Raw genomic sequence first — 118,104 nt, forward strand, 5'->3', positions numbered from 1 at the left:
CCTTGTGTTTAAATTTCATTGATTTTTATTTACTTATACTAAAGTTATTGTGTGAAAACCAAGAATAATGCTTATTTGGGCCCTTTTTTGGCCCTTTATTCCTAAACTGTTGGAACCAAAACTCCCAAAATCAATCCCAACCATCCTTTTGTGGTCATAAACCTTGTGTCAAAATTTCATAGATTTCTATTCACTTAAACTAAAGTTATAGTGCGAAAACCAAGAAAATGCTTATTTGGGCCTTTTTGGGCCCAAATTCCTAAAATGTTGGGACCAAAACTTAAAATTTTTGCGGTCGTATAAAAATCACTAGAACGTAGCTATGAAACTGTATTGAAGATTATAGTAGGCGAATGAAGAGGCAAACATAAATATTTATGGGTTCTCTTAATGTAAGAAGTAATAATTTCATCATGTTACCACTACATTTCCTAATTTAATTTGAGTATAAGCTATGTAGCATACCATCTCCAACTATTTTTTTCTCCCCAGCCCTTCTGTAACTTTCCCTAGTTCTGCCTTTTTTTTTCTTTTTTTCTTTTTGTCAAGATGGACATAAATCAAGTCAATAACTATTTTTCATTTTTTTGTTTGTTCTGGAAACGTTTTTTCACCCAAACACACCTGGTTTTGGTGGTTTTTCCCCTGTCATGCTTTGTGAATTGTCTCTTTTTCGTTATTTTTACAATTGTGTTTGGTGTTTTCTTTCTTCAAGATTCAATATTTTATTATTTTCTTTGACTTGTCATTTTCTAATGTCCCATTTTTGTTTTTCTTTTCTATGTGATATATGATAACGATCTTTCAATGCTTTATGTGTACTACTTGTCAATGCTTTATGTGTACTACTTGTAGCACAGATCGAGCTAAAGTTCCATATATATTTAGTTCACCCACAACTGTGTCAAAGTTATGCCCCTTTATATTCATAAAAATGTCGTCTAATAAAAAACTCTTTTACACACATGTACACAAACATTTTTATAAACATCAAAATGAAGAAAACACATACATTGTAAACATTTTAATCATTCATAGTATATACAAATACAAAAGGAACAATTGAAAATCTTAATTGTTCTAAATAGCCAACATGGCCAAGGAATGCCCTAAAACGTCATGATATATATGATAACAATGGCGGGTCTGGGTTGGGTGAACAGAATAGTGAATAATGTACCAGCTAAACAGAAAATTTGTATATAAAAACAAATAAAAGAGAAAAATAGACATACAAAAGACAGATCAAAGAAAATAAGGTACGAAAATATAAAGAATAGAATATAATGGGCAAAAACATAAACAATATAGAACAATGACATAAAAAATACAGACATGGAGAAACCCGCTCCCCCATCCAAACCCTCATAATGCAATAGCTGGCAGTACAACAGTTTATAAAATATATTTGTCCAAATTAATGTAACTTGTCCCCATCCAGTCATCTAGATCATCGCCATCTTCGAATTCTGGCAGTGGACTTGTGATGTTCGATGGAGCTCGTTCCTCCATTTGTATTTCTGAACAAGAATCTGTCGGTACCTCCTGAGAACTACGAAAGTAAGTTAAATCTTCTATGTCTCTGTGATCCTCCTGTTCGCCTGCTCGTGAATACTCTATGGTGTCGTGGCTATCTGTTTTATCCTCAACGGCTAATGCTTCATATGTTTCTTCTTGTATCTGCATTTCACACATATTCACAGATGTAACGTCACAGTTATTAAATTCTGTCATTATACAAGCAGTGTCCATTGTCATTTCTGGACCCATTGCCGGATTTTGTACTGGCTCTTCAATGTGATTTGTTAAAACACCGACGTTTCCAAGAAGTTTTTCAGTAATCCTCATCTTTTCTTCTTTTAGTTTTTTAACCTGTGCCTTTAGTTGTAAATTTCTTACTTCCAAATCGTCCTTCAACTAAAATAAACAACATCCTAGTTAAAATCAATTGTAAAAGTAAGCCACATCATCGTTGAAAGTATTATGTTTATTGCATTATGTATATAAGTCACCAATTGTTTTTATATTTTTTTGTTGATTTCTTAGTGTAAGACCAATAACAGAGTACGTCAGTCTGGTATAGTTGTCTAACTGGCAACAATAAGTGCATGTACAGAAAATAACTGACTAAAGAGAGGTAACTCAATTTTGGTTTTTTTCTAAGTTATTTTGATATTGTAGGAATTATTATTAGTTGTAAAACTGTTTCGAAGCTTTAGTGTATTACAACATATAGTTACGAGCAGCTATATAAGCATTAAAGGATGTGGTATGTCCAGCAATCCTAAGGGAGCTACCATTTGATTTTTATGGGGGGGGGGGGGGCTAGGATGAAATTTGAAAAAAATAGGCAGGACAGGAGTTTTGAGTAAAAAAAAAAGGCAGGATGAGACACTTGCAAAAAAAAAGTCAGGATGACAATTTATGTAAAAAAAAGTCAGGAGAAACTAAAAAAAAAAAAGCAGGACCGAATAGAGTGAAAAATAAAAAGGCAGGACAGAGATTACAACTAAAAAAAAATGCAGGACAAAATTTTTCATCCTAGCCCCCACCCCCATAAAAATCAAATGGTAGCTCCCTAACAGTAAGTTTATTTTTCTGGAGAAAATAATATTGATAAAATATTATCTATGACTGCATAAATAAAAGAACTAGTCTGAACGCTCACCTCATCCAAGTAATGATGGTACTCGGCATCACTCGTATAAAAACACTTACTAATGTGCCACCGTACAGACTTCACTCATGAGCAAAAGCATGCATGTTATTAGCTAGTGAGTAATTTGTTTGTTTATGTTAACAATTAACTCTGCACTAACTTATTATTTTGCTTAAAGACCGATATATGCATGGATCGATATAATATCAATTAATAAATACAAAATAAGAAATCGTTTAAGCAACTCGTTTTAACCTGATCAAGATTGACTCTTTCCATCTTCTTTTTCCCCCTGCACTTCTTTGCTGCGACCCTGTTACTAGCTCTCCTTCCTCGGGCTCTCTCTTGTTCATCTTTGGTTAACTGAAAAACACAAAATTTATTGGCATGAATGATTATTTTGCTGTGTAATGTTTATTGATGCATATGTAAGCATGCCATTTAAAATTCGGTTTAAAATAATCTGCTGAACATTTTTTGGCCTTTCACAAAATATGTCCGTCTGTCATAGCTTCTCAAACTGAAAAAAAATAAACGGTAAAAAAAAAACATCTTTCAACGGAAACTACTACTACGGAATGTATAAGCAAATGGAGGACATTATTCGTTACATTTTGTATTTTAAATTGTGACAAAAATTTATGCATGCTTGACTCATATGTTACTTTGAACCCATTTATTTAAGTGTATTGGATAGTAGTGACACTCAATATCCATAATCATTATATCAATGAAATAAGTGTGGTTGTTGAGTGTCATTACTATCCAATACACTTAAAATGTTTGAAAATTTTTTTAAAGGATCAATTGTATGTTGAATTATTTTATAAGTTCCTATTTCGCTAAACATTTTTATCAAGTAAAGTATTTGTCTTTAGCTATCATAGTTTCTCAGGTTGAAAAAAAAAACACCACTGTCTTACAAGGGCAATAACTCCTATGTGTCATCAATTAATGAATTTTGCTTTTCGATTTGATTGGAAGATCTTACTTTGTTGAACATTCTTGCTGTCTAAAATTTCCGTAGTTTTCTAGGTATATAATAACACAAAAACTGCACAATACCATTACATAGGCAGTAACTCCAAATCTGGTCTAAACTAAAGTTTCAAGATTAATAGACCACAATTAGGGGGGGGGCGAAATAATAACAAAACACATGAGATGTGCTACTTGATTTTCTTATACAACGGCATTCCAAATATCATCGACATACTACTAGAAGTCCTACATTGTTTACGCCTCACCGTCGATGCCAGATACAGCACACCTAAAAAGTCTGGCTTTTTCGACCTCGTTAGACAAACAAAAGACAATTTCGGATAGGCACATGAGCATGTGGAAGGGTAGTATTAATATTTGTTAAACCAACATCTTGTAGTTTGTTCCATTTATTTGCATTTGGAAAACAAAATGTATCCATCTATGAAAAAATGTTTTAGGAAACGGTAATAACTATAAATAAGCCTCAGAAGATGTAGTACATGTGTATTACTATAAATGCCACATACTAGAAGTCCAGAGTTTAGATTCTTCACTTGAAACATTTATATTCGCATGCACGACATGTGCCCTGTTTGAGAAAAAAATCAGAAACTCATTATATATCAAATTGTTATCCGTATACCTGAGATGAGTAGTTGTATTTTTTGTGTTTCCGTCTGCAGCATGTTGCCATATAAATTGACCAACAATGTGCATCAGCGGGAGTACATGTACATCTAATATGTCCTATCTCAATGCATCTATATATCCCGTAAACTTTCGAACTAAACTCTTTACCGAAGGAGTGAGTAACTTGGAGGGATAACATTGAACGAACGCAAGTTCAGGAGAAATTTCCTTCTCTGCCAAAATATATTACAATCAAATGTGCTGCTGCGTACATTGCGGTCCGCCACGACACTTCTACCGTTGTAAATATTATAAGAACATACCTCAGTACAACTGTGAGGACTCTTTTCAAAATCAACTTGCATCTCCTCTTTACCCTCGGACAATCTTCTTGCTTGAATCTTGGCCCACAATTCAACTTTTAACAAGGGCGTTATCCTTCCACTCTCCAGTGCTTTCTTGCTGGCGCTCATCACTTCCTCGTCGGGGCATACATGTGTATGAGTTGAAGTCGTCATCTTCTTTGCAAATAAATAAATTATAATTCAGATATATTTGAACATTTATGTATTAACAAACTCTAATTTCCCCTCCGAACCAAAGGGTTAATGCCTTTTTCTCCCTTTTTTAGTTTTTTTCTAATTTTTCTCTGGATATTTCAACTTATTTTCCCTTTTCATATAAGTTCTTGCCTGTACAAATATCAATCTTCCGATACCATGGATACATTTTTTTCGAATCTGAATGTTTGAGACTCGCATCACACCATTTTAAACTCGCAAATGTATATCGATATTCAACGAAAAGAAATACATGTATTCATTGAAAAAATAAACACTCCTATCATTTTAATGTTATTTATACTTCATTTCAATGGGTGTTTGCTTACCATACAGTGGCAAATATTTCATGCAAAACCTTTTTAATATCGACATTTCTATGAATGGAAATAAATTAAAAACTTAAAGTTAATTTACAGTAAAGTATGAATTTGGGAAAATCTTTTATCGAATTTATATAAAAATGATATTAAAAACTACACCAAAATAAGAATAAGGGCCAGCACGCTAGCTATTAAACGTGGTATGTTTAATAAAACAGCTATAGAAAATGTGTCCCCTATGGGATAAAGAGTTGGAAGAGAAATTTCATTTTGCAATATTGTGTACACAACTCAATTTCTCAAAAATGAATATGTTAAATAAATTTATGACATAATTCATAGTTCTATGTTAATGAGGGGGTAGGGACATTTTATTCTCCCTATTAAAGAATTATGTTTATAACGTAAATGGGTTGATTAATTACTGAAACAATAGAATCAATAATGTATGAACTGTTGATGTTACAAGTACAAAATGTATATCATGTTTCTTAATTAAGAAATAAATGTAAAATGTTTTTGTATCTATGAAGAAATAACATAAAAAAAAAAACGAATAACGCGCGTAGCGGGTTATTCTAAAGTGTGCACTACATTTTTATATTATATGCTACAGAGCTCCAGATAAGCTGCGTATTTGCGTGATCACGCAATAAAAATAATAAAAAACCCAATGCAATTGCCCATTGCAGGGTTCAATAACCCAATTATTTCAAAGGAAAACCCAATTATATGCCCAAACCATGAGTTCTCAACCCTTTAATTGGCTACTGTTTGCGTTATTTACCCTTATCTGTTTACAGTCGTCGCGTAAATCTATGTTTATAATATTTATAATTGGAAATTTCCTTTCGTTCTAAAAATAGATCCCTGCATCAAGTAGCTGAAATGGGTCCCTGTTGGAGTTTTCCGTTGCTCAATATAGGTACACGTGTTTTTGAAAACATTTCGGTCTTAGCGTGTGTCATTTAGTCATATTTTTTTTGCATTGCTCGAGATTTATCATAACATACATTGAATTAAAATGAAAGTGAATGTCCGGTAAAAATATTAAACAGAAGCATGTTTTCTGCTTCTTTTGAAAAGCTGAGGGAAAGTTATGATAAGGCAGCAACCATTTGATTTTCTGGGGGGGGGGGGCTATGGTTTTTTTTTGGAAAAAAAAGTTTGTTTCCAGTTTTTGGAGAAAAAAATAATTTGTTTTTGATTCTGAGAAAAAAAAATTGTTTGTTTCACCCTCAGCTGCCACTATATGTAATGCTAAAATTGAAAGAAAAAAATTGTTTTCGACTTGTCGTGAAAAAAAAAAGATTGTTTTTCGCCGCAGGCGAAAAAAAAATTTGTCCAGAAAAAAAAAAACCATAGCCCCCCCCCCCCCCCAGAAAATCAAATGGTTGCTGCCTAACAAGACTCAGCAAGTGTTTTAGGAAGCGTCCATCGAAAGCACGGGCGTGTGTGCGTACCTTCTAACGAGAACATTGCTAATAAACACGGGGTTTCGTCAAAAACGGAATCAGTTGGAAAAAGTGAAAGCCCAAATCAATTATGACATGATAAAGCATGAGAAACCAAAAGTTCTAATACAAAATGTAAAAGACAACTAAACCCAGATTTATATAAATTGAATAAACCAAAATCATTCAAGTATAATTAGAGTTTATGTAGTATTTTTTTTTCATTTTACGGTTAATTAATGAATACACACACAGGCACTGGTCTCAGAATTTATTATATAAAGGTGTAAGACGAGTGCCTGTGAATACACATATCCGTTTTTGTGAGAAAATACAAAACTGGCAGAAGGTTTGGAACGGGACACAAATTAAACCTACAATTGCTCCTCAGTGAATAAACCAAATAAAACAGCTAGCAAATAACCCTAACCCTAACCCTAAGCCAAATAAATCAGCTAAACAAAGAAAGAAACATATTTAAGATGGAAAAACATCTGGGGTTGATATTGCCTAAATATTCAATATTGTGTTGATGAAAAAACCCAAATCATTCAGGAGCTTGGTGGTGAAAAACCCAATTTGATATTAACATGAGGGGTGAATTGGAATTGATAATGCAATTAAAAAACTTTATCACCCAATTATATAAGAAAATGGTGGGTAAAAAACCCAATTTGTGAATTCTTATCTGGAGCTCTGATGCTACGCGCGTTAATATTCAGTGTCACCACATTTTTGATGTTATTTCTTCATAGACAGAAACAAGAATGTGTCCCTAGTACATTTTCTATGTTCAATGGTCCGTGAAAACGGGGGGATCTCTAATTTGGCATTAAAATTAGAAAATTCATATCATAGGGAACATGTGTACTAAGTTTCAAGTTGATTGGACTTCAACTTCCTCAAAAAACTACCTCTACCAAAAACTTTGATCTGAAGCGGGACGGACGAACGGACGGACGCACAGACCAGAAAACATAATGCCCATAAATGGAGCATACAAATATTACAGTCATTTCTTAAATACAAAACGTACAACACTAAACAGGTGACAAACTTCAATCAAATCACGAAAATTGATTGACTGGTTGACAGATTACAGCCCTGAAGCAGACATATGTTAGTCATGGCGAGTTTCAATAGTGAATACGAAGAATTAAGTCGTAACATAAGCTCTAAAATTAGCACGAGAGGAGGAATACTAAATTTGATTAAAATGTCTTAATTGTTGATTGCTTAATGTTCAATGACAAACAGTTCATGCATAATAAAGATAATACTAGTACACAAAATATGTGAATATAACTGATTGAGTGTCGTTCGGCGCACACCAAATGTCTAAAAGGTGTATCAAATAATACATCGATTGCAGTCAATTCTGATTATGAACTGAAAATAGGGCTGACACTGGCACTAAGAGGGCGTGGTGGATAGTGGAAAAAATGTTAGAACTTTGCAACCGAACAGATCAGTTGCAACTTAAGATTCGTATCGATGTCCACTTTTAGAACATCGTCACTAGCCTCGTGGAGAGGTGGGGAGTGGATCGTAATTACCCTTGGCTACCGAAGATGCTTTTAGAATAGCTACCTGCCCCTGACATTTGTTTATTTTCATATTCTAATAAAGAAATACAAATCAGTCGATCACAAGCATGTACTGCCAATCTATAACTTCATTTTCCAAAAGCCGGGTTTTTCTTCAGAAATGAAACGAAACTAGATGTGTCAAAGCGACACGAACGGCCCGTCCCAAAAAGTTGAAAAATCTGCAATTTAAATATAAACACATGTGGACACAAACATGATGGTAGTCTCACAATCAGCTGAAAATCCGTATAACAGGAACTGTGATTTTCAATAATTTATCAAAGTCCAAAGTCCGTTATTTCAGCGAAAATAAGCGGAGCGGAACGAAACTTAAACTTGATCTATAACTCATCATGGTTAACTCACATACCAAAAATCAGCCCAATATCTGAAAGCGTTTAGAAAAAAAGTCTGTATAACTGTGATTTTTTACAATTTCTCAAAGTCCAAAGCCCGTAATTTCGGCAAAAATTAGAAGAGTGGAACGAAACTTAAACTTGATCTATAACTCATCATAGTTAATAAACATACCAAAAATAAGTCCAATATCTGAAGGCGTTTAGAAAAAACGTCCGTATAACTGTGATTTTCAATAATTTCTCAAAGTCCAAAGCCTGTAATTTCGGCAAAAAATAGTGGAGCGGAACGAAACTTAAACTTGATCTGTAACTCATCATGGTTAACTCACATACCAAAAATAAGCCCAATATCTGAAGGCGTTTAAAAAAACTCCGTATAATGGTTCGTTGCGGAATGACGGAATGACGAAATTACGGAATTTCGGACAAGGATAAGTTGCGGGGCCATAAAAAACATCTTTTGGTTACGTTTTGCAACTGTTCAAATTCATCTCTTTATGTATATTTCGAACAGGTCGAACTGATGTTCTTAAATCATGCTGACTGCCATTGACGATAGTTCTTTATATATATTCATATTTCATATAAAACTACTGCTCAATACTTTGAAGGCATTTAAAATGGGATTTTAAGAAGCATGCATCCGTTATAATTAGAACTACCACACTTATATTTCATTTTTTTTTTTGGGGGGGAGGGGGGGAGGGGGTACATTTTTGTAGTGAAAAGAATATTTCATTTTCCGATGTTATAAAGGCAAGTATTATAATTTTTATAATTTTAGTCTTGCAATTTGCTGGATATTTCAACAAATTTAAATTTAAATCATTATGTTCAAATCAGGAGAAAACAAAAACATCTTTAGACAATCTAATGACTTAACTGTCAGATTTGAAATGTTTATGATATTACATGTATTTGCAAATTAAAATAGTGTTAAAACTAACAAATCGTGTTAGCAGGGATAACAACACATTGAATAACTGAAAATAAATTTAATTATGAAAGATTAAGTTACTTTAAAAAAATCTAAACACAAAATAAAAATCTAGAAAAAAGGGGGTGTCTATTCCTGAAGTGCCTTCGTGTGATTTAGAATTACATATATTGAGGAAATCCAAACATAAACATGATAAGTAACTTATGAAAAATATATTATGCTTTAAAGAAATTTTTTGAAAAATAAAGCAGATATCAAATACTTATCATGCGTATTGAATAACAACATCATCAAACAAATTTAGGTTTGAATTATTTTATTTCAAGAATAAAGAAAATAGTTAATTTTAAGGCACATAAATCACTATGAATCTTATATTTCTTTTTTTTTTTTTTTTTTTTTCTTTTAATGAAAACGACCAGCGCATTACTGTGGATTCATTAATTATTCGTTGAATACTAATTTTCGTGAATTTCGTGGGTACAGGTAAACAACGGTTCAACGAATGACAAATGTTCTTTCAGCTTGTATGCAGACCTCGACAAAACAACGAAATTAAATATCCACGAACATACAAGTTTTCCTATATCCACGAAAATTGGTAACCACGAAAAACAAATGAATCTACAGTAATATAAGTTTGCCATTCTTCGTTTATTTATAAATAAAGTGTGTCCGTGTGTCTTTTTAAGACTTGTAATTAGTAAAATAATTAGACTTGCATCATATTTTAGAAAGTCAATAAGTCAAGTGAAAAAGCAGGATTTACAAGGTTTTTATTCGTTGAGCTCGAAGTAACAGTACGTTTTGCATAATAAGTAAAATAACATTAGGGCATATATAGGCTTTGAGTTACCCTCCCCCTTTTACACAAATAATAAATTACTGCATACCTCCAATGTAAGTATGATCTTACTCTTACATGTGAAATCTAAATAAATATAAGCTTTAATGCTGTTATGTATTCATAATTAAACTCAAATATATTAAAATAATATAGATTGATTATCAAAGTAACTCTTTTTGCTCAATAAAATTATTTTTTTCATAACACCCCAAAACAAGTTTATTTTTTTCATTTTGAGCTTAAATAAAATTAGTATTATTCAATAAACATGATTTTAATCAAAAAATCATTGAATTACTTAATAAACAAGCTTACCTTGCAAGCATTTAAACCACGTTGTTAATTTGTCGATCTGGCAAGTCCTGACATGATCTCAAGTCGGTAAAATTCAAGCAATCTGATTGGTTGGTTTCGTTACGATATATTTATAAATAGTACCTGACAGTGTTGAGAGGCAATAAATAGAATTAGGTGTTTTCCACAAGACAAGTGATTTAAAAATACTTAACTTTTTGACTAGCTACTGTGTTTATATATAAATATTTATGTATTCAAAGGGGAACAACTCAGGGGTGACTTCAACAACAAAAAATATTAAAGAACCGAATTCGAAATTTACATATTTTTGTATGCATATCTGAAAAAAATGAAACTATCTATAAGCATGTATACATTTTTAAGAAAGCATTAGGGTTATCTAGACCGATAATCTCACTATCAACAAAGTATACGACAGTTTATCCTTCTGTGATGGAGTTGGATATGGGTCATTGGGTTACAGGGTTAAAGGGCAACTGAAGGGGTGTTGATAAATTAATTGGATTGTTTTACAAAATTTCTTTCATCTCTCAGATCATTGATGAAAATTTTCTCTCAAAATTTACTCTAGACTTGAGAATATGCAAAGTTCAAATATTTTTTAATCATTTTTTAAAGATATTAATTTTATAAATATGTACTCCTCTGTTGTTCCCTGGAAAGACAAGTCTACGGAGAATGGAAAAATCAAAACGCTGTATTACATTGCATCCTATATATAGCTGTGCGCTCCGCCCTAAAAGTTTGTCCTTGAAATCGTTTTTCCTATGAAATAGTACATGTATACACAATGACACATATTTACTTTAACATGTCATAGCTTAATTACAACTAGCACACATCGTCATAGCTTATACAGTAACAGTAAAAATAAGATTACCAAATTAACACATTGTTCTTAAACTTCAAAGCTGACTCCTCTTTAGCAGACTTACCATGCATATGATTATCTAGCCGGGCCATGTTAGATATGATTAAGCCAACGTTTGACTTACGTCCAGTGGCAAATAGTTCATACATTTTAGGACCATCTGAACATCACATAAACAAGAGCAATTACGTACCAGAAGAATTGACAGACTTAATTATGTTATCATTATATACAGTGGTCATAACAAAATATATACAGTGGTCACAGAATATTTAAGCATTATATGCAGCGGTAACATGTATGTGACGATTGCATATAACTTTGTGACCACTGCATCTACTGCTGGTACTACTGCGTATAATGATGTTGTGAACTCTATCAGAAAAATGTAGTTAGAGCTGATGCCTCGTAAAGGTTGAGTGCCAAGTCAAAGAACTCTTTTAACAACGTTTTTTGAACGCATGAGGCCTGTTGCAAGGTATATTATCTGACCCACTTTTTCTCCGGTTCCGATCTCGAAACTTATTGTGAGCATTTAAGATCTTTAACATATTCTGATTATTTCCCTCCTTTATTTATTGTAAAACATTTGAACAATAGGTTTTAATGAGAATGTCAAAAATGCGCATGCGATATTTGCCACTGGATGTTAAGCAAATACCAGTCAATTAATCAATCAGTCAGGGGAATGTACAGAATGCAGCGGGGTGAACATATATATTAGCTGGTGCTAAACCCTCTACTCACCTAGGACAGTGGTGTAACAATACAACATCAGAACAAACTACAACAACCAATTGAAAGGGGATTGACGCGTCAGAAATGTAACAGAAAGAAAAAAAAACATCTATTTTAGCAACCTTTAAACCGTCTTTGTTAGACTCTTACACTGACCGTTTTTATCACCGCTCAAAATATTAGAAAAAATCGAATTGTCTCTCTTTGGTTTTTTATTATTACTCACAATCATGGTGTCTCCTCCTGCGGTGGGGTCGGATATCGGTTATATTGTTAAGAGTGAAAAGGCCGACTGATAGGCGTTGTTATGTTTGGCGGTTTTTTTTACCTGATTTCGTTAATTCCTCAGATGATTAATAATGTTTATCTTCCCTCCAAATTTACTTCAAACTTGAGAATTATATGCAAAGTTCAAATTTTACTTTTTAAAGATATCATGGATATTGAATTGTATAAATGTTAACTCCTTCGTTGTACCTTAGAACGATAAATATACAAAAATGGAAAAATCAAAACGTTGTATTTCTTGTATCCTATTCATAGCCATGCGCTCCGCCCTTAAGTTTTGTCCTTGAAACGTTTTCTTATGAAATAGTATAATTTTTAAATACAATGTACATTCCCATATCAAAGCTTACACATTAGTGCTTATATAATTACATCATTATATATTATAGGGTCTGTAAATTTTACTTATCCGGATCCGAACTTAATTTGCCAATCAAATTTCATTTTGTATATGAGCATTTACTTTAAATCTATAATTAACATTGTTTTTTCTCCTTTCTATATTGCATATTATCTGAACATTGTAGTGACATATTCCCATGAAATATTTGCCACATTAATCGATGGGTGTTTCAAACTTTCATGGAGCTGTTAGTTATGTTGTTTTTTGTTCCGTGTTGAAGGGTCACTGTGACTTTGAGATGAAGAACAGTGATACATCCGCTGTTCCTTTGCTTTTTGTGTGTTTTTACTGTGTATACATGTACTGATTTTGTATCGTGGATTTTCTTTTATCAAAATCTTTTGAAAAGGGATTCAAGAAGATCGGTACAAAGCAAAAAAATAATTAAGAAAATACAACATTAAGTACAGATCTGAGTATCCGCAGCTACTGAAAGTTAATTCAAGACCAATAACAACTATTTTCGTAACTTTTGATCCGTCATACAATTACTACTTAAAATGTCATAAAACAAAATCGAGTTGTCTCTCTTTCAATTTTTAATTATTTAACTAAGACGATTAATAGACGAAAAGCAGCTGACAGACTTATCCTAACACATTATTACTTTTCTATCTATTCGCAGATCACACCCTTGCAGTTACGTTTGAAAAAAAAACAAGACTTAATATTTCTGCCCCTATCCACATACTTTCACTATCAAAACCCGGGCCCAATTCCGCGACCTTGCCACCTTTCGGAACCTACATGTACCTATTGTATTGTTTATTAATTTGTTCTCGACCAGAATATTCATGAAATACTTGCTCCTGAATTTTTATCAAGCTATATCCACATACTCTGATTTTTCAAGGCCAAATTCCCATACCTTAATCATAATCCAACTGCCTTTCAAAATCTACCTGTTGTATTGTTTGTTAATAATATCTCGATCTGAATATTCATGAATTACTTGCTACTGAGCATAGAACATCGACAATCAATCCCAGAGGCGGATTTAGGGGGGGGCAGGGGGCCCGGGCCCCCCCTTTTTGGGAAAAAAATTGGTTGCTTATATAAGGAATCACTGAAGCGTGACTGGAACGGGCCCCCTATTAGGTCAGTCAGTGGGCCCCCACTTTTGAAAATTTCTGGATCCGCCACTGAATCCGTCTATGACATATTGTTTATTGATGTAAATTTATATTCACAAATTCAAGTTATTAAGGGGGCTCGCGGGTCTAAATTTGTTTTCTTAATATAGGATTTAGCTATATTTTTCTATAAATGAACTTTAACTTATACTTAAGGTGGTACCTAACACTACAGGGAGATAACTCTGTAAAGTCAGCTTAACGTTTTAATTACGTTGTGTTGTAAAGGGAATATTAAGCTTCTCAATGATCAAAATTGGTGTTTGTCAAACTGCTATATAACCAGTGTAATTTTTCTGACAAAACGGTTGGTTCAAAATTTTTGAAATTTTTATATTTTTGTTGAAGGGTTTAATTAAATACTTTGACAAAATTTTATGAAAATTAAACGAGCCAAATTAATTTTAGTGAAAGTGTTGGGTACCACCTTAATAGAAAAATAGAATTAAAAAATGGGGTCACCGTTCATTTACGCTTACAATCAGCCTTCGAAAAACGCATCATACATTTTTGTAAAAGAATTTTTTTTGTATTGAACTAATGGAGAAATAGAGGTAATATCGAAATAAATTAGAGGCTCCAATGAGCCGTTGTCGCTCACCTGATATTTTTATAAACAATTGATACATGAATTATGCAACTGGTATACTTTTGCTTTATTTTCAGAAGACTTTTGTAAAAGATTAACAAATATTTATAAAAAAAATTGTTAAAAAATTACTTTAAAGGTCAATAATTCCTTATATGGTCAATTGACCATTTTGGTCATATTGAACTATTTGTAGACCTAACTTTGAAGAACATTATCGCTGATTTCAGTTTATTTCTATCTATAATAATAATATTCAAAATAACCAAAAACTGTAAAATGTCAATAAAATTACCAATTCAGGGGCAGCAACCCAACATCAGGTTGTTTGATTCATTTAAAAATTTCAGAACAGATAGATTTTAACCTGATTAACATTTTTACACATTGTCCAATTTGCTCTAAATGCTTTAGTTTCAGAGATATAAGCCAGAACTTTACCCCTATGTTCGCTTTTTAGCCATGTCGCCCATATTGGTTGGCAGGCGGGATCATCGGACACAATTTTTAAACTACATACCCTAATGATCATTGAAAGTAAGATTGGTTGTATTTGTCTCAGTAGTTTCAGAGGAGAAGATTTTTGTAAGATTACAAAAATTTGCGAAAATTTGTTTAAAACTAACTTTTAAGGGCAATAACTCCTTAAGAGGTCAATTGTGGTCATGTTGACTTTTTTGTAGATATTACTTTGCTGAACATTATTGCTGTTTAAAGTTTATCACTATCTAACAGTTTCCAAGATAACAACCAAAAACTTCAAAATGTCCTTTAAATTACAAATTCCAGGGCATCAACCCAACAACGGGCTGTCTGATACGTCTGAAAATTGCAGGACGGATAGATCTTACCTGATGAACAATTGTACCCTTGTCAGATTTGCTCTAAATGCTTTGGTTTTTGAGATATAAGCCAAAATCTACATTTTACCTCTATATTCTTTTTTTAGCCATTGCGGCAATATTGGTACGTAGGCCGACTCATCGAACACATTTTTGAAACTAGTTACCCCAATGATGATTGTGGCCAAGTTTGGTTGAATTTGGCCAAGTAGTTTCAGAGGGGAAGATCTTTGTAAAAGTTAACAGACAACGACGACGACGGACGACGAACGCCAAGTGATGAGAAACTTGGCCCTTTGGGCCAGGTGAGCTAAAAAAAAAGAACTAAATTACAGAAATCGCTCAAATTTTACAATAGTTTAGTTTAAGTACAGCTTATTTGTAAATAACAATAAAAAAATATAGGTCGCCGATGAGTTATAAAAAAAAAGGTATTTCAATTTTAATGCCAAAAAATGGCATTTTTGGACCAAAGGGAGATAATTTGGAGCTTATTCAATGATATATAAATTTTAAAAGTCATCTGGGACCAAAACGAATTGATTTTTTGGAATGATTTTTGTACCATATGACAAAGTAGCAAACCAATGAAGTAATAAATAAAATTTGTAATGAAAAAAAAAATGTTTAATTTTTTTCTGAAATTTTTATATCCTCGAGCCTCCTTTTAAAGTTAAGAGAGCAACCAATAATTGTGGTTACGAGGAAACTGTTCTGGTATTGAACGATTGGGTTGGCGAGGAAAAGGTTCAGTTCTCGTCTTACAGTGGGTGTGAGGGAAAGGTTCAGTTCTCGTCTTATCGTGGTTGCGAGGAAATAGTGCAGCTATCGACTTATCGTCGACTTATCGTGTTGGCGGCGAAAAGGTTCAGGTGTCGACTGATCTAAAGTATCGACTAGTCATGGAAACGGGGAAAAGGTTCAGTTATCAAATAATTTTGGTGGCTAGGAAAAGGTTCAGTTATCCACTTATCGTGATGGAGAAGTAAAGATCGGTCCAGGAGGTATCGACTAATCATGGTGATCAGAAAAAAAGGTTCTGACTGTGAAACTATACAGAATGTACTTGAATAAAGAGATTTGACTAAAGTAGTCAGGCTTTTGTAAATAGATCCATTTAATAATCAAGTTATGACCACTGTGATATTTTTTTGACATGGTTGACTTTCAAGGCAATATATTTAGCAACTAGTGTGACGAAAGTCCTTGCTATAACATTGAAAAGATATAATTTTTCATTGTTTACAGGGGAGGTAATATTTAGTCACGACATTTCCCACTGTAAATCTATCTTATTCTCGTTTGCATTATCTCCCTTTGAACAAGGACAACTGCCGGAGAAACTGTAAAAGACGTCAAAAGCACTTTTGCTGTTTTGATTCTTCATTATGTTAAAATTTTTCAAAAAATTGTCCGATGGTATTTAATTGTCAATCAAAAATCTTTAAAGGTAAGCAATGTAAATAACTTTTGAACATTTAATGTAAAAAAAAACCATCTAAATTGCAATTTGGACGTGACTTACTTTTTACCTTAGTTAGAAAGTAGAATGACTGTGTAGGAAATAATGCATGTTATTGAATATTTATGTAATGAGATTTCAAGGATCGTTTTGCTTACTTAAGGAATAACTGTAATATTTTTTTTTTTTTTTTTTTTTTTTTTTTTGTCTATAAAAAAATAACATAAAAATGTGGTGCACACTGAATAATAGTTATTTAAAGTGTGCACCACATTTTTTATGCTATTTCGAATAGGCAGAAAAAATATAACAGTCAGTTCTTATGATTTTATTCTTAATTCCATTTTAAACCGGAGTAAATCATGAAAAAACGTTGATAACGTCAAGGTCACATGACAAAATTATGTCTATGATCTGATAAACAAAAAGACGTCAGCCAATCAGCAGACGTGTTACATCCAAAATTAAATTATAAGTAAATAAACTCATCATAGATACCAGGCTTGAAATAGTGTACGTCTGATGAGTGTTTCGTCTACAAAAAAAAACATCAGTGACGCCCTAATAAAAGTTGTTATAAGTCCATTTAAAGTCCCCGTTTCATGACTGTGACCTACCGATTTAGACTTGTTTCCGGGTTTGTATTAGCTTGACTAACACGATACACGCGAAGCATTTTTTGATCGCTTACCCTTCCTGATCACCTGAGATAACACCCAGTTTTCGGTGGGGTTCGTGATGCTAAGTTTATCTATGATGTGTTTTGTGTACTATTGTTTGTCCATTTTTTTTTTTACTTTTTTGGCCATGGCGTTGTCAGTTTATTTTCGATTTATGAGTTTGAATGTCCATTTGGTATCTTTTGCCAGGGCCGTAACTAGGGTTCGAATTCAGGGGAGGCAGGGGTATGGGGGCCGCCGATTGAGGCCCTCAAGAGAGGGGGTTTGCCCCCCCCCCCCCCGTCGATTTTTTTCTCAGTAAAATGGCTAAAAAAGACCCATTTTCCTTCGATTTCCTTTAAGAAACGACAGTATTGCTTGAACCTGGACGCAATTTATATGCAAACAACCTTTCTTTGACCTATAATTATTAACATTAAATAATTTTTTTCTCAATATGTCTAAAAATCACCTGTTTTCCTTCGATTAAGAAACATCAGTATTGCTGGATCCTGGAAACAATATTTATGCATACAATTGTTATTTGTTTTATAGATATTTTTGTTAGAAATCAAACTGGTAAGTTAAAAAAAACATATAAAGATATTTTTGTTAGAAATCAAACTAGTAAGTTAAAAAACATATAAAGATATTTCTGTTAGAAATGAAACTGGTAAGTTAAAAAACATATAAAGCAAGATCATAGAACGCAAGATATTTTTTTTTTATCGAGGACCTTGAATTTCAATATTATTGAAAGCTGAACAGACATGTATATAACTACAACCAGGGACTTTCTATATATATATACTATTCAGCTGGTAACGAATTTCCGATATCATAAAAGATTCACAATAAAAAAGGAACTTACTGTGCTTAATTGAGCCCCTAAATAAATGTGAATTATTATTATATTATTATAGTTGAGTTTTATTCAAAATTGTCGAAAGCAAAGTCTCATATGCGTTCTCGTACGAATACTGAATAACAGCCGGACGACCACACGAATTAAAAATTAAAAACAATACTGAAACGGTACACTTTCGATCAAAAATCCGCAAAATGACAGATATATCACATATCATGATAACACTGTTAAAACTGTAAACTTGTGTTGTTTATGATATTAATTCAATTTCTTCGTGTACATATTGGCAATATTTCATTTTGTTACTTCAAAAAACAAATTGGTATAGAAAATTCAGGGGAGGCAACTGCCTCCCCTGCCTCATAGGTAGTTACGGCCCTGTTTGCCCCTCTTTTTTAAGAACATTGATGAACAAAGAATCATGAAGGTTTTGCCAAATACAGCTAAGGTAATCTATTCGTGGAAGTAAGAATTACTTGGTGCATATTTTACATGTGTGTCTTTATCTACTAGTATCACTTCTGTTCTTTTTCAGATGGAGGCAAGATAATTCAGATTTATACCCAAAATTACCAGATATGGATAAAAAAAAACACAGTTAAGATTAGGAACTCACAAACAATTTAATAAAACCACAATTTATGGGCCCGTCTAAAACAGGTATTCCATTAAGTGCGGTAGTTTTTTCCTCGTCTGTCGCACTCGGTCTGGAAGGAATCTGGTGTTGCTATCAGATAGCTTCAACCGCACTTGAATTATTCATTTGCACTTTCCTACAAATAGAATTAAGTATTTATCATACGACGTAGATTTGTATGGTGTACGTCAATAAAACAGCAACCTAGCGAAAAAGTATAAAATCAAAAGACTATCTGGAAGTCAAAATACGACTTACAATGTAGCATACACAGTGATATTGTTGTTGTTTTTCAAAACTACCTCTACCCTTTTTTATTGGGAAAATATGCGTAATTTTCATCAAATTGGAAAATTTAGAATTAACCATGAATTTGACTGAAACTTAAATTTACAGACCCCTTTCAAGAGTGAAGCCCTGCTTTGAAATAAGACCCCGTTTTTTCATTGATGATCCATAAATATACCCTCAAATCTGCACATATAGTAATTTTAGGCATAAAAAAATGTATAAATGAGTATTTTTCAGTTTGTATTCATGCACAATTACTACTGTCACTGCACTGTTTGGGAAAAAGTTGTCTTCTTGGGAATAATTATCAGCCATTTTTTTTTCAAATTGGGATTCTTCTCCAGAGGAAAAAGCCTTTATTCTCCATTAATTTAATGCAAACAATATCACTGATACATGACATACACCAGTCTGACAGCAACCCTCGAATACGACGCCAGGAAGACTCATGTGGTCACTCGTTTACACCGAACTAAATGAGTTTTTGCATAACACATGTTGTTGTGTTGCTGTCTCACTGTCGTGTACACGACATCTTTGCTGACCACGTGTTAGATCAAAATATTAACCGTGGAATGTTAATCACCAAAATTTAATGTATGTTTTTAAATGTTTTTAATTGGCAGAAATAAAACATTTCTCAAATTGAATACGGGATGAAAAGCTACAACTGTCTACAGCCTGTCATGTGATGTGATGAAAGATTCCAGATCCTTGTCAGAACAATTCAATTACCGTCGTTATCTCGCATTTTCTCGCGCCATTACTGGCATTTTCGTGAATATATCTCTTTCCTTATCTTAGTTATTAATCAAATGTAACGACTTGTTTTTCTTTTATCTTATGACAAATTAGAACCTATAATAAAGACAGAGGTGCCCCGAAGCGAACAAAATGGACGACAGTGTTCTGTAATACCTCACTTCTTTCAGCATAACGTATCTGTAAAGATAAGATAGCGAGGAGATGAAAAACGAATTATGTATACTGAATGATCGGTAGAAGAAGAAATGTTACTGATATTAAACATTTTATGTAGAAGTTGATGCATGCTGCATTATTGTTGTTGGTCCGATCAATTATTTACTTACAGATACTCAGATAGTGCATCCAGCTTCAGGTGCACAAGTATTAAAACTAAGTTACTCTGATTAAGCATCAACCATTCATCTTTTGTAAGGAGAAGTACTGTCTTCTGATTTTGTTTTGTTTGTTTCTATTGAAAACTATTTAAAAAATAAACACAAATTTGATTAAAAACTTTGCTGTTCATGATTGTTTAAAAAAGATATTTTTGAAAATTGAGAAAAATGGTTTATTCTTAGCTAGAAAAAAAAATGGATCAATGTTTGTATGCTTGTATCTATAATTTTCTCAGTTTTTAGCTTATCTGTGTGATTATAAATTATGAATTACATAACATAACTAGTGTAAATTAGTTTACAATGCACCAAAAGTAGCACATCTCTAAGGCTTAATAGGTGCATATTTATTTAGACAAATTACCAATCTGCGTTTTAGAAACTCAAGTGACCCTTTTCGGACATATTGAAACATTACTTTTATTACAAAAATACTGTTATAAATGTAACTTTCTGCTGATTATTTTGTTATTATTTTTTACCCTTCTCATTCATTTAAGTTTCGAAATTTCAATTGCATATGAACGAAAATATAAATTACATCAAAATTTTAATTTGGTATATAAATGGGCTGTTAAAATTTTGAAAACGTTTCAAAAGTATTCGGACTTTTCAGAATGAAAATGACGCGAGTGAAAGCTGTCTTTTTGTTTGAAGCATTCGAAACAGCAAATCAGTGACGTTATCAATGCGATGTCTATTAAAAAACATAAGAATTCGGGCTTCCCAAATGAACCTCGTATATTTATACAACAAAAAGATAGATATATTTTTCAAATTATCATGACAATTAACATGAACCAGATATAAGCAACTCGAGTTTCACAAGAAAGAAGTTTTGTTCCGAAATATAAAATGGGACAGTACGTCATGGGCGTGAAGCGTCTGTGTGACTTGCTTATCTTTAAAACGTTCCTGTGACTTGTTTATCAATGTCAGTTGAAGTGAAAGATAGCCCGTTATCTGCATGTTTGGAGCCAATTTGTAGTCTGTGGTTAAAAAGAAATGTTATATATTGGAAATATTTTCTGCGTTGGTGATTACAGAAGAATATAAAGCTGTGAGTAGTTTTTTTCTTTTTTCAATATAAAATGAATCGAAAAATTACGGCATGCACCTGCTTTACGACAATCTATCGCAATAAAGCATACACCAAATCAGTTATTAAAATTTTATTGTCGTAGATTACCAGGAATAACCAAATTCTGAACATTTTTTAATTGAAGGGACTTCTGCAAAATGAAATCAAATAGGGAACTACTGTTACAGAATCAAAAAGTACAATGACTACTTAAAAATATCAAATATAACTTGTTTGCAATTTCCTTACCAGATTCACTTATATATTGTCCAATATTTCGTACTCTGGGGCTGGATTGACTTTACACTAGCTTACGTAACTGCTCGATCGGTACGTTGTGTTATTTGTCTTTTTATGTCCCCGATTCATCGAATAAATAAGGCCAAATAAAAAAGTATGTGTGGTTCCAGTTACATCTGAAAAAAAGTTAGGGTAGGTAGGTAGGGATTTATGTTTTTAGGCCAAATAAAAAAGTATGTGTGGTTCCAGTTACATCTGAAAAAAAGTAGTATTGCTTCTTCTTCTTCATGTTTTTCTTCCTCTAGTGGTCATACCACCCCTGCACGGGCCAAAACTTTTTGTCTGTTGAAATTGACACATTATAATCAAGATAAATTGTATTAATTTCCATGAGACAGTGTGTCGCGTATCATCTTGACCTTTAAATTTGGACCTCGGGGTTAAAATGGTTGATTTTATGGACATTTTCTTGTTCTGAACGTAACCTTGTTATTCTTTGGCATATAGTTATGATATTTGTTACATTGGTGCACCACATCAAGATGATGTCTCGGATTCTCCGAAAGTTGATATATGACCTTGACCCTTTTGACCTCAAGTTGAAAGATTAATTTCATTGTCATGTCCTCTCAAAATCACAGTATAAAAACCTTTTTTAGTACTCAGATTTGTGATCCCGAAAATAGGGGCCATACATCATCCCCTGGATTAATCAAGTGTAAACAATATGATTTTCTTAATAGTCTTGATTATAAACCTAGTTCACTATAAATTTTATACGACCACAATTTTTTGGCAGCCGTATAATGGTATGACATTGTCTTTGTCTGCGCTGTCGTCTATGTCGTCCGAAGCCGTAACTGTTTTGAAAAAGGGGCAAAACAGAAGATTGTTTCTTGTTTCTGGACAACAACATGTACATCAATATATGGATCTCTATGATAACCACAAGGTTGGATATATCGCAAAAGAAAGGTTATAATTGAGTTGGGGTTGTGGTCCTAAACCATTTTGGAGAAAGGGTCCAAAACATTACTTTACTAATACAGTTTGTTGACCAATTTCAATGGGGTTTAAATCAAAGTCTTGAATTCTTGGGGTTCTTTAACATGCTGATAGTTACCGTGTATTTATATAGATTTGTAATTTTCCCCCGTTTTTATAGTGGTCCTTATTTAGGTCCAAATGGTCCTAAATTTAACTTTGTTTGATTTCAACAAAAACGGGAATCATTGGGGTTCTTTGACATTATGCTGAATCTAACCTTAGATTTACAAAATGTATAATTTGTACTTTGGACCTGGTTTTTAAATTGGCCCACATAAAGATCCAAAGGGTCCAAAATTAAATTGAGTAGAAACTTAGTTTATTCTTTTAACAAAAAATGAATTAAACAATTAATTGTTCACAAAACGCTATATAAAAAAAACATGTGATTTGGAAGGGTGGACAGCGCCAGTTACACATGTGGTATCCGTCGTATTGTTCAATATGACAAACATGTCTATCCATGATGTCACACTCGAGAAAAAGAGAATGGGATTGTTGCTATGACGATTGGAAAATACCTCTTGATCATCTGTGACACATGCAGATATTCCATAACAAACCGAAAAACTTTCGAAGGAATCACTCTAACTCTACCACTATAATACCTTGGTTCAAATTATCTCTATATGTCAGAAGGAAATCATGATAGGAAACGCAAGCTTTGGAATACCGTATTAAATGAAATATACTCCAAATGCTGTTGCGCTGATGTCATTTCGCTACATATAGAGATTGACATCTTTTTGTGCCCCTCCCCCCCCCCCCCCCCACCACCACCACCACCACCAAAAAGCGGAGGGGGCATTAAGGTTTACCCATGTCCGTCTGTACGTCTGTATGCCATCCTCTAGCTAAAGTTTGCCTCACCCAAATGTTTTGAAACTTAAACACAACTGCCTGTTACCACAAAACATAGATCTAGTTTGAATTTGGGTAGTGTCACTTTTACCATTCTAGAGCTATGCCCCCTTACAAATGGAAAAAAAATGCTGATTTTTATTTAGTTTCGTTCCCTAACTTTAGTTTGCCTCAAACAAATGGTATGAAACTTATATGCAATGTTTATTACCACAAAACACAGATCAAGTTTGAATTTGGGTAGCGTCACTTTTACAATTATAGAGTCATGCCCCTTTGCAGACGAAAAAAATGCTAAATTTTTCGTGTCCGTTCTCTGACTTGTCTCAAGCAAATGATATGAAACTTATACATAATGTTTCTTATGACCTCTGAAACTGGTTTTAGAATAGCTAGGCAAAACACGTTTTCTTTCTTCTTTTTTTTTTTTTTTTGACTTGGCACCAGTGTCTTGCGACGTCTTATTTTTACATGTTTATCATGATGATATTCTAAATTCTTAAATTCTATTCATGTACCGTATATGCACCACTCACGATAACGATGGGGAGCATTATGTTTTTTGGTATGTGCGTCCGTCCGTTCGTTTACATGCATTTAGAACCTATCCGTTTCGTATCCCAATTTCTAAAAATTATTTCTTACATGATATTTTTAATGTGCATTCAATACTTTTAACAATTTATCTCCCTTGGTGATTGGGTCAGTATCAATAGTATAAATGTTATTATATGTATTTATTGCGAATTGATGAGTGAAAATTATACTAAACGGATCAACATGTGTGGTAAATAAATATGTACAAACCAACCATAATTACTTTTTCTCTCTAAACGTCATGTTCGATTACCAGAAATGAACACAAAGTTTGATGAGGAAAAACACGAGTCAAGTTCGATTTTGGAAAGTATACATAACAAGTGATGATATAAAACATGAGTTTTATACTGCTATACATAGGTAATGATTTATAGCAAGAATTTAAATATGAGCGTTAAATGTTAATGACCCGCCAACTATAGTTCAAGGGGTATTATGCTTTCTGTTATCTGCGTCCGTCAAGTATCGATTTTTTTTTTTTTAAAGTTAGGTTAAATTCTGGTTTTAAGTTGATTTACAATGAAAATGTGGTAAAAATCACTTGAAACTTTGTATATACTATTCTATAGTAATGCTCCTTCCCAAATGGAAAAATAGGAATATAATATTTGTTGTAAAAATATTAATGATGTAACTGTTATAATTAATTTTTAATATTGGATTTATCCATAATTGTAGTTGAATCAACTACAACCAATGCTTTATTCAATGCAATGTTCACTAAGAAAATTAAAACATTTTTTACACTTTGATTAATGTTCTTCAGTTTTGTCACTTTGTTACTTTATATGATATCCAAGCGGAGGCATCTGTGTTCCATGGACACATTCTCCATTTTTTGAAGAAAACTTTCTAGAAAATAGCTAAAGCTCTTACCATTTCTAATTTGTTATTTTTTTCAATTGAAGGAGCAGGGTAAACCATATTCGCCGAGGGTGAAACATATCCGATTCATGCTACTGATTCTCGCACTGTTTATGCATGTGACAGCAATCAATCCACTCTAGCAAAAGCAATAAAAACGAAACATGTCAAATGATTTCATCATGACAAACTATATTCCCACCTTTTTTCAAATTGACATTAAGATGTCTCAATTAAACAGGTGCATGCATATGTTTTAATTGTTACCCATGACATTTCTTTACTTATTTTTTTCACTCCTTCTAGTCTAAGAAAAAAACGTCTGGAATCTGCTATATGAACCTAAAAACCAGTCCATTAGCCTCAGTTTGACATCTGTATTTTAACTAGCATGTAGCGTCTATTTAAGATTAATTGCTTCTTAAACAAAGCATAAGATGATCAAATTAATTTAAGTGATTTTTAACGCCTCATTTAATTACTTCCATTTCAAGGGGCTCAACCCAGTCCATTCTTGATTCTTCGACAGGTGAAAAAAATGTAAGGTAAAATAAGTCGCAATCCATCTTCATCAATAAGATCACATGAAAGCATGGCCCCTCAACCTGTTGCACTATATGTTCTTAAGATATTTGTTAACCTAATATTCTGCGAATAATGTACATAAATGAAACTTATTTATGTACTACAGTAAACTAATGAATTTTATTTCACTCTTTAAATTTATCCTACTTGCGAAAACAATTATATATTTTTTCAAATATATGTACCTCCATTTTCCCTTCAAACTTTTATTGTTTCCCATTTTGATAGACAATGCATTATATCTGTTTTGATATATTGACGAAAATCTGTGTGTTATATATACTTGACAATAAATAAATTTGTTGTTTTTACTGTCTTCTGATTGGTTAAAATTATTAGTTTCGCGGATTATTCAATGTGAAGAGTCAAAAATTAGTTTTATGGTTCGATAAATTCAAAATAGATAATAGCCATTCATTAAATATGCAAAATTCAGGGATACATTGTATATAGTTGGGATTTTTTTAAGACACATGAATTGTATTATAATTGTTTCATTTTATATAGTAACTGGTACAACTGATGTATTTTATGTAGTAAATATCTTCTATAACCAGACAGATAATTCTACAAAACAATGCTAGATTTTTTTTGAATTTGTGTTCACATTGCATTCCAAAACTATGATGCACTGTACCATATTTTCATCATCCATCATCCAAGATCTAGCTTTATAAATAACTTTACACAACATGAAAAGCTTGATTGTGATTCCCTTGCACATGTACATGTATTTCCAATATATTTATGTTTGCATGTATAACAATTCTTACCAGTTTGATAAATTAAGATGAAACCACACATTGATTTTAAAATTTCCCGCCATATATACATTTGGAGTATTGCACTCAGCAGTTATCATAAAATCATTAACAGAAACCTTTATTCCGTTGACTACAACTTTCGGTAAACCTCTCATTTAAAATTTTGAAAATATATTGAGTTGATGATTTTCACTAGAATGTATTTTAAATTCTTTGGATTTATTTATGTTGAAGACAAAGAGTATTTAAAACTGTTTAATGGATAGAACTGACTACATCAATTATAGCCGTAGAACTGACTAAATCAGTTCAAATCGTAGAACTGTTTAAAACTGTTCTAGGGTAGAACTGTCAGAATCAGTTCTAGGTAAAACTGTCTTAAAATGTCTAGGGTAGAACTGAATGTCAGGATCATTTCTAGGTTAGAACTGTTCTAGCTAGAACTGTCTAAAAGGTGTCAGTGTGACAGTTCTACATACTGCCCTAGAACAGTTTTCTTGAGAGATTCTGACAGATTTGATGAGAGGTTAGAAGTGATCTCCGCTGTATTACTAAAGAAGAAATAATTCCATGCTATCGATAAAACAGAATTTGATTGGATATGTACAATCGTGGACAATAAATTAATAAATAGGTTATTTTTAAGATATTTTGGCAAGGCATATCTTTGTTCACTTAATTGGTATACAGGCGGTTTTGTATCGTCTTTTGTTTATGATACTCAAAATTGAATTTAAGAACCTCAATTTTAAAAATAAATCTATAAATCAATTTTGCACACGAGTTATTTGAATAAAAATATATTGAACCGTTACTTTATTCATATATATCGTAGATTCATAAAATTGAGAATGGAAATGGGGAATGTGCCAAAGAGACAACAATCCGACCATAGAGCAGACAACAGCAATGCAACGAGAAATTCCTGCACCCGGGGGCGTCCTTCAGCTGGCCCCTAAACAAATATATACTAGTTCAGTGATAATGAACGCCATAATAAACTCCAAATGGTTCACAAGAAACTAAAAGTTAAATTAAAGTAATACAAGACTAACAAAGGCCAGAGGCTCCTGACTTGGGACAGGCGCAAAAATGCGGCGGGGTTAAACATGTTTGTGAGATCTCAACCCTCCCCCTACACCTCTAGCCAATGCAGGAAAGTAAACGCATAACAATACGCACATTAAAATTCAGTTCATGCTTTTCATTTCAAGGACTATTGGCACTACCCTTAGCATTACTAACTTTATTTGAGAAAAGATCGTTATCTCATCCGGACTAAAAATAGTCAAGATAGTTACTTTCGATATCCTTTTTTTCAAGGACTGCTTATTTTCAATTTTATTGTATTTGTTAAATTTTTGATAATATTCAACTTTTTTTCTCGAAAGATAATGATAAGATCCTATTTTAAGTTGGTATACTGTTAGTTTCCATTGTGAAATTTTGAGTATCATTCGTTTAACGATATTTGAAATGTTTTGCCAGACATTATATGATCTCACTTCTCTTGCATCCGTTTTACGATAGATAAGTATATCAGCTTATATCAACAATAATCATCACATGTAAACACGACCAACTTGCAAAACATCAGGATTTTATCTCCTAAATGAAGAGCGTAATCATACCAGAGAATCATTCGTACTGCATAGTGATTCATCTGTGGTCAGAATAAAATCAGATAGGATCATCCTGAGAAAAAAAACACAATTCGGGGAAACTATGGTCATCGATATGCATGTAACACTGGCCTTGAAAATTAACCTTTATTAACAAAAAAATTCAAACTGCAAAGGATTTTGTCAACTATTTTGAAATAAATACAAAAAGTGAATACCCGCGATTAGAAACAATATGGGTGAAATTATCTTTAAATGCCAGCAGCTTCTGTTGTAAGGGTGTGGGCGCTACTCTGGGCCTAATTAGATCATAGACAGTGGTCCCTAGACCCATTGTACCATTTTACTCCTCGCCTAATGCAAAATCCTGAAACCGACCCTGATATTCGCCCTAAAAATGCACGAAATATTTGTCACTGGGCATAAAGCAATCAACAAACAATTAATGAATCTTTCTGTATTCAATTAGTGGCAATTTAACAGATATAACAAATGTACGAAAATACACGGTTCATGACATATGGCTAAGTAATGGATTAAATGTAAAAAATGACATCGCACTCTACATATGTAAAATGAACATGGCATGGGAAACTGACAACGATGTAAATTTCAAGTGTCACCTTCGGCAGGGAAATAAATCACTCAACACATTATGTCGTCATGGGCTTGTAAAGAAGGTGTTCACTTGGTACATAAAATGACGGACAATGTATAATAGGTAAGGTAATTGTTTACTTATCTATTTGTTAAGAAAATTATCTGGGTGGGAAAACAAAGAAGCGGGGTGTTGTCTTAGAATTCCTATGACGATCCTGAATGCCGTTCGTTTTGTTTGATGTCCGTCCGTCAATCCTTATCATCATGTCTTTCCAATGAGGTTATATGAGATAATCTCCTTGGTCTGTCTTTAACAAAACATATCGAGCGTCTAGTTTATGTATTTCATACATGTAATTTTTTTCCAACAAAAATAAAGTCGATAGGATTAAATGTTTATTCGTACATTCTTGGCAATATGCAAACATGCTATTTGATGCGTGTGTGCTGTGGATCTGAACCTAAATAAAGGTTTAGTTATCTATGATATTTCATACGACTTGACGCGTGCAAAGCATTTTGGTGTCATGAAAGGGCTGAAAGCCAAACTTTACAATACGTAAAATTTATTTTATGTGGGGAAGACATGCAATTGCATCCCTCAGCGATTTTCTCTTAATCCACTTATTATAAACGTTAAAGGTTGACCAGTGAAAAATTGGATTCTATTCACTTTGAGTGTTATACCGTCATTAGTCTTGATCTTGGCATGAATATTTAATTCCAGTTTCGAAACTCAAATTCCAAAAAAATAGTATCTCTTTTGCAATTTCGTTTAAGTTATAAAAAAGGAGTTATAAAAAGAATACAATGTTCACATTTAATGACTTATCCGCAAAAAAAGGGATGATTATAATATGCGATACGCTCAAACATTTTGCTCGCCTAAACTTGCCCGCAGGTTCATTGTTTTGATTTTCAAGGATGCATTGTATAAAAGAAATAACGTTCATAGTCATAAGTCTCGCAATCAGACAGCTACCAAAGCAATTTGTTATGAAAACAAATGCGTTAACGCTGGACAATCGGAATGCATCGTCTATAAACAACAATGCATTAAGAACATCAGTTCCGAATATCTGTTTGGCATCGCTTGTCGTCTGTAGTTGGTCGCCAGCTGGAAGTGATTACTTGTGCAAGTGTGTCATAATTTGTTTATAATTTAGGATTTGCAGAAGTTTTGATCAGTTATTATAGATCAAATTGCAGTCTTCGTGCCCCGCACAGCAAGAGGGAACATAAATTTATAATTAAAAGCAAGTTCGATAGTAATCAAGTTCACCGTTTTACGATAATGTGCTAACAGGAAGATAAAATGAAATATGCTACGGATGTTTTTACGATCTTGTTAGTAATTCTAAATATTCATTTTATCAACAGTTTTAATCCCATTCAATAGCCTTTTATATACGCATGAAGGTGGTCTTAAATCTTAAATTTGTAGAAAGACTCCAATCATTCAAATTGTTCTTCTTTTATTTTTGAAAAAGGGGGGGGGGGGGTATAATAAATTTTTCCACAACATTATAGCTAATTTCCATCGACAATTAGTACAAAATGAAAGCATTTATTCTTATTTTTGTTATAATTTGTACTTGATTAAAACAAGTATATACGACTCCTTCAAAATACAAAACTCAAGAAATATTTGACGAGAACGGACTCTTTAAAAAAGCATAGCCTCGTATCATCTCGACAAACGTGTGTTGACTTGGTTAATAATTTCTATTAAAATGCCTAATTTGATAAAGTGTCGTTTTTATTTCTTATTTTTTTTAAGGCTTTTAAAGTGGCATTGGAATACGTTGACATAAGAAAAATTCTATAGTTTGTGAAATATAAGATGAGGAGGAACACTTTTTCCTTCATTGTCAAATTGGAAAAAAATAGAATATTCCCTTATGAATGAAATTGAAAAGGTTGACCCAACCTACGAATGTAAAAGCTACAAATAATTTGAATTACAAGTAAACATATTATATCTGATGTTGTTGACAATGTAAAGGAATCCACGAAGTGCAGAAATGAGGTCCACATTCGGTCTCGTATCTGAATATTCTATATTTGTATACACTTGATATTTGTGTTGTTTGTACCTTGTGTAAAATTATTATTGATTCACTGTCAAATTTTTATGTTTTGTTTAACCTCTCAGGGTTTTTTTTGCAATAAAGTTATATAATTGTACAAAAATGAAAAAAATCTAGAAAAACATTAAACATGCAAGATTCCGAAAAATGATGTTAATGAATTGATGCTGTGAGCTATATAGTTAACGACTCCGATTTCCACATTGTTTTTGAATGGAGCAACATACTATAGAACAAGGAAATATGTTAAACATGCATTAATTATCGAATATATGCAAAATCTAATTATAACTAATTATTCATTCAAAAATAACGATGTTCCCACAAATATTGCACTTTAAACTAATTTTCTGTTTAAAACACAGATAGATCCCCTGCTGTAAAACAAATAAACGCAGATTCAAAACGTTCATCTCTTAAGATAAAGATGTATTCCCCTCGCTGTTGTTATTACATGCTTGTCAAACGCACAATTTACATTGATAGATAATATAGCTAATGTCTTTATCATTGGTCCCGTGCTGTGTTGGAGGTGGGGAAACCGATTATCGATAGACTGTAATCATAACATTGTGAACGCATGTTTATTTCTTAGTTGTTCATTTCAATGATATTTATTTTATGGATTATCTATTTTGAAATTGATTTTAGTGTGCAAAAGGGGTAAGCAAACTTTTTTATTTATTTTTGTAGATGTTTTGTCCGATACAACTATTAGACTACTCCCCTAAAGTTATGATCAAAGATTATATACAACCTTATACAATGTAAATGACCCAAAGATTTCCTCTATCATACGGTTGTTTATAGCAGATTTTCAATTATTCACATTATTGAGAATTACATGCATATTCATCCTATGAGAAGATGATTATATATAAATATATATTGATAAGTATAGATGTTGATTGTTCTGAAAGTCGAACTGCAAAATTATTTGATATAAAAGATAAAGTCCTCAGCTGCAGTTCTGATATTAACCGAGTCAAGAGTTAATTTCTCGGTTACACGCCATTATTCCGACAGCCCATTAGTCCGACAGCCCATTAGTCCGACAGCCCATTGGTCCGACAACCCACTAGTTCGACAACCCAATAGTCCGACAACCCATTGCTCCGACAGCCCAATACTCCGACAACTCATTGCTCCGACAGCCCAATACTCCGACAACCCATAAGTCCGACACTTTTCAAGTCAAATATCAGGGTATCAGGGTAAAATAAAATTTGTCTGCCTGTATATTATTACGTTTATGTAATAACAGATTTTAAGAAATAACTACGTATATATTACATAAGACTAAGATAGTTCGAATACTTTCTATATACTCAATTCGAAATCTGTATATACAGAATAGAACAGAAAAGAATATTTCATTTTCAAAATTACAGGGTATTAAGAGCATAATATATAAATCAAGACCAACCAGTGATGGTGCGAGCTACTGACGATACCCCGCTAAAATATTTCGGTAAATAGCCGAAAGTTGTTGATTTGTGAATCTGTAAAGCACCAGACAGTATAGCGGACTTATATAAACATTGAAACCAAATTTCAGAAATCATTGTTTTGTAGTTTCTGAGAAAAATATGACGAGAATTTTCAACTTGGCTATCATTTGAGTTATAAATCTGAAAACGCATCACACAATATAGCCGACTTCAACATGTTCAATAAACCCTGAAATCGGAGCCTAAACGAAATAGGAAAAAAGAAAAAAACTTACACATTGATATCAAACAACATTCAGTATCAATAGATATAGGAAGATGTGATGTGAGTGCCAATGAGACAACTCTCCATCCAAATAACAATTTACAAAAGTAAACCAATATAGGTCAATGTTTACCCATACACACAAGACAGATGCATATAGTCGGAATAATGGGTTGTCGGAGTAATGGGTTGTCGGTATAGTGGGCTGTCGGAATAATGGGCTGTCGGAATATTGGGTTGTCGGAGTAATGGGCTGTCGGAATAATGGTTGTCGGACTAATGGGATGTCACCAATTTCTCTTATTTTGGCCGCCAGGGACAATAGAAAGGCTATCAATTATTTATTTATCTATAATTTAAGGTCCAATTTGATCATCTAGCTCCTCACATTATGTGTGTGTACATCAAGGGCTTTCAATCCAGAAAACCATCCCATTTATATTTAGATGGTGCTATTTTTTTACCCCATCATACCTATACATGTAGTATATACTATCCATGTTGTCAGCCTTGGCCTTCGCTTTGCAATTTTATTCTACGAAGTTTATACGAAGTTTTAATGTCTTGTATACATGTGACTACAACATTATTACACGAATATGCAAACAAAAAATGGTCTGTTTATTGTTTTTCGTCAGAAATTACTTATAATAGTAATGTTATTTTTGAAACTACATAATTAGTAATAATTGTAAAATTGTCGGGAAATTCCCGAAAGACATATCACTTACACAGAAAAAAAGCTTGGCAGTTTGTCTACATCTTCTTAATTTTTTTCTATCAAAATACTTATTAATAAAGTCGCCATTCAGTGACGCCATTAATTTGCAAGACACTAAATCAAGCAGATTGTTAACATAACACTGTGGGCGCGGTGAAGTTTTCCAACACAACTTTTCATCATTCTCTCAAATTGAAGACATCCTTCTTTATGTCATTTCTTCAGATTGGATGCATTTTTTGCTGTGACCCGAACCTGTCACCTGACAAATGTCTTGTATTTAATGCTTTGTGTATTGCAAGTGTCATGCTATTTTTCTCATAAATAACACAATTAATATTTGCCAGTTACAAATTAGTAAGTTTTTATCTCGTTTGTCTATCTAATATAGTATCTCGCCTTCACAACAAATCTATCGAGGTCATCGGGGTCAAGTAAGGAAAACATAGACTATTTTAAGTTGATAAAGTTTTGACGGTTAGAAGTAGCTGCATACATTGTGATTAACTTACATTTTGTTTCATATTTCTGTGGGTGTCTTTAAAAATGTAGTTCTTTACGGGTTATATTGTATAATTTTTGGCTTTGATCTCCAAAATCAATGTTTTTATAGATACATGTTTCATTGGTTTCCACAAAATTAAGTCATACATATCTTATATATAGAATCATATTCAAAACAGTGTAGCTGTGGCCATTGATTAACAACCTTAAATTATCCCATTGACTGGGGCAGATTATGTGAACGTTTGTCTGTAACAACCGCTGCTCACTATGTACTTGTTAAAGGCACTTAAACTGTGGGGTCACAAAAGGTTCTCAACACCTAAATAAAGACATTAGAAAAACTAATCAGGAATAACACGATGTTTTGATTTATATCAATAATATAAATCAAAACATAAAGTTATTCCTGATTATTTTTTCGAACTATTTTAATATTAAAGGCGTTAAGAACCTTAAAAGTTTGGTGACCCCACAGTTTAAATTCTATAATAAGTAAGTAGTGAGCAGTTGTCGTTACAGACACACGTTCACCTAATCTGCCCCAGTCAATGGGATAATTTAAGGTTGTCAATCAATGGTCACAGCTACACTGTTTTGAATATGATTCTAGTTATATTTCAAATAACGTTGTCGAAAGGAGACAACTCTTACAGCAATAAACGAAAGGGAGACAACCTTGAAAAAGGATAAGACTTATTAAAATGGAGATGCGGTATAAGTAGACAACAATGCTATGACACAAAATAAAACACATTATAAGTGGTACCAGTGACATCATTAGTAGGCAGAAGTCGAGCGCTTCCTGGTTAGGATTCAATTTCACATGAGTCGATTGAAAAGTTAAAGATAGTAAATTCGCAATTAACCAAGAATAAAAAAAACATACGGAATTTAAACCTTGCATACTTAATTGTCTGCACTTTATCATACATGATACCCTTTTGACTGTGACACTTCAAAACGCATACTTATCACGTGACCTATTGACTGTGACTCTTCGAATGCTTACTAGTCACGTGTTATATACAGAAAGAGTTGTCCTTGATGTATCGGATTTAAAATAAATTGTTATTGAGACAGAAGTATAAAATATATCCTCATTTACTAAAGGTTAACACCCATTGTCCTGTGGTTGTTTTTAATAATGTTTTGAATACACCCTCAGAGCCCATTAAACTAAAGTAACCAGATATACAGAGTATATAATGTATTACTTATCTGACACTGAAGTGTAAATTATCGTTATGTAAAACTATATCAAGAGTTATCGTATCCCAAATAGAAAAACTTTATCATTGTCAGTATGGAATTTGCCACAAAAAAAATATGTAAGGAGAATATACACGAGAGGGTGAATTATGTTTTGTTGAAAAAAGGTGACGGTTTTTACAAATTTGACTTTATGATGTAGTTCGTATATATACATGCAGACGGTAAGTAGAAAATTAGAAATATTTGCTTAATAATGCACTTTGCCATGTTTAAATTAAATACAAGGTGAAATGAATTTACATAATTTCACTTGATTAACTGTCATGCAGACTGAGTACTCAAAGGTCATGTTTACAAAACTGTCACTCGACAAGGATCGCTGTTCATCTCTAGAAGATAAAAAAAAATTAACACGTCAACATAGACTTTGGATCCGAAGCTAGAATATAATCAGGGGACGGAAGGGTTTCACCAAGGACGTATAAAAAGCATATATATATATATATATATATATATATATAGAGAGAGAGAGAGAGAGAGAGAGAGAGGGACGGAAGGGTTTCACCAAGGACGTATAAAAAGCATATATATATATATATATATATATACATAGAGAGAGAGAGAGACGTATAAAAAGCATATATATATATATATATAGAGAGAGAGAGAGAGGGACGGAAGGGTTTCACCAAGGACGTATAAAAAGCATAGAGAGAGAGAGAGACGTATAAAAAGCATATATATATATATATATATAGAGAGAGAGAGAGAGAGAGACGGAAGGGTTTCACCAAGGACGTATAAAAAGCATATAGAGAGAGAGAGAGAGAGAGAGAGCCTTGGTTTCACTAAGTTGTTACCCAACGTTATAATGTATACATGTACCTACATTTGATACATTTGTAACAAGTAAAAATCTGGTGAAAGACTCATTCTTGTAATAGTCAAACATGTCCTCCGTTACATCAAAGTCTGAGTCAGTGGATAATTCAATTTCCAATGTCCTTGTTTATTTATACTACATCATTTATCTGTAGTCAATTTGAAATCTACAGTATATTAATTCAAAAATTAAAATATGCGGTCGGTGTGACAGTCTTATTTTCGAACTGGTATTGAAATATATATATATGGGCCTATATATAGTGTCAGTCTTGTAACGAAAGCGGTATTGAAATATGTGGGCGTAGCAGGAGTCTGGTTCTCATGCCGTATTGAATTTGTGGTATATATATATTTGTGGCAATTCGGTTATCGTTGCGGTACTTGTGACAGTCTTGTTTACCTGAAGCAGTAAGCATGGTAATATATAGGCCAAGTAGCAATCTTGTTAAGAGGGCGGTTTTGAGATAAATGGGTGTAGTGGCAGTCTGGTTCTGAAGGCAGTATTGAACTGTATGGTGTTTGTATTATTTAGGTTAGTAATATGCGGTCTTATGGCAGTCTTGTTTTCTTGAGGCAGTGTTGTACTATCTGTGGCTGATTGTAGTCTTGATATGGAGGCAGTATTGAGATAAATGGGTGTAGTGGCAGTCTGGTTCTGAAGGCAGTATTGAACTGTGTGGGGTTTGTATTATTTAGGTTAGTAATATGCGGTCTTATGGCAGTCTTGTTTTCTTGAGGCAGTGTTGTACTATCTGTCGCTGATTGCAGTCTTGATATGGAGGCAGTATTGAGATAAGTGGGCGTAGTGGAAGTCTGGTTCGAAAGGCAGTATTGAACTGTGTGGGGTTTGTATTATTTAGGTTAGTAATATGCGGTCTTATGGCAGTCTTGTTTTCTTGAGGCAGTGTTGTACTATCTGTGGCTGATTGCAGTCTTGATATGGAGGCAGTATTGAGATAAGTGGGCGTAGTGGAAGTCTGGTTCGAAAGGCAGTATTGAACTGTGTGGGGTTTGTATTATTTAGGTTAGTAATATGCGGTCTTATGGCAGTCTTGTTTTCTTGAGGCAGTGTTGTACTATCTGTGGCTGATTGCAGTCTTGATATGGAGGCAGTATTGAGATAAGTGGGCGTAGTGGAAGTCTGGTTCGAAAGGCAGTATTGAACTGTGTGGGGTTTGTATTATTTAGGTTAGTAATATGCGGTCTTATGGCAGTCTTGTTTTCTTGAGGCAGTGTTGTACTATCTGTGGCTGATTGCAGTCTTGATATGGAGGCAGTATTGAGATAAGTGGGCGTAGTGGAAGTCTGGTTCGAAAGGCAGTATTGAACTGTGTGGGGTTTGTATTATTTAGGTTAGTAATATGCGGTCCTTGTGGCAAGGCTGTATTGTAATATGTGTGCCTGGTGGCAGTCTTGTTATGGAGGCAGTATTGAGATAAGTGGGCGTAGTGGCAGTCTGGTTCTGAAGGCAGTATTGACATCATCTGTGTGACAGTTCGGTTATCGAGGTGGTTAATAATATGCTGTCCTTGTGGCAGTCTTGTTTTCTTGAGACAGTATTAAAATGTGTCTTGATTTTGAGGTGGTATATTTAAATATGAGGTCCTTTCTTGTCATGAAGGTATCTAGACGATTAATACTTGTCAAATGCTCGGACAGCAACATTTTTCACAAAGAGGTAATTTGAGTATTGAAGAGTAAATGGAAAGAGTATCTATTCTAAAAATTGAGAGAGTATTTATTTTCAATATGTTGGTTAAAGTAAGAGGGGTTACATTTTCTAGTCTTGTCAGTTTATTATTTTTTTTTTTTCAACGTCTTTGAACCGGAATATTTGTTTCCAACTGGCTATTGCCTGAAATTCAATTGGTCTGGCCGTTAATTCTCATGATTTATATAAAATTTATAGGATTTAAACGCCTTCTTTTTCCACTTTTCTGGCTTCACACGTGTTAATTATATTTATTGCGATTTACGAGGAGAAAATATCTTATGTCATTTTGATTATAAATTTATGTGAATATCCTTCAAGATATATTCATGCAAATGTTCCTATCAACATGCTTTCTGTAAAGAATGTTTCTATTATCGGTGTCTATCTTTCACTGAATTATCTTCCTTTATCATGTTTATCTCATCCAGTATATATAAATATGTTAATAATGTCTCACACTTAGCAAGGTGTTAGTAGAGTAAATGCTTTGCTTGCTGTATACAAATTGGGTGATGATATATGCTTAAATAGCTATCAAAGGTAACAGGATTATAATTTAACTAGACAATGTTCATGCAAAGCTAGCTGCGAAGTTCTGCTTTCAAGTGGACAATTTTAGCCTCATGTAACGAAAAGAAACATTTCCATAGTTTTCAACAAACCAAAAAGTGGTATAACTTCGGTAACCAGTGGCGGATCCAGAACTTTCCATAAGGGGGTTGGGGCGCTTCAGTCATGCTTCAGTAATTCCGTATACATCCTTTTTTTCCAAAGGAAATGGAGGACACGGGCCCCCTGCAGCCCATCCCCCCTGAACCCCTATGATAACCTAACGACTTAATGGAGTTGCATCTTATATTGGTACGTGCTAAGAATGATTAATCAATGTGGCGGCTAGTTTTTCATAGGTCAAAAAACCAGAGAAACTTGAAATAGCCACAAAACATCGCCATGAATTTATTTCTATTTGAAAGCTCATCTCTGCTACTCGCCACCTATTTACTAAACTTAACAACGAGTGAAAACGAGTAAAAGATCAACTAGTGTTTTCTGCCTAGACCCCTTAACCAGACCTGTACTGTACATTCGGAAAAACAAGGGTACTATCTACATATAAGTAGTAGGATTGCTGATTTCATTGATAGAAAAATACTGAACTCCGAGGAAATTTCAAAAAGGAATTAAAATCCAAAATCAAATGGCAAAATCAAAAGTTCAAACACATCAAACGAATGGATATAAACTGTCATATTCCTGACTTGGTACAGGTATTTTCTTATGTAGAAAATGGTGGATTAAACCGGGTTTTATAGCTATTAAACTAAACCCCTCACGAGTTTTGTTTGTGAGGATTTTATATCTACTTTTCCTCTCCATACAGCCCGACCTCAATATCGTTCTCAGGAGAAACACTTTACTCGATCATTATAAAATTTATAATTATAAGCATTGAGCATTCAAAGTTGTTAATGTGCGGCATTTCAAAACGTCGTCTTATGTCTAGTATATAAAGTTATCTGATTATAATTTTACGTATTCCTAAAGTAAAAAAATTAAACGAAGAAGGATGACTTAAATGTAATGAAAGATGCACTCTGTGTTAAGAGTTGATTGTATACAATGTATACAAGTTCAATTCAGTTTACTTATCTTACAGACTCATACAGGTGTTATATAAAGCATATGTAAGACAAAACATATCTATCTAAACATGGGTTCAACTTGGTTATGTTGCAAAGGGTGGTCTTTAGTTGAATCTAATAACATGGCGTCACAAAAGATGTCGAAAAATCTCGCCTGACATTCGGAAGGTCTTGTACAATTAACCAGATATAAATATTGTGACATCTGTTTAGATGAGGTACTTAAAACCGCTAATTCCTGCTGATTTTGATAGCATCTGTTTTTTGAATAACATGGATTTTTACTGATAACGCTAATTTGTCTGATTAATGCCTTCGTATGTCCAAATCAAGTTCGAGTGTAAATTCCGGTTACAGGTCATTAAACTGTATTTTGTCAGGTGATTAATTTGGTGAAATCCGAAACTATAAACCTCAGAAATTTAAGACTTATATTGTGTAACTATTGTTAAAGTGTGAGTATACGAGTCTTTAGTGTATAGATAACGCTTCATATAACAAATCCGCGCATTATAATGCTGTTAAAGTGAAGCCGTATCGTATTTACGTCAATGATGAGACAGCAGCCCAACGGCATGAACAAGCACTTTTAGAATGAATAGAAAAGATATGGGGCATACGTCAACAACAAATGTGGTAGATTCAGGTGGGATTGAAAACATATCTCATTTTTTTTTTTACATCGTCCACAAAATTCTGCAAAGGTGCCCCCTTTTAAAAATTTCAGGACGCCAAAGATAGAAAGAACATGTCCAATACTGTTGTTCGTCTTCCAAACATTATGTTCGTCCATTCTATTTTAGAGATTGTGTTGTCAGTCTATGCTCATTTTGTATTTTCTTATATATCCGTCTACATGCATGTCGTCAAGTTTTCTGTATTACGCGTCAGTCATTTTGCACCTCGTAAATCAAAATCAGGAAGGGAGATAATTAGTTTTGTCATAAACATGACAGAAATATAGATCGGGAAAATAATTACAAGTAATTAATGTCTACATAATACTTGTCAACAGACAAACATTCGGGATTACCGTTGATATAATTATTGTTCGAAATTACATGAACATGTACCACTGTACATATCTGTCTAATTTTCCCAGGTGCTATATCGACATATAAGGCGTTTAAATATACCATTGAAATTCGTTATTTGATTCCAGATCATCGCTTTTATAATATTGGTCTATTAGTTCAAAAAACGTTTTAACTTTAGCGCGTCCGTACATCCCATAATTAGTTCTCTAACTAAAAATTGTCTCAACAACATTTTATGAAACTTATACACAATGCTCCTTACCACCAAACGCAGGTTTAGATAGAATTAGGATGGCATGACTTTCACTGTTTTCGAGTTATGTCGTTTTATAAATAGTGTAATTCCTTAATTTGTAGTTTCCGCACTCTTAACCTTAGATTTGATCAAATAAATGTTATGAAACGTACACACACTACTTATTACCAGATAACACAGATTAAGTTCGAATTAAGGTGTTGATACACTGTTCTTGAGTTGCGTCCCTTTATAAATTCAAATTGTAGAATTTACCGTATATTTAATAACGGGTGCATCTGTGTCCCATGGACACATTCTTCATTTTTCACATTTATTCTTTTCTTTATATAGGATGTGGAGTCAGTGAAAAATCTATGGTAGCGTTTATTTTGGTCTGTTCACAGTTATTTTAAACTTGGTGCGAGTAGGAGATTGAAGAATTGTTGCACATCTCATCTTGAACTTTAGATATCTATTTTTGTTGGGGTGTCTTCTTTTTTTTTAGGTGTGTATGCTGTCTTTTACGTGCATCCACATCTCTAGTAATCTTTAAGACTGTGGCTGCTTTTTCGTGGTTTTATCTCGTCGAATACGAACTACAAAACAGGCTAATAACCCAACTTGTATGTATTTTAACAGCATTTTTTTTTAGTGATTGTGTATCCGAATGATCATTTACAGTGTATACTGTTTTTTTACGACCGCAAAAATTGAAAAATTTTTGGTCGTATATTGGTATCACGTTGGCGTCGTCGTCGTCGTCATTCCGAAGACCATTTGGTTTTCGCACTCTACCTTTAGTAAAAGTAAAGAGAATCTACGAAATTTAAACACAAGGTTTATGACCATAAAAGGAAGGTTGGGATTGATTTTGGGTGTTTTTGTCCCAACAGTTTAGGAATTAGGGGCCAAAAAAGGGCCCAAATAAGCATTTTTCTTGGTTTTCGCACAATAACTTTAGTATAAGTTAACAGAAATCTATGAAATTTTAACATAAGGTCTATGACCACCAAAGGAAGGTTGGGATTGATTTTGGGAGTTTTGGTCCCAACGAATAAGGGGCTAAAAGGGTGCAAAATTAAACTTTGTTTGATTTCATCAAAAAATGAATTATTGGGCTTCTTTGATATGCCAAATCTAACCGTGTATTCAGATTCTTAATTTTTGGTCCTGTTTTCAAATTGGTCTACATTAAGGTCCAAAGGGTCCAAAATTAAACTTAGCTTGATTTTAACAAAAATTGACATCTTGGGGTTCTTTGATATGCTGAATTTAAACATGTACTAAGATTTTTTATTATGGGTCTAGTTTTCAAGTTGGTCCAAATCGGGGTCCAAAATTATTATATTAAGTATTGTGCAATAGCAAGAAATTTTCAATTGCACAGTATTGTGCAATAGCAAGAAATTTCCAATTGCACAGTATTGTGCAGTAACAAGAAATCTTAAATCGCACAGTATTGTGCAATAGCAAGAAATCTTCAATCGCACAGTATTGCACAATAGCAAGAAATATCTAATTGCACAATATTGCGCAATACCAAGAAATTTAAAATTGCACAGTCTTACGCAATAGCAAGAAATATTCAATTGTACAGTATCGTCCCATTTTCAAATTGGTCTACATTAAGGTCCAAAGGGTCAAAAATTAAACTTTGTTTGATTTTAACAAAAATTGAATATAGGGTGGTCTTAAATATGCTGAATCTAACCATGTATTTAGATTTTTAATATTTGGGCCCGGTTATCAAATTGGTCCACATTGAGGTCAAAAGGGTCTAAAATTGAACATTATTTGATTTCATCAATAATTGAATTCTTCGGGTTCTGTGTCAGGAACCTGTGTTGTGTCAACTATTTAATCATAATCCAAATTCAGAGCTGTATCAAGCTTAAATGTTGTGTCCATATACTTGCCCCAACTGTTCAGGGTTCGACCTCTGCGGTCGTATAAAGCTGCGCACTGCGGAGCATCTGGTTGCATTTGACCTTAACACATTATGACATTTATAGATTATTTGAGTGCGAGGTCATCCGCTTTTGACCTGGGGCAAAATTAAATCCTTTTATATTCCTTACCCGGACTTTTAAACGCACCTTTTCCAGAGTTGTTTCCTGATTTTGAAAGGATTTGCAGAAGAACTGTGTGTGTTCGCTATAATAAAAACTGCCATTGGTTGAAAAGCTAAACAAACAAAAACAACAATGTTTGTCTGATCAAAAATTCTATTCTGATGTTACATAAATGATGATAATCAAGTAATCAGTGGCAGTTAATCAGATAATCGTAAATTAATTCATATAATTAGAACCTTGTGATGAACCTATATATAGTTGATACGTGTAGCGTGTCACAGGAACACGTGGAGACCAATTGCTCGTCAAGAAAAAACACAAGGGCAACTAATTTCCAAGTTTCTTTAAACTCAAATGCACCAAACTTCATGAATTTAATAAACTGCAAATTAGACATTATTTGTGGAGGTCTTTCAATATAACACCTGTGTTGATGTTTACATTAGTGTATAAAATAAGATAATATTTGCACTATTGTGAAGAGTGACATAATATAATCATAAATCATCAATTTTTAATATCCGTTTTATAGTTAGTAACAAGATAAGGGCAGCAGTTGCGTAGCTACATCTTTTATGCGAAGATAGTTAATTTTATTCGAAGGAATGTTCTTCGCTTTACTCAAAGAATAAAGAGAGATCACTCGAATTTTATTTCGTTACTAAAAAAGCAATCAGATTTTTAATAAAAACTAACCGATTAGCGTTTATTTTTAAATAAAAATGTTATTCAGTTTTGTCATGTACCATTCAATCTTTGCTTTCTGTAATATATACCAAATATGTTATGAGTTTGGGAACTGGTATTTCGCTCAATTAGAAATATGTCTATGTCTTTCATTTTAAAAATTGGCCGAAAAAACGATTAGTTATCTATTGTATCAATCAAATAAGATTATCAACTTTCGATTGTAGTTTTAAACACAGTATATATCATGTTAATGACGATTATAGTTTTGTTGTATCTACAAACATGTGACTTCTATTAGAAAGTATACCAATTTATAATACTGAAAATGACCTGATAGTTAAGAATTGTATACATGTGTAGGAAATGTGTTGGTTTTTGTTACCTTTTTGCTAGTTCTATCAAGGCGGTTACCTTCTTGAAAAAGCAAAAACTGGAAGTTGTACACCACTTTTATAAATACAATTGAAAATATATGACTTTATAAACATAGCTTGTTTATACTCACAAACGGTCTTTCTCAATGAAATATTGGATCAATGCAATCAGTGGCGGATCCAGAAATTTTCATAAGTGGGGGCCCACTGACTGACCTAAGAGGGGGCCCGCTCCAGTCACGCTTCAGTGATTCCCTATATAAGCAACCAAATTTTTTCCCAAAAAGGGGGGGCCCGGGCCCCCCGGCCCCCCCCCCTAAATCCGCCTATGGCAATATTGGATTGAGGAAGGCTGTTTGTGAGTAAATCCAAATCATGAATCATATAGTGATACATAACGGAAGTAATCGCTCACTAAGTTTGTTAAATTTAGACAGAACGATTTTTTTTTTTTTTATTTATAAGCACCGAAAGCCTATTTTAACTTAGTTACCCTGAAAGGGTAAACGGAAGAGGAAACACATGAAGTTACCAATAGCATGCCCACCGTGAGCTCGAGAGATAATTATAACGCATTATTTGCGATATTTTCCCGTTTTATTATTTGCTTTAGCCGTTTAACATTTAAGAATTTTAAAGAAGGAATTATACTCTAACTTGGGTTTCCGATATGTCACGGTTGGTTGTGAAAAATCCTTTCTTCTTGTAATGAACAACTGCATATACGGGTGTTGCTAAACAGCGGAAACGGAAAACGGAACGGAAACGGAAAGAAACTTTAATATAGACGGAATTTAAGGGGAGAAATAAAGAACTATGCAAATCAATAGATCTTGTCTTGCTAATTTTTGCTATTAAACGTTTTATCTATTTACCATATATTTCAATATAACAAGTGAAAATGCAAGCAGAAAATTCGTCATATAAGGTCGCTAACTCCTACAAGAGGTCATTTGACTGATTTTACGTGAATGGACATTAGGTAGAGTTCAACATTCCAATAAAATTGAGAATGAAAACGGGGAATATGTCAAAGAGGCAACAACCCGACCAAGGAGCAGACAACATCTGAAGGCCACCAATGGGTCTCCAACGCAGCGAGAAAATCCCGCACCCGGAGGTGGTATCAGCTGACCCCTAAATAAAAGTGTGTGCTTGTTCAGGGAAAATGAGCGTCACACTTAACTCCAAAACATATAAATGAGATTAGATTAAAAAAATGTACAAGACTAACAAAGGCCGGAGGTTCCTGACTTGGGACAGGCGCAAAAATGCGGCGGATTTAAACATGTTTTGTCAGATCCCAACTCTCCACCTATACCTCTAGCCAATGTAGAATAAAGAAACACATATGAAGCATACACACAGTAAAACTAATTTTAAAAGAAGTCCGATGTCAGATTAGACATGTTTTTCACATCAGGTTTTCGTTATTCATAACGTTTCTTAATCGAAAGCACTTGCATTATATCCCTATGTTTTAATTTAAGCCATGTTGGCTAACTTGGCTGACAGGCAGGGTTATCCAACACAGTTTTTGTCGAGCCTGCAACTTTTGTTGCAGAAAGCTCGACATAGGGAAAGTGATCCGGCGGCGACGGCGGCGGCGGCGACGGCGGCGGCGTTAGCTAACTTCTTTAAAGTTTTATATCTTAGAAGGTAAAAGACCTGGATGCTTCATACTTTGTATATAGATGCCTCATGTAACGAAGTTTCCGTCAGTCACATGTCCAATGTCCTTGGCCTCATTTTCATGGTTCATTGACTACTTGAAAAAAAGTTAAGATTTTTTGTAATGTTAAATTCTCTCTTATTATAAGTAATTGGATAACTATATTTGGTATGTGCGTACCTTACAAGGTCCTCATGCCCGTCAGACTGTTTTCACTTGACCTCGACCTCATTTCATGGATCAGCGAACAAGGTTAAGTTTTGGTGGTCAAGTTCATATCTCAGATACTATAAGCAATAGGTCTAGTATATTCAGTGTATGGAAGGATTGTAAGGTGTACATGTCCAACTGGCAGGTGTCATCTGACCTTGACCTCATTTTCATGGTTCAGTGGTTATAGTTTAGTTTTTGTGTTTTGGTTTGTTTTTCTTATACTATATGCAATAGGTCTACTATATTTGGCGTATGGAATGATTGTAAGGTGTACATGTCTAGCTGACAGGTGTCATCTGACCTTGACCTCATTTTCATGGTTCAGTGGTCAAAGTTAAGTTTTTGAGTTTTGGTCTATTTTTCTAATACTTTATGCATTAGGTCAACTATATTTGGTGTATGGAAATATTTTATGATCTATATGCCTGTTTTATTTTACCTTGACCTTATTTTCACAGTCCATTGCTAAGAGTTAAGTGTTTGTGTTTTGGTCTGTTTTTCTTAATTTATAAGCAGTAAGTCAACTATATTTGTTGTATTGAAGAATTGTTAGCTGTACATGTCTGCCTGGCATGGTTCATCTGACCTTGACCTCATTTTCATGGTTCATTGATCAATGTTTCGTTTTCTTGGTTAATGTTGAGTTTATGTGACAGTTGTAATAAAGCTTTATATTTAGGTCTATCATTATTATATCAATGATTAGTAAGGAAGGCGAGACATTTCAGCGTGTGCACTCTTGTTAAATTAGATACACCAATGGTGATTGTTGCAAAGTTTAACCAAAACTATCAGGCGATTCCCTAAAAAACATATGTTCAATAACATTTTGTCCATTAGTTTCAGAGACTGCATATATTGAGGAATTTTGTAAAAGTTAACAAAGACGAAATCGGACGACGACTAAAGCAGGTCTTAGTACCAGCAGAAAACGACCATGACAGAGCAAAAACATTGAATGAACATTTCACTATAATTGTATCAACCAAGAAGATATCAACTAAATATGTACCACTAAAAAAAACGTTACATCCAAAATTGAAAGACATACTAACTTAAGTATGGGCGAGTACAAAATTAGAATATGGATTCAATACATAAAAAGTATGAGGGCCAGAAGAAATAGGCCATAGAATGTTAAAAAAAAATAGACCTACAAAATATAAAATGAATTAGAAGCTATCATATTATTATTCACCATTTTTTCAACAATAATATCATTCATCAATGGTTTACGTCTTAGATGCATGATTTTTTTATTAGTTGTTTTAAAATGGCTTTGAAATCGCTGTCAGTTAACTGCGAGTACTCGCAGAATTGTATCTAGTGTCTTTTCGTTATTGGGATGTAGAAGTACCCGGCCACGTCCAATTGTATTTGTGTCTATCTGAGGAGTTACGCCTTTTCAACGGATTTTTATAGTTAGCTCGTTCTTATGTTGTAATGTTATACCACTGTCCCAGGTTTAGGGGGTTGGGATCCTGCTCACATATTAAACCCCGCCACATTCTGTATGTATGTGCCTGTTCCAAGTCAGGAGCTTGTAATTCAGTGATTGTCGTTTGTTTATGTTTTACAACACAACATTTGTTTTTCTTTCATTTTTTTTTTGTACAAAAATAAGGTCGTTAGTTTTCTCGTTTGAATTGTCATTTCGGGGCCTTTTATAGCTGACTATACGCAATTGAGAGGAATTGAATTTTCAGAGAAGAATTAAGCGGCATGATATTTGAAGCAGCGTAGACAATTTGATTTTGAAAACCTTAAGACATGACTACAACTAACTTGGTGATGGCACTGTGCAAATCGTATATATCAATGTAAGCTACTAATTGTTCGCCACTTTTTGCACATCAATTCGTATTTTTTAAATTTAAATTCTAGGAGATATAATGCTTTTCCTATGTAACTCCAAACATCATCGGTTGACTTCAGTATTGCAAGGATTTACTAAACAAATTCAAGAGTATTGTAAAAGGGTGAGAAAGGCTTTGTATAGTGAGAGATTTTCTCACTTTGTTTTCATAAAAATAAAGTATATACAAGTTTCTATTCTGGTTCCCTGGTTTCCATATCGGATTTTGTCCATACACCATTGTCCTATTAGAATTCTTTTACGTTTTCTTTCCATTATACAAGAAAAGATACAACGAAAATCACCAATGCAGAACAACGCAACAAGATACACCACAACACTCATCTTGATTCAAGGCAATTAAAAAAAAAAAGAAAAAAAATGATGCAAAGGATTTCCCCAAAAGTTTATTACTTCACAACCTATTTATAGAATCGAGACTGACGTCAATCTTTTTTAGGCCTATATAGATTTATTTTGTGTTGTTGGGTTGCTATCTTATTGATATTGATCAAACTTTAAAAAAGAAAAGAAAAGTCGAACAGACTATCCTGAATCGTATGAACTACGTACACATGACTTTATCAAATATTTCAAAAACATAGTCTCAACATCTCCTGGTAATTATTCCAATACTTTATGCTTCAAAATCTTTTATTTTAAATTCATTCCTCTTGGTTTTTATACGACCGCAAAAAATTTAATTTTTCGTCGTATATTTGCTATCACGTTGGCGTCGTCGTCTGCGTCGTCGTCGTCCGAATACTTTTAGTTTTCGCACTCTAACTTTAGTAAAAGTGAATAGAAATCTATGAAATTTTAACACAAGGTTTATGACCACAAAAGGAAGGTTGGGATTGATTTTGGGAGTTTTGATCCCAACATTTTAGGAATTAGGGGCCAAAAAGGGCCCAAATAAGCATTTTCTTGGTTTTCGCACAATAACTTAAGTTTAAGTGAATAGAAATCTATGAAATTTAAACACAAGGTTTATGACCACTAAAGGAAGGTTGGGTTTGATTTTGGGAGTTTTGGTTCCAACAGTTTAGGAATAAGGGGCCCAAAGGGTCCAAAATTGAACTTAGTTTGATTTCATCAAAAATTGAATAATTGGGGTTCTTTGATATGCCGAATCTAACTGTGTATGTAGATTCTTAATTTTTGGTCCCGTTTTCAAATTGGTCTACATTAAGGTCCAAAGGGTCCAAAATTAAACTTAGTTTGATTTTGACAAAAATTGAATCCTTGGGGTTCTTTGATATGCTGAATCTAAAAATGTACTTAGATTTTTGATTATTGGCCCAGTTTTCAAGTTGGTCCAAATCGGGTCCAAATTAAAGTTTGTTTGATTTCATCAAAAATTGAATAATTGGGGTTCTTTGATATGCCAAATCTTACTGTGTATGTAGATTCTTAATTTTTAGTCCCGTTTTCAAATTGGTCTTCATTAAAGTCCAAAGGGTCCAAAATTAAACTAAGTTTGATTTTAACAAAAATTGAATTCTTGAGCGTTTTTGATATGCTGAATCTAAACATGTACTTAGATTTTTGATTATGGGCCCAGTTTTCAAGTTGGTTCAAATCAGGATCCAAAATTATTATATTAAGTATTGTGCAATAGCAAGAAATTTTCAATTGCACAGTATTCAGTAATAGCAAGAAATCTTCAATTGCACAGTATTGTGCAATAGCAAGAAATTTTCAATTGCACAGTATTGCGCAATAGCAAGAAATTTTCAATTGATTGGAGTTATCTTTCTTTGTCCAGAATAGTAGTTGAATCAACTTAAATCATTGTTTTTTACAATATACAATGTATATTCACTTTTACTACCAACTGATAAATTAAAACAATCTTTACCATTCAGTGATAACAAGCACCTTTTGTTACATTTTAATATTTTATGATGTATTTAAATGAGTAGTTATTGTTGCAAACTCCATTAGAAGTTTGAATTGAGATCAGTTTTGGAAAAAGAGAAAGGGGGATGTGAAAAAAAAATGGGGGGGGGGTTAAATTTTTCTCATTTCAGATTTCATAAATAAAAAGAAAATTTCTTCAAACATTTTTTTGAGAGGATTAATATTCAACAGCATAGTGAATTGCTCAAAGGAAAAAAAAGTATTTTAAGTTCATTAGACCACATTCATTCTGTGTCAGAAACCTATGCTGTGTCAACTATTTAATCACAATCCAAATTTAGAGCTGAATCCAGCTTGAATGTTGTGTCCATACTTGCCCAACCGTTCAGGGTTCAACCTCTGCGGTCGTATAAAGCTGCGCCCTGCGGAGCATCTGGTTTCTTGTTAACATGTGCAATACTATATAAAACATACCTATGTAGATATAATAACCAAAAAGAAAAGACGTTAATTCTTTGTGTTTCCGTTTTCCGTTTCCGTTCCGTCTTCCGTTTCCGACTTTTAGCAACACCCCTGCATATACATGTATAATGCATTATGCGTCACGTCTCTTGGTTTTCGCACCATAACTTAAGTATAAGTAAATAGAAATCCATGAAATTTAAACACAAGGTTTATGACCATAAAAGGAAGGTTGGGATTGATTTTGGGAGCTTTGGTCCCAACAGTGGAATAAGGGGCCCAAAGGGTCCAAAATTATACTTTGTTTTAATTCATCAAAAATGCAATAATTGGGGTTCTTTGTTATGCCGAATCTAACTTGTATGAAGATTCTTAATTTTTGGTCCTATTTTCAAATTGGTCTACATTAAGGTCCAAAGGGTCCAAAATTAAACTAAGTTTGATTTTAACAAAAATTGAATTCTTGAGCGTTTTTGATATGCTGAATCTAAACATGTACTTAGATTTTTATACGACCGCAAAAATTGAAAATTTTTTGGTCGTATATTGGTATGATGTTGGCGTCCTCGTCTGCGTCGTCGTCGTCCGAATATTTTTAGTTTTCGCACTCTAACTTTAGTAAAAGTGAATAGAAATCTATGAAATTTTAACACAAGGTTTATGACCACAAAAGGAAGGTTGGGATTGATTTTGGGAGTTTTGATCCCAACATTTTAGGAATTAGGGGCCAAAAAGGGCCCAAATAAGCATGTTCTTGGTTTTCGCACAATAACTTAAGTTTAAGTGAATAGAAATCTATGAAATTTTGACACAAGGTTTATGACCACAAAAGGAAGGTTGGGATTGATTTTGGGAGTTTTGGTTCTAACAGTTTGGGAATTAGGGGCCAAAAAAAAGGGCCCAAATAAGCATTATTCTTGGTTTTCGCACAATAACTTTAGTATAAGTAAATAGAAATCAATGAAATGTAAACACAAGGTTTATGACCACAAAAGGAAGGTTGGGATTAATTTTGGGAGTTGAGGTCCCAACAGTTAAGGAATTAGGGGCAAAAAAGGGGCCGAAATAAGCATTATTCTTGGTTTTCGCACCATAACTTTAGTATAAGTAAATAGAAATCTATGAAATTTAAACACAAGGTTTATGACCATAAAGGAAGGTTGGGTTTTATTTTGGGAGTTTTGGTCCCAACAGTTTAGGAATAAGGGGCCCAAAGGGTCCAAAATTGAACTTTGTTTGATTTCATCAAAAATTGAATAATTGGGGTTCTTTGATATGCCGAATCTAACTGTGTATGTAGATTCTTAAGTTTTGGTCCCGTTTTCAAATTGGTCTACATTAAGGTCCAAAGGGTCCAAAATTAAACTTAGTTTGATTTTAACAAAAATTGAATCCTTGGGGTTCTTTGATATGCTGAATATAAAAATGTACTTAGATTTTTGATTATTGGTCCAGTTTTCAAGTTGGTCCAAATCGGGGTCCAAAATTAAACTTTGTTTGATTTCATCAAAAATTGAATAATTGGGGTTCTTTGATATGCCAAATCTAACTGTGTATGTAGATTCTTAATTTTTGGTCCCGTTTTCAAATTGGTCTACATTGAAGTCCAAAGGGTCCAAAATTAAACTAAGTATGATTTTAACAAAAAATGAATTCTTGGGTTTTTTTGATATGCTGAATCTAAACATGTACTTAGATTTTTTATTATGGACCCAGTTTTCAAGTTGGTTCAAATCAGGATCCAAAATTATTATATTAAGTATTGTGCAATAGCAAGAAATTTTCAATTGCACAGTATTCAGCAATAGCAAGAAATCTTCAATTGCACAGTATTGTGCAATAGCAAGAAATTTTCAATTGCACAGTATTGCGCAATAGCAAGAAATCTTCAATTGCACAGTATTGTGCAATAGCAAATATTTTCAATTCCACAGTATTGCGCAATAGCAAGAAATATCTAATTGCACAATATTGTGCAATAGCAAGAAAATTTCAATTGGAGTTATCTTTCTTTGTTCAGAATAGTAGCTGAATCAACTTAAATCATTGTTTTATACAATATACAATGTATATTCACTTTTACTACCAACCAATCTTTACCATTCAGTGATAACAAGCACTTTATTTTACATTTTAATATTTTATGATGTATTTAAAAGAGTAGTTATTGTTGCAAACTCCATTAGAAATTTGAATTGATATCAGTTTTGGAAAAAGGGAAAGGGGGATGTGAAAAAAAATGGGGGGGGGGGGTTAAATTTTTCTCATATCAGATTTCATAAATAAAAAGAACATTTCTTCAAACATTTTTTTGAGAGGATTAATATTCAACAGCATAGTGAATTGCTCAAAGGCAAAAAAAAAATAAGTTCATTAGACCACATTCATTCTGTGTCAGAAACCTATGCTGTGTCAACTATTTAATTTTAGATTTAAATAAGTTTGAAGAAGAAATCTTTAATTGATTTGTAAAATCTTGACATTTGTTTTGTGTAAAAAACCCATATAATGTCAAAAATTTGATCACAATCCAAATTCAGAGCTGTATCACGCTTGGATGTTTTGTCCATACTTGCCCCAACTGTTCAGGGTTCGACCTCTGCGGTCGTATAAAGCTGCGCCCTGCAGAGCACCTGGTTGATTATTGGCCCTGTTTTCAAGTTGGTCCAAATCGGGGTCCAAAATTAAACTTTGTTTGATTTCAACAGAAATTGAATCCTTGGGGTTCTTTGATATGCTGAATCTAAACATGTACTTATAATTTTTATCATGTGCCCAGTTTTCAAGTTGATTCAAATCGTGGTCCAAAATAAACTTTTGTTTGATATCAACAAAAATTGAATCCTTGTGGTTCTTTGATATGCTGAATCTAAACCTGTATTTAGATTTTTGATTCTAGGCCCAGTTTTCAAGTTGGTCCAAATTGCGGTCCAAAATTAAACTTTGTTTGATTTCATCAAAATTTGTATATAAGGGGTTCTTTGATATATGCTTAATCTAACCATGTATTTAGATTTTTGATGTTTGGGCCCGGTTATCAGATTGGTCCACATTGAGGTCTAAAGGGTCCAAAATTGAACTTCATTTGATTTCATCAAAAATTGAAAAAAAAATTCTTGGGGTTCTTTGATATGCTGAATCTAACCATGTATTTAGATTTTGGATATTGGACCATAATAGATAATGTCCAATTTAAAATTTAAAGTTTTTAAGTTTAAGTTCTTAGACCACATTCATTATGTGTCAGAAACCTGTGTTGTGTCAATTATTTAATCACAATCCTGGAATCTCATTTTTCCCCCGTGGGAGATATTTGCCCTTGTAGTATTGAACACTTTTTTTTTTCTATGACGTCATCATAACGCCATAAAAACGAATACAAGACCGAAGGAACCTTTCTGTTAAATAATGTAAAAATCCGCTTTTCAAAATATTTTAAAATAGTTTAGACGAAAATCATTGTTTAGTGGTTACAAATTACAATAAATGAAATATGTTGCGCGGGAAAGCCTAAAAATTGCCGGGGTTTTTTTAAATGAAGCTTGTCTCTTTCAGCATAAAACATAGTTTCAACAATTTTTTTTTCATTTTTAATTTAAAAAAAAACATTATTTTTTAAAATACGTACAATAGCAATGAATATGATATCACAAAATTATATATTTTGGACTTTCATCTTGCCAACTACACCGATTTTCCAATGAGGTACGAACATCGCGCGTAACGTCACTCTATTTAGGATTTCGACGTTCACAGTCACTTTACACTAGATATTAATGGTTATAGCCAAGCAGACACCCTGCCATTTCTCACGTAAGCATGAGACTATAGGTTGAGGGAAAGAAGTATGTACATATATCAGTATTAACTTTCTATTTTGATAGGATATAAGTCATATTAATATATATGAATTTGGGATTAAGGAAATGGTTTAGGTATAAGTGTACTACAAAGCTCGTTACATTCCCCTTCTGATTCTTATTAATAAAATGCATTTATATTAAACTTTAGCGACATGACAAAGCAAGAATTAAGAATCAAATTATGAAGTTTTATCAGTATTTTAATACTTGAAACTATAATAAACAATTTCTTTTGTTTACCTTTAAAATTCTACCTGGTTTGTTTGACAGGTGTCACAAGGTAAAATTACAGCCAACATTACGATAGCTGTACATTTTTGATGCAATCTATATGCTAAAGTGTCAATTTACGCACAATCTTTTAAGTAAAGTGTAAATTTACAAACTTATAAGTTGCACTTTGCAGTACTGATTGCTTAAATCTTGTGTGGGGTTGAAATATGAAACATGAAATGAATTATAGTTCGTATTATTTTATTATCAAACTACTTCTAAAATGAGCTCTCAGCTTAGTACAAGTACCTCCTAAATGGAACTTCCAGTTATTTAAAAATTAATTAGGATTCTGATTTAGTTGTTTAGGGAATTAAATTTCAAAATTTTCTTCTTATGGGTAAGTTAATTTTAATTTACATATATGCTTCTGAAATTAGTTGAAATAGAGTTGTCGCCCATGTATTTGTCCTTTTTGAGATGAATGGGTGATTGTTTGCAGTGAAATGGCAATAATTATATTCATACTAAGCGAGGAAATGTTAAAGAACGTGATTAGAATGTGAATTATAGGGAAACAATACAAATTGGCACACTGAGTCGATATTTTGTTTCACAAGAAAACAGTACACATGAATAATTGTTCCTTATTCGTACGCAGTCTTGCTCCTGCTACTAAATACCCCTTGCTTCCAGCGGAGAAGCATTTTTTACGGTCCCTACGTATGAAAGTCTGTTGGTCCTTTCGTCCTTCCGTATCATGTTAAAGTGCATGTTGTTTTAATGTAATAAGTAATTGACAACAAGGTTTGATCACATAATATTGAAACCTATGTTACCCATGTTTATAACGATGTGGACCATAAAGAAATGCCAAAATAAGATTTTGTTTTCCCTGAGCAAGAAAGTGTTGTTTAATGAGCGTGGCATGGGGTCCTATATAGTTTCCTATTCTTTGTATAGTCTTTAGTTTGATCTGATCGCCGATTGAAACTTTGATCACTGGCCCACCGAGACGTTTTTAAGGTATATAACTGAATATCATTATAAACCGAGCATGTACAATGTATGCAATGTTCACATGACGAATAGGGAAACTGACTGGGAAAACTGAACTTGAGAATACTGCAATGTGCAGCATTGGGGTAGTATGTTTTACATTACCGACTTGTGTATGAGTAGACATGATAAAACTAGTAAAAATCGCACCATATTGTGAGAGTTTTTCTATTATAGCTACATGTATCTGCATTATATGTGTGTGTTTTTTATACTTTGTCCTGCAGTTGGTGGTTAATTGGGTATGTGTGATTTAGTTACAGTATCTAGTTTGAATGCATTGCCACTCGAAGTAGCCTTTTCCTAAAGTTTATAAATTCGGGATGCTTATACTGTAAAGCAATCGTTTCTTATGTTAGTATTACGATAGTTTTCCTGATAACCATGGTTTATTGTATTTTGATTCATTTTAGAATTTGGGTGGTCAAATATTGCGTGCATTCAATTTTTGATCATTTGATCAGATTTAAAGATATTTATGAAGGTGCATTATATTCATTTTTTTTTTTTTTAATTACATAATACGGGAAACGAAGATTGTTGATTAAATAAATGATTGTGTGTAAACAAATATATTATATTGCTGCAACAGTTGTCTCCTATGCAGATATAGATGGTAAGATCGGGCATTTTAATTTTATTTACTTCAGAGTGAACTTTACATTTAAAGATACCAAACATAGCATTTATTTTTTACAATTATTTGGGTTTTTTAAACTACTTGTAGGGTTTTAGTCAAATCGAAAATCATAATTGTGATTTATTAAACAAATTTTAGCAACATAGAGCAAACATTAATCCTAATTCAAGAAATTAAAAAAAAAACAAAAACAAAAAAACATGCTGCATATGTCCAGTTCTATTTATCGACTATAGATTTTACTTATTAAATATTTTTACACTTTATAATTGTATATGTGTGTAAATTTCCAATAGGACACGTTTCTCGTATTCAAATCCATTGACTAGTTTGGGAGGCGTATTTTCCCTTTGAACTTCATAATATCGACCCTTCTCGTGAAGTTTCGTGAAACATCGGCTTATATAGTACAGGTATATAGTTTCGGATTAATGTGTCAGTTTTGACTTTTCAGTAACAAATGTCACTCGTTTTCAATTAAATATATATCTTGACATTTATAATATGAAAAAAAGAAACATTAAAAAAAAATCAAAACGTTAAATAAGCCATGTTACAAGTCAAATAAAAATTTTAATTTGAAATAAAATCTACGAAACACTATCACTTTGTTCAAATGTCAACTAATCAAGATTTAAAATTTGAATGAAATTAATTCTGACACAAAAGAGAAATATTTCAAATAAAAAGGTAACACAGACCCTTCTTTTTAAATCTTTCGTTTCGTAAAAATTGTATTTATTGATAAAGGTTAAATTGATAGACTGATGAATGAGTGACACGCGATCAATACATAAAAAAGAGTTCCGTTTCGTTTTGTCGAAATAATTTACGAGGGTCGAAGATGATTATCAATTCTCTTATCCAAGGAAAAATCTTTCTTTTATCTGATAAACTTTGGTTTTCTAAAGTTTTCAATGAAGTGAAAGTGGTCATTTTTTAAATGTCTATAAAACAGATCTATTTTCTCACAGGCGATTCATTTCCGATTTATTGTTATTCCTTGACTTGTCAGGTTGTTAACTCATTCATTTTTAACCGAACTTACGAAGTAAAAATTAAAAATTGGTTATTGATTTAGGGATGTCCGGTGGGCGGGCGGCTGTCAAACAGTTTTTCGTTCTTTACATTGAAAGGCTTTTTACAAAAGATATGTTATTTTCTATGTTCTTTATTATTGGTTATTTAACGGCTGTTGCATCGGAGTAGTCCTTCCGGTCTTGGATGACTGAATGATTGTTGTTTGTCTAACATAAAATATTTCAGTGGCAAATATTTCACTCGTATATCAATGAAATCATACCTGAAATTTTAGTTTCTGCAAAGTAGCTAGACTGGGATGAAGGACTGATGCCAATGTAAAAAGAATATACGTAAGATATGGTCTGAACTTTGCTTATAAAAACTAATAGTTAGCCGCGTTATAGCTATATGGTCACATTGGCTTCTCTCTCCCTTTTACGACAAATAACGCCTGTCTGTTTGATCGTGCGAGATGTATTAATACGCGGCCACGCCCTGTCAGAAGTTCCGTATGTTAAATCCAATGCCGTGCATGGGGAAAGTGTAACGTACTCTATAAAATTAAAAAGACCTTAGGCTTTTATAACTTCCATATATAGGGTTCCCTTTGTGATGCAACTTCTTAAATCAAAGTTCTTTATTATCATTATGATCATATAGATGCATTCCAATATTCACATCTTTCCTCATTGGTGGATTCGATATTTAGAACAAAGTAAGACTGAGATGACCACTTATAAATTGTGGAGGAACCTTTTTTAATCGGACAAATGCATTAAGAAACACAGAACTTTTGCCATTACTTAGCCATCTCCGTTTTGATTCTCCCTAGTGATGTTTGTATTGACAAGCTTTGCCTGAGGTCAGGTCTGTGCCGCTTGAGTACTGCATATATCGTGATTACTTATGTTGTGAACGTCCGTGCTTTTCAAAGCACCTTTTGTGCTGTTTTTGTCAGCATGTTTATTTTCTTCAGCATTGATTGCATATTGCTAATGACCATGTAAACAAACATTAAACAGGGAAACGTTCAATGGTTACATATAAACTGAATGATCTCACTAATATACCAGGCATTGCATGTATAATGTGTTTGATGTGTAAATCAGGAGCCTGCAATCAAGTGGTTGTCGTTTGTTTATGTGTTACATATTTGTTTTTCCTTAAATTTTTTTACATAAATAAGGCCGTTAGTTTTCTTGTTTGAATTGTTTTACATTGTCGTATCGGGGCCTTTTAAAGCTGACTATGCAGTGTGGGCTTTGCTCATTGTTGAAGGCCGTACGGTGACCTATAGTTGTTAATGTCTGTGTCATTTTGGTCTTTTTTGGATCGTTATCTCATTGGCAATCATACCACATCTTCTTTTTTATATAAACTATGGCTTGATTTAACGAAAAGAAATTGGGATTATATGCTCTTAATATTAACAAAGATAGTATGGATTTTGGTATGTCTATTTTTTTATTTTTTTTATTTTAACCAGTTGAATCGAAGCAGGCCTCGACAATAACGCTTGTCCGATTGTCCGGTACCAGAGGGAAAAAAGGTCGGACAAGTAAAAGCTGTATCAAGCTTGTCCGTCGGGACAAGTACAATTATTCTGCAGAAAATAAATTTAATAAAACTTTGATGAACAAAGTACTTTATTGTAAACAAAAAACAAGAAAACAAATATTAATTTGACATGTTTCTGTATTCTGTTTATTCAAATGCAAAACCTTTTCCTTCAACATGTTTACTTGAAATCGATAATTTTTAACTGGTTCTTTGTCAGTTACTTTTTAACAGGTAAAAAGTATACTATTCTTGGAAACCAGTCTTACTGATCCGAATCAATGATGGGCTTTGTAGATAAGGTAACTGGTCCGAATCAATGATGGGCTTTGTAGATAAGGTAACTTTACAGGACAGTTCGTCACCTCGAAAGATTCAGCTCCAAGTTTAATAGACAGTTTGGCACTGTAGGAGACATGTTTAGTAGACATGATTGATAGACAGTTTGACAAGGCAGGAGACATTTCGGGACCAAGACAAATCAGTACCTCCTTTTGCTATTCTGTTCCTTATAATAAATACCATACCGTAATTTTTTCACAATTTTTTTTTTATTTTCCATAAAATTCACAAAATCATATTTGATCATAAGTAGAAAAAAACAATAATTGCAATATGGTGACCTATAGTTGTTAATTTCTGTGTCATTTGGTCTCTTGTAGAGAGTTGTCTCATTGGCAATCAGACCTTATGATGGATTATCTTCTTTTTATTGATTGCATTTGAATAAACTTTTTTCAACTTAAAGAACAAAACACAATACAAATCCAATGAGTGTACAGGCCTATCAGATGGTGCCTCATGTTTGGATCTTGTGAGACTAGTATTGATGAAAACTAGAACCTAATTCCTGTGATATGACAAGTTTCGCAGTTGTACTTTTCAAAAGAAATACATCAAATTCTGTTATATTGTTTAAATTCGTTTTGCTCCTTTAATCAACTAAAAATGTAAAAAGTTTATTTTTAATAGATTTTTTTTTTTTTTGGACAAGTAACAACTTCATTCGGACAAGTAAATTTTGGTATGTACTTGTCCTACAGGACAAGTTGAAAAAAAAGTTATTGTAGAGGCCTGCGAAGGAGAGAACTGTATCACTCCTGGTATTTCTTTTTTGACGTTTTCATGCGAAATTTCAAGCGATTCTATAGTTTGTACATTTATAACAACAAAAGGTAAGGTCAGTCCTGTCAAGATTTGATATTGTTTCGGGGCAAATTGGCATCATCAACAATCTTCAGATGAACGGGTTTGATATGTTCTCAATCCGGTGTTTCTTAAAGTTGAAAATGAGGGAGACCATCTATAATAGTCGAGACACGTTTGTACAAGAATTTAAGGACATAATATTTGAACCCAATCTATTCTATAATTATTATGATATTATATTTAATATTGCACTCAATCAGTGACAACAATATCACACGTGAGCAGGGGTTCTATCTTCCATTGACTATCTTTCTCTTATTACTGATGTCGGGGTTCTTTTCTCTAACAGCTCGGGATCAAATTGTCTTCATATAATTTTATGAAATATACTATTATACAGGTGCTAAATAGGTGGGATAACAAGAATTTGATAAATTATGCAGAAAATTGATCCTTATATCCCTTTTATACTAATGAAACTCGACCCCATCATTACACGGGAAAACAGATGATTCCATTGTACGGTTGTCACAAGGGGTGAAAGATTGACAAAGTAGATGTCACTTTGACGAGTATAAATTACGGAGTCAACCCCGACCTTATATACTGAATATTCTTCGATAGTCACTAAATGACATGCACGTGCAAGTTACGTATAGGTACTGTTTTTTCAATTCAATTCAACTTTATATTGTCATTATTCAATCGCACATACAAAGACATATTCAAAGACATAGAAAAACACAAAATCACCAAAAAAAAAAAAAAACAGATACAATAACAGATTAAGAAAAATATTTCCCTGTCCTGATTTATAATGATTTTTTTTTTCACAAACATATAAATGATATCTTTGAATTCAAATAAAATGTAGCCAAATTCTCTTTCATTCTGTCTTTGAACAGGAAATAAGAAAAGTCCAACATTGCATGTTGTTCATATATTTGTTGTATAAATGAGTCAGTCTTTTTAGTGAAACAGCATTTTTTTATATAATTAATAAGCCTCTTGTACAAACTTATGACCTTATCATGCTAAGTAAACAAAAAAATCTTTTTATATTATTCTCTTTTTAAATTTTGAATTTCTAATATTTGACAACTTAATTCAAATAGGAAAGCATTTAATTTTGAAATGAAATGTTTTTTTGTCAAATTTTGTTTTTATTCCAATGTCGTAAATTTAAAAACTTCGAGTTTGCATTGATCTATTGGCCTTATCGAGATCAACGCTTGACAGTATCTGAAATTTAAATTCCAACGCTCAATGAACTAATGTTTTATCAGAAATCTTGAGTAGCGATCAAATGAGTTTTACGAAGTATTTGTTGAATTAAATGGGAAAAAATGTCAATTCGAACAATGATATATTTAATCTTTGTACAAACTTTTACATGGAATTGACGGGTAGTGTTTTAACAGTAATACAGGCGATATAAAATGTATTAATAAACATCATGTTGCTCAATAGTGACACGAAGATTGTTTTCGTTAAGAAGGGGAAAACTGTATTTCCCCTTATAGGTATATCAAAAAGGTAAAAGGAAAATATGAAATAAATGTGCAAGAAAACAACACAATCCATTAAGGGCGTTACCAATGAATAGCAATTACAAAACATAAAAAGTATAACAATGATAATTGTTCTAACAGGTGTTTGACCTATACATACAAAATAATGTATAAACTGAATGGACGAAAAAAGATAGCATTTTCCAATACAATGAGACAAAACGCGGCAACATATTTTGTCTTTGATGCATTGTGCTTTGTTTGGGTTTGAGAGGAGAAAAAAATGATTTTCGCGAGATAAAAAAAAAACAATTTTGTTGTTCCATTTTGCCATTTTGTGTCAATTCTAAAGTCTCTTCAGTAATTTTATCATTTGATATTAAATGTTCCATGGTAGGATATCTTCGTTCATTAACTGTTCTAAGGGTGGCAATACATATGTTCTAGTGTTTGTTCTGTAACAGCTCACCGTACAGCTCTTCATTCAGTGTCTGACACATTTTTAGTGAAGTTAGAACTGGCCTCAACTGTGTTTGCGCTTATCTTTTGACACATGAATTTGAATATCAGCATATGCTAGCTATCGGCTTGTGTGATGGAATAAAGAACAAAGACTATACCAATTGTTGTAATGCATTAATAGACGATGAAAAACACGTTTTAGTTTAGTTACCGTCGAATTACAATATTAAGTACTTTATAAACAAACAATTTGTCTTATCAAACAACATCACTATTTGTCAAAGACTTTTTGTTTATAAAGTTTACGTGGCAATACAAATTTGAATTTTCAATATAGTATAACCAGAATACCACTCAAATAGACAAAGAATAAAACAAGGTCTTTTTATTCTAAATCATCAGCATCATTTCAAGTATAAAATTTAATGTTCTAAAACTGAGGAAAGTGGAAAAGGCTCATACAGTATTTATTGCTTCTTATTATATTTCTAAAATGTATGCGTTAAAGTGTATTTCACATATTTTTATACGACCGCAGAAATTGAAATTACATTGGTATAACTTTAGTATAAGAAAATAGAAATCTATGAAATTTAAACACAAGGTTTATGACCATAAAAGGAAGGTTGGGATTGATTTTGGGAGTTTTGGTCCCAACAGTTTAGGAATAAGGGGCAAAAAGGGCCCAAAATTAAACTTTGTTTGATTTCATCAAAAAATGAATTATTGGGTTTTTTGATATGCCAAATCTAACCGTGTATTTAGATTCTTAAAATTTTTAATAAAGATTTTAATTTAAAAAAAAAAAAATTGAAACTACATCATTTTATCAAAATATTGTACGCCACGCATGTATATGTATGGTAATGTCAAACAATAAAGATTTGAATTAAAAAAAAAATAATTGAAACTTCATCACTAAAGATATCTGTGGCACTGATGTGCAACATGGTGTATAGTAATGTCAAAAGAAGTAATCGTTGTTTAACATGTCAACTGAATTTCTACTGTTTGTTAAGGTCTATTATCTTTGTGTATTCAGGGTCTAGTGCATATGTCAATCGCCTCTTAAAAACATATTCAATTTGTGTTTGAAGGCCAGTCAAATTATTTATTGGTTTTAAAAATATTAAACAACTGTATATTATATACGTTTTTTGTAAGTGCATATAGTTATTACGATCGTTTCTTTTTCTTTGTCATTTAATACCAGTTGTACTTTCCATGACATTCAATCTGCGAATTACTAGTTAGTAGTAGTTACTGTTATGGATTTCAACTCAAATTGGTGCGGATGTGGTCTCAAACTGTTATGAGGTTTAATATGTTGTTCCATTTTGAAAAAGATGGTTTCTTTTGCTTAAAGTGAACTCAGGCTCTAATAAGTTGAATCAAGCTCTGGGTAAATCTCGGAAGATCGGTCACGTATAAGTCAAGCGGACTACTCCACTTTTGAGCTTTCCAGTATTTGAGTCCAGTATAAATTTTGGGGATGATGACCAGTCTTTTACCTATATATTCAGTATGAAGATTTATAGTAGCTTTGGAGTTTTTGTGTCTTTAAAATCAAGCTCTAGGTAAATGGTGTTTTGAGTCACTTGAAGTCAGGTTTTGGTCATACAGTATTGGGAGTTGCGCGATTGTTTTGGCCAGACGATCTTTTGAGTCATTTTAAAACTGGCTTTTAGAAGATGTTTTTTTTTTTTTTGAGTCCTTGAAATCAAGTTCTGGGTAAATGGTCTTTGAATCACTTGCAATCAGTCTTTTGGGAGATGTGCCTTTGAGTCCCGTTAAATGACACACTGGGAAGATGATCTTTTAAGCCCGTGAAATCAAGTTATTGGTAGGTGTTCCTTTGTGTCATGTGACATCAGCCTCTAGGACGACGGTCTTTCCAGTCGCGCGGAATGAGGCTATGGGAAGATGTATGGTCGTTTGAGTTCGTCAAATACGCCACCAGGAAAATGTTTTTCTGAGTCACCTGAAATCAATCTGTGGGTATTTGTTGTTAGAAATGACGTAAAATATATAGCTCTGCGCAGATGGCATTTTGAGGTATTTTGAATCGCATGAAATCAAACTCTGGTCAGACAATTTTTGATTGATATGAACCTAAGCTCTGTGCAGCTGGGCTTTTGAGTCCAGTGAAATCGAGCTTGCAGTAACAGCTTTTAACTCTTTCGGTTTTGACGATGAAAGAAATAATTGTAATCTTACGATCTAAATAAATTCCCATTATAGCTATTTTCAGCTCAGATTGAAAATATACATGCAGTTGTGCAATTTTCTATTGTCAAAAAACAAATACTGAATTTAAACTTGGTAAGGCCTCACATAAGGTATTTCAAATGATTTACGATTTGTAAATTATTTAATCTATGAACCTACAAAGCATGATAAATAAATATAATAAAGTGCATGTTATTTTGTTAAAAACCATGATTTTTTTCAACGTCGTATTTTTCTTTACGCCCTAAGTTCAGACAAGGTTACCAATTATTTAAAATCCTTTTGTTAAATTGTTAAAATGTGACACTTTAAGTTGACATCTTGGCAAAGTTTTATCTTTTCAAAGTGCAAAACAAACCAAGTTGAATATAATAAACCCTAGTTGTTATTAAATAAACTGAACTCTCTGCCATTAAAATTTAAAACGAATGTTGGTATTTGTGACATTTTTTTTTAAATGTTTCATGTAAACTATATTTTAGTTTAGAGCATTTGATTAATACCATTGCGTGAGAATCGTAATATTGTGTATATGCGGTTTTGATCAAACCGTTTTTGAGGATGTTTATGAATTCGTGTTTGTTTGCATTTTACAGAATGTAACGTTATATCAAGAGGTCAGAGGACAGACTAAAGTTCAAAATATCAGTGAGTATGATTAACATTTTTTCTTTATTTACCTAATAAAGTGCGACACCTTCAGTTTGACAAAATTAAAGTTTCAAAGCATAAATCAAACCGTTCATTTGAACTTTTTAGAGTGGAGATATGTGATTTTGTATTAGAAAAAAGATATAATATTTCAAATGTACATTTATACCCAGTATTTGTTTATGGCATCATCTTTTTAACAAACAATACAGGTATAACAATGCTAGTATACAGATACAATGAAATATAAAACTTCAGCGTAGCTGTATATTTATCACAAACCTGCATGAATATGTGTTGTTTTAAAACTTTATACAATAAATACATACTGCTGTGTGTAGTATTTTAGATTATCCCACTTCTGAGCTGCCCCCGTATTTCAATCAGTATTGAATTTTAGGCTGAATGCAAGTCTTATATCTATGTATTCATATCTAGAATGCAGATTTATCGTTTGCTTTGTCAATTGCTTGTTGCTTTTTTAACGTCCAGAGGACAATTATACATGCATATTAAACCTAAAATTGGAGCTTTCAGAAGTTATGGAGTAGATCACCGTCTATAAAAGCTACAGATGTCTTTTCTGCATATGTCTTCCTTCTATATATAAATATGAAAGAAGGACGAAAGATACCAAAGGGACAGTCAAACTCATAAATCTAAAATAAACTGACAACGTCATGGCTAAAAATGAAAAAGACAGACAAACAATAGTACACGTGACACAACATAGAAAACTAAAGAATAAACAACACGAACCACATTCATGGAATGGATTTTTTGTTTGCCGTACCATATATTATGTACCTTAAGATAGGAATTTGAAATTTGAATCAGTCAAACCAGTCGGAATGAAAATAATAGCTTAGTAGATACTTCGGATTCTTGAGATGATATTGAATTGAGTTTCCTTTTTTCACTTCTTTAGATAACACTTACTATAGTATATATTAATATACCATTTCAATAGTGAGGGGTGCCCTGGGATATTTTTACAAACTATCTTTCTTATCTGTATCCGCTTTTGCAGTTCTATCATTTGTGTGTGGATTATTGTCACATTTTCCCATAATTTTTGTTCACTTGTTTTCATATTTCATATCAAATACAGTTGATAGAAATGAATTATATTTGGTTTAACATTAAAAAAAAACATATCACTATAAAACATAATACTCTATATCCCCTTCTCTCATCATAAAACGCTTGCTGTCTGGAATGAACATTAAAACAACTGTATTATAAGTATATTATAAAAATGTCATAACTTTCAAGATCTTAACAGGTTGATATCATTGTATGAAATTCTACTTGAAATAACACTCCACGTCGAGTGGACCCTTGTGAAAAACAAAACTTTCATCATTTTGCTGCCAAATACATATTATTTATATCTTTAATGGGAAGTACAGGTGGGTCTGAGAGTCATTGAAAACGACACAATGTTACAGTTATATTGAATTAATGTATAATTCCAAGATCGTTTTTTTAAGAGATGTTGTAAATATTTTGAAAGAAGCAGTTTTACAGACTTCCGATTAAGACATAATATATATGGACCTCCAAGACAGTGTAGTTTTGAAGAGGGAAAGATATTTATTTTTCCTTCAATATTGTTTATAAATTTGTCATTTCTCATTTATATAACACTGTGCTGACTGTGCCAATTGTTTTTAATATTTTCGCATACGTTTTAAAAGGCGAATGAACAAGCAGAACGTTGTGCCTTCAGTCGCAATATTCAGATCCATCAATGAGGGAAATTATGGACATTTTTTTTTTGCTATTTTATGCCAGCTTTTCTTTTCATGTGTATTTGCCGCAACAGTTATGTATTACTTTAAAAATTACAAACCAAGTGTTTCCTGATGAAACTATCTTCTTAATGTGTGTGTGGGGTATTTTTTTTCCCTTTCCTGCAAAGTTGGGCATGCAGTTATACATCCTTTTCAAGATAAAAGAATGCAATTTCGGGAATAATTTACGTTCTTACATCTTATAACTGATGTCGTAAGAGGAGAAAAACTATGGTCCCTTTCGCAGAGCACTACACCATGCACGATATAAAGAAAAAAGAATAATGATATGCTTCAATATAAAGAATATAGAATAAAGGGGGGTAAGTGAAAATTGGCCTAAAATATAAAAGAACACAAAAATGAGTTATGTCCCTTTAATAGCCTTATAATTAATGCAAGCGCGGGCATCACTTGTGTTCCATGGACACATTCTCCATTTATTTTAATATATAATAGATATATGGAAAATATTTCAAACGGGGACATCATCTATTCCCCATGGACACATTCTCTATTTATTTTGATATATAAAAGATATAAGGAAAATATTTCAAATTGAGTAAAACAGCTGGCATACTTTTCAAACTGTATTTCTTTATCACATATTTAATTTATCAATTAGCCAATTAACCACAAATTAGTTTTTTCAAATGTAAATTATTCTGGCATTCATGATGGATATTCCAAAGCTGTGTTAAGTTTCTACTTCCGTAAAATTCGATTTTATTTCAAAATGAATTTAAAGTGTCAAATAACTGTCCATTCTTTGTTTTCATTCATGGATGACAATTTAGAAAGTTAAAAGTTTAATGAGTTTTTTTTACAAAAGTATTAAACCATAATTGGAATTATCTATTGATAATTACCTATACACATGCGAAATTATGATATCTCGAACCTTTTAACCCCTTGAAACGATGTCATTTTTCTTCAATATGAAATGGATTATGTCAGAGATTTAATTTTTGAAAAACAAAAAATCTGTTTTGACACGCGAATAATACAATACAAAATAGCCACTACGTCTGGCAGTAATCTGATTTTGTACCAGTGAAAACGATTTTTTTTTTGTAAAATCGAAGATATTTTGGACCCGTTAACATTGTTGTGACATTGAATTGAGTAGTTTTATACATGTCCTTTTCAGTTAAAATCTCCAGGTTTAAATTGTCAACAAAACCACACACACATGTTTTTATTCGTAGCATTTTAATAAGAGTTAAGATGATTATTGTTTCAATTTGGAGGCTCAAAAGGTTGTATCACGTGACATTTGTTAATTTATGTTACTAAAGGGAGCAACCATTTAACTTTTTTGTCATCAGAATATTTTTTAGAAAAAAAACATGACCCCTTCTGGAACTTAAATGGTCATTCCCTTACATACATCATTTTTGGTGGAGTCTGACATTTTCTGGTCGCATGATCATATATATATAGATAGACTCTGGAACAGTTAAAATAGTATATGTTTCCTCGATCGTCATTCTAAACTTTGTTTTTGCTTCTATGTACAACCTATTTAAGTCTGTCAATCCGATTTCCATTGCAATGCAATTTTTGCATTCAGAACAAACAAATTGGACTGTGGTGCCTATTGCATCTGCAGCACTTATAGCAGGGTGGTATTATAGCATTGCACAAATGAAAATTCTATGAATGCATTCAAAATTATTTTTAAATTGTTAATTTTAATTTCATCAAAAACAATAATCATAACAAAAAGGATTAACTGAAAAAACATATTCCTCTTTTCGCTTTTGGTTTTTGTTGGGTTTTATTGTCCATGTAAAATTGAAATGAAAGCGTATGAAAGGCTTTAAGTTGTGTAGCAGTACTTGTACTCAGTTTATCTAGTCTTTTCTGTAAATATAAACACAGACTTTAAAATAAACCATGTTGTACTTTGTCTTAATTTAAGGAGATTACTGCACGCTGTGCGTTTTGACATGCATTTGTTTACTTTTCTAACTGTCTAAGTTGAAAAGGTCGCTTATTGTGGTATTTCAAATGCTTAATTTCCTGCCTGGAAAAGAGGCTTCCGCCAGCTTTAGATATAGGATCTCGACGGGTTCAAATCTCGAAAATCATGACAAGCTATATAAACAAATATCGCATTGTATCTTGTATACCAAATGACAAAATAGTACTTGACTTGTACTTGTAAAATGTTGTCATGTTTTGAAAGCTGTCAATTGTACAGTGTAACCTGGTGCACTTTAAACCAAACATTTTGAAGCTTAAACCAAACAACTTGAGATTATTGTACTGCTATCTGTTAATCTTATTTCTTGTTTACAAAGATTAATGTTTTTAAGGACTTTTTAAAAGGTTTGGGTGGTCTTTTGTTTTAAGAAATGTATTAGATTAAAGTAAAACCCAACTTCTTAAACATGTAAATTTTTATTCCAAACGTGCAGCCATAAATCTCTCAGTGAATATATGTTATTGTACACCCATGTGATATTCGGTTTAGGGGGGATTCTCGCGGATTTAACATTATATAAAAAATTTATCTTTTGCTACACATGCTAAGTGTTTTGTTGTTTTGCCATGAAAGACTCGGGAACCCAGGAACCCCTTAAGTTGTTACTAGTACATTGAGCTTTTTGTGCAGTTTTCTCTTAATGGTTGTGATGTTGTCCCAGAGAAAAACTGGTCTCGAATGCAGCTCTTTGGGATAAGTTTCCGTTAAATGTATGCACGTTTTATTTAAACTTATACTGTCTCCTTAGTATATTTGAAGACTGTATTCAGATCTATTTATGATGGCTTTTAACGACGGAACAACAAAGCCCTCTCTGTCATTCATAAGTTAAGGATGCAGTTGAGCATTGGTTTTGCAAACATTAATAAAAAATACTCAAATAAATTGCATTTCAGTCCTTGGATACTAAATATTGAACAGAGACGGTCTTATATTCCGGAGGTTAATTGGTTTCCTTGATAGTAAGATGTCTCGGATAAATAATCATTTAGTCTGCCCTCGTCCCAGTACTTGGGTGGTACCAGGAATGTCACAGAACAGGTACCAGTTCATACAATGTTCCTTGATACATTATACATTTTCACATGCAAAACAGGAATTTGGCATGTAACCTCGAACTCCGTAATCAAATCTCAATTTAGATATGCTCTATTATTTAAATCATTTTGCAGATCGGTATCTTCGAAAGTGAAATATCTAGAGGTCGAACAGAATAAAATTATAACATCAATTGGCTGAAAAAATATGTAAAGTTAAAATTTCATGCATATTTGACTAATTATTGATTATGGATATAATAGCTTACGTGTGACTGTCCCTTGTTTCTAGATTATTACTTGTTTTATTTGTTTGCCCTCACCATTCGAAACGGGGACATTAAGTGTTACCATTACCGTCTGCCCCTCCGTCTTTCGTTACTCCTTCTGTCATTTTGTATGTCCCATTTAAGTTTCCGCTCTCTTACATAAGTTTTTCTAATCCAAATTTTATGAAACTCATGCTTAATATTGCTTGGAACCATAAAATGCAGACAGAGATCGAATTTGGGCAGAATGTCATTTACTGTTCTAGAATAATGCCCTACTTAACTTGAAAACTTGAGAAGGGGTATTCATGTCCTCAGACTTATAATTCTTCAAGTTTTCTTAATGCTAAATTCTATCATATCATCATGCGGACTTATTGAGATTTATTCAACTCACTTCAGAATACTCAAAAAAAATATTTTGACGCTATTTTTAGACGATTAGTAAAAACTTTAATAAATGTCAATAGTAGTCTACATTAATACAATGTATTTCTTTATTACTTTGTGTATTGGCAAACTATTGATTGATAGGTTGAAATCTACATTAATCGTGGTTGTCTGACGCTATACTGGATTGATAAAAATCTGGATTTGTCAGAAAAAAGATTTAACTAAATTTCAACAGGTCTTTTGTACGGTAATTTTCTATATGTGCATTTTTGCACTATATATATACAAGATCGAAAGATGTTATCTTTCTTCGAAGTTATACATTAAAAGGCTAAAGTATAAATGTACTCTTTTAAAACTCGGCTGAATCGGATTTTAGGAGACAAAAAAAACATGTATAATAAATACAAATCAGCATTCATAACTTTTTTTTTAGATATTTATTTTCTTAACGAAACGAAAAAATCGTTTGAACTCCAAATTAAAAACATACTCACTCACTGAGTGATACTGATTTAGGGCTTGAAAATAAACTGATCATAGATATACCGGGACTTAAATTTTACACTTGCGCCAGACGCGCGTTTCGTCTACAAAAGACTCATCAGTGACGCTCGAATAAAAAAATGTTTAAAATGCCAAATAAAGTACGAAGTTGAAGAGCATTGAGGACCAAAAATTTCTTAAAGTTTTCCAAATACAGCTAAGGTAATCTACTCCTGAGGTAGAAAAGCCTTAGTATTTCAAAAATTCAAAGTTTTGTCAACAGTTAATTTATCATTATGAACATAGCAATGATAACTCAATTCAACACAGAAGTGTCTGTCAACTGGGCTTGTGATACCCTCGGGGAAATAAATCTCCACCAGCAATATTATTAAATTATAATAATATACATTTGTACAGTAATTGTCGTATATGTTAATCCTAGTGTGTTTTGTTATTTGGAGAAAAGGATCGGTTATTTGCAGATTTATAAACTTTTATATCTTTGAAACTGTCAGTATAATCTGTCAAAAAACTGTTTTGAAAAGTCCAACTTTAGAAGAGTTCTATCCTAGTCCTGTTTAAGGGTCGAATTATCAGTAGTAGTTCTAAGCAAAACTGTCTGCAGCAGTTTTAGATTAAAATGTCAAAATCTGTTCTAGAGTAGTCTTGCTCATCCAGTCCATCACTTGAGTTTTTAGTCCCTCTTCTTGTCCCCATAACCTGTAACAATTGCTTAACAACACAACATTATATATAGGACTAGTTCTGAAACTAGTTTCAAATGGTTTGACTCATCAGAATCCCCGGACACTAACACGAAACCAACTAATAGTAACATAAAGTGAAAAACACAAAGCAACGATACAAGAGTTCTCACAGTGACTGAAATCTAGTTCATTACCGATAACAACTAAATATTATCATGTTCTCCCGATCTCATGCGGTATGGGCTTTGCTCATTGTTAAAGGTTTTATAGTAACCTATTGTTGGTAATATCTGTGCCATTTGATCTCTTGTGGATAGTTGTTTCGTTGTCAATCATACCACATCTTCTTTTAAAATTAAGTATATCAATCAGCACACATCCAACCCATTTAGTGTAAAGACAGTTCGAGAAACGAATTACCTTGTGCAATCTCTATTTTTCGGACAAACTTTCCACAAACAGAACATTTGGTCTATTTGCCACCTCGTGTATTCATAAGAACTGTTTCCAGTGCTTCATCATTACAAAAAGAGGTCGAAAGGAAGAGTCTCTGAAAGTTGATAATAGTGGTTTTGAATTAACTGCAAGACAAAAGACAATGGCACTTTATGTTAATGATAGTGGTTTTGAAATAACGACAAGACAAAAGACGAATTATTTTCTACTCGTGATTTGATATGTCAAGAAATAAAACTCTTAATTTGTAGATCCATACCGCCCCTTGGATTATATTTTGATCAGATAAACGTGCAGCCTTTCTCCGAGTAATACTTATACCCAATTTTCCGGAAATGTTTTTCCGTAATTTCTCAATTATTATGTTTTCTTATCTATAATTTAAAAAACATAATCGCATTCTGATTGGAAGGCTAATTATATAGTTTATAGTAAATTGATTCTTTAATATTCTCCTTAAATGAAATGTTAGCTATTGCTGTCTTCGATCAGTGTTCGGAGAATTAGTCGTATCCGTTATTGAAAATTTACAGACATTTTATGGTTTAGCTTAATGTTGGGTATTATCATTATAATAATTATAGAGATTTTACTATTTTTTTTTGCCATCTGGATTGAGAATGCATTTTTTATCAATGACCACCGTCACAACATAGGTTCAAATATTTAAGTATAGTCCAAATTGAGAATGGAAATGGGGAATAATTATGTCAACATCCGAACAAAGAGCAAACAACAGCTGAAGGCCACCAATGGGTCCTCAACGCAGCGAGAAATTCCGCACTCGGAGGTGGTTCTTTCCGTCTTTACTTCAGCAGACTCTTTTCTTTATTTTATTAACGTGAGTGCAATACAGGAACCCCTTTTCCTCTAAATTGTTGGTTTTAAAAATTACAAATTGCATACATCTATTAGAAAAAGTAGATGTTGTGTGATTGCGAGTCAGTACAACTTTCCGCCAGAGCTCAGCATGACGTATAGAAGTCACCATGTAGCCTAAAAACCAATACCACATTTGCGATTTATAGACAGGCTTCAACACGACAAAATTACAAACAATTCAAAGCAAAGAACCAATGGCCTGTTTTATGTACAACTTAAATAAAAGAAAAAAAATATTATTTAAAGAAACAAATGACCACCACTTAATATCTTCCTACCTTAGGACTGGCACATACAAAATGTGTTTGCTTTAAACATGTTTACAGACGAACAGCTAAACAGGAAAAGTAATGTAACTATCATAGAAACGTACTTAAACAAGTGTTGTTAAGTAGCTGATGTAATGGCAACCATATGAAAGATTGATTGATTGATTGATTGATTGATTGATTGATTGATTGATTGATTGATTGATTGATTGATTGAGCAAAGTTGATATATGCACTTGACAAATTTTGCTTCATATTGAAGCTTATGCTTTGTGTGAGCATATTATAATTATGGTACCAGCAAATTAAGAGCATATTGTAAGTTCCTCTAAATCACACGGCAGCTGAAGATAAAAAAAAACACTAACAGTTTCTTCCTTTATTCTTAAATCTCATCACCTCTTAGATCTCGGTTTGGTTCTTCGTCGTATTTTTTTCTATACACCATTTCAATGGTATTTTCAAAATCGGTGTATGGTTTCCATCAGAGAAATTAAAATCATAACTTGAATTGAACTTTTATTTCCAGACAAGCAATTACTTAAAATTAATACCAAAAACAAGTCATTATTTCTTCTAGGTTGTAAACTCTTAATCTTTGATTATATTACAGAAATAGCCTTTTGTAATAAAATACCGGATTTCTGGAGGCGTCTCTAAATTGACTCCGTATATTATGCATTCCCGTGGATTTCGTTCCTAGAAGTTAATAGATTTCTTGTATTTAGACACCTGATGTCGTTAAAAATAATTAAAAAGACTGATTGATTTTCATATATTTATTAAAGAATATAATTTTGCACGACAACTCCTGAGGATTAGGATTTTGTTTCATCTGTTGTTTGTAGGCTTTTTTTTATAATAGTGATGTCTGCTTGCTGCAGAAAATATTGACCTGTGAAAAAAATATACCGTTCGTTGATTATTTCAAAATGCATCGTTTATAGCTCTAACGCCTTTTGAAAAAAATAAGTACTAGTCGTATGACCATATACTGAATTTAGATGAGAAATGTATGCTTTATTATCATGATATTTTCATACTATGATGAAAAGGAAGGGATGTTTGTTTTGTTGTATTAAGTCAGAAAAGCTTCTAGACTACAATCGGAAGAAAGATACAATTTTCGATTCCAGCAAAGGCATCTATGAATCTACCTAACGCTGCGTTAAGTTCTATAAAATATTCAATAGAGATAATTTTGGATAAAACGAAGGTTGACTTACTAGCTGGAAAATAGATATAAGAAGATGTGGTATGAGTGACAAAAAATTTGAGACAACTATCCATCCAAGTCACAATTAATGCGTTGAGTAAACCATTATGGCAAGTTACACTACAATTCAAGATTTTTTTTTTTTTCATTGTCTAATTTTTTTTCTATTTTGGTATTGACGTTTCTCATCCTTTTGTCTCCTAACACTTCCGGGGAACCAGAGGTAACCCCCGGTTTGGTGGAGTTTGTCTAGTTTTCTAAGAGATATTTTGATGTATTTTCGTCGTTTTCTTTTTTGATCCAAACAATATAGAATACAATAGTTCATACCAAACATTGAAGCTCGACTCAAAGGAAATGACAAAAGACATGGTCAGTACAGGAACAAAATGTGTTGGGGTTAACCATTTCTACTTACGCACGCGTATCCTCTTTTGCCTTTTTAAACCTTATGTTATTAAAATCATCAATACAATAAAAACCTGCAAACATGCACAGGACAAGTACTTATATATGGTGACCACTATCTAGAAGCACGGAAATAAAATATGATGTGCACATATAATTTGAAATATAGGGTAAAACTATTATCGCGTACCCATGACAGAGTATGAAAAAGTATCAAAGAAGTTCTGTTTCGTAGGCAATTTATGTGCAAAAATCCACAAGACTTTAAACAAGTTCGTTTACTCTTATGCTCTCCTATCATCTAAGATATATGTTCTCAGGAGATTTTTAGATGACCACTGCTGTTCAAATAATTGCATCATAACGATCTTAAAGATGTGAGAGATAAATTATTTTCAAGTACAAAACACGATATTTAAATGTCGAAATATATGCTCGCGCGCAGTCTTCGATTTCGCCTGTTTCTCCTACGTGTCCTTGTTATTTTATTAAGTAATACAACGTGACTAAGCGACTCCTGTTAATACAGACAAAACTTTTGTTTTAATTGTTAAGTATTCATACTCATTCGACGATTATGTGTATCTTTCCGAATGCGAAACTATACATTAGTAAGACTAATGGATTTTAATGATTACTACTTCCGGTCTATTTGTCCAACGTGACACTTCTCAGATTTCCGGTTATAATCGCATAAAATTATATATAACTCTGAATTGTCCATCATCTTATATAGACAGTAATCATCAGTTGTAAACTAATGGCTGTGATAATTAAGTTTCATTTTTCACGTCCATTTTTAAAGAGCAGTCCACATCATTATTGTGTCGGCTGCTTTCCTGTCCATTGTCTCGAAAACTGACAGGACAAAATGTCAGAACAAATTTCTCTGTTAATTTGCTGGAGTGGAGAGATTTTGAAGAGCTATTGTCTGTCACAAAGCTGTCAGAAAATTTCACAGAATGCTTTTATTTAAAGACGTAATGATTTTGTCGTTGGTTTTTGACAGGATTTTTCATCTTGATGTTTAATAGGATAGTCAGTCTCGATTGAGTTTCTACGGTTTAAGACGAACCATACCATATACTGGATTTCTGCCTCTTGTCACTGACTGAAAATTACATATATTTTTGAGAGACGGTATTAATCGCGCTTACCAAAAAAAAATATACATGCATTTGCATTCAGGTATCGAAGATCAAATGTATTGGTTCATTGTGTGATAATTTGCGTTTTTATATTGAATTAAGCCCACCAATTAATATTTAATAGTGTGTATTTCTATGTTGTGATGTTATACTATTGTTTCAGAAAAGGGAGAAGTTTTGGTACCATTTAAACGTTGAATCTCACTGCAAATGTTTGCACCTGTCCTAAGTCAGGAATCTGATGTACATTAGTTGTCGTCTGCATGTTTATTTTGTTCTTACGTGTTTCTCGTGAATCGTTTTTATATGATTAGACCGTTGGTTTTCCCGTTTGAATGGTTTAACATTAGTAATGTTTGGGCTCCTTTATAGCTTGCTGTTCGGTGTGAGCCAAGGCTCTGTGTTGAAGGCCGTACCTTGACCTATAATGATTTACTTTTATAAGTTATTATTTATTGTTATTTGGATGGAGAGTTGTCTCATTGGCACTCATACCAAATCTTCCTATAGATCTATCTATATACAGTGTGTGTTGGGGTATGCATACAAATTAAGATTGGACCGACAAGAAACAGAACCAATAGTTTGGTTTTTTTTTTAACTTGAATGATAACGAACTAGTCGATATTGCAACAATAAACCACACACTAACACTAATGACAATTGTTTTGGGTAACACGCCTCCAACTTATTTTTTTTCAAACTTTCCCTTATAATGGATTTTTTGCGACTGTCATTAGTGAGAGGTGAAGCTATCTATAAAACCAGGTTGAATTGACTTTTTTCTACATAGGGAAATGCCTGTATGACAGTCGTTTTCCACTCGTTTGATAAGACAATAGTTTTCCATTCGTTTGATGTGTTTGCTCTTTTTTGTCATTTGTCATTTGATCAGAGACTTTCCCTTTTGAATTTCCCTGCGAGTTAAGTATTTTTTGTTATTTTACTTTTCCCATACTATAGAGATAAGTACGGAAAACGTCATGCAATATTTCATGCCTATTCCTAGTGTAGATTTTGTTATCCAAATATATACTTATTTGTCATTTATACATCTATACAAGCAGATTCCTAATGTAGATTTTGTTATCCAAATATATACTTTTTTGTCATTTATACATCTGTACAAGCAGATTCCTAGTGTAGATTTTGTTATCCAAATATATACTTATTTGTCATTTATACATCTATACAAGCAGATTCCTAATGTAGATTTTGTTATCCAAATATATTCTTATTTGTCATTTATACATCTGTACAAGCAGATTCCTAGTGTAGATTTTGTTATCCAAGTATATACTTATTTGTCATTTATACATCTATACAAGCAGATTCCTAGTGTAGATTTTGTTATCCAAATATATACTTATTTGTCATTTATTCATCGATTCTCATGTATATTAATCTGTATTGATACTATGAAGAACCATGATCTTCTCTTTATAACAAACAGTTTATTGACAAGTTTTTATCTTAAGAAAAAATACAGCTTAATTGGCGTCTGTCCCAGCGACCATCGTTTAACAAGATAATGGCGCGTTAAAGTCAACCAGCCTGCTAATCCGATCACCACTTAATAATCAGGTGTCTTATTTGTGACAAGAAAATTCTCTTCTTATTAGTATTTCGTCTCTATATATGTGTGGTAAAGCTGCGGTTGTACGTTGGAGAATGGTTTAATATGAATATTATTAATATCTGATATATTTGTGGTTAAACTTGGATTTATTTGAAACGAGTGCTATAGTAAGTCGGCTAATTTTGTGTGCATCTATTTTGTAAAATGATTTTTAAGAGACTAATAATAAATTCTAACTTTACTTCAGACGTTCAACTCCATTAGTTAACGTCTTACTATTATACAGTGTAGCACATTTGGCTGTTTTTAAACATAATTTCTCTTGTTGTCAATATACTGGCAAATGATTATTTTAGCGATTGGTAGTGTTAAATATTATACTGACATATAAATGAGATTTTTTTATTTTTTATTATTTCAGACTTTTGTGAAAGAATACTGGCACATCGATGAAAATTTAGGTGAGTAAATTCAAAGCTTACATCTTTACACTGCGTTCAAAAACACTGTTGAAATATGTTTTATTGTACTTTTGTCACCTGTTTAAGTTCTCATATTGAATGATGATTCTCTGTTATGGATAATTGTTGGACTAGATGTTGTCCTTTACCTGTAGTGGATTCTGTTTGCTCTGTCGCAGTTGTTACGTTGGACAGCAAGTTTAGGAAAGATGGACGATTCAAGTTAACCTTGAAAACGATTAAATAAGAAGTGATCAAACAATGTCACATTCAAACTGTGATCTTTTGATGCTTAGTGTACGACCTTGTGACCAGTCCTTAAGACTCATTTGAAATGGCTTTAATTTTTTTTTTAAAGTTTTAACCCATAATCAGATCAGTTTAGAACTGGATGGTTTGCTTAAACGTGACTTTGCAACCTAAGTCAATTTTAAAACCTAAGCTAAGGTACCCTACTAGAGCCCAAGTAATTTAATCTTGTTGATTTAAATCAAATATTGGACTTTCAATTTTATTTACGGTGATGTCAGTATTTGCGGGTTTGTTCTTAACGGGTATGAAGGACTTCGAATTGGGAGGGAATTGAACCATGAAGAGTTATTCCCCTTATCTACATTTCCTATTATGTGACACTTGATGTCCTGCTACACTGGAGTAAAAAAAAACTTCCAATCTCACGGACTCATTATCAAATTGCTGTAGACTTTATTGAACTTCTATGTACTTAATGTCTAATTATTTGATTTTATTGTGCAAAAGGGGATAAAAGGTTCTATTTGCAAAGTTTGTATGGTGTCTTTAATGATTTATAGATGAACATCACAAGCAACTGAAGTGCTGATTTAAATTACTGCAGCTTTAAATAAATAATTTTATATCAATAAACCCTTCACAACATGCATTTGTTCAGCACTTTGTGAGACACTTTAATTGGCACTTGAAAATAGGTATACAAAAGCACGTGTCAGTTTTGTACGGAAAATCGATGCTCTCCAATCGTAATCGATTTGGGGATTACCTGCAGGTCTTTTCATTATTACGGAGCTATAGAAACGAAACGAATCACTAATTCTTTAGACAAGAATAGAAAAGCTCTCACAACAAAATACTTAAATGACCAGAAAAGTTGCTAATTAAGGGCGATAGACAGGTGTTTTTGTAAATCATAATCAAGATTAACCATCTGAGATGTCTTGTAGTTTTATTCAGGATTTGAACGAATAGCGTGTCAACATGGTATACCGAATTAAAAGAATCCTCATTTTTAACATGGTAAAATCATGGGTCAGAGGGCTGACTCCCTTCTGTCGTCTGTCACAGCTTGACATCGTGCAATATTTTCTATTTATTGAAATGGTATTTATAATGAAATCGACTTATTAGAAGCTTGTTCTTAAAGAAAAGATTGAATACAAGGTGGGTGTGAAGGAAACAGTGGACAGTTTCACAAGAATTATTCAACAATAATAAAAACCGTCTTTGATTGCAGTTCTTCATCTTGAAAACGAAAGATTTATCGGTCACTCAGAATCGAAAGGTTATAAAGTAGCACCTTTAAACAACTAAGAGTCAATCGTAGAGCCAATTCATAGAAAAGTATGGAAGATTATAGAAAGTTAGGGTGATAATGGCAATAGAAAAATCTCAAATCAAAGAAAACCGACAATAGCATCATCCATGTTTCAAACAACAACTATAATATATATATATATATGTAGTCATCAAAACACTACAAATAAGCAAAAAGACTTAAGCAACCCCAACAACGTTCTTTTCTTATAAAGAGTTACGAAACAACAGAAACACATCTGTATTTCTATTTGAGCTGCTTCTTAGTTTCCGTCATAGAAAACACTAATATATCTCTGCTTTATCTTAAAATTTTCGCATGTGAATTGACATTGCCGATACTGATGTTATGTTTCTAATTACTGAGCCAAGGGTGCGACTAGATAGGAATCCGGATTAAGAGTATATAATGAACTATAAAAAACTTGTTTGCTTTTGAAAACTTAATCCGTTCTTGACGTTAAATAAATACCGTGTCATCCCTTTTACTCCCAGGATGCAGCAGTCCTAGGGGCAATCTGGTAAACGTTTTAAGTCATCTCAGTAAATAACACGTTCCGGAGATTTGTAAAGAAATTGTTGACATTTCTATCTTACTTCAAGCATAATGTTTGTTTAACTATCGTAAATATTTGTTGAGTGTGTTAATTTGATAGACAAAAATCTTGCTTAATATAGTTTTGATGGGTTGTTAAACATTATTCCGGGTGGATGTCTCTTTCGGACAATTTTGTCCAGTTTGAAATTAAACTTTCCTGTATGATATTTCCACTTGAACACGAAAACGAAACCTCTGGTAAATTTAAAAATAAAATTACCAATCGAAAAAGTCTTGTGTATAAACATATAGTGCGCTGTGTCAATATTTAAAGAAAGATATCTCGTTTTTTGACATCAGTAAGCAAAGATATTTCACAGAATAATGCAAGTCTAAATTATGTGCTATTAAACAATCATGGAATCGAAAGTTACTGATTTTGTACAGGCACATAAAGAATGATGAAGGGTTAAACATCTATTTTCTATGACCTAGGATAATGGTTTAACAATACAGCATAAGAACACACAATAAATATCATTTAGAAAAGGCTTAACTGAACAAAAACACATGGCACTGATTTTAGAATACTCGCAGTTACTTTAAACTGTAGATCAAATGAAAAGAAATAAGAAGACGTGGCGTGATTGCCAATGAGACAACTCTCCACAAGAGACAAAATGACACAGAAATTAACAACTATAGATCACCGTACGGCCTTCAACAATGAGTAAAACACCTACCGTATATATAGTCGGCTATAAAAGGCCCCCAAATTACAAATATAAAGCAAAATAATTCAACGAAAAAACTAATTAACGGCCTGACTTATGTACAAAAAAATGAACGCAAAACCATGTATTAAAAATAAATCAGTTTACACATTCAATGGATTTACTGTAAAGACTAAACAACTGGTATAAGAAAAGCATGTCCTTGTGCAATGTTGTTCTTAGCCGTTGAAGTACATGTATAAGAACTCCATGCAGTTTAGTGCGTTTCTCACAATATTATAGATCTGGATCAGTTCTGTCACAATCTGATTAAACAACAAGTTATGTGCTCACGCCTCGTTTGTGTTCCTTAATGAATGCAAAATCATGTTTTTCAGATTTAAAAAATTAAATCAGTATACATATTCAATAAATTTAGTGAAAATACTTAAAACAAATAGTATAAGAAAAGCATGTCCTTGTGCACTGTTGTTCTTAGCCTTTGGATTTTGTAGTATAAGAACTCCAGTTTAGTGCTTTTCTCATAATATTATAGATCTGGATCAGTACTATCGCAATCTGATTGAAAACCAGATTCTGTGTTCACGCCTCGCTTAAAGTCTCGTAAGCAGAGCGTGAATACAGGGTTTGTATTTTATTCAGATTAAGTTCCCGTGTAATGCCTTAGTAAATAAATACTATGATATTATTACGTAAGTATTTCTGTATTGCCCTTGTTATTGGTCCGAGGCTTGCTGTATTGGCATGAGGCCCTATTTTGATGATTTTCCCATTTTTCATCGATTTTTACCTATTTTTGGGCTATTTTCATGAAAAAAATCACAGTTCCACAATTAAACTTTTTCTCATACTTTCTATAAAGATGAATTGGACCAATCTAAATAGATTTTACTTACAAAAACTATAGGTAGGTGTTAATATAAGAAAGTTTTATCATATTTTGACGCTTTTTTGTGTAAAATTTACCATGCTGCCAATTTTGTATTTTTGTGATTTTTCTCAGTTTTAAGAACAAAATGCATATTATTTCAACTTTTTTGTTATCAATGAATGAAAAAAGACATATCTAAGAAATTTCAAAAGACCAAAATGATATGGGATGTACATGATTCTTGTAAAATCATTTTTTGTATCCCTCACCCATTTGCTCAAAATTTTGGCTAAAAATACTGACTTGATTGGTCGTAGAATTTGAAAACTGGATTACACAAAAAACATTCATTGTAAATACACAATTTTTCACAGATTTATGTTTGCTTATAATATTTTTAAAATTCATTGATATTTTCCACTTCTATCACATGTTTTGGAAATAATTCAAGAACGAGATTTCAACGAGACTGAACGAGACTGAAAAGTCAGAAGAATACATCCTTAAGCTAGAATCGGAGCATTTTTAATGAGTAAATCAGTAAAAATCTTTCGCATAAACTTATCGTTGTTATTGAATCAACTGAAATAGACACTTAATTAAGTGTTTAAAAAGTGTCCAAAAATCTTTCCTCAAATGAACCTGAAATTTGAGGTCAAAATCGGACTTACTCCTTAAAAAAAAACAATAATAATCATCAGTGATGGATTAAGTTGAGGCGGAAAAGGACTACAGCACCCATCTTTTTATAATACTGGAAGCCCCCCCCCCCCCTTTTTTTTCCTTTCCACAAACCGAGGATCAACCACTGTTATTGACTAAATGAAAAGTGTAATGTCTGCCTCACTTGTTCACGTACTTTTTACCAACGATAAATTGGAATTATTTATATGATGATGTTATCAAAAGCTATAATTGAATCCTCATGTTTAGGCATTTTTCAGTTGTGTAGCTAGCCATATTAATCAAAAAGGGAAATAACTCTCTTACTTAAACTCCGTTCAGAAATTTGCCTTTAACAAAATCGGACATACAATGAACTTTTAATATGGCATATTCTAATATGTTTATTAACAATAAGAATGATAAATCTTTTAGGATGAAAATAGCAGGTCTTTTTTTTTCATTACACAAGCAATGCTCAGGTGTTTTTGTTTCGTTTTTCTAATTATTAATTTCATCTAAATCTGGATTATTCCAAATGATACGTTTTGACGTTACGTCTAACGTGAAACGAACATTACAATGTTAGAAACTATTTTCTAAATATTTTGAAGTATATCTAAACAAAAATAAATTATTCTACGGAAATTCCTATTATTATACTTTGATATTTTATGCGACCTTTTGTCAAGTGTTTTGCCTTCTTCTGTTTCTGCAGAAATTAAACCGCTGGATGAAGAAATAAGTCGATCGATTTTGCATTAAAGATACAAACTGCAAAACAGCAATTATAGCTAAGTATGTAAGAATATTACGGCATTGTGTTTCATTATCGAAATCTGATATTGAGATGTCCGCCATTTGTGTTTAGATTAGTTTACACATGACATTTTTACAAAAAGCTACGGTTACTGGATCGCGATAATTGCTACGTAGTACACATAATTATAAGGTTTTCGAATTTCACCGGAAATTAATTACGAAACTTTAATCATAAGTTTATTCTCTGCGTCAGGAGTCAACAGAAGCCAGAAAATTACATTTTCTATTTTGAAAAGAATCTTTATGATTTTATTATTTAATCTTAAAAGGAAAAACCTGACCCGACTTATGCTTGAGGTATTTTTTTCCAGTGTTAAAGGACATAAAGAAAATATTATTTTGTGAATTTGACAGCTAGCGGATTGAATTTGACAAACACAAGTCTTTATATTTTTTATAATAAAGATTATTAAATCATAATTACTTGTAATGACTTTACATATTTCATAATTTATGATAACAAATAAAATTTGATCAAGAGCTGATAATAAGAACCGCTTGATAGTTTGAGGGGATTTTATATCAATAATTATATAACAATTGTACAATATTGACATGGATTTAAAAACTTGTAAAATTTAAGATTCCCGTTATATAATAAATCACAACATGTTATGTTTGCTAAGTCGATAAAGTGAGTTAATTATGATTTCATATGTCAAATCTCCACCTTTGACCTGCAGATAAATTACACATGTTCTAACGATATTATACAGAGTAAAATTGTTTATGTAAGGCGGTATCCACAATAATTTTTATACGACCGCAAATTTTGAAAAAATTTTCGTCGTATATTGCTATCACGTTGGCGTCGTCGTCGTCGTCGTCGTCGTCGTCGTCGTCGTCGTCGTCGTCGTCGTCCGGCGTCCGAATACTTTTAGTTTTCGCACTCTAACTTTAGTAAAAGTGAATGGAAATCTAAGAAATTTTAACACAAGGTTTATGACCACAAAAGGAAGGTTGGTATTGATTTTGGGAGTTTTGGTCCCAACATTTTAGGAATTAGGGGCCAAAAAGGGCCCAAATAAGCATTTTCTTGGTTTTTGCACTATAACTTTAGTTTAAGTTAATAGAAATCTATGAAATTTTGACACAAGGTTTATGACCACAAAAGAACGGTTGGGATTGATTTTGGGAGTTTTGGTCTCAACAGTTTAGGAATTAGGGGCCAAAAAAGGGCCAAAATAAGCATTATTCTTGGTTTTCGCACAATAATATTAGTTTAAGTAAATAGAAATCAATGAAATTTAAACACAATGTTAATGACTACAAAAGGAAGGTTGGTATTGATTTTGGGAGTTTAGGTCCCAACAGTTTAGGAATTAGGGGCCAAAAAGGGACCCAAATAAGCATTTTTCTTGGTTTTCGCACCATAACGTTAGTATAAGTAAATAGAAATCTATGAAATTTAAACACAAGGTTTATGACCATAAAAGGAAGGTTGGGTTTGATTTTGGGAGTTTTGGTCCCAACAGAATAAGGGGCCCAAAGGGTTAAAAATTAAACTTTGTTTGATTTCATTAAAATTGAATAATTGGGGTTCTTTGATATGCCGAATCTAACTGTCATGACTGTGTATGTAGATTCTTAACTTTTGGTCTGTTTTCAAATTGGTCTACATTAAGGTCCAAAGGGTCCAAAATTAAACTTAGTTTGATTTTGACAAAAAATCAATCAGTTAGGTTCTTTGATATGCAGTTTTCAAGTTGGTCCAAATCGGGGTCCAAAATTAAACTTTGTTTGATTTCATCAAAAATTGAATAAATGAGGTTCTTTGATATACCAAATCTAACTGTGTATGTAGATTCTTCATTTTTGGTACTGTTTTCAAATTGGTCTACACTAAAGTCCAAAGGGTCCAAAATTAAACTTAGTCTGATTTTAACAAAAATTGAAATCTTGGGGTTCTTTGATATGCTGAATCCAAAAATGTACTTAGATTTTTGATTATGGGCCCAGTTTTCAAGTTGGTCCAAATCAGGATCTAAAATTATTATATTAAGTATTGTGCAAGAGCAAGTCTTTTCAATTGCACAGTATTGCGCAATGGCAAGCAATATCTAATTGCACAATATTGTGAAATAGCAAATTTTTTTTTAATTAGAGTTATCTTTCTTTGTCCAGAATAGTAAGCAAGAAATATCTAATTGCAAAATATTGTGCAATAGCAAGATTTTTTTTTAATTGGAGTTATCTTTCTTTGTCCAGAATCAACTTAAATCTTTGTTATATACAATATACAATGTATATTCACTTTTTACTACCAACTGATAAATTAAAATAATCTTTACCATTCAGTGATAACAAGCAGTTTTTTTACATCTTATTTCCTTATCTTATCTAAAATGTTTTTAGATAATGTATGATGGACATTTGCCAGACATGACTATGATGTCATTTTCTATTTTTATTTGCCCATTACTTTGTGTAAATAACTTCATTGGAAATTTGCCAATATAAAATGTTGCTGATGAAGTTTTTTTTATTGTTTTATACAATAAACAATGTATATTCACTTTTACTACCAACCAATCTTTACCATTCAGTGATAACAAGCACTTTATTTTACATTTTAATATTTTATGATGTATTTAAAAGAGTAGTTATTGTTGCAAACTCCATTAGAAATTTGAATTGATATCAGTTTTGGAAAAAAGGAAACGGGGATGTGAAAAAAAGGGGGGGGGTTAAATTTTTCTCATTTCAGATTTCATAAATAAAAAGAAAATTTCTTCAAACATTTTTTTGAGAGGATTAATATTCAACAGCATAGTGAATTGCTAAAAGGCAAAAACAAACTTTTAAGTTCATTAGACCACATTCATTCTGTGTCAGAAACCTATGCTGTGCCAACTATTTAACTTTAGATTTAAAAAGTTTGAAGAAGAAATCTTTAATTGTAAAATTTGTAAAATCTTGACATTTGTTTTGTGTAAAAAAAACCCATGTAATGTCAAAAATTTGATCACAATCCAAATTCAGAGCTGTATCACGCTAGAATGTTTTGTCCATACTTGCCCCAACTGTTCAGGGTTTCGACCTCTGCGGTCGTATAAAGCTGCGCCCTGCGGAGCACCTGGTTTTAAATGGTAAAAGGTACGTGTAAAAGCTACAACTCCTAAAAACATGTATATCTCTTCTATCTGACATTTTTCTCAGGTCTTTATTTTTTGCCAATATTTTGTCTGAGTTTAATATAGTTTATAGTATTCTTAGATTTGGAAAACCCCATGTAGACCAATAATATATGGTGAATTTTATAGTAGCGTACATTCATGAAGAACAATAATCAACGACAAAGGAGAAATTTATGAAGCTAAAATTCTAAGAGGTTCTTGTTCGTTATCGATTGATCTGGGCGTTGTTAACTTTCTTTTCGGGGGCCTCGGGATTTGAACTAACGACCCATATCTTCAAAAATGTACAGAAAATCCTAAGAACTGTAGAAAGATATTCAATGGTTCGCGTTATAGTTATCAGAGTAGAAATAACGTGGAGTAATCTGTCAAGCAAGAAAGACGTCGATTTGTGGCGTAAATGAAATGGTAATTTACGCAAATGAAATGGCAATGTGCGCAAATGTAATGCACCAGTTTGGGCCTTGCCGTCGTAAGCGAAAAATCATTAATTGGCATAGCATACTTAGTAATATATTTAAGACAGAAAAGTTTCAGCTCAAACAATTAACAACTTATTTAATTTTAATATATACGTAAATCAAGACCAACCATATATGTATGTGATTTTAAACAGGTGTTGCGATTGCAACCTTTTGACCAAACTTAACATTTTATAAAACTGCTATGAATCAGACGAGAAAGACAAATTATGTGGTAATTAACTTGATTAAGATGTCCGTTGCAGTTTAGATGCCAAGACATGAGTCATGTGAATGCGTCTTTAATAACTTGGATAAAATTATCCGGAGGCAACTTTCACTTCAAGAAATCCTAGAAATATTCGTAAGATTGGCAAGGTATCTCAGGGTTATCAATTCTTGAAAATTTAGTTATGAATTTGAAATTCAGTTTTGCATCTACTTTTCTCTTCTTCAAAAGTAGTTCAGAAAAAAATCCGACTTTTGAATTAAATTTTTAAGCTTTTTTTTATATCTTCAAATATTTGACCCTGTAAGAAGCCTCAATGGCATATGTGACTCAGAGATTATGAAAATATGTTCTTTAGTGGAAAATAATGCAAGAAGTAAATTAATAACACATTTGCAGACGACAAGTTCATCAGAATTGTCTTCACTCTTGTTAATCAGACATCAATTTCCTTGTGTTTATATTAAGAGGTCAATGTTTAAAATCCATTTGTCTTTATTGTAAGTCCGAATATGAAAGTTCGGAAAAATAGGGGGATCGTTCTTATCATCATTTCACCATCTTTAAACCTAGATTGGTATATTTTGATGAAATTTGACCACATTATAAAAAATAAACACTTAAGCATTTTCAGGCTACAAGATAGAGACGGTTATGAAAAATTTATCACTCGTATTTTTTTCCATATCGACCTCGAGTGTTGAAAATCCCATTTAAGATTAAAGTTCAAATTTGAAAACATGTTTGAATTCCCACCCTGTTTATCAGACCAACTGTCCAAAATCCTCTTTATCAACCATTACACAATAATATTTGTAAACATCTGATTAACTCTAATATATTTGCTATCGGATTGTCGTAATAACACGTGTCCAGTCCGGGACCGGTCCTTTCATGCAATTAGAAGAAATGGCTTCAACGTTTGATTTGTGATATGTTTTTACTGCAATTTAAAAAGCATGCCACTCATGTGATTTTTATCAAGAGTTTTTTTAATCGAAGAAATAATCACCTTTGATCATTTCCTTAAATTTGACATAAAAGGGCTTAAGAGGTTAGTGCGCGGAATACAGGTAACAGCGGTCAACTAAATTTATCGAGTAAATGCGAAAAATGAATGAATATAACAATTCCATAAAGATCTAGTAGGTTTAACAAACATTACTTTTTTAGAATGTAATTAGCGATTCGTATATTATCTATGATATTTTATTGTGGTATAAAACTGAAAAAAACCTGTACTAGCAGAGACATATTGTATTATATGTATCTGGTACTAATCACGCTGAAATTACTCTCAATGTACATTCTGTACTAGTTCATAATTATCAAAACACAGCAAAAACATGCTTTTATTGCACGTATAAATTATTTTGAACCTTGTTCTACATGGCGGATGCCTATAGCAGAGCAGCATCAAATAGCATTTTTTTATTCTTCTGTTTGTTCCGGTTTGACAAATAACCATCCCTTGCAGTGCTTGGTTCGAACCTCCGAGACGGTAAATATTATTTGCATTGTTTTTTATTGAAATGAATATGCCTCTAAATTTGCCATTGGATATTTATGACATGTTGTTTCCAGTTCTCTCTGATTTGAAAAAAAATCACAATTATTATGATAATATTTGGTTAATTTGTTTACTCTTTTATATCAACATATTACGACTACGACTGTCGACGTATGGACAAACATACTTCTTGACCAATGTCCACATTCCCAAATCCCCGGGAGTAGCTTCGAGGGTCCGTCATCCTGGCCTCTTCGTTATATAACGATGTAAAGTTCGTCCATCCTTCTTGCAGCTTATCTACCCAATTGTCAACATGATGGTACAAACAGCGCTTTAACATTAATTAAAACTGTCGTAATAAGGCCTCTTAAAACCTGGACTGTAATACCCTTTACTTGTTCAAAAACAACGAGGAGATTTCATGGGTATTAGGTCTTTAGTGCCATATTTATAATAATTAGGTCTGCTTTCACGAGGATATTTTAAATATTATAATCCGACCATTTACCTAACAAGTCTGACACGATAGAGAAGTATAACCAAGGACCTTAATTTGCATACTCAAACATCAGGTACGTGTATCTGGTTCAAAGTTTTAAAGTTATGTTCAAATATTAATTTAATTTAATGATTAAATATAAGTATTAATATATTGGCTTGTCGGATATAATAATGATAATGAAATTTTCATGTGGTAAACTTTGAAAACCAACAAAATTTTATCGCTCACCTGACCAAGGACCTTTTCGGATAATTTTGTTTTGGGGAAAAAGGGGGGTTAAAGATATATATCATTTATTTTTTTATTGTTTTTTTTTTTGTTTTTTTTTCGATTTCGGGAAATGGACATTAATACTTTATAATTAATTTTCTTTTTAATACATTACCAGGAAACACTTTTCGTAACAAGTAAAAAAACGAAATATTTAGTTATCATGCTTGACATTCCACATAATATGGTAGGCTATATGTCCTTTTTTTGTATTTTAGTGAAATTCTCAAAACCAACTAATAAGGAAGTAGAATACAGTGCAATATTGAAAAAAAAAATCACGAACTACACTTGTAAACATGCATTCCCTTCAGTTTGACACAATAATTTAACATAGACTGCATTGTCCAACAATTGTATCCCCGTTTCAAATGAAGTTTATATATATACTGGTTTACGTGAATGCGTCTGTGTTAACTGTCCGTCCGTCTGGTACGTAAAATGTTGTTACCACTTTAATAGGGAACCGGAAAACAGAGCTCCGGATGTTGTATCAGGCTATATGTCATCAAGTTAAACTGTGTGATGCATTTACAGATAGATTCATGCATCGCTCATCAACTTCCAAATGAAATCTTACTCATGATGGACATTTGTGAAATTTCATCGCACTTTTCAAATGAACATCACGTTTTTTATAAAACTTTTGATGCGTTTTCTCAACAATCACACATCAACGTTCTGTTAACAGTATATACTTATAAAGTGGGAATATAGGTCAACTGGTTTATATAGCAAACTGACCAGCAATAGAAAATGGTTTTGAATAATGTCGGCTATTCTAAATTTACATTCGAAACACCGTATTTCTATGAATCTTCATATCTGTTATATATCGTCTGCGCTTGCTCGTACGTTCCATAGCATAATTGTAAATTGATGCCATGTAAATTATTGACGTTATCCAATCAAAATGAACGTTACAAACGTTGTTGCATTCGAATGAATATTTGTATCTCACTGACGCTATTCCCACATCATTCGAGTTGTCGCAATTATTGCCAAAAACATTCTTTCACGTTGAAAATATCAGGATAGCACTTTTTCGACCATTTCCTTTAAGGATGTACTTAGGTGATCTAAGGTAAAATAAAATGAATTTAGAATTCAAAATTGCTACTTTAAGCTGGAAGAGTATTCGTTCAAGATCAAAATAAGCTAAAAATATTGATAGGTCATGGAGCTACTTTTCAAGATATTTGATTAATAAAATATGGCTGGAAAAGGCTAACTCGGACTTTTACTTTATATTTTGCATTGGTATTATTTGGGTCTCAAATTTAAAAATAGGAAATTAAGAATCTGCTTTAATTTTGTTAAATGACCTTTTATGAGCTATTAAGACTTATGTTAAAAGATAAATAAGTGTTATGGGGCAAAATATTTTACCTTGTATCATATGGGAAAACACCAAGGAGTCCGAACATTTGACACTTATTCCACTGAAACTTCACCAAGGTACATCCTTAAGCGAATGTGTCACCGTTAGGATTCTAGATCGTAAGTGGGTAAACTTAATAATATGCCTGGTTATCTACAATTTTCTATAGTATTGAACGTAAAATACGTTTACAGCAAAGGTGAAAAATGTCAATCTTAAAATGTGGTAAACCAGGGACTTAGTATAGAAAGTTCCTGGTTAAAACAAATAATAATTCGGGAAGTGAATGGGATACCATCTATTTTCAATTAACGCAAAAATGGCAACTAAGATTTCAAACTTTGTAGGTACAACATGGAAATATAAACTTCAACAAATTTTTCAAATGTCCATAGCCTAATTGAAACTGACGTGTGTTTTATTTTGATAATTCTATATCTCCGCAATATGCGCTCAGTTTTTGTAATTAATAAGTTTTGGATGTTTGACGGCATCCCGGAAGACATTTCTGTTGTTCCATCTGTTGAAGAACCAAGTAAAAACAAAGAAACATGTTAAAATTCGCACGACACGTGCTGTTACGTCATGAAGTATCCAAATTACCAAAATTAAGGATCGGTAAGCATTTTAATTTAACTAATTACAAAATATAACGTGGATTATATTATTTTATAAACATAAAGTTTAGCAGGATAGGTTTGAGAGGTTCCTTATCTATAAAATATACGTATCTAACGGATTATAAGGGGAGATAATCTTATTAGTACATATGGATAATGGACGGATAACAAAAAGTGCCACTTTTTGATAATGATCTTTCAAATCTTTCCATTATTCTTTTCATGTCTTATTAAGGATAATCTTACATAAATTAATTTACAAACGAGGGGATTAACGAGTGTAATTGACATCTATTGTAATAGTTCCACTTACGATAAAATGATAATTATATTAAATATAATAATCCCATTGTATTTCATACATTTTGCGATTATAACAGTTTTGAATTGCTGCTCATGCCTGTTTTTTCACTCAGTACGCAAATCCTTCTATTGACAATGGTTAAACAAAACGGTCAGAATAATGAAAATTTTAGTTTGTGTACAGTATAGTGTACGTTGTGTAAATTGCAAGAATTGTATATGGATCCATCTAAGCATAGTTCTGAAACCAAACTAGGCTGCTAAATAAGGCAGTATATTATTCTCAATCTCCACAGTTCTCCGAAAAAAACGCTACAACCGTTAAAAGTTCGGGTTTTTTCATTAACACACCCAGTCTATATAAAATGTTGTGTTCTCTAGCTTTTACTGCCCGTGTACTAGAATTGTGTCCTAATGTTTTTAAATAACGTTTCTTTTTCCCGTTTTCTTTGGGCGGGGGAGGGGGGGTGAAAAAATTTCTCAATCTTATCCAGTGTGGCACATGCTGTGTTGTCGGTGTAATAGGTTGGTTTAAAAGCATCAATTGGAATATGTGTGAACAACATTTTCTCTATCTCCGATTCTCAACAACGACGTTTTTCACAGTAATCGTTCAAACTGTAAAATACGCACCATGATTAACTCTTTTAATTAGCTACCCTAAAGGGTATTGACAGAATTTGTGAAACACATGAATTTTAATTAACCGCTGTTTATCTAACCCCTGTAGTTCTAAGTTAATTATTGGCCTATTTTGCGTGTCAGAACATGTCATCATATGTTCTTTGGCAAGAACACCACTAATTCTTTTTAATATGAGTACTCATAAGTCAGTGCAAACGTAAGTAGCCAATATTTTCTTATACTTGTCATGACACATTGATAAACCTCCAATATCAGACTGAATAAAAGATAAAAGAGTCAGAATATTCACTTTTAAGAAGTTTTGTAACTTTTAAATTGTTTTCCGATGCGCTAAACGAAAGTCTTGTTTTTATTTTAGCAATTTGTTCGGATCTTTCATATATTTTGCAATTAGATCGGAACTTACTACGAAGATAATATATGCAATTTTTTACCGTTAAATATTGCTTCAGCTCAACTGACGCGAATATTTCCCAAATAACAAACTTAACATTTGAACTTTCCGTAAAGCAGGGGTACCGTATGCCTCTTGAAATCGTGAAATAAGTGTGCTGTCCCTTTTAATTGAATAGTCGGACTATTCATGATAGACACCAGATAGTAAAAAAATGATTTCAAACACGGCCCTATGAATATCTAACCTGGCTGCATTGTTTGTTATATATACCACCGCCGTAATGCAGGGGACATTAAGTTTTATCTTTCTCCGTCTGTAAGTCCGTCCGATCGTTTGTACAACCGTTCGTCCGTACGACCTCGAATTGGTTTCCGTATTTTAGTTTGCCGGAACCGAATATTACGAAATTTATACACATTGTTTAAAGCCACAAAACACAGATCAAGTTTGATATTTGCTGGCGTCACTTTTACCGTTCTAGAGTTATGCACATTTAAGAAAGAAGAAAAAATGTAGAATTTTTCGTTTCCGTTCTCTAACTATAATTTGTCTCAACCAGATGTAATGAATCTTATACAAAATAAATATTACCCCAAAAAAACACAGATCAAGATTGAATTTGGGTGGTGTCACTTTTTCTTCTCTTGAGTTATGCCCCTTTACAAATCGAAAATAATGCTGATTTTTTTCGGTTTCGGTTCCCTAGCTTAAGTTGGCATCAACCGAATGTTGTAAAACTTATATACAATGCTTATTACCACAAAATGCAGATCAAGTACAAATTAGGGTAGCTTTTACCTTCTTGTGTTATGCCCCTTTCATGGTAACGTTATATGCAAAGAGGTGACATCATCTTTGTCCGTTGGACACATTCCCCATTTATTTGTTTATCTTGTCCCTTTTGTCATCATTGTATATTTCACATACATAGTGTTTTTCGATTGTAAATACGGCAAACGGAGACAAAATCAATGACAGCTAGTAAGATCTTGTCATAAAATTGCAGAGTCATGTCCATATGTACAAGAAACACGAATCATACAAATTATTGGACAGGTTATTCAACCAGTGTTTATCACGATTAATGTAAAAGCTATGTCATTACTGCAAAAAAGAATTAGTATTTTGCCTGTCATAAGTTTTTTGGTTGTTTGTGGGGTGTCAGTTTCTGAAAAGGACAATGTGATCGATTTCTTAAGGGCAGGGCTGTGATACTTACCAGTGGTATTTACTGAGAACGGACATTAATCATTTACTGGTGTCAAAGTTACCAGTCTATGAACAGTCATATATAAGATGTACGTTCTTATGTAAGAAATAATTATAGGGGGTTCTATTTTACCGTATTACAGAAAAAATATGTGTTTTTATGGGAAGCGGATTGCTCCGTGCTGTGTAATTTTCTCAGTTTGATTTGGTCATTCTGTTCGGAATGTTTCAAATTTAATTAATAGATTTTTATCGCTGTAATTAGACTTTGTTGTTCACATTTTCTTGTCATAATGAACGCATAGAAATGTCACTAAATTCTTGCCCACTTGAAAATCTGAGATTTTGTCAAACAATAAAATGGATTTCCACACAGTTGAATTTAATAAAGCTATCCTGCAGCGTGCTGTCTAGAGAACACTAATTGTTTTGTTCAAATTTTGTCCAATTAGAGTATAAAATAAAACCCTTCTGTCCACGAGAAAAAAAATCAGCGGTCACGTACAGAGAGGCTATGGGAAATCTGATCATTAGTTTCGAATCTTTAACCTTTCACCACGACATAAAATCACACGCATTTTCATATTTACACTTGTCTAATAAATTTATATTTATTGTTTTTATTTCAAATCATTAATTTGGTTACAATTCGTTGCACAGATGGGTCTTAATTTCATTTATTAGTATCAGAGACATCATGATAAAATTAAATTATTGTGATGTCTCTGTTTGGAGAGGGAAAAACTGTGTCGGAATTGAAAATAAGTCAGAATGAAATAATATTTATAAGAAACAAGCAGGGGTGGAGCGCAAGCGATATAGAACAAAAGCATAATGAAACCCAATTTTAGATTTATTTTAACTTTCATATTAACTAAAACGAAAATTGCGAATCAATTATATAAATTTATTTATTTATATGTGCATAATTGTCCACATTTGTGTGTTACAATCAATCTTTCAATATTATGGAATTTCATGTGACTGTCATACAAGTGAGAGGTTTAGCTAGCTATAAAACCACGTTTAATGCATCATTTTCTACACAAGAAAATGCATGTACCAAGTCAGGAATAAGACAATTATTATCCATTCGTTTGATGTGTTTGGGCTTTTGATTTTGCCATTTAATTAAAACAAAATGACTTTCCGTTTTGAATTTTTCTGGGAGCTCAGTATTTTTGTGATTTTTAGTTTTTCATAACACACATTCTGGCAAAGATGTATTGCACAAGTGTTGGTATCCTGTAAAAATAAAATGATGTGCAAAATTATTTACTTTTTTATATTTCTGTATGTGCCAGAGTGGTTTCGTTGTTCATAATTATAATTCAGTAAACCAAAATAGAATAAGTAAATAATTATTCTTGTTTAGCATATTTAAAACAAATATATGTTTAATATGTTGCACGTTAAGTATGTTTAAAACGTTAACAGAATTAAAATACAAAAATGAAGAATATTTGTGTAATGAAGAAAAGAAATAGCGAGATGATTTTGTTTTAAAATGTTTATTTCAGGTTATAATTTGAATATGCAATGTTTGTAAATTAACATGAAACAGGCCGGCAAATAATAAGTATGTAAATTTGTAGTGATCTACTATTTAAACCTTTTTAAGCTTTTATTACAATTTTACAAGTTTATAACTACTATCAACTTTGCCTCATTAAAGAAACTGTTTTATTTTATTATATTATTAACTTGTTATTTATTTTCACAGGTAATATGATCTACGACTTTATTATTGACAAAGATTGACGAAAAATAACCAAAGGGCTTTTGATAGAAATCTTTCGTTTATTCATAATCCAGTGGGCGGAGTTAGTATTGAATGACATTTGGTAAACACGCTTATCCGATTGGACCATTTTGTTGTGATTGACATCCATCGTGTCAACTTATGTTGAAAATAATTCATATTTCTACCGACTATAAACCAAAGATTAAGCGATAAAGTCATCAAATCTTGATTGCGATATGACATGCTTGGAAGGACTTGTTTAGAACAAATTGAAGTTTTGACATAAGCTATTAAGGTGGTATTTAAAAAACAGAACCAAACCTCGCCTTGGGATTTAAAATTGAAATAACCGAACAACAATATATACAGAATTTAAACACTTTATGTTTTCGATTTAAATGCATCTTAGTGTACCGAGCTGTTTGGACTTAATTCTTATGGAACATTTTAATATATAAGAGGATTTTGTTACGGCGTTTCAAATAAACTGAAAAGAATTAGAACTCAACTCAACGGAGAACTTCTACCACGAATTAAAAAGTGTATGTATGGATTTTTCATAACAATTTTCGGTGTTTTAATATTTGTTATTTTCGTAAATGAATATTAATATTCAAATGTCAGCGGTAAACTGATTGACTCGTGTAATGAACATGGAGATAAACAGCGTCCTGAGGCCACCAAGTATTTTTTGTGTATTTTTATGTGTAATATTTATATTTTGGATTAACTTTGTGACAGCTAGTGGAATAGACGATGAACGAAAATGTCAAGAAATAACTATTCCAATGTGCAAAGGAATCGGGTACAATTTAACTCACTTTCCGAATCAGTTCAACCACGAAACACAAGAAGAAGCCGGACTAGAGGTCCACCAGTTTTGGCCCCTGGTGGAGATACAATGTTCACCCGATTTAAAGCTGTTTCTGTGTAGCATGTATGCCCCTCTATGCATCGTAAACTACAAGAAGCCGTTACCAGCATGCCGGTCTGTATGTGAGCGGGCGAAGGCAGGATGTGCACCACTCATGGCTCAGTACGGATTCGCCTGGCCTGAAAGAATGAACTGCGACAAACTTCCAGTCTATGGTGATAAAGATCAACTGTGTATGGATGTAAACCAGACGGATCGATCAACTCCTCTCCCTCCGCGAACACAGCAACCATATCGTCCCGGGGGCCAAGGAGGAAAACGCCCGGGCTCTAATATCAATCCGGGAATAAAGCCTAATACAAACAATAATCCACAAACTTCTGATCAAGAATTTCAAAATTTTGGAATAGATCATCTAAATATTCCTAGAATCAATAATCAATGTAAAAAGAAATGTGGATGCAGCATGGTTCAATTAGACGATTCAAGTGAACTGTATGGTAAAGTAAAAACCGGAGGGTTTCCGAACTGTGCTATGAACTGTACGAGTCCGTACTTAACACCAGATGAAGTTACGTTCACTACATTCTGGATTGGCTTGTGGTCGGTTCTATGCTGTGTATCAACTGCCATGACGATTCTTACGTTTTGTGTTGATATGCAGCGTTTTAAATATCCCGAACGACCGATTATATTCCTCAGCGCTTGTTATTTTATGGTCAGCATCGGCTATATTATACGCATGGCAGTTGGACATTCTGCGGTTGCCTGTGACGGCAAAATGATTCGATACGAAACGACTGGACCGGCTCTGTGTACTGTTGTGTTTCTACTGCTGTATTTCTTTGGAATGGCGTCATCAATATGGTGGGTAATTCTTTCGTTAACTTGGTTCTTGTCAGCAGGATTAAAATGGGGACAAGAAGCTATTGCCAGTTACTCTCAATACTTTCATCTTGCCGCTTGGCTCATTCCATCAATAAAGTCGATTGTCGTCCTTGCAATGTCGTCTGTTGATGGCGATCCCGTCGCCGGAATTTGCTACGTCGGAAACCAGAGCGTAGACAATTTGAGGGCATTTGTTCTAGCCCCTCTTTTCGTTTATCTTATTTTAGGTACTTCATTCCTTTTAGCGGGATTTGTTTCCTTGTTTCGAATTAGGAGTGTAATTAAAAGACAAGGACAGGGTAAAATAGACAAATTAGAACGCCTCATGATCAGGATTGGCGTTTTTACTGTGTTATACACTGTTCCAGCTACAATTGTAATTGCGTGCTATTTTTACGAACAACATTTGAAAGACAAATGGGAGAAATCATTAAACTGCTCGTGTCAATTCGGTGAATACTCCCCAGACTATTCAGTATTCATGTTAAAATACTTTATGTGCTTAGTGGTCGGAATCACTTCCGGTTTCTGGATATGGACTGGAAAGACAGTTGATTCGTGGAAGAAATTCTTTGGAAAATACTTTTGTTGTAAAAAAGCAGACGATAGTTTCCATTCAAGACATACGAAACTGTCAAATCAGTCGTATCCTGGGGTTAAACCGCATCCATTAAGTCAGGTTTAATTTCATTTTGTATATTTTATTGTATATTATAGTAGTTCTGAGATAAATAATCTTCATGGCCTTAAGTTCCATCAGATGAAGAACGAAGGCTTCAGTATTTCGATTGCTTCTTCTTTCAATTAAGATTTCAAGTTGAAACAAAAATTAGGAAAGTTCGTGAGACTTTTTTTTTTGGAATTAGGCTGAATCTTCAGATCATGTATTATTATTTACATTGTACATATACGTGAATTTACGTTACTATTTATTTTAAAACAAATTTCAGGAGAAAGTTAATTTGATTTTTTACATATTACAAACTACTTTTTTTATGAAAGTTTGTGTTTTTATAATTTCCCCTTTGTTTATGTTTAAATGAAAAATAACTAATATTGAATTCAATGTTATCCTTTTGTAAATTAATTACAAAACGGATGTTTGCACGTCGTGTTTGCAAAAAGATTTTAAGAGGTCAGATAGACCACTATTGGACTTTGGTTTGTTAATTAAATACTGGTACACAAACGCTGACTTTCATTATAAACAGTGACCAAAGAATTTTTAAACATTTCATTCTGTCGAAAAATATGATATTTATCGTGTTCTTATTGATTATTTTTTAATTATTGTTCGTAATTAATTCGTATATAATACTCAAAACTTAAAGGTAAATTTACAAATACTCCTTTTTCACTGATAAAATACTTAGTGAAATTAATTTCACAACCATTTTGTGCAGAAAAATTAGAAAGCACAATTGATTATTACTTGGATGTTTCTGTTTGGGAAAAAATGTCTTAATATGATTTTGCTAGGAAAAATAAGTTAATTAAACGGATACAGGTGTATTCAATAAATAAACACCAGCTACTGTAGTGTTTGCTACTGCACAACCAATCACATCAGCCTACATATGTAATTTACTTCTAATTGGTGCTGTCCATATACATCATACATTTATAAGTATTGTGATTATATAACATGTATTATATTGCATGTTGTTTTGTAATTGTTAAAATTTCATTAATTTATATTTTTCAAGATCATAACTCTTTTTGATATTGAGTAAGATAATAGAAAAAGGCTTACAGTAACATTTGTATAATTATCTTGATTCTTGGGATTTATTTCATTTATTAATTATTATTATTCGATTGGGGTATACATCAGAAATTTAGAGAAAATTTCATTCATTTGGTTTTATGTTTTAAAATTTTTGTGGTAAGATGTGTTATGTCATCTTTTAAATAATACAATACAATTTTTCTTAAAAGAAAACGATTTATGAACTCAGACAAACTTTGACCCCATCTACACTCAGTGCACATGTGTCAGTGATGTATTTTAAAATTCTATCTCCTTTTTTAATTGATAGTTCTAATTGTGATCGAAAATATCAGAAAATTACACAAAAAACCTTTTGTCCTCTTCAAAATGAATTAAACTTTAAATATTTACATAACCAAATGGAGGAGTTTTTTAGCTGAAAAGATATATTTAATCAATTCACCGTAGCACGGCGAGTCTAGTATTAAAATTGGATAAATTCACACAAAATTAATTATTATGGAAGCAGAGAAACTGACATTTTTTTGTTGAGTTTTATCGATGGGCGATTTGTGTTACGAAATGGATTGTATAGTAGAGTATTGGAAAGTTTTTTGCACTGAAATGCATTTCGATTTTTATTCAGAAAGGCAGTGACTACAATGTAACTCTAGGTCAATGTGATGGGGGAAAATCAATGTGTATGTTAGAAGAATGTTGGTTTTTTTTATGTTAAATATATATGTTTATCAAAACTACATATAATTATATATAGGCATGTAACATATTTCAATAAAAAGATAAATGCAGTTACATTATAAAAATAACTAAATATCTATTTATACAGTGGTATGCATCTGTCAAAGACTATTTGAATTTGATTAATGTTAATCATGGAACAACTATTACTCTATAGTGCGTCCAATTTTGATCTAATAAGAAACAGTCATTAATGTGCATTAAATATTTGTCACTGAAAGCTCAGAAGTAACAGTGGCGGCTCCAGCCATTTTAAAAAGGGGGTTCCCAACCCAGAGTAAAAGGGGGGGTTTCCAACTATATGCTCCCATTCAAATGCATTGATCGGCCAACCCCCACCCCCCTGGATCCGCCACTGAGTAAAAATAATATCAATATCATATTTGAATATCAGTATATCATACTTGAATAGAAGCTAAAGAGCAGTACCTTTTTTTTATTCGGAATCAAAAGTTTTTTTCAAGTTGATAAATATTAAATTAGAATATTTTAAGTGAAAAGGGAAAATCCCTACTCGGGGAAAAACAATACCAATTTGATGCATTTTTTTGTATCATTAGCTGTGTAATTTATACGTTCACACATATCAGATATAGGTTTTCCAAACAACGATTGCAATAATGTGATATAATATACAAAGATCTATTTTTTCTGGAATTTTGTATTTTTGATGAATCATTGTTAATTTTTGAAGCAAAACCCAAACATTTTATGAAGAGAAAAATGTCTTTTAATCACTGTTTCTTGAATAATTAATTTAATGTAAAATGAAAGTTTATATTAAATACGTTTATTTCCAAAAGTACATGTAGCAAGGAGCTTCTTATAAGAGAGGGACTCATTTATATAATTTTTTTAAATTTTCACAACTTTTACATTTTTTTAAAGAGATTTTCACATTTGTCTAGTAACTATTAGGTTTTCATAAAGTGGGATAACATGTATTTTTATTACATGCATGTAAAAGATAACATGTTTTATTATATTTTCCATTGAATTAGAAGGAACTGTTTATATACTTTTTCTGTTGTTGAACAGTTGTACTTAATTTCATGTACATACAGATAGTAGAACAAGAATAGTAAAACTGGGTTTTATTTTGTGGTTACAATTTGTATATAGTGGTTACACACCTTAAGAAAGTGATGTGTTTTCTGTTATTTTCGTTGACAATCAAAGATTTTTGTTTGTTGTCTAATGGTGCTATAAGAAAAATATTGCATGTACATTTCGTATGCCATAATTGTTTATGAAATATGATCTTTTGTCTGGACTCATTTAACCCTTCAAGATATCCTCGTTGAACTGTACTTTTTAAATAGTATTGACCTTTCCTTGTTCCTTTTTGTTCCTTTATAAATACAAACTTAACTTTTGAATTACTATATTTTTTGATAATCAAGATAAACCAAAATTTATTGAAGTAAAATCTGATTAACCTAATACAAATCATGTTAGATTGGCTTCTTTTGTGGGAAACCGTGCCCAGCTGACAAAATGGGTATTAACCGTTATATTCGTTTTTTCTTGGGTTTTTATTTTATTTTTTATTTTTTTTTTTTGGGGGGGGGGGGCGTGGTAGACATGTAAAACTGACTAATGAAAATTACGCTGGAAGTCGCCTTTTCAAGCCGGGTCCCTATAGAGGCCTTTCACACCATCTTTAGATCCGGGCCTTCTTTTCCCAATCGGACATGAATACAAATAGAAATAAATGTCTTTATCTTCCACGTTATCGTAATAAGTTTCAGAGAACCTATAAGAGGATTGTTATTAGTTCTTTGTTTTAATACAGCTTTAGATTAAAATCGTGTTACTTTTAGTACATGAAGTTATTAAAATTTGTCTTAGTGGGGATAATCTGTATTTATATTGCATGTGCTAACAGGAAAGTATTAACTGTCTGATAATTGTACCCTTTGAAGTGACCGCGGACAACAGCTTTCAAGAAGGACAGAATCTTTCCTAGTCGGATTCCTCTCAAAATTGTATTTTCTGTGTCCGTTAATTTATTTTTTGCGAGATTATCGTATATTAGCAAAAACCATTATGAGAAACCTTTTCTCAGTTTATAAAGTTCTTTTTTTATTTTTATCAAACTCCGTTAATATTAAATTTAAGATTGGCAATTGTATCTAGATTGTGGCTCACAACTCAATAGTGTTCAGACTCTTCTCCATTGGCAATTAATTCTTGATCATTTTTCAGACAAAAGATCATATGATATTATTATGTACAATCATTTGTTTTGTATATATTATTGTTTTTTCGTGTATACACTATAGTTTTCATGTATACACAATAGATTTTGTGCATGTTTTGTTTTATGTAAAAAAAGACAGAATCTATCATTTGCTTTTCTCCCGAGATTAAGAGACGGGTCTGTAAATGTTTATTATTTATGTATGCTGACGGCAAAGTCAGAGTTATGAGAAAAATACAAAAATCAAACCATTATTAATTTGTTTTTGTTTTATAGAAATGAAAAAAAAGTATATTTGAATAAATGTAGGTGTAGAAGAGGGTCGAAAGATACCAGAAAGACATTCAAACTCATAGATCGAAAATAAACCGGCTAAAAAAGAAAAGACATATAGACAAATAATAGTACACAAGACACAACATAGAAAATTAAAGACTAAGCAACGCGAACCCCACCAAAAACTAGGAGTGATCTGAGGTGCTCCGGTATAGGTAGTGTTTCAATGAGACAGCAATACAAACAGTACATCAGTACCATAAAACAAAAATAAAAAAGCATAAATAGTGAACAACTATAATTCAACGTAGACCAGCATTCAACAATGAGCAAAACCCACAAATGTAGTAAGCTTAGAAAAGTGCCCGTGTGCCTTATCACAAAATTTGAAACAATCAAAAAGATTAAAACCAACGGCCTAATTCATGCGTGTAGAAAATTTGGCGGGTTTCGGGTTTCTTGTTCCTCAGCCGACTTTTCTTGGACAGTGATGAAGCAACTATCTGTTAAAAAATTAGTCGGAAAGAGCAAGACTTATCAGATCTTGACAACTTTTGTTTGATTAAACAGTGTACAAAGTACATGTATCTTATATCAAAACCAACGTACATATTTCCAAGACATAAGCAAAAACAACTACTGAGGAGGTCAAAGTAACTTGTCGCAAGGTTTAACAGGTCTCATTGGTACAAATCCATAATAACTTTTAAGCTTACCTTGCTAGAGGCCTTTTGAACTGCTTCGAACACGTCGTCGTCTTTCTGTTTAACATTCCACATTTTGATCTTTTTGGGAAGCACCTAACTGGATGAAGGCTATTATAGCAGAAATATTCAATACACATGCTTAGTATTAAATATGCTTGTGTCCATTGGTTCACACGTATCTTGGCTGGTTCCAAAATTTATTCCGGCGAGGCTTTTATTCAGTTTAAACTTCACTTGAAGTTTCTTTTAAATTTTGAAGGTGTCTGCTACATTTTTATATGTATGATGGCAATATGAAAAAAAGAAAATGTGGCATGATTGCTAAGACAGACAACCCCAAACAGAAATCAAATAGCATAGAAGATATCAACTATAAGTCACCTTGCTGCCTCCAACAATGAGCAAAACCAATACTATATAGTAAGCTATTAAAGACTCCGAAATGAAGAAGTGTAAAACAATTCAAACCATTAAACTTGCGGCCTGGTTTATGCATATAAAATCTTTAAAAGTCATTTTAGTAATTTTTTTGTAATTTTATAGTAATTAATGCAGAGATACAATGTAGTACAGTCACTACTTTTATCCTTTGTTACAAAGAAAACATTGCAACGGGAAATAAAATCCTATGGAAAATGAGGTATGGACCTCAACACTGAGCATGCTGAGACGAAATAAAAAAAAAGCAGCAAGAGTATACACTAACGAGACAGTAACATCACGACACTGAACGCAAAAGGACGTCTACAGGTCAAACTAACGACTTTAAAAAAGACCAATGAAAATTAAGCAGAATCTGTCAAAGATCTCTCTGTAAACAAAACCAAATTCTAAAATTACATAGGAAACAAACTGTTACTGAAGAAAACTCTTGTTGCCTCCAATTTGCCAAAGAAAATAGCACCGAATACTGACATCATAGATAACAGAAATACAGGAACAAGAAAACAAAAATAAACAATATCGTATTGAAGAATGCTTGGAATTGCCATGGAGGTCGAGTAACATGAAACTTTCTGGTCAGGCCGGGTATATTGAAATAACAGATAATTCAAAAACAAATAATCCAAAAATGTGTAGTCGTGTTGTCAAAGAAATATACAAGTAAATTCACTAATCTATGTATTTATTAAAATTCCATTCCAGGAAACTATTTACATTATATACAGATTATAAAATGCATTGTTCAAATATTCATTGGCGCATTACTTTCACACATCACAAATGGATTTCATTACATTCCGCATCAGAATAAGCAACAGTGTTTAATACTGTGCACACCAATGAAAAACAACACACGCATAGTGTCCAAAACCACGCAACAGTCTGAGCGGACAAAATATCAAAAATACATACAGTTGAATAGTAATGAAATACAACTTTCTATGAATCTATAAACTCTCCCAAAATCGGCTAAAACCTGTCCAGAATAATAAATCTTTTTAAACGTTTCATATTGTATAGTTCCTTTCTCACCTTCAATTTTTTTTTCTCACTAAAACAGAGGGCTCTTATATACATATTGCCACCAAAAATGCACCAACTATGCACCAAGAATTTGATCTACATTCTACTTGTTTATCTGACCTAAATTGCCACCAAATATGCACCAAAAATGCACCAACCTATTTATACATAATAAAATCCTACTTAAACTATATATATATAACACATGCTAAAAAGGCCATGACCTTTATGAAATCAGATACATTACAAACTACTGATATGATATAAAAATAATATGTAAAAGAATGAAATAAATGACTTTAACAGATAAGAGAAATAATGTCATATTTACACTCTATCATTATTACAGAAAGCCAGCTCATGGTAATTAAAATACAAACGCAAAAGTTTACTGCACGAGATGAGCATTTCGTCAATTGATGCGCGAAACCAAAAATTTTGAAAATCCAATTCCAAATATAAATCCTTTGAGGAGCCGATAAAATCAAAAAGGACCTTAAATTAAAACCTATGTCAATAAAAACATCCACAGCCGCTTAGTAAAACAAGACATCCACAACGCCGTTTAGTAAAAAAAAGGATCGCCTGATGGTACAAATATGAAGAATGATTTATAACGCAACGACCTTTTTTTTCTAGGAAAAGACAACAACAAAAACTTTTGCTTTCAAGAACATGAAGAAATAGATTAATTTATTCAAACTCGAAGTTGAAAAAGGTTGATCTCTATAAATTATGAGGTCACTACATGTCCAGGTTCACGTTCATAATTACGAAAAATGTTCAGAAGTTTGTGAAGAAAGTGGTTATCTAATGATAAATCAAATACTAGAGGGATATCAAACATACGCGGATATATATGGTCACATAAAGTAAGAGGAAGGGGTTGTTATCGATTTTGAGGTAACTGCCCAAAAAGTCAAAATCAAAGTTGCTAGCAAAACTGACAACTGTTTTTGATGTATCCCCATCGAAGAGCTCGGTCAAAGCTACCGAAATAGGCTGAAATTTATTCAGACAAATAATTTCTGGGTGCTAGATCAAATACTAAACCTTATACTAAATAGTTGGTCACAAATAATTAGAAAATCTCCAAATTGAATTTAGGTCACCAGATCTTAAGATCAAGGTTAAATTTACTGAAAGTTGATGATAAGAGAATACATTAAAATGTTAGAAATTATTATAAATTAAGGAATGTATCTCCCTCATGCAAAGCTCTGATTCCTTTTACGAATTTGGCTGTACTTTTTGAACATTTTGGATTATAGCTCTTCATCTTTTATATAAGCTTTGGATTTTCAAATATTTTGGCCACGAGCATCACTGAAGAGACATGTATTGTCGAAATGCGCATCTGGTGCAGAAAAATTGTTATTTTCCCATTATTTTACGGTTTTCACCTTTTCATGCCCTTTTAAAGCCGACTATACGGTTTGAAATCTCTCATTGGCCTATAATTACTACATCTTCATTTATTGTATTGCAGATAGCTATCTCTACAAACACACATAAACGTATATATGTATAATACATGACAATAATAAATGTTCGGTTTTTTTTCCCTTAAATTGTATGATGCAACTAAGATTTATGATATCATATTAACAATTTTGTTGACTTTCGCTATGGAGAAACTGAACTGTCAGCTGAAATTTAAAGAAAGAAGCGTTGGGAAACTTTATCAAAAAGTGGTCATTGCAAGAGAGAGTCGTAAAACTATCGACGATTAACATTAAAAGAAGATCGAATCGAAAAAACTATCGCCGATAAACACTGAAAGAGAAAATCGTAAAACTATCGACTATTAACATTAAAAGAGAGAATCGTAAAACTATCAACGATTAACATCGAAGGAGAAAGTCGTAAAACTATCTACGATAGACATTGAATAGAGAGACGTAAAACTATCTACGATAAACATTGAAATAGAGAGACGTAAAACTATCGACGATAAACACTGAAAGTGAAAATTGTAAAACTATCGACGATTTACGTCGAAAGAGAGAGTCGTATAAAAACTATCTACGCTAAACATTGAAAGAGAGACACGTAAAACTATCGACGAATAACACTAATCGTAAAACAATCGACGATTAACATTGTAAGAGATAGTCGTAAAACTATCGACGATTAACATTAAAAGGAGATAGAATCGAAAAAAATATCGACGATAAACATTGAAAGAGAGAGTCGTAAAACTATCTACAATAAACATTAAAAGAGAGACATGTAAAACTATCGACGAATAACACGAATCGTAAAACTATCGACGATAAACATTGAAAGAGAGAGTCGTAAACTATCGACGATTTACATTAAAAGGAGATAGAATCGAAAACAAAATCGACGATAAACATTGAAAGAGAGAGTCGTAAACTATCGACGATCAACATTAAAAGGAGATAGAATCGGGAACAAAAATCGACGATAAACATTGAAAGAGAGAGTCGTAAAACTATTGACGATAAACATTGAAAGATAGAATTGTAAAACTATCGACAACAAATGTTTAGACAGAATTGTAAAACTATCGATAACAAATATTAAAAGAGAGAAAAGTAAAATGGTGATAACAAAGTCGAGAGAGAGAAACATAAGACAACCGATAACACATATTGAAAGAGAGAAAGGTAAAATATCGCCACCAAGGTAAAGAGAGAGAGAAACATATCAACACTACCGATAACAAAGATTGAAAGAGAGAAACGAAAACATATCGACAACTAACATTGAAAGAAAGAATGTTAAAACTATCGACGATAAACATGGAAAGAGAGAAGCAAGCGTAAAAATATCGTCGATTAGCATTGAAAAAGAGAAGCGTATAGAAATATTTAAATAATTTCTGGTGAAATCGCGTCAAATGTTGAAACAAAAAAAGTCTAAAATAACTTGCATCAGAAAAAAAATAGCAAAATGTACAAAGTTAGCGATTAAACTATTTGCTGTTACGTGTAAGTAGATATGCAAAATATGCATGTTTGCCGATTCGCGTAGTAATTGTTATTCAATTGTTACAAATGCATGATTAAAATGCATTTAGTTGAACTCAGACAGATCGAAAATAAACAATAGTTCCCACAGACTAATTAAAAAGCCGGGAAGTTAATGATATTTGCTAATGACAAAAATTTGAATTGAGAAAGAAGGTTGTCTACAATTTTTTTGGCATTTAAAGGTAATTCAAGATCACCTTTTTTGTTAACAATTTATATTCACATTTCCCTATTTTTAGAAACAAATGGTCCGAGTACTAATGAACACTTTAATGAGTTGTGTCATTCTACCAAACTTCTCGGACTAGATCGTTGAAATCATGGCCCTCATAACTCCTAGAGCTTTTTCATTTTAATACTTAGTATTTAAATATCTAAAATTTAAAAATTGTTTGAATGAACTAAACAAATTATACATGGATAGTTTGTTTAATAGATTGCTTTTGTTTTGTTAATGTCCAGTGGCAAATATTACATGCATATTCAGCTCGAGAACAAGTAAACAATTAAAGGGAAAATTCACGATTTTTTACTTATGGTTTAAATATGTTCATTATGACATAATATATATATTCACAAAGTTTTATCGCTATATGTGCAGTAATAAAGGAGAAATTCAATAATTAATGAAAAAATATCAACTACTTCCTGTAGGTCGTGACGTTTTCTCCTGATTTTTGCATGCCGGGATTTAAAATACAATCATTAAAAGTCTTGGTTTTTAATCATATTTTAACGTAATCGTAAGCGCGCCGATGACTTATGCTTTATCTAATAACCATCCGATAATAAGAAGATAAAACGCACAGACGTTCAATTGTACTCATTCGTGAGATAAATTATCTATGTTAAACGTATATATTCGAATTATTTTTGTAGACAACACAAAAAGTTATAAATTTATTTTTAATAAATGCATTTTCGGACTGATAAGGTGAACAAATTAAAGTACAATAATCTGTAAAGACAATATGTTGGTGTACTATTATTGACCTTTTACTATCTCTGCTATGGCTAGGTTTATACGATGTGTGTATTCACGGTTCTGTGGCAATACTCGTAGATGGCTTGTTGAAAGGTAAATTGTTATTTGCACTTCGGTATTTAACCACGCCTCTAGGGCACACCTTGCCAGGTGTGACTGTCTATTCGGATCAGTGGTAGCATTTAATACACACATTAAAAATACATATTCAAGTTGGTGACAAATAAAAATTGGTCGCCGTGGAATTATTTAATTATATTTGGTGCTATTATTTATTTGAATTCAAATAAGTTAATTTACTAAGAAATACACAATTTTCGGTTAAAGACGGGAAACTTAATTCATATGTCAGAATGAAATGATATACAAGTCTTGTCCTTGATTTATGTCTCATAAAAAAGGGGGACTTAGAAATTAGAAATAGCTTTACTAAATCATTTTTATTTGTCTTTATTAGGCGAAAAAATGTACGAGAACACTTACATTTAGACTTTTGAAAGCCATGTTTTAATTAATATATGAAACTATCTGAAGATAACTCTACCGAAGCGGAATATAATATGTACGAATAAAGAAAAAAATATTTTTGTAATGGAATCGAAAAATTACGAATAGATATTCTTTTCAAGTGTGATAAACGTCAACCAAATTTATTCATAATGGGGAACGTCCTTATTAAAATCTGAGACAACTATAATAATCGTCGTCTCCCAACGTATATATATACTTAAATAACTATTTGATCAACGATGTTTAAAATTAAAAGACAACGAATTTAATGTTATCTTTCCCTATTTTTGAATGTTATTATAAGTCTGTTCAACTTGCAAGAATACCCCTAAAGCGGACAAATATCCGACAAGCAGTTTATTCTTTAAATTGCTGTCATTGAATATCAAGAAAGAAAATAAATCCCGAAATTGATACTCAATAGTTTTCCTAGAAAATATTCACATTCCTTGGGGATTATTAGTGTACGTCCAGTTGCATATATTTTACATGAATGTTGGAACAATTGTGATGATGACGAATTTCGTCCTTTATTCGAGAACAATTTAATTGATATATAAATCTGTGAGTTTACTATGTTCTTAACTTCGATGAACCAAAGCAAGTTATAAATTGACCTGTATTTAAATCAAATTGTTTCTTTTTTTTCTTCTTCTTCTTTTGGTATACAATAGTCTATCGAATTCGTTGATTACATACTGTTGGCATACATGGACTAGTCTATTTCCAAAACTTTTACCACAATTTACACAAAATGTATGTTTCTTTCTTATGTTCAATGTATACATGTATACATATTTTAAATTGCGCTACTGACTATAGTTCCGTAACTTTCTACCAGGCGTATGTATACACGAATCGTCGACAAGTGCGCACATTTTTTTAGATCAATAATTCTGGTATGTTCCAATCTGTCCTAAACTATTGACAACGAGTATATATTACATTTTCCCAAATAACCCTTGGAAAAATATGTAAATAGATTTGTATTTCTTCAATTATTTTTTTTTGTATTATTTTTTTTTTATAAATAATATTCTTTACACCAGAAATGTTATTTATAAACAAGCGTATGAGTTCAGTAATGACTAGTATATTATATCACTTTCGGACACGCAAGACAAACATGTATATTATACATGCACCTGATAGTTCAAAATGGAAAGTTATAAGTAACGGTCGTGTACACTGATCAATACCTACAGAAGTGAAACGATGCATGAACTTGCAAGCCCGCCGGACAGAAAATCGATTGAATACCTGGACGTGTCACCTTACACCCCTTCCAATACCTTTGGGAGTAATACCTTTAGCCATGCTGGTGATCAGATAAGGGAAGATCCGAATTTATTTGAATAAAGTTTATTACTTGAAAGAATTATGAACGAATTAGATTTTCGAAAACAATTTCCACGGAACACTTATTTATCATTTTATGATTTGAACTTTGACTTTTTAACTAATTACAATATTATCAGTTTAAAAATAACAGACTATATGGTTATTTAAAAATATAAGACCATTTTCCGTATCAAGTTAGTCAGTCAGATAAAACAACCGTACGATTGACAAGATATCGACACGCAATTACGACTACATCGTTTACTGTAGTTTTGTTTCTTTGTGGTTTATTGACATATCGGGATTTTTCATCGGAGAAGGTGACAAGATGGCGGAGAGTAGAGAACTGATACTCAAAATTTAAAATCGATGGTGATCTCTTATTTAGCGGAATAAAACTTTAATATCTATAAATTTGAGCATTTTTATACAGAATGGACATAATATCAATTTTTGATTTTTTTGCGAAGTTTCCCTTTAATGCAATAGATAAGATATCGAATTTACGACTCCAAAATTTGGTTATGTTGTATAAATTGGCAGAAACATACCACATACAGGCTCCTCTTGATGTTGTTATACAATGGTTCTTTGGAGTAAAGAGTGTGTGACACTCTTTCTTTGTATACACGAACATTTGAGTAAAACCTACCTGTTCCGACCAGAGGTGCCTGCTTAACTCTACATCACACACCACAAGCAAACACAATTTTGGCTTGAATGAAAGAACCTGTATATATAAATGGTCTTCTGCTGATACACTTAGAGTTTGTGGTTTTAAACATCCCCTTCTTGGGAAACTTTTAGAATAAGACGAATATTATGCAAGAACCACCGTTTTTCTAACTTAAACCCTTTTTTCGCATGCATTTTATGTCTGCACCCGATATGTATTTATCTAATTTCTAATTGAGACTACAATTTGTTAGAAGAGACAGTATACTCATTTCCAAAACGTGTTTCCAACTATGAACGGCTTTTTTTTCAACCAATCTCACTAATGAAATTTCTTAAATGTTATAGATTAATATATATGTTCCAGACCATATGAGTATTTGGACCGTACGCGTACGGTCCGGACCGTATACGTATACTCGTACGGTCCGACCATACGCGTACGGTCGGACCGTACGAGTATACGCGGATGGTCCAGTACGAGCTGACCATACATGTGATTGGATCTAACCTACTTTACACAGTTCTCAACGAGAGCTTACTTTGGAAGTATATCTATATTTGGTTATAGCTATATTAGCAGGGTTGATTTGTTTCTTCGGTATAACCTCAATTTACTCGATTTCAACATGGATAACGTTTTTGGGGGCTTTTAAAGTTTGTTGTTCAGTGTGAGCCAATGCTCCGTGTTAAAGACCATACTTCGGCCTATGATGGTTTACTTTTACGAAAAGTGACTTAGATGGATATTTTTCTTATTGGCGCTCATACCACATCTTCTAATATTATTCTGCTCATTATTAGTCAATGATATAATTATTCAAGCATTTTACTTTGCAATGACTACAAAGGTGATAAATTTTAATATATACAGCCTCCTCTATTAATAACTCCTGCTTCCTTTGAATCTTAAATAAGAAATAAGATAAAACAAATGTTTGCGTTATACAAATTTTTGCGTTATAACGCAAAGGTTTGCGTTATATATCGCAAATGTTTGTGTTATAATGCAAATGTTTGCGTTATATCGCAAAGGTTTGCGTTTAACGCAAACATAGGGGAAAATTTTTTAAATGTGTGGCGCTAATACGCTTCCGTAAATACGCTTCCGTACAAATGATTATTTTTCAAAGAATATCTATATTGTAGACTCTTTCGTATCCGAATTCTATGTGGTTTCAATAACGTTCTGTTTACAATCTTGCGAGTGACAATGATCTATTGTCAAATTCAAAGTCTATCAATGTCGAAAAAAAACTATATACTATAACCAAAGATAATATCCTAATAGGGCCAGTCAGATAAACATGACAAGATGATATATTCATTAAGGAACTCTTGAAAACTTAATCGGACAAGAAATTATCTCATAAAATTTGGAATCTCAGCATATATTGTTCGAGATACCGCACTGCGAGTACAATGCTAATATAGGCACCGACATGAAAAGTGTAAATTAATTCAAAAGAAGTATAATGTAAAAAAAATACTAAAAATTACATGTTTTTTGCAATAGTATAAAAATGGCATATTGACATCTAAATATATGATAAACTCAGGACAAAACCTTCAATGTACTAAGTATAATAAGACGACAAATAGAGACACTTAACCTGTTAAAAGTGGTGTGTGAAAACATTTTAACACATTGAACCTTGCGAAAGGAAGTTTTAAATTGTCAAACACTTCCCATTCTACAAAAACACTTATAGCATTTTCACTTAATGTCAATTCCAAACCCTTCAAAAATGTCACGTGACACTTTCATTAACTAATTTAAATAAAGTCCTATACAGAAATGTAAATTTAGCCTGTGTACACAACCGAATTCGAAATTTAATTCAAACAGATTTTGTTTAAATTTGGTCGAATGTGTACAGAAAATATTAAACATAATAAAACTTTGAACATTCTGTCTGAAAATCTTTTGCACTCGTTTCAACTCGTTTTTGTTCTGGCCTGAAATGATCATCTGATTTACACTCATAAGGAGGTGGTTGAACTAAAAATAAATATAACTTGAAATGACGATATTGTTAAATGTATGCAGAGCGTGGCGTATAACCGTTTGCCGAAAAATGGAGTACCACGTTAGCATTGCTTACTGCAAGGTCTGACAACTTAACAGCTCAACGGGAAAATACGTCAATGAGACAACTAAACAGCTCAACGGAAATATACGTCAATGAGACAACAAACAGTTCAACGGGAGAATACGTCAATGAGAAAGCTAAACAGCTCAACGGAAGTATACGTCAATGAGACATCTAAACAGCTCAACGGGAGAATACGTCAATGAGGAAACTAAACAGCTCAACGGAAGTATACGTCAATGAGACATCTAAACAGCTCAACGGGAGAATAAGTCAATGAGAAAACTAAACAGCTAAACGGAAGTATACGTCAATGAGACATCTAAACAGCTCAACGGGAGAATACGTCAATGAGAAAACTAAACAGTTCAACGTGAGTCGTCAATGAAAAAACTCAACAACTCAACGGGAGTATACGTCAATGCGACATCTAAACAACTCAACGGGAGTATACGTCAATGACATCTAAACAGCTCTACGGGAGAATACGTCAATGAGATAACTAAACAGTTCAACGTGAGTCGTCAATGAAACAACTCAACAACTCAACAGGAGTATACGTCAATGCGACAACTAAACAGCTCAACGGGAGTATATGCCTATCATGAGGCAACTAAACAGCTCAACGGAAGTATACTTCAATGAGACATCTAAACAGCTCAACGGGAGAATACGTCAATGAGAAAACTAAACAGCTCAACGTGATTCGTCAATGAAACAACTCAACAACTCAACGGGAGTATACGTCAATGCGACAACTAAACAGATCAACGGGGGTATACGCCTATGAGGCAACTAAACAACTCAACGACACCATTTACACACCAAGAAAATTTGATTTTTTTCAGTTCTCCGCAAGATATGCATAAAAGGAAATGTTCGTTAATTCAACAACAAACCAACTACAAACTAACCTAAGAAACGTTTCCTAATTCCGGTATCTGTTAAGCTGATGAACAGCAATGAAAACTGGTCTGTTTCTTTGATTAATTGCTTGAGTTTCTCCCTTGAATCTAGTATTTTCCATTGGCTATAACTGTTTCAACTAACAAATATTCACGAAGAACAGCTGCTTTGGTAAAATTCTTTTTCATTCTAGAAATATTGGGATATGAATGGTCACCAGTGATTGTAGTGTCCCAAAAAGCCAAAAAAGGCCAAAAATCAAGTTCAGATATTTTACATTACTAAAACAGCACATACATGGTGTTACAGTACTCAATATCGAACAAGCAGTCGTCAAACTTACATTATTTCATATATAAAAACAACAACGACAACAACCAAACAATAACAAACTGTATTCAGATTTACAAATTCTACAAACTATCACATAAAAACAATCGCATCCCTTTCTCTAAATGAATAGGTCCATGTCCCTTTATCTGAATTTACAGTATACAAAGCTAGTATATGTGGTATTTGTTATACTTTTGCTATCATATGATTATTTTATAGCAGATAAAATAAACATCAGGTGTTAGCATAGATAACTCACTACAGAGCTGGTTCAAGTTAAAAGTCAGCAAAGATACATGTAACTCGCTACAGATCAGGTTCAAATTTAATGTCAGCAAAAATACATGTAACTCGCTACATAGCAGGTTCAAGTTTAATGTCAGCAAAAATACACGTAACTCGCTACAGAGCGGCAGGTTCAAGTTTAATGTCAGCAAAGATACATGTAACTCGCTACATAGCAGGTTCAAGTTTAATGTCAGCAAAAATACACGTAACTCGCTACAGAGCGGCAGGTTCAAGTTTAATGTCAGCAAAGATACATGTAACTCGCTACATAGCAGGTTCAAGTTTAATGTCAGCAAAAATACACGTAACTCGCTACAGAGCGGCAGGTTCAAGTTTAATGTCAGCAAAGATACATGTAACTCGCTACATAGCAGGTTCAAGTTTAATGTCAGCAAAAATACACGTAACTCGCTACAGAGCGGCAGGTTCAAGTTTAATGTCAGCAAAGATACATGTAACTCGCTACATAGCAGGTTCAAGTTTAATGTCAGCAAAAATACACGTAACTCGCTACAGAGCGGCAGGTTCAAGTTTAATTTCAGCAAAGATACATGTAACTCGCTACATAGCAGGTTCAAGTTTAATGTCAGCAAAAATACACGTAACTCGCTACAGAGCGGCAGGTTCAAGTTTAATTTCAGCAAAGATACATGTAACTCATTACAGAGCTTGTTCAAGTTGAATGTCAGCATATATAACTCATCATAGGCTGGTGGAGGAAAAATACATGTTCTTGACTGGCGATACGCTGATACAGTTCACCTGCAGATGTCAGCACCATAAATGACGCACTACAGACCTGTTGACTGACGAAACTCTGACACAGCTCACCAGGGGTCAACACAAATAACTTACTACAGACCTGGTTCAATTTAAATGTCAGCACAGACAACTCAATACAGACCCGGTGCAAGTCAAATATATGTATTTGGTTGATAAAGCTCAGCAGGTCTCAGCACAGATAACTCAATACAGACCTGGTGCAATTTAATAGTCGACTGGCGAACGCTGATACAGAGCTGCTCTAATGTAAATGACAACATAGATAACTCAATACAAAGCAAGTTAAGGATGTACTTAGGTGAGGTTAGGTAAAAATTTAAGAAATTAAGAAATTAAAATTGATACTATAATCTTGTAGACCATTAATTAAGGATAAAGATAAGCTAAAAATAATGATAGGTCATGGACCTCCTTTTCGAGATATTTGAGATTTAATATATGGCGGGAAAAGGCTGACTCGGCCTTTTACCTTATATTTGCATTGGTATCATTTGGGTCTCAAAATAAAAGAAAGAAAATCAAGAATCTTCTAAAATTTTGGTAAATGACCTTTCATGAGCTATTAATTCTTATATGAAAAAATAAATGGGTGTTATGGGGCAAAATATTTTACATTATATTGTATGGAAAAACACCAAGGAGTCCGAACATTTAACACAAATTCCAAAACCTCACCTAAGTACATCCTTAATACTCGACTGGCGAAACGTTAGGTTCCAAGTTAAATGTCAGCAAAGATACATATAACTCACTACAGACCTGGACCGATTTAAATGTCTACAAAGATACATGTAACTCACTACAGACCTGGACCAATTTAAATGTCTACAAAGATACATGTAACTCACTACAGACCTGGACCAATTTAAATGTCTACAAAGATACATATAACTCACTACAGACCTGGACCTATTTAAATGTCTACAAAGATACATGTAACTCACTACAGACCTGGACCAATTTAAATGTCTACAAAGATACATGTAACTCACTACAGACCTGGACCAATTTAAATGTCTACAAAGATACATGTAACTCACTAGAAGTTTGGGTCGTTTGTATATTTTTCATCGAACTTGTACTGTATAATTTAGTGTTGGTAAAGATACTTGAACTCTGTCACTGATTAAATAATATTGACGCTTGATTAAACGTTATCTTCATAAACAATGCTATCTCCTGTGTGGAAGTAATGTTTACATATATTGTGTATACAATACAATGTACTTTGTAAGTTTGGTCGCTTGTTGTGTTATTATTTTGTACCACACGTGTATGTGTTAAATTTTGCCTGTAACTGCATCAAATAATAAACTTTTATTAAAGCACAAATTACACCCATAAGAGGACCAAAGGCATCACAATTACATGTAATAACAACAATATAATGGCGACATTAAAATTTACATAAAAAATAGAAATAAACCAAAACATTAAACACAACAAATGACCACAAGTGCCCCCTGTCCTCAGTTCCTATTTTAATAAATTAGCCTAAAAATTTCACTTGCTGACTAGTAATGATGGACCAACTCATAATGGCATGAACAAATTACACAACAACTTTAGTAGTTCAATTATTCTGAGTCTGTATTATGCATCAATGAAATGGAATTGCTGAATATAAAAACAAACCGCAAAAAGAACAGGACAACATGATACAAGTGTTCCTTTATAAAATTGAGAATGGAAATGCACTTTATGCATGCGTGTAAATCAGAATTTGTTTTGATTTGTAGATGATATGGTGTATTTCTTTAAATCTTGCACCCCAAGTCATATTTATATCAGAAATGCTCTTATTTCAAATCAAAAAGTAAAATCACAAAAATACTGAACTCCAAGGAAAATTCAAAAAGGAAAGTCCCCAATCAAATGGCAAAATCAAAAGTTCAAACACATCAAACGGATGGACAACAACTGTCATATTCCTGACTTGGTACAGGCATTTTCTTATGTAGAAAATGGTGGATTGAAAACCTGGTTTTATAGCTAGCTAAACCTCTCACTTGTATGACAGTCGCATCAAACTCCATTATAGTGTCACCGATTCGTGAACAAAACAATCAGACACAACAGGCAAAAATGTAAAAAAATAGGGGTACAGCAGTCAACATTGTGTTATCATCTTAATCAAATTTATTCCCTTCCCAACAACATATTCAGATCCATATTTTACATATTTTTTTAACGTTATCGTATGACCCGGACAGAAATATAGTACAGTAAGGCGTACGAGTAAATTTACCAAATCATTAAAATTAAGTACATTTTTTCTCACAACACATTTCACAGCAAGGAACCGAAGTGTCTACTGAGATGAATGTTGAATTATGTTGACAAAGATTTGTCGGCTTAAATGAAGATTGTCTTATTAGCCATGCTTCAACAATTTACGACAATAACATGTCAGACCCATTCCGCGTTTAGCTCTTGTAATACAATGCTTCCGCTAAATACAGTTACGCCCCTTTTATAATGCAGTTTATTTTTTAACATCTGTGACTGTACTAAGAAGAATGGGACAATAAATAAATTATTTACCGTAGTCCTGTGTAAACACAGTTCCTATAGTAGATTAAATATGTCATTTTTATTGAAGAAAAAGTTGTGAAAAGTTAAATATTTTACAAAATTAGGTATTTAAAAACTCTTTGAGGGTCATAAAGTCTATATTCTTACTTGAATTACATTTTAATTACTTACCCCTTGGAACGACAGTTTCATATTTATAAATGCCTAAAAACAAAATGAACCACATACTGCATTTTTTTAAAAGACAAATTATTTATCAAGTATATTTGGGAGAGTTAAATCTTAGCTTGGATAGTTGTCTCATTGGCAATCATACCACATCTTCTTTTTTATAATTATAATGTATTAATAAGTTATCATGAGTCGCTATTTAGTGAGCACATATCCAGGTTTCTGTACACCATGCATACAAGATAGAAGTTCTAAAATATCAGAAAGAAAGATACATTGTTCAGATCAATATCAAGCAACAGACCCATCTCTTACTTTGCAGATGAAATGTTTTCTTTTCTGTGCGGACATTTTTTTAATGAACAGTCTCGTGGAAAGGGCTCCTGTGACAAATTTTGCTTTTTCATTTATTGTTTTTTTGTGTTTGGAATTGTTCTTGTTATAATTGTTTTATCATTGAAATTCATTTTGAAATTATCGAACGATGGTCATTAAAATTCTCAAGTAATTGTTCCTTATTCCTTAAGGAGGTAGACCTAGGTTAAGGGAAATAACTCTTTAAATCATCAGTACGTTTGTGTCAACCATTTTCAAAAATATATTCTAAGCTTCTAGGTTACATAGATTATTTTCAATCTGTTTCAGGTAAATGCTTAAAATACATTGATGAACTTGACTTTTACAAACGCTTAACTGATTTAAAGAGTTATCTCCCTGA

The 118,104-nt window shown here is 32.6% G+C and overlaps 1 protein-coding gene across 4 annotated transcripts; it reads left to right on the plus strand.

The window, feature by feature from the left end:
• The first annotated feature begins 21,627 nt into the window (after window positions 1-21,627).
• LOC143059072 (frizzled-5-like) lies at window positions 21,628-98,249 on the plus strand. 4 transcript variants are annotated; one of them, XM_076232537.1, is made up of 4 exons: window positions 21,628-21,646; window positions 64,120-64,171; window positions 77,235-77,274; window positions 94,862-98,249. In XM_076232537.1, exon 4 carries the CDS (start codon window positions 95,530-95,532, stop codon window positions 97,327-97,329), a length of 1,800 nt encoding a protein of 599 aa, XP_076088652.1. In that variant the 5' UTR covers window positions 21,628-21,646; window positions 64,120-64,171; window positions 77,235-77,274; window positions 94,862-95,529; the 3' UTR covers window positions 97,330-98,249. The 4 variants fall into 4 exon arrangements, with proteins under 4 accessions (XP_076088652.1, XP_076088650.1, XP_076088651.1 ...); XM_076232535.1 differs by lacking the exon at window positions 21,628-21,646 and adding an exon at window positions 31,468-31,603; XM_076232536.1 differs by lacking the exon at window positions 21,628-21,646 and adding an exon at window positions 54,166-54,293.
• The last annotated feature ends 19,855 nt before the right edge of the window (window positions 98,250-118,104 follow it).

This window comes from Mytilus galloprovincialis, chromosome 14, assembly GCF_965363235.1.
Source record: "Mytilus galloprovincialis chromosome 14, xbMytGall1.hap1.1, whole genome shotgun sequence".
Lineage (NCBI taxonomy): Eukaryota > Metazoa > Mollusca > Bivalvia > Mytilida > Mytilidae > Mytilus > Mytilus galloprovincialis.

Coding starts and splice junctions, on each gene's coding strand:
- LOC143059072 (XM_076232537.1), top strand. CDS start 95,530: ATGAACATGGAGATAAACAGCGTCCTGAGGCCACCAAGTATTTTTTGT.